This window comes from Phoenix dactylifera, unplaced genomic scaffold (genome assembly GCF_009389715.1).
Source record: "Phoenix dactylifera cultivar Barhee BC4 unplaced genomic scaffold, palm_55x_up_171113_PBpolish2nd_filt_p 001243F, whole genome shotgun sequence".
NCBI lineage: Eukaryota > Viridiplantae > Streptophyta > Magnoliopsida > Arecales > Arecaceae > Phoenix > Phoenix dactylifera.
In genome coordinates, this window is record NW_024068578.1 from 1 (window position 1) to 123,902 (window position 123,902).

General features: G+C 41.9%; 5 protein-coding genes across 8 annotated transcripts; 2 read left to right on the plus strand and 3 right to left on the minus strand.

Moving 5' to 3' along the window:
- Window positions 1–3,998: 3,998 nt before the first annotated feature.
- LOC103698136 lies at window positions 3,999–4,577 on the minus strand. Its single transcript, XM_008780125.2, has one exon. It carries the CDS (start codon window positions 4,575–4,577, stop codon window positions 3,999–4,001), a length of 579 nt encoding a protein of 192 aa, XP_008778347.2.
- A 13,935-nt stretch (window positions 4,578–18,512) lies between these two features.
- Window positions 18,513–22,900, minus strand: LOC120108263. The gene is made up of 5 exons (XM_039121846.1): window positions 22,494–22,900; window positions 20,576–20,818; window positions 20,224–20,383; window positions 19,476–20,137; window positions 18,513–18,738 (listed from the first exon to the last, which is right to left on the minus strand). Exons 1-5 carry the CDS (start codon window positions 22,898–22,900, stop codon window positions 18,513–18,515), a joined length of 1,698 nt encoding a protein of 565 aa, XP_038977774.1.
- A 32,334-nt stretch (window positions 22,901–55,234) lies between these two features.
- On the plus strand, window positions 55,235–56,662 carry LOC120108264 (F-box protein At5g07610-like). The gene has a single exon (XM_039121848.1). The coding sequence runs from the start codon at window positions 55,880–55,882 to the stop codon at window positions 56,660–56,662; it is 783 nt and encodes a 260-aa protein (XP_038977776.1). The 5' UTR covers window positions 55,235–55,879.
- A 22,339-nt stretch (window positions 56,663–79,001) lies between these two features.
- Window positions 79,002–87,497, minus strand: LOC103722763 (40S ribosomal protein S3a-like). The gene is made up of 7 exons (XM_008813437.2): window positions 87,404–87,497; window positions 87,261–87,308; window positions 87,060–87,165; window positions 80,091–80,228; window positions 79,826–80,011; window positions 79,507–79,707; window positions 79,002–79,354 (listed from the first exon to the last, which is right to left on the minus strand). The coding sequence occupies exons 1-7, from the start codon at window positions 87,412–87,414 to the stop codon at window positions 79,259–79,261; spliced, it is 786 nt and encodes a 261-aa protein (XP_008811659.2). The 5' UTR covers window positions 87,415–87,497; the 3' UTR covers window positions 79,002–79,258.
- A 15,366-nt stretch (window positions 87,498–102,863) lies between these two features.
- On the plus strand, window positions 102,864–118,901 carry LOC120108265 (pentatricopeptide repeat-containing protein At5g67570, chloroplastic-like). 4 transcript variants are annotated; one of them, XM_039121849.1, is made up of 9 exons: window positions 102,864–103,598; window positions 104,481–104,672; window positions 104,816–104,897; window positions 105,046–105,237; window positions 105,341–105,454; window positions 111,318–111,411; window positions 111,500–111,657; window positions 115,699–116,133; window positions 117,862–118,901. In XM_039121849.1, the coding sequence occupies exons 1-9, from the start codon at window positions 102,994–102,996 to the stop codon at window positions 118,633–118,635; spliced, it is 2,646 nt and encodes an 881-aa protein (XP_038977777.1). In that variant the 5' UTR covers window positions 102,864–102,993; the 3' UTR covers window positions 118,636–118,901. The 4 variants fall into 4 exon arrangements, with proteins under 4 accessions (XP_038977777.1, XP_038977778.1, XP_038977779.1 ...); XM_039121850.1 differs by having other exon boundaries at window positions 105,371–105,454; XM_039121851.1 differs by lacking the exons at window positions 111,318–111,411; window positions 111,500–111,657.
- Window positions 118,902–123,902: the final 5,001 nt, after the last annotated feature.

The following is a 123,902-nucleotide window of genomic DNA, read 5'->3' on the forward strand; positions in this document are numbered from 1 at the left end:
TCACTTCCCTTCTCAACATGAGGTGGCAACCCCTTCACGGTTGCCACCCTATCAGTACTGCCCATAGAGTAAAATCGGGCCCAACCCCTCTAATTGGGCCTTAAAATATTGGGCTCAGTTTGTAGTGGGCCTGGAGATTAGATCCTCCCCCCCTTAAAATAAATTTCGTCCTCGAAATTATACATACCTCAATTTTCGAAGAGTTGGGGGTAACTTTGACGCATCTTCTCTTCAAGTTCTCAGGTGGCTTCCCGTTCAGTGTGGTTGGTCCATTGGATTTTGACGTAAGGAATGGTGTGCCTCCGAAGAATCTGCTCCTTATCGGCGATGCGCAAAGGGACTTCCTCATAGGTCAGGTCTTCATTTATCTGCAGAGGTTCATATTGTATTACATGGCTGGGATCTAGGATGTACCTGCATAGGAGGGAGACGTGAAAGACGTCGTGTACGCTTGATAACTACGGAGGTAAGGCCAGCTTGTAGGCGACCTTGCTAACATTGGCGAGAACCTCGAATGGGCCGATGTATCGGGGACTCAACTTGTCGTGCCGCCCAAATCGGGTAACACCCCTTGAAGGAGAAATTTTTAGGAAGACAAAGTTTTCCTCCAAAAATTTCAATTCCCTTCTTCCTTTGTCAGCCCATCGTTTCTGTCGGTCCTGAGCGGCCTATAGTCTTCGGGTTATCATAAGAACTTTATCTCTAGTATTCTGAACGAATTCAGGATCCAGTAATTTTCGCTCTCCAACATCATCCCAAGCAGAGGAGATCAGCATTTTCTTCCATATAGAGCTTCATACGATGCCATTTGGATGCTGGAATGGTAACTGTTGTTGTAGGCAAACTCTACCAGAGGTATGTAGTTGTCCCAGCCTCCACCTAGGTCCATGGTACAAGCTCTCAGCATGTCTTCTAGAGTCTGGATTGTTCGTTCTGATTGATCGTCGGTCTAGGGGTGATATGTTGTACTAAGCCTTAATTCGGTACCCGTGGCCTTCTGAAAGCTTCCTCAGAATCTGGATACGAATCGGGGGTTGTGATCAGATACAATGCTCACCGGCACTCCATGTAGTAGCACAATTTTATTAATATATATTTGGGCTAGCCTGTCAAATGAGGTTCCAACCCTAAAGGGTAGCAAGTGAGCTTACTTTGTGAGGCGGTCAACAATCACCCACACTGCATCATTTCTTTTTACTGTTCTTGGGAGCCCTATAACAAAGTCCATAGTAATATGCTTCCATTTCCATTCTGGAATTTCTAGTGGCTCTAGTAATCCTGCTGGCCTCTGCTGTTCTGCTTTTATCAGCTGACAGGTCATGCATCGGGCAACATATTCAGCTATTTCTCTTTTCATACCCTTCCACCAGTAATGCTCTCGGAGGTTCCTGTACATCTTGGTACTGCCAGGGTGGATAGAAAAACGAGACTGGTGGGCTTCTCCTAGGATCTCCTTCTTCAATTCAGCATCAGCTGGAACATATAATCGATGACCGAACCTCAAGGTACCATCTGAGTGAATCTGGAGTTCGGGTCGTAACCCTTTCTTTACTTCATCCCTGAGTTGACCGGTGTGTACATCAGACTGCTAGGCGATCTTTATTCTGTCGATCAGTGTTGGTTGGATTCTCAGAGTGGCCAACAGACTCCTTGTAGTTTGTGCAACTACTTCAACCTGCAGCTTATCAAGATCCTTCTGAATCTGCGGCTAGGCGGTGAGTAGTGCAGCTGAACTTACCGCTGACTTTCTACTCAGAGCATCAGCCACCACGTTGGCTTTGCCTAGATGGTATTTAATACTCAAATCATAGTCCTTCAGAATTTCCAACCATCTTCTTTACCGCATATTCAATTCTTTCTGGGTAAATTTATATTTTAAACTCTTATGGTTAGTGTATACCTCGCAATGCTCTCCATATAGGTAGTGCCTCCAGATCTTCAGGGCAAAGACCACTGCAGCCAACGCTAGGTCGTGGGTTGGATAATTTTGCTCATAGAATTTTAGCTGTCTAGAGGCATAGGCTACTACCTTGCCATTTTGTATTAATACACAGCCTAGTCTGATTTTGGAAGCATCACTATAAATAGTAAATTCCTTATTTGTGAATGGCAGAGTTAAAATTGGAGCAGATACTAACCTCTGTTTTAACTCCTGGAAGCTTTTCTCACGATTGCCGTCCCAAAAAAACTTGGCTCATTTTTTGGTCAAACGGATCAAAGGAGTGGCTATCTTGGAGAATCCTTCCACAAACCGTCGGTAATATCCGGCCAATACCAAAAAGCTTCTAATTTTCTTTGATATTGGTGGGACGAGGCCAATCTACCACTGTTTCTATCTTCTTGCGTTCCACCGACACTCTATCCTTGGAGATCACATGGTCGAGGAATGCCACGATGCTCAACCAGAACTCGCATTTGCTCAGCTTGGCATATAACCTTTTCTTCTGAAGGGTCTGAAGTACCATTCTCAAATGAACCTCATGCTCTTCCATGCTCCTTGAGTAAATCAGTATATCATCAATGAAGACTATCACGAACTGATCTAAATTCTGCTTGAAGACTCTATTCATTAAGTCCATAAAAGTAGCCGGAGCATTGGTCAGTCCAAAAGGCATAACTAGAAATTCATAATGCCCATACCTGGTTCGAAATGTAGTCTTTGGCATGTCATCAACCTTAATTTTTAACTGATGGTAATCGGACTGTAAATCTATCTTGGAGAAGACTTGGGTGCCTTGCAATTGGTCAAACAGGTCGTCGATCCGAGATAGAGGATATTTGTTCTTTATTGTTATCTTGTTCAATTCCTGGTAATCGATGCACAGCCGCATGCTCCCATCCTTCTTTTTTACAAACAGTACTGGAGCTCTCCATGGAGACACACTAGGTTGGATAAACTTTTTATCTAAAAGTTCTTGTAGTTGTGTCTTTAATTCTCTTAGCTCAGCAGGGGCCATTCGATAAGGAGCTTTGGAAATAGGTCATGCTCTTGGTGCGAGGTCAATAGTGAATTCGACTTTCCGATCAGGGGTAATACCGATAATTTCTCAAAAAAAACATCCGGATATTCTCTGACTACCGGAATATCTTCTAGTTTAATCTCCTTTTAGGTATCCACTACCCATGCCAGATAAGCCGTACAACCCTTTCTTAGTGCCCTGGCGGCTCGCAAGGCAGAAATGAAATGCAGTGTCGACTTACATTGAGGGGGTGTATCGTCATTCGGGAAGAAGAACTCTGGTTCTCCTAGCATTCGAAATACCGCTTTCTTATGGTAAGTCAATATGGGCGTGGTACTAGGACATCCAGTCCATTCCCAAAATGATGTCAAAATCATGCATGTCAAGCTGTAGAAGATTTACTTCTAATTCTTTTTCTTCCAACTGAATTATGCAGTTCTTGTATTTAGTGTCAACTATTACTGTTTCTTGGAGGGGCGTGGCAACATGCAATGGTTCTATTTTCTCATATGTGCAATGTAACTGTTTGGAAAAACTAACTGACACGAAGGAATGTGTGGAACCAGAATCAAACAGAATAGAGGCATCAATCGAATTGACTGGCAGTGTACCTGTCACCACTTGGTCGCTCGCATTGGCGTCCTGGCGAGTCAGCGCGAACACTCGAGGGTTGTTCCTTGGCCTCTGGCCCTCAGGGGTGGAAGGTCTGGGTGCTCTCCTTGGGCAGCCCCATGCTATATGTCCAATCTGCCCGCAAGTAAAACAGGCCCCAATTTTCTTCAGACAAGGCCCACTATGATGCTTGCCGCAGCTAGGGCAACCTCGATTCTATCTTTTCATAATTATGGGGCCCTTGATGCCTCTGGGCCTACTGCTCTGCCCTCTTGCTGGCCTGGCCTTCATCAGATTATTTCTTTCTCTATCAGGCCTCATCAAGTCGGCCTCAACCTTCAAAGCCCGGTCCAGCACGTCTCTGTAGCAGGTGAATAGGTGAGAAGATATTCAAGATCTGATCCTGTACCTCAGCCCCTGCTCAAATCAGCTTCCCTTACTTCTTTCATTGTCCATGAACTGGGGGCAGAATCGACCAAGCTCGTTGAATTTGTTGGCATACTCTAAGATGGACATCTGATCGGGCTGTGTCAGTGCCAAAAATTCATCTTGTTTCATCTGGTTAACTAAGTCCGAAAAATACTGGGTGTAGAACAACCTCGTAAAGTCCATCCAAGTTATCCTACTGGTGGGATATGCTGGTTCCATGGTTGTCCACCAAAATTCAGCACTTCCTTTCAGCTGGGGAATGGCTAATCGGACCTTTGTTTCTTCAAAAAACTGGAGCGCTTGGAACATCTTCTCCATTTTCCGAACCCACGTCTCAGCTGCTATCGGGTCCGATCCTTCGTCAAATACTGGTGGGTTCAATCGTCTTAAATTTTCATAATAGGAGTTGGCTGGTTGTATGGTGGCCAACTGCATCTGCTGCTGCTGCTGGAGTAACTGCATCATCAGCTGGTATACTCCAGCTAGATCTGTGTTGCCTGCCACAAAGCATGGCGTATCCGGGGAATCTGAGTGGTAGTTAGGATCTGGGGATGGTGCCCTCCTATCGTCTTCCATTTCTTACAATGGTTACCGCAACCAAAATTTAGGGTAAGATCAACATATCCTGATAAGTTATAACATTCTTAACCACCCATTAGTCCAAATTTTTACAGTTATGATCTTGTTAAACCTAGAGCTCTGATACCACGAGATGTCACGCCCCGAACCCAGATCCGTGACACGGTCGTGTTATTGCTGACTACTGCCCATAATAGCACGCAGCCTCGTACATGGTTAACAGGTAGTAAAAAGCAGTCAAACTTGCATATATCAAATTATGTGCATTACAACATACTGGTTGATATAAGGTAAAGAGATTCTACACAGTTTATGTACACAAAAGTATATTAATATCACCCCAAAAATAAAGAAGCCATGTTGCAAAAGAAAAATGCTTCTAGCAGCTGTCACTGGTGGGGATCTGAAAAAAATATAAATGAACAGGCATGAGCTACATGGCTCAGTAAGTAATCCTACATAATCTTGTCGAATCAACTAAAAATGCTAAATATGTTTTAGCTAGGTTTGAGAAGCTGACATGTATACTATCTAATAAATCATCATGATAAAATATTCATGCTGAGTAAATAAATCAGCGTCCTATATCAACAAGAATTTTTATAACATGCACATATAAAAACCGTGCCTCCGGCATGCCATGGTCATACCTTCATATGCTACTGTAAAGTCATTATCGGCCACTGGCGGGGCCAGCTCAATTATTAAGGGGCCACTGGCGGGGCTGGCTCAGTCATTCTCGGTCCCTAGCAAGGCTGGCTAGGTTGCATTCGATCAGTAGCTCTTAAGAGTCCGTAAACAATACTTCTTACAGGTAGTACCTCATGGATGCTACGGCAAATTCATTATCGGTCACTGGCGGGGCCTGCTCAGTTTTTAGTCAGCCACTGGCGGGGCCGGCTCAGTCTTTATCGGCCACTGGTAAGGTCAGCTCAGTTGTATTCGACCCATAGCATTAAGAGCCCTTAGGTACCCCTTGCAAGAAGTGCATATAGATAGATGCAATTCATCATCATTTTTTACACTTATACCACAATTTATACTAATGACAATCATAATAATGTAATCCAATTATCTTGCAGGCATAATAAAATCTGCATAAGCATAATGCGTACATAATCATAACTTGTATGACAAAAACATGCCACTTGTATTCATGATTCATAATTCATAATTTAGGGCACATAATCTATAATAAGATTATGACGGGTTAATTACATGCATGATCCATAGAAGATTAGGATAGGTTACTTACCGTGATTCGCTTTTTTCCACGTCTCTCGCATCCTGGTGACGGATCCTGAGTCACCTAAAATCATACCATAACAAGCATGTTATTTCTTTTTACTTGTTTGGATCCTACCCGAAATTTAGCCCAAGTCTAATGCATCCGTATTGGAGCCTTGATTGGGTCTACATGGGCTAATTGGCCTTCTAATTGGTCAAAAGGCTTAATCCCAAGTTTAATTGGGTCAAATTTTGGATTTAGGGTCAATGTGGCCCCTTTGGGCCTGAGCCAGGGTCAGCCTGAGGTCAACTTGGCCTCAAATCAATTAAATTGGGCTTGATTTATATCCAATTGGGTCTGATAAGATCCACATACTTAATTGGATTCGGACTGGGCTTAAATTAGTCTCAATTGAGTTCAGATTTTATCTAATTCGTCATTTGGGTTCGTCCAAACAGATTGGGCTTGGTTTATTTGGGTTCACTTAACCCAATTTGGCTTTTAGGTCTAACGATTGCGGGTTCGGATCTGGATTCGATCCACAAACCTGTTCTTAAGATTTTTTTTATTATTTTTCCTTTTCTTTTTCTTTCCCTTTTTCTTTCTTTTGGGCTTAACGGGTTGCGGGTTCGGATTCGGATCCGACCCGTAAACCCGTTATGAGGGTTTTTCTCCCCCCTTCCAGAGGCTTCCGCCTCTTCATCTCCCGCTATCCTCTCTCTCCTCTCTTTTCTCCTTCGTCTCCACCGAAGCCCATGCCTCCGGCCGGTCCTCCGGCCCTCTTCTTCTCCTCCGGCCAGATCTACGGCCTCTGAGGATGATAGTGTTATTTTGATGATTAACAAGCAATTCTCTAGAGTATGCTATAAGTTAAAATTGATACTTCATTTATAAGTTCATTGCTCTCAGTACATTTGCTTAATTGGAAATATATATATGGTCTTGTTCATTTGGATGAAACTAACCTTGAGAATGCAGCAAAGTGTGGATTGAGTCGACCCATAGGTTGATTGGGTCGACCCCGGCACATCGAGGAATCATCTGGCACACTCCTGCAAAAACAGCACAAATGAACAGTGAGTTGGGTCGACCCAAGGTAAGCAAGAGTCGACCCAACCTCCAAAGAACCTCAAAATGCAAAGGAAGAATGCTCTCTGGATTTACTGAGAGGGTCGACCCAAGAAGAAGTTGAGTCGACCCAAGTAAACCTTGAGTCGACCCAAGTGAAGAAAGGCTGAAATTCAAGGCTCTGAATTTTCTGAAGCTGACCTTGGGTCGACCCAAAGAAAGGTTGGGTCGACCCAAGGCAACAGAAGGCTGAATTTCAAGTTTCTGTGTTTTCTGAGAGGGTCGACCCAAGAAATGGTTGAGTCGACCCAAGTAAAGGTTGGGTCGACCCAAGGACAGGTTGAGCCGACCCAAACACGGGCTGAACATAACGGCTAGTTGTGCAGAAATGCTTTTTTGACTCCCAACGGCTATAAACGGCTAGTTTCTTCAATCCAACGGTCAGAAAGGACTATTTGGAGGTTGGAGAAGTATTTAAGAGGGAGTATTCATCAGAGGAAGCAAGCTTTGGGGAAAATACATCAAGTGCATTCAAGAGAGAACCCTAGCAAGACAAGCTTCATCAAGAGCTTCATTCAAGAATCAAAGAAAGGGATTGAGCAGATTCAAAGAGGCATTAAGAGCTCCTTCCCCCATTGAAGAGTGAAGCTTCCTTGACCAAGAAGAGCAAAGCGACTTCAAAGCGATAATTTCTTTCTAACTCTTCTTGTTGTTCATATTGCTTTATATGCTCATCTAGGAGTTTAAATCTTTTCTTTTCATTTGTTTAAACACTTTGTAAAGGTTCGTTGGTAAGCCCGCAAAACCAACAAAGGTTCGTTGGTAAGCCCGCAAAACCAACAAAGATTTTTGGTGAACCCGGAAAACCAAAGTTGTATAGGTTCGTTGGTGAGCCCGCAAAACCAACAAGGTTCTTGGTGAGCCCGGAAAACCAAGTGTATAGGTTCGTTGGTGAGCCCATAAAACCAACAAGGTTTTTGGATTGTGAGCCCGGAAAATAATCCAACTGTAATCCGCAAGATTATAGTGAATTCCCAAGGGTACGCTTGGGGAGTGGACGTAGGTGCTAAGGAGAGCACCGAACCACTATATATTGGTGTGTTTGCATTGTGTTTGTGCTTTCATTTTCTCTTGCTTTATCTTCTCTTCTTGCATTAGATTAACTCACTTAAATAACCTAAGAGAGCATCCATCGCACTTAATTAAGAAAGTTTTAAAAGTACCAAAAATTTAGAAGAAACCAATTCACCCCCCCTCTTGGATTGTCACCTTGGGCAACAAGTGGTATCAGAGCAAGGTGCTCTAATAGTACCCATTGATCTCACAATCAAGAGTTAAAGATCATGACAACCCAAGTGGGATGTTCTATAGGAGAGGGACAATTAATTGATAGACCACCTCTATTTAATGGCACAAACTACACTTATTGGAAAGCTAGAATGAGGATATTCATTCAAGCTTCAAACTATGAATTATGGTACATCATTACTAGAGGCCCTCACTCACTCTCTCACACTATTAATGAAAAAGACTTAGCACAATTGAATGCTAATGCTATGAACATACTATATTGTGCTATCCATGAAACTGAATTTAATAAAATCTCTGCATGTTTATCTGCTAAGGAAATCTGGGATACTTTAGAAAATATTTATGACAATATTCTGTTTAGCTCACATATGCTTCAATTACATACTAACAGTGAGCCTGCAGAAAACGATGTTGAATCTCCCAATCCGGAAGAAAGAACAACAAATGAAGAATTCGGTGATGAAAACAAGGATCCATACCCAAACACCGAAAAATTCAAAAGCTTCCTAAAGACAAAGAAGAAGAGGAAGCAAGAAGAAAGTAAGAAAGAGATAAAAAGGAAGAAAGCCTTGACCAAGGAAGAGTCAAGCAAGAAAATAAAAGTTAGGAGCAACAATGATGATACTAGCTCCAAAGAAATACAAGGGGTAACTAACTTGTGCTTTATGGCACAAGAAGATAAGGTACAATCTGAATCTACTCTTACATCAAATGATTTTCAAGAAGAATTTTCTTATGATGAATTATTAAATGCTTTTCATGAATTGTATTGTGAATGTAGAAAACTAGCTATGAAGAATAAAAATTCTAAGAAACTAAATCTAAAAATTTCAAAAGAAAGAAATTCTTTTGGTGAAATACAAGACAAACTAAATTCTGAAAATGAAAGCTTAAGGTTAAATTCAGAACAATTGATTCAGAAAAATCAGAATTTAATTAAAGAAAATCAAAACCTAAATGAAGAAATCAACCAATTAAAATCTTTTATTAACAAATCCACTGTAAGTTCAGAAAAATTAAAAACGATGTTTGAAAGCCAACATGCTGTTTTTGATAAATCAAGACTTGGCTGGATTCCTTTGCTCAATAATAAAACCCTAAAGAAAAAGGTTATCAATTTGCCAAGCAAACCATCAAATAAGATAACTTATTTCAAATATAAAAAGATTGGGCATAAAAACTTTACTTATGGTTCTAATTCGAATAAATCAAATGGTAAAGTTATTACGATTAAACAAATTTGGATTCCAAAAGGAACCATATGCACTAACCCTCAAGGACCCAAGCAAGCTTGGGTACCCAAAATGAAAAATATGAGGGTATAGATGTAGGTGTGCCAAGCTACCCATGGAACAAATGAAATTTTCATACAAATGGGTGCATTGACACATAATTAAAGATAAGTCTCATTTTATTCATTAAATTTAGTATAAGGTTTAACATTCTACTTCGTGTATTGAAGTTATCTTTTTTATGAAATTACGATACTCTCTGCATCAAAGTTTTTAAATGCCTCATATGTTAAATTTTATCTCAACGAGTTTAGCATGAAACTTTCTAGTGCTTGCATCATGATAAGAAAACAATGAATGGATATATATATAACCTTCTTCTTCAAGTTTACAAAAATCTAAATTTCCTCTCTAGTATAAACACTTGATGCTGATTTCATACCTTCATGTTAAAACTTTATTGAGCATAATACTTATGAAATCTTATTTCATTATTTGTGAAGGTATGAGTATAATTTATCATAATATCACTCATTCCTTATGTGATTATTTGAAATATATTATGATTTACTCTATAAGTCGCATGTATGCATCATATGTTTCAATCATAAATGATTAATGTGTCGTGATCATAATGAAAATTCTACTAAAAAGTTTTATAACAATGATTTTTTTTTTTGTAATTCTCAAGACTATTCAAAAAATCTAAGATTAATAAATCTGATCTTTAAAGTGTCTCATTTAGTATAATCACTGTATCCTTGATTGAATGATTAATATCCTTACATAAAATTATCTCGAATTCTATTGATTAATGTTAACACGTCATGTTTAATCTGAGCATAAAAATATTCTAAAAGTATGAATATTAATTCCTTTGAACCATCTCCCATAAGTCAAATATAAAATCTTAATTAATCTAAAAGAAAATTGCCTATCTCTCTAAAACAAGATTATTTGTATTGAAAGCCGAATCATAACCAGAATTTTGATAGAAACAACTATTTAAAATAACTTGATTAAAACTTAACTGGTATATCTTATTGATAATTATTTTAGGCAAATAGAATCTAAGCTAAATTGCTTCTGAAAATAAAAAAAAAATGGTTTGACTTTGATAAATCTTCCTATTGCCTCACATGGGTGTCCTTGAACCATATTATTTAATAAAATTATCTCTTTAGTTCAAGTGACTTGTGCTTGCTTATATTTAGACAATCTCTTGAGTAAAGTGACTTAATATTCAATTATTGTCATATCTTATGTTGAGTCATCTAGCTAAAGAAATATATTGTATGAATGTTTTGTATCTTGAAGAAACTAATGACTTTCCTTCAAGAAAGAAAAAGAGTTTATTAATGATACAGGATTTATGAGCAAGAAATTTCAACTTGAAGGACACCTTGATGAAAGATACAATAAACATTCCTTTGCAAACAAAAAAGGAGAGAGATTTTCTTCAGCCAAGGGTGTAAAGAATCTAAAAGGTATTTGGCTTGAAGAATGCTAAATACACTGGTAATCTAAACTCTTCTCTTGTGAGTTAGTTGAGCAAAATCAATAATCTGAAATTATATGGTAGCATGATTAAACCTTTAATTGCTGATCATCTTGATATCATGCTTCATTCTCATGCTAGTGATGATTGTTTCATGGTGTGATTAAATTGAAGTTTACTTTTTCCTATATAATGCATAACCATGAAATACACAAGTTTATGCCTCAAATCTCTAATTCAAAATAACTTGTGATAAGCTATGAATCATTGGGCATAATGAAAATGCTGTTTGCATGATATATATTTATATGCAGCATATTAGATTAATTCTTTATTCTGCTCTTTCATGTAACTACTTGAAAATAACAAAAAGAGAGAGAGGTAAAGAAAAGAAAATGGATATTATTCAAGAGAAGTAAAATCTAAGTAAAGGCAAATACTTCAGTCTTAAGGAAAAGCAAAACAAGCATAATACATTCGGCACATTTGTGAGACTAATATGAACATTCCTTTGGAAGAGATAAAATCCGTAATTAATTACAGAAAAAGGTTGAAGTGAACATTTTAAACCTTCTATATTGCTCATCATAGGGATGGTGCCAATGGGGAGGCTAGTGGTAGTACCCGGCACTATTTGACCCAACTATTCGGTGTAGGGCATATTAGGGACGGCACAAGAGGGAGGCTAGTGGTAGTACCTCGTGCCCCTTCCAACTCCACCGGATAGGGAGCAAATAGAATATAGAGCATAGAAAAGTAAAACCGAAAAATAAATGAAGATAATCAAAATGTTCATTGAATGGTTAAAGAAAGAAATTAAAAATTTGGGGAATGAATGATAAATAAATAAAAATATATAAGAAGGTTGTGAAAAATCAAATGAAGTTTGAATCACTTGAAAATACACCTTAAGGATAAAATCAGTGCTAAATTGTATTTAAATAAAGGAAATTTTATTTGAAAAGAATTGATTTTGATCCATGACATGCTTGTTATGTTTTGCATATTTTGAATTATGTGTTTTCAATATTCAAATAGCAAAGATCTTTCCTAGATATAACTTGTAATGCTTCATGCCTATAAATTTTGATTGAAACATGTTATTACCAACAACAACATCATTTTGTTTTAATGAATATATTTTGAAAAAAAAAAAAATTATTTGAATTTGCAAATTAGGCAAAATGGATTGATTCTGACATATCTTTTATCTTGCCTAACATTAGTACATAATATCCTCCAATTTGTACCAAAATTCAATATGAATTATAAAGATTCTGGATGTGCTCTAATGTTCTTGAAATATGTGTCTTCAATCTTAATAATTTAAGATGAGCTACAATGTAGAAGATGCATATCTCAAATTATAATCCTGAAAGGCTCCTTGAAAATTTTTATGAAATTCAGAATCTGATGTTGTATAAAAGCTTAAACTTAATTTAAAAATGCCTCTATCATTGTATTTTTGTAACCTTCATTATATGCTTCAATGATTGCATCATTTTGGGGAATAACTCAATATGAATTTCTAGATAAAATTACAGCTTAAGAAAAATAGAATAATTCTGATGCCTTGATTGCTTGCCCTGATACGCATCTGAAACATATCATTTCTTATCTTCAAAGTGTACTAATATTGGTCTGAATGATGTGTCTTTTGATGATCTTGATTGCAAACAAATATTTTTTAATATATGATTTTATTTTGATATTGAAAAGATTTATTGTGCTTCATATATATTATTAAAAGAGTGAATGATCTCAAGTCTAGAAATATTTCAGCTCACTCAAATGATTCTTAAAAGAAAGAAAATGTAAATGCTGTTGAAAGAATTTGAGCTTCAAATGAATCATTTTCTGATTAATATTTCAGTACATTTTCTCAAAGATTAAGAGGAAGCATAACTTGTTCTTAAAAGATTAAAAAGAGTGATTGCTATAAATTTTGAATAACTCTAGATCACTCTACATTCTTGATATCATAAAGTTTCAGTTTTATACACGTTTATCATTAAAATCTGAAATTCAACAAAAGAAAAGAAAGTTTAAAAGAAAATGCATCTTTTGAGGGGGAGCTTTAAATACTCAATCTCTTTATTGAAAATTATCTTCAAACTCTAAACTCTCAAATGGAATGATTAATTGAGGGGGAGAAAGAAAATTTCAGAGGGAGAGATCATATAGAACTTAATCATGTAAATTCACAACTAAAGATGAGAGAAAGAATACCAAATGTAAAGTGGTATTAAACTCTGTGCTTCATTGAATATCTTTTGAAAGTTGGATTTTCATCTGTACTTAATTGGTAAATCACTTGTTTTGAAAACTAAGTGAAAAAGATTCCATTTGTCTTAGTATTGGAAATTTACTTTGGAATCTACTAATGAGCTCTTATTGGCTTGCACTTTAGCGTTTCAATCATGAGCCAATTCATTTTAATTGATTTTGATGTTATGATCTTTAAAGGAGTAAAAGAAAGTCCTTAAGAGAGCTCTAAAAGAACTTTCAAAGCCTTGAATTTTATGTATCCTACACTACATAAATTCATGTTTTGGTATCTATGCCCCAATACTTTTATTTGGATTTTCATCCGTGCCTTTCTTTGAATATTATTCTTGATACTCCTTGAAATAACTTGAAAAAGATTCCATCTACACTTGATTTCAAAACTATCTTTGGAATCTACATTTAGAGATCACTTCTGGCTTACATTCTAAATATCTCATTCCTAAAGCCAAACACATAGAAATAAGATATCATTTTATTAGGGATCATGTGCAAAATGGAAACATATGAGCATATATGTACTGAAAAACAATTAGCTCACATATTCACAAAACCCTTGAGTGAAGATAGAGTCTGCACGCTAAGGAGGAAATTAGGCATATGTGATCCTTTTTATTGAAGAGATATAAAAGGGAGCAAGCAATCTCATGATACATTCCTCCCATTTCTAAAAACCCATGAAACATGAGTCAAACTTGTTATCTATAGATTCCTTACTCATGTATCATTGTCCCATAAAGAGTTTATAAGGATTGGAAGCAAGGAAAACATTTTAGAAGCAAAACGGAAGAGAAAAGAAAAATTCTGCACTTGGGTCAACCCAACCCAGAATAGGGTCGACCCAACGTTGAGTCGACCCAAGAAATTTCTTGAGTCGACCCAACGTCGGGACCCCACTGTTAAAAGGGGGACCCGTGAGCTATCTAGGGCACTGTTTACCCTTTGTCCTCTTCCGAAAACCCTATTTCCCACTCTCAATTAGAGTCTCCCTAGGCTGATCTTAGCATCTATATTTAGAGCCTAGGCTAGAAATCTAGTTCTCGTATGTATCTTGCCTTTTCTCATATATATCTTGCTTTTTTCCTTATGAATCTTGTCTTTCCCTTATATCTTTAAATCTTGATTGTGGAACATTGTACTTTTCATCATTTTGAGCATTAATATATGAAAATGTTCCTATTTTGATCAATGAAGTCTGAAGTTTGTTCTTTATTGCATCTTTTCCCATATATATATTTTTGATGATAACAAAAAGGGGGAGAAGAGAAGGAAAGAGTATATAAAGGAGAAGAGAAGGAAAGAGTATATAAAAGAGAAGAGAAGGAAAGAGTATATAAAGGGAGAAGAGGAAAGAGTATATAAAGGAGAAGAGAAGGAAAGAGTATATAAAAGAGAAGAGAAGGAAAGAGTATATAAAGGGAGAAGAAAAGAGTATATAAAGGGGGAGACGAAAAGATAGAGTATTCACTCTAAGAAAAGAAAGAGTATTTCATTTGAGAAGAAAGAGTATTACTTTTGTGAGAAAGAGTGAGTAAAGAAGTTATGAAAAGAAAAGAGAAATAAATGGGCAAACAAATTGAAAATCATATAAGAAAGCTTACATATCTAAGGGGGAGCAATTTGTAACAATGAAAATCATCAAATCAAAAATTTCTATCATAATTCAGAATTTGGCACATATAAATTCAGAATTTGGCACGCTCCTTTCTCACCTCGATACATAAGCTGAAACTCTTATTTTATCTCAAATTTTTGAAGTTTCATTGCTAATGAATTATAAATGAAAGGGGGAGCCATTCAAAAAAATCAAATTGGCAAATTTTGAATGATATAGGGGGAGATTTCACTTATATATATGAAAAGCTGAAATTCTGAAATTCAATCCCTTTTATAAACTGATTTTAAAGACAAGTATCAATAGGCTTATACTCTTTATTTTGTAATCATCAAAAAGGGGGAGATTGAGGATGATAGTGTTATTTTGATGATTAACAAGCAATTCTCTAGAGTATGCTATAAGTTAAAATTGATACTTCATTTATAAGTTCATTGCTCTCAGTACATTTGCTTAATTGGAAATATATATATGGTCTTGTTCATTTGGATGAAACTAACCTTGAGAATGCAGCAAAGTGTAGATTGAGTCGACCCATAGGTTGATTGGGTCGACCCCGGCACATCGAGGAATCATCTGGCACACTCCTGCAAAAACAGCACAAATGAACAGTGAGTTGGGTCGACCCAAGGTAAGCAAGAGTCGACCCAACCTCCAAAGAACCTCAAAATGCAAAGGAAGAATGCTCTCTGGATTTACTGAGAGGGTCGACCCAAGAAGAAGTTGAGTCGACCCAAGTAAACCTTGAGTCGACCCAAGTGAAGAAAGGCTGAAATTCAAGGCTCTGAATTTTCTGAAGCTGACCTTGGGTCGACCCAAAGAAAGGTTGGGTCGACCCAAGGCAACAAAAGGCTGAATTTCAAGTTTCTGTGTTTTCTGAGAGGGTCGACCCAAGAAATGGTTGAGTCGACCCAAGTAAAGGTTGGGTCGACCCAAGGACAGGTTGAGCCGACCCAAACACGGGCTGAACATAATGGCTAGTTGTGCAGAAATGCTTTTTGGACTCCCAACGGCTATAAACGGCTAGTTTCTTCAATCCAACGGTCAGAAAGGACTATTTGGAGGTTGGAGAAGTATTTAAGAGGGAGTATTCATCAGAGGAAGCAAGCTTTGGGGAAAATACATCAAGTGCATTCAAGAGAGAACCCTAGCAAGACAAGCTTCATCAAGAGCTTCATTCAAGAATCAAAGAAAGGGATTGAGCAGATTCAAAGAGGCATTAAGAGCTCCTTCCCCCATTGAAGAGTGAAGCTTCCTTGACCAAGAAGAGCAAAGCGACTTCAAAGCGATAATTTCTTTCTAACTCTTCTTGTTGTTCATATTGCTTTATATGCTCATCTAGGAGTTTAAATCTTTTCTTTTCATTTGTTTAAACACTTTGTAAAGGTTCGTTGGTAAGCCTGCAAAACCAACAAAGGTTCGTTGGTAAGCCCGCAAAACCAACAAAGGTTTTTGGTGAACCCGGAAAACCAAAGTTGTATAGGTTCGTTGGTGAGCCCGCAAAACCAACAAGGTTCTTGGTGAGCCCGGAAAACCAAGTGTATAGGTTCGTTGGTGAGCCCGTAAAACCAACAAGGTTTTTGGATTGTGAGCCCGGAAAATAATCCAACTGTAATCCGCAAGATTATAGTGAATTCCCAAGGGTACGCTTGGGGAGTGGACGTAGGTGCTAAGGAGAGCACCGAACCACTATATATTGGTGTGTTTGCATTGTGTTTGTGCTTTCATTTTCTCTTGCTTTATCTTCTCTTCTTGCATTAGATTAACTCACTTAAATAACCTAAGAGAGCATCCATCGCACTTAATTAAGAAAGTTTTAAAAGTACCAAAAATTTAGAAGAAACCAATTCCCCCCCCCCCCCCTCTTGGATTGTCACCTTGGGCAACAGCCTCCTCTCTCTCGGACACTCCCTCTCCTTCTCTCTCTCTCTCTCTCTCTCTTTCTTTCTTTGTTGTCTCCGCCGAAACCCTAATCACCTTCTCCCCTTCCTTTTTGCTGGCGACCGGGGTGGAACTTTCCCGGCCCTCCGGCCAAGTCGGGGTTCCCACCTCAGAGCAGTAGCAGTGGAAGGCCAGCCCTTCCTCTTCTTCGAAGTGATGCCGGGAGGGGAAGGGGGCTCGGAGATGGGTCGGGATCCGGGATATACCCGAGAGAATCCACCCGCTCCATCCACGGCGAGGTATGGCCGGAGAGGATGAAGCCTCAAGGTCCGGTGAGTTCATTTATATATTTATTTATTTATTTATTTTTTTTCTTTCTTCTTTCCTTCTTCCTTTTCTTTTCTTTGGTCCTTGCCTCCGACGGCACTACCACTTACCGGAGAAGAGGCAGTGGTCTGGCCGGGGCTCGCGGCCTTGTGGTCGTGTCTCTTGCCGGGTCGGCTAGACCCGGCAGCCGTGGCTGCCCCTCGAGCCCTAGGGTAGCCACAGCCGAGGCTACGGTGCCCTATTCATCCGCAGGCCGAGCCCGGTTAGGCTCGGCCCGAGTGGTCGTCGGGCCCGACCTTGGGACACAGCCGATCTCAGGCCGTCCCGCGACCTATGAGTCCGGCCCGGCCCGCGGCCTGTGGGTCCAGACTGTGGCCCTTCTCCCTTCTGCCGGTCTCCTCCTCTCTATTTCATTGTTGAAACAGAAGGAAGAATACCCCACAAAGGGTTCCTCCACTCCTTAAAATTTCATTAATAGGGGTCCTTACCTGGATTTGGCTGGTTGCAGTCGGGCAGAACCACCCCTTGGTAGTCCATCTTTCCTCTCCTAGAGCTTCAGGGCTTCCTCCACCTCTAGCCCCAGGGTTCCAGCTCTCTGGTTTTTGTGTTCTAAGGGGTCAGGGGTTAGAGGGTATAGTACCGAGGCTTAAATAATTTTGTTTAAGGGATGAGACCCCTTCTGAGAGGTCCCATCCTCTCCTTCCCCCTTTGCTCTGGGGCTTCCAGCTGCCCCCCTTGTCTCCGGCCTGCCGAAATCGGCTGCCAGCAGGGTGTGAGGTGGTGGCCCCAGGTTTTGCATAGCTGAGGGTCCCTCAGTGAGGTCCCATCTTCCCCTACCCTATGGCTCTGGGAGCTTCCAGCTGCCCCCTTGTCTCAGGCCCGCCGGAATCGGCTGCCAGCAGGGTGTGAGATGGCGGCCCCAGGTTTTGCATGGCTGAGGGTCCCTCAGTAAGGTCCCATCTTTCCCTTCCCTCTAGCTCCGGGAGCTTCCAGCTGCCCCCCTTCCCCTGCCACTGCGCTTGGCCTTGCCACATGGGCATGAGGTGGCCATCCCTCTGCCGGCCAGCTGTGGCCATGTCACTTCCCTTCTCAGCATGAGGTGGCAACCGTGAAGCCAGCAGGGTGTGAGGTGGCAGCCCCAGGTTTTGCATGGCTGAGGGTCCCTTAGTAAGGTCCCATCTTCCCCTTCCCTCTAGCTCCGGGAGCTTCCAGCTGCCCCCCCCTTCCCCTGCCACTGCGCCTGGCCTTGCCACATGGGCGTGAGGTGGCCATCCCTCTGCCGACCAGCTGTGGCCCTGTCACTTCCCTTCTCAGCATGAGGTGGCAACCCCTTCACGGTTGCCACCCTATCAGTACTACCCATACAGTAAAATCGGGCCCAACCCCCCTAATTGGGCCTTAAAATATTGGGCTCAGTTTGTAGTGGGCTCGGAGATTACATCCTCCCCCCCTTAAAATAAATTTCGTCCTCGAAATTATACATACCTCAATTTTCGAAGAGTTGGGGGTAACTTTGACGCATCTTCTCTTCAAGTTTCCAGGTGGCTTTTCGTTCAGTGTGGTTGGTCCACTGGATTTTGACGTAAGGAATGGTGTGCCTCCGAAGAATCTGCTCCTTATCGACGATGCGCAAAGGGACTTCCTCATAGGTCAGGTCTTCATTTATCTGTAGAGGTTCATATTGTATTACATGGCTGGGATCTAGGATGTACCTGCATAGGAGGGAGACGTAAAAGACGTCGTGTACACCTGATAACTACGGAGGTAAGGCCAGCTTGTAGGCGACCCTGCTAACTTTGGCGAGAACCTCGAATGGGCCGATACAGCAGGGACTCAACTTGTCGTGCCGCCCAAATCATGTAACACCCCTTGAAGGAGAAATTTTTAGGAAGACAAAGTTTCCCTCCAAAAATTTCAATTCCCTCCTTCCTTTGTCAGCCCATCGTTTCTGTCGGTCCTGAGCGGCCTGTAGTCTTTGGGTTATCGTAAGTACTTTATCTCTAGTATTCTGAACGAATTCAGGACCCAGTAGTTTTCGCTCTCCAACATCATCCCAAGCAGAGGAGATCAGCATTTTCTTTCATACAGAGCTTCATACGGTGCCATGTGGATGCTGGAATGGTAACTGTTGTTGTAGGCAAACTCTACCAGAGGTATGTAGTTGTCCCAGCCTCCACCTAGGTCCATGGCACAAGCTCTCAGCATGTCTTCTAGAGTCTGGATCGTTCGTTCTGATTGATCGTCGGTCTAGGGGTGATATGCTGTACTAAGCCTCAATTCGGTACCCATGGCCTTCTGAAAGCTTTCTCAGAATCTGGATCCGAATCGGGGGTTGCGATCAGATACAATGCTCACTGGCACTCCATGTAGGCACACAATTTTATTAATATATATTTGGGCCAGCCTGTCCAATGAGGTTCCAACCCTAAAGGGTAGGAAGTGAGCTTACTTTGTGAGGCGGTCAACAATCACCCACACTGCATCATTTCTTTTTACTGTTCTTGGGAGCCCTATAACAAAGTCCATAGTAATATGCTTCCATTTCCATTCTGGAATTTCTAGTGGCTCTAGTAATCCTGCTGGCCTCTGGTGTTCTACTTTTATCAGCTGACAGGTCATGCATCGGGCAACATATTCAGCTATTTCTCTTTTCATACCCTTCCACCAGTAATGCTCTCGGAGGTTCCTGTACATCTTGGTACTGCCAGGGTGGATAGAGAAATGAGACTGGTGGGCTTCTCCTAGGATCTCCTTTTTCAATTCAGCATCAGCTGGAACATATAATCGATGACCGAACCTCAAGGTACCATCTGAGTGAATCTGGAGTTCGGGTCGTAACCCTTTCTTTACTTCATCCCTGAGTTGACTTGTGTGTACATCAGACTGCTGGGCGATCTTTATTCTGTCGATCAATATTGGTTGGATTCTGAGAGTGGCCAATAGACTCCTTGTAGTTTGTGCAACTACTTCAACCTGCAGCTTATCAAGATCCTTCTGAATCTGCGGCTGGGCGGTGAGTAGTGCAGCTGAACTTACCGCTGACTTTCTACTCAGAGCATCAGCCACCACGTTGGCTTTGCCTGGATGGTATTTAATACTCAAATCATAGTCCTTCAGAATTTCCAACCATCTTCTTACCGCATATTCAATTCTTTCTGGGTAAATTTATGTTTTAAACTCTTATCGTCAGTGCATACCTCACAATGCTCTCCATATAGGTAGTGCCTCCAGATCTTCATGGCAAAGACCACTGCAGCCAACGCCAGGTCGTGGGTTGGATAATTTTGCTCATAGAATTTTAACTGTCTAGAGGCATAGGCTACTACCTTGCCATTTTGTATTAATACACAGCCTAGTCTGATTTTGGAAGCATCACTATAAATAGTAAATTCCTTATTTATGAATGGTAGAGTTAAAATTGGAGCAGATACTAACCTCTGTTTTAACTCCTGGAAGCTTTTCTCACAATTGCCGTCCCAAAAAAACTTGGCTCATTTTTTGGTCAAACGGATCAAAGGAGTGACTGTCTTGGAGAATCCTTCCACAAACCGTCGGTAATACCCGGCCAGTCCCAAAAAGCTTCTAATTTCTTTGACATTGGTGGGACGAGGCCAATCTACCACTGCTTCTATCTTCTTGCGATCCACCGACACTCTATCCTCGGAGATCACATGACCGAGGAATGCCACGATGCTCAACCAGAACTCGCATTTGTTCAGCTTGGCATATAACCTTTTCTTCTGAAGGGTCTGAAGTACCATTCTCAAATGAACCTCATGCTCTTCCCTGCTCCTTGAGTAAATCAGTATATCATCAATGAAGACTATCACGAACTGATCTAAATTCTGCTTGAAGACTCTATTCATTAAGTCCATAAAAGTAGCCGGAGCATTGGTTAGTCCAAAAGGCATAACCAGAAATTCATAATGCCCATATCTGGTTCGAAATGCAGTCTTTGGCACGTCATCAACCTTGATTTTTAACTGATGGTAACCGGACAGCAAATCTATCTTGGAGAAGACTTGGGTGCCTTGCAGTTGGTCAAACAGGTCATCGATCCGAGATAGAGGATATTTGTTCTTTATTGTTATCTTGTTCAATTCTTGGTAATCGATGCACAGCTGCATGATCCCATCCTTCTTTTTTACAAACAGTATTGGAGCTCTTCATGGAGACACACTAGGTTGGATAAACTTTTTATCTAAAAGTTCTTGTAGTTGTGTCTTTTATTCTCTTAGCTCAGCAGGGGCCATTTGATAAGGAGCTTTGGAAATAGGTCCTGCTCTTGGTGCGAGGTCAATAGTGAATTCGACTTTCCGATCAGGGGGTAATCCCGGTAATTTCTCAGAAAAAACATTCGGATATTCTCTGACTACCGTAATATCTTCTAGTTTAATCTCCTTTTAAGTATCCACTACCCATGCCAGATAAGCCGTACAACCCTTTCTTAGTGCCCTGGCGGCTCGCAAGGCAGAAATGAAATGCAGTGTCGACTTACATTGAGGGGGTGTATCGTCATTCAGGAAGAAGAACTCTGGTTCTCCTGGCATTCGAAATACCACTTTTTTATGGTAACGTCAATATGGGCGTGGTACTGGAACATCCAGTCCATTCCCAAAAGGATGTCAAAATCATGCATGTCAAGCTGTAGAAGATTTACTTCTAATTCTTTTTCTTCCAACTGAATTATACAGTTCTTGTATTTAGTGTCAACATTACTGTTTCTTGGAGGGGCGTGGCAACATGAAATGGTTCTATTTTCTCATATGTGCAATGTAACTGTTTGAAAAAACTAACTGACACGAAGGAATGTATGGAACCAGAATCAAACAGAATAGAGGCATCAATCGAATTGACTGGCAGTGTACCTGTCACCACTTGGTCGCTCGCACTGGCATCCTGGCGAGTCAGCGCAAACCCTCGAGGGTTGTTCCTTGGCCTCTGGCCCTCGGGGGTGGAAGGTCTGGGTGCTCTCCTTGGGCAGCCCCGTGCTATATGTCCAATTTGCCCGCAAGTAAAACAGGCCCCAATTTTTTTCAGACAAGGCCCACCGTGATGCTTGCCGTAGCTAGGGCAACCTCAATTCTGTCTTTTCATAATTATGGGGCCCTTGATGCCTCTGGGCCTACTGCTCTGCCCTCTTGCTGGCCTGGCCTTCATCAGATCATTTCTTTCTCTATCAGGCCTCATCAAGTCGGCCTCAACCTTCAAAGCCCGGTCCAGCACGTCTCTATAGCAGGTGAATAGGTGAGAAGATATTCAGGAGCTGATCCTGTACCTCAGCCCCTGCTCAAATCAGTTTCCCTTAGTTCTTTCATTGTCCATGAACTGGGGGCAGAATCGACCCAGCTCGTTGAATTTGTTGGCATACTCTAAGACGGACATCTGATCGGGCTGTGTCAGTGCCAAAAATTCATCTTGTTTCATCTAGTTAACTGAGTCCAAAAAATACTGGGTGTAGAACAACCTCGTAAAGTCCATCCAAGTTATCCTACTGGCGGGGTATGCTGGTTCCATGGTTGTCCACCAAAATTCAGCACTTCCTTTTAGCTGGGGAATGGCTAATCGGACCTTTGTTTCTTCAAAAAACTGAAGCACTTGGAACATCTTCTCCATTTTCCGAACCCACGTCTCAGCTGCTATCGGGTCCGATCCTTCGTCAAATACTGGTGGGTTCAATCGTCTAAAATTTTCATAATAGGAGTTGGTTGGTTGTATGGTGGCCAGCTGCATCTCCTGCTGCTGCTGGAGTAACTGCGTCATCAGCTGGTATACTCCAGCTAGATCTGTGTTGCCTGCCGCAGAGCGTGGCGTATCCGGGGAATCTGAGTGGTAGTTAGGATCTGGGGATGGTGCCCTCCTATCGTCTTCCATTTCTTACAATGGTTACTACAGCCAAAATTTAGGGTAAGATCAATATATCCTGATAAGTTATAACATTCTTAACCACCCATTAGTCCAAATTTTTACATTTATGATCTTGTTAAACCTAGAGCTCTGATACCACGAGATGTCACGCCCCGAACCCAGATCCGTGATACGGTCGTGCTATTGTTGACTGCTGCCCATAATAGCACGCAGCCTCGTACATGGTTAACAGGTAGTTAAAAGCAGTCAAACATGCATATATCAAAATATGTGCATTACAACATACTGGTTGATATAAGGTACAGAGCTTCTACATAGTTTATGTACACAAAAGTATATTCATATCATCCCAAAAATAAAGAAGCCCTGTTGCAAAAGAAAAATGCTTCTAGCAGCTGTCACTGGTGGGGATCGAAAAAAATATAAATGAACAGGCATGAGCTACACAGCTCAGTAAGTAATCCTACATAATCTTGTCGAATCAACTAAAAATGCTAAACATGTTTTAGCTAGGTTTGAGAAGCTAACATGTATACTATCTAATAAATCATCATGATAAAATATACATGCTAAGTAAATAATCAGTATCCTATATCAACAAGAATTTTTATAACATGCACATCTAAAAACCGTGCCTCCGGCATGCCGTGGTCATACCCTCATATGCTACTGTGAAGTCATTATCGACACTGGCAGGGCCAGCTCAATTATTAGGCGGCCACTGGCAGGGCTGGCTCAGTCATTCTCGGTCACTGGCAAGGCTGGCTCAGTTGCATTCGATCAGTAGCTCTTAAGAGTCCGTAAACAATACTTCTTATAGGTAGTACCTCATGGATGCTACGGCGAATTCATTATCGGTCACTGGCGGGGCCTGCTCAGTTTTTAGTCAGCCACTGGCGGGGCCGGCTCAGTCATTATCGGCCAATGCCAAGGCCGGCTCAGTTGCATTCGACCCGGAGCATTAAGAGCCCTTAGGTACCCCTTGCAAGAAGTGCATATAGATAGATGCAATTCATTATCATTTTTTACACTTATACCACAATTTATACTAATGACAATCATAATAATGTAATCCAATTATCTTGCAGGCATAATAAAATCTGCATAAGCATAATGCATACATAATCATAACTTGTGTGACAAAAACATGCCACTTGTATTCATGATTCATAATTCATAATTTAGGGCACATAATCTATAATAAGATTATGACGGGTTAATTACATGCGTGATCCATAGAAGATTAGGATAGGTTACTTACCGTGATTCGCTTTTTTCCAGGTCTCTCGCATCCTGGTGACGGATCCTGAGTCACCTAAAATCATACCATAACAAGCATGTTATTTCTTTTTACTTGTTTGGATCCTACCCGAAGTTTAGCCCAAGTCTAATGCATCTGTATTGGAGCCTTGATTGGGTCTATATGGGTTAATTGGCCTTCTAATTGGTCAATAGGCTTAATCCCAAGTTTAATTGGGTCAAATTTTGGGTTTAGGGTCAATGTGGCCCCTTTGGGCCTGAGCCAGGGTCAGCCTGAGGTCAACTTGGCCTCAAATCAATTAAATTGGGCTTGATTTATATCCAATTGGGTCTGATAAGATCCACATACTTAATTGGGTTCGGACTGGGCTTAAATTAGTCTCAATTGGGTTCAGATTTTATCTAATTCATTATTTGGGTTCGCCCAAACAGATTGGGCTTGGTTTATTTGGGTTCACTTAACCCAATTTGGCTTTTAGGTCTAACGATTGCGGGTTCGGATCTGGATTCGACCCGTAAACCCGTTCTCAAGATTTTTTTTTTTTCTTTTTTTTTCTTTCCCTTTTTCTTTCTTTTGGGCTTAACGGGTTGCGGGTTCGGATTCGGATCCGACCTGTGAACCCGTTATCAGGGTTTTTCTCCCTCCTTTCAGAGGCTTCCGCCTCTTCATCTCCCGCTCTCCTCTCTCTCCTCTCTTTTCTCCTTCATCTCCACCGAAGCCCATGCCTTCGGCCGGTCCTCCGGCCCTCTTCTTCTCCTCTGGCCAGATCTACGGCCTCCTCTCTCTCGGTCACTCCCTCTCCTTCTCTCTCTCTCTCTTTCTTTCTTTCTTCGTTGTCTCCGCCAAAATCCTAATCGCCTTCTCCCCTTCCTTTTTGTCGGCGACCAGGGTGGAACTTCTCCGGCCCTCCGGCCGAGTCAGGGTTCCCATCTCGGAGCAGTAGTAGTGGAAGGCCGGCCCTTCCTCTTCTCCGAAGTGATGCCTGATAAGTGCTTAATAATGCATAAACTAATATCTTATTCATAGCACTTATCATTATTTTAATTCATATATTTTGTGAATTTAACTTAAAAAAATGTGTCACCTTCATCATTGCATTTTAATAAATTATTAAAGGTAATTCAAGTTTTACTTATTTATTTACTGATTGAGTCTAATGTATGCAGGTCGAATCAAATTCATCTGGGATGACCCCTGAACCCAAATCGCATGCACCCCATGAATCGGATCTTTCTAACCAATTAGAGTCAATCCCAATTTTCCTTTTCAACACATGGCCACCCCAAGGTTCACTTGTCTTCTCCCGTGCTCCGTACCTTATCCAAGCTACACTACCACAATTCCAGTTGCAAGCCATCTCAGCCATTCATCTTGCATCCACGTCATCCTTCCCACGCTCATATTTAAACTTCCCCTCGCGTCCGTGTCGTCTTCCACATCGAGTTCATCTTTATCCCATCTCCCAACCAACTCCAGCTCTCATTTTGTTCTGATCATCCTTATCCCAGCATCCTCTCCCTTCGGAATAAAGCCCCAGCTCATCCCGCCTTCATCCGTTCAGCATCTATCAACAAATCCCAGCATTCGGATGAATCCCTTGCATCCTCTTCCCCTGTTCCGAAACAAAGGTAACAACCATCCGTGATTCAAGGCCCCTTCCAGATTATTTCCCAGCATCTCCCCCCTACTCAAATGATCCAAACTCCATGCTCCCCACGACCAAACTCCCATCCACGTCATTGTTCTTCCGAACTACTAGATTTCCTCTCGTTCCATCCACAGATCTCCTCCCAATTAAATCCAATCTCTCCCCTGTATCACGTAGTCAACGTCGCATCCCAAACCTCCTAGCTATCAGCCGAAATCCTCTCAACTTTGTGGGCTTTCTCCACATATGTTTCAGCTCCTCTGTTTCACGCATCTTCATCACAGTCGTAAGCTTGAATCCAGCGTCCACATCTCTGCTTCTTTCGGTTTGTTTCAGATATCCGCGAGCTTCTACCACGTAGTCCATCCCATGGCCGCAGATCAAGCAACTTCCCTCGGAATCACATCCACGTTGATCTATCTTCATCCCGCATCCAGCCGTCCCAACTTATTCCTTTCCAGATGAGAATCAAGCTAACATTTTTTCCGGATTAATCCCAACGTCCCAGCTGCCAGCCGTCCCATGCATCCCGGCATTCCGAATTGATCCCAGCCAACCTCGATGATTTCCTTATCCAAACTTCCTCCCCTCCGAGTAAAACAGCATGGTCTTATCTTCCGGACATCTCCCAGCTTCTCCCGCAATGCATGCTAAGCAAACAAACTTTTATCTTCATCCACGTCCTCAACCGAATCCAGACTCCATCCGGATTTCCTCCCAGCCGCATCCAACCATCGGCAGCATCCCAAAAATCAGATCTCAGCCTTCCTTCAATCTCATCTAGCATCCTTAACCCACGTTCTTAGCTTCCGCATCCCCTGTTTTAGCTTCAAAACAGAGCCATTAATCCCAAACTTCATCCTCCCGAGCTTCACGGAACAGAGCATTCTCTCACGGGATAAACTCGAATCTCAACAAACTTCCCACGCCTATCCTCACAGTCTTCCCATGCTTTGGAACAGATCCGAGATCCTCTCAATGTTCTCGCCATTCCCTGCAGCCAAGGATCAAGCCGACTTCAGCCCATTCCGATCCGAGATCCCAGTCGTCCACGTCTCCTCCACATTGAAGAAGAACATATGCCGAACAGAGTCCGAGTTCCCAGCATATCTTCTTCCCAACTCCCGGATCAGCTCTATCTTCATCCCGCGTCCACCGCTTCCCCACCCTTATCTTCCCATTCGGAAGATCTTATCCATGTGAGGGAAAGTGGGGCGCTGGGGAGGCTATAAAAGGAGGAAATTTCTCCTCTTCACGGCATCTTTTCTCAGGAGTTCCCACCGAAGACTAGAGGGAGAGAAAAGTTTGGTTATTTTGGGAATAACTTCCCACATATAAAAAAATAACAATGAAGTGTTGAGGGAGGAAGAAGGAATGAGGGAGGAAAAAGGAAGCCGATCGTGATGGAAGCCCGTTATTGTGCTGCTACTACCGTCCACAACTATATGCAAGGCTGATCTCCTCTCTAGGGCCGGATGCAGCCCTGACAAAGGGACACGGGTTTTATATTTTATTTTATATTCTTGGGGTTGTATGAACTTATTGTTTTCAATGGATATCTTCTTTTGAATCATATTTAATTTTTGTGATTTTAAGTATGATGTTCGTACAACTGTTCTTCATGATCACTAAGTTAATAGAAGATCACCCATGCTTAAGGAAGATGCAGTATCCTGCCACATTAGTTTAGGGTAGACATTTCATGCCAACCGAAGATGGATGTTCCTAAATTACTTTTGTGAGATTTTTATTTGAATGCTTATTAGGCTTGTAGTCAATTTGCATGTTAATCCAAGAATAATTAACCCTTGTTCTGATGTTATTTGTGAATTCCTTACCCTAGGTTCCCTCAAACTGATATCATTTTAATTACATTTTCTTTATTAAATTTCTTAGTTTAATTTTCTTCACAAACTCTTCCTTTTACATATTTTTATTTTTAAGAAAACAACTATACCCCAATTCCTGTGGATCGATACCCGTAATCACTATCCTACCAGATACGTACTATTGCGTGCTCTTTAAAGTTGACTATCAATTTTTGGCACCGTTGCCGGGGATTGTTAGCATAGTTGTTTTCTTTTCATTAAAAAAAAAAAATAAAAAAAATATCTCTATATATATATATATCTAAAATAAAATAAAAATATTTTCTATTTCTACTTTCCTTATCTCCTTCTTCTCTTTTACTAATTTTTGGTTTTTTTATCAGGAATCAAAGAACACATCCGGGATGATCAAAAAGGAAATTGCTGGAAAAGGAATGTTGTAGAGGTTTGCATAAAAATAAAAATTTTTGCTGGAGAAATTTCCTTTGGTAACCTCTAAACCTTTCTTATTTAAATTAATTCTCTTTTGTGGTGATTGTTTGATTTTTAATTCAGCAAAAGTGTGAATGCATGCCTGATACACATACACAAATTAATCCGCACATAGCAAGGGCAATCACCCCAACAAGATAAGAACTAGATTTCATCACCAGATTCTTGCCCAAATTAGGTGAATCAATTCTCACATAGCCATCATTTTAAATTAAAATCAATTAGACGTTGGCCCCTAGGGACATTCGAGCTCAATAGGACGAAGATCACCGAAAGTTGCACCAATTTTGCTCTGTGGCTCAGTTGATGTCTAGGCAAGCTTTGTCCCAAGAAAGACAGTTCATCTGTTCGAGGCAAGTGGTTTTTAAGTGGGACCTTTGCAACACATCGTGACCCCCCCACTTACCTAGGAGCTTACCTGGTCAACTCAGTTCATTAGACCGGATTGGAGGCTTTGGTGCCCTCTTCAAACCAGTTAGGAGTTGTCTAGTGATTTTAGGGCAAAAATAAGGATTTGATGTGATTTTCTTTTAATGCATGCTTGATCGCACTTGATTGATCAGAAGAATTTTAGTGTATGCTAGGGTGTCGTTCCAGATCTCCTGAATTAGTACCTTTTGATTCTGAGATAGAGCGTTCTATTAGGGCCCTTCGAGCTGAAATCCGCACCTATAGAACCATAGGATCTGCTCCACTTATAGAGATGGCTGAAGAACAACCCAAACTCCTAAAGGAGTACTTCACTCCTTCCATTTATACCTCTCCATCTTGTATTCGACTACCTGATACCACCGCTGCTACACATTTTGCAATTAAGTCTAGTGTCATCCAAATGCTTCCCTCTTTTTATGGACTCAACAATGAAGACCCATATAAACATTTGGATGAGTTCCTTGAGATCTGCACCACTGTCAAAATTCAGAACTTCACTGATGATGCTCTGAAACTTAGGCTGTTTCCCTTTTCCCTTAAGGATAGAGCTAAGCAGTGGCTCCATTCATTAGAAGCCAATTCTATTCTCTCTTGGGCTCAAATGCAACATGAATTTCTAAAAAAATATTTTTCCATAGGAAGAACAAACCAATTTAGACGTGCTATCACGAGCTTCTCCCAATCTGACGGGGAAGAATTTCATGAAACTTGGAAAAAATTTAGAGACTTGCTCCGAAAATGCCCGCATCATCAAATACCCAAATGGCAATTAGTGCAATGTTTCTATGACGGATTGACTGAACGAAACCGTCAGATGATCGATGCCGCATGCGGGGGTACTTTCATGCTTAAAAGAGACCATGAGGCATGGCAATTATTTGAAAACCTTAATGAAAATTCTCTCCACCATGCCTCCTCCGCTCGTCAAGCACCCCCAAGTTCTCAAAAAAAAGGGACCATATATGAAGTTAGCCAGTCTATAGGTCTATCTGACAAAGTAGATGCACTATCCCGCAAGTTGGACCAGCTAATGTCTAAAGAACAGCTCCCAAACTTTCCCCAAGCATAAGTGTGTGCTCTCTGTTCTTGTCCGTCTCATACTGTTTTTGAGTGCCCTTCGGCAGCACAATTCCCTGAATTTGTGCAAGAACAAGTGAATGCTGCCCAAGCACAGTCCCGACCGGGTAATGATCCGTATTCTAATACTTATAATCCAGGATGGCGCAACCATCCGAATTTCTCTTGAAAGCAACAGACTCCCAATACTTCCCAACCTTATTCCCAAAACTTTCAACCATTCCAGAATATTCATCCAAACTGTCCTCCTACTCACTATTCACAATTTCAACATGGCCTTCCTCCAGCACCCCAAAGAGATATGGCTTTTGAGCAAAAAGTTTTGACTGCCCTTCAAGGACTCGAAGCCAATACACAATTGTTGCACTCCCATACCCAGTCTATTGCCAAATTAGAAACCCAGCTAGGGCAGCTAGCAAGTGCACTAAATAAAAGAGAGGAAGGCAAGCTTCCAAGCCAACCAGTGAGTAACCCGAGAGGGCAGTACATGGCTCAAGAGACTCACCCGAATGATGTTCACCATGAACAAGCTAATTCCATGACTACCTTAAGAAGCGGACGCATAGTGGACAATAAGGTTGGAGAAAAAGAACATAAGAAAAATGAAGACAGGAGTGTGATTGTACCTAAAGAGAATCCATCTAGTCCAGTATCGACCACACCTCTAACACCAAAGGCCCCTTTTCCTCAATGTCTGAAAGCACCTTCTCCCTTTGGCATGAAAGGAACTTCATTGGAAGAAATAATGGAGGTATTCAAACAAGTCAAAATCGACCTCCCTCTCCTTGATGCCATAAAACAGGTTCCATCGTATGCCAAATTTCTCAAAGACCTTTGTACCCAGAAACGAAAATCTAGGACACATGTGCCTAAAAAAGTCTTCCTAACTGAACAAGTAAGCTCCATCCTCCAACACAAAACCCCTCCTAAGTTCAAGGATCCTGGTGCACCTACCATCTCTTGTGTGGTAGGAGATAATTCGATTGATCGTGCACTATTAGATTTAGGGGCAAGTGTTAACCTCCTTCCTTATTCAGTCTACGAGAAGTTCGGATTAGGTGAATTAAAAGCCTACTTCGGTGTCCCTGCAATTGGCTGATCGATCTGTTAGAATACCACGAGGAACAATTGAAGATGTCCTAGTCAAGGTCGACAAATTTTAATTCCCAGTCGATTTCATCGTCCTTGATATGGAACCTGTGCCCAATCTCAAGAAACAGATCCCCATGATTCTTGGTCGTCCCTTTCTAGCTACAGCCAATGCATGTATTAACTGTAGAACGGGGGTGATGGATATATCCTTTGGAAACATGAAAGTCAAACTGAATATATTTCACGCCTCCGATCAACTCGCAAGGGAAGATGAGTGCTTCCTAGTGGACAAAATGGACGATCTTGTAGAAGAAGCCCTTCCCTACATTTTGGCAGATGACCCTTTGGAAGCATGTTTAGCCCATTTTGACATTGATAATTTTGACTTAAACAAGGGCATAGAAGAAGTCAATGTCCTACTTGACAATCTGTCACGCACAAATTCTCATCCTTGGCATATCTGATATGAACCTCTTCCTACCCTTTCTAGTACGCCACAGTGCCCCTCCATCGAGTCCCCTCCCAAACTTGAGTTAAAGCTACTCCCGGTAACCCTTAAGTATGCTTTTCTAGGACCCGAAGACACCCTACCTGTAATCATCGCGGCTGACCTGTCGGACAAACAAGAGAGTCAACTTTTGAGTGTACTCGGAGAACACAAACATGCAATTGGATGGTCCGTAACTGATCTGAAGGGGATTGACCCATCCATTTGCATGCATCGCATTCACCTAGAAGAAGATGCAAAACCAACCCGTGAAATGCAAAGGAGACTCAACCCAAACATGAAAGAGGTAGTCAAGAAAGTAGTAAAGTTGCTAGATGCCGGAATCATTTACCCTATCTCTGATAGCAACTGGGTGAGTCCGACTCAAGTAGTACCAAAGAAGTCAGGCATTACTGTGGTTGAAAATGCAGAAGGAGAATTGATGCCCACACGCACGACCACTAGCTGGCGTGTTTGCATTGACTATAGGAAGTTAAACTCCATGACTAGGAAGGACCATTTTCCTTTGCCATTTATTGACCAAATATTGGAAAGGTTAGCCGGTCATGGTTTCTACTGTTTCCTAGATGGCTATTCTGGATATAACCAAGTGGCCGTGTATCCCGACGATCAAGATAAAACCACTTTTACATGTCCATTTGGGACATTTGTGTATAGAAGAATGCCATTTGGACTCTGCAATGCACCCGCAACATTTCAACGATACATGATGGCAATTTTTTCTGACATGGTAGAAAAATTTTTGGAAGTATTCATGGATGATTTTTCAGTTTTTGGCCCCTCATTTGATGATTGTCTCAGTAATTTAGCCCTGGTTCTGAAAAGATGTAAGGAGACCAATCTAGTGCTGAGTTGGGAAAAGAGCCATTTCATGGTTCAAGAGGGTATAGTCTTGGGACACATTGTGTCCAAAAGGGGTATTGAGGTAGATAAAGCAAAAGTTGATCTTATTTCTAATCTTCCTCCACCCAAATCTGTGAAACAAATCCGTTCTTTTCTTGGCCATGCTGGTTTTTACCGTCATTTCATTAAAGACTTCAGCAAAATCTCTAGACCCTTGTGCAATCTCCTTGCCCAGGATACACTCTTTGTCTTTGATGAAGCATGTAAAGAGGCCTTTGAGAAACTCCGATCTAAGTTGTCTACAACACCTGTCATACAACCTCCCAATTGGACCCTTCCATTTGAACTCATGTGTGATGCTTCTGACTATGCCATTGGGGCGGTTTTAGGGCAACGGCTAGAGAAGTTACCTCATGTCATCTACTACGCTAGTAAGACACTCTCAGATGCACAATTGAATTACACCACTTCTGAGAAAGAATTACTAGCTGTAGTATTTGCTTTGGACAAATTTCGGTCCTATCTCTTAGGGTCCAAGGTTATTGTGTTTACTGATCATTCTGCTTCCGATACCTTCTTTCAAAGAAGGACACCAAGCCTCGCCTAATTCGATGGATCCTGTTGTTACAGAAATTTAATCTAGAAATTCGTGATAAGAAAGGCACCACAAATGTTGTAGCAGACCATTTGTCTAGAATCATTCTCGAGCCTCCTCATAACATTTCACCACTTCAGGACTCCTTTCCAGATGAACAATTGTTTGAGGAACAACAAGTAAGAATACCATAGTTTGCCAACATAGTGAACTATCTTGCCATAGGACAAATTCCCGATCATTGGTCCAAACAGAACAAGGATCGATTCTTTTCGCAAGTTAAGTTCTACTTTTGGGATGACCCTGATCTATTTAAGTACTGCCCAGATCAAGTAATCCGTCGATGTGTGCCTGAATGTGAATTTCAGAGTATTCTTGATTTTTGTCATACCCAAGCCTGCGGAGGACATTTCGGAGGTAGAAAAACTGCAGCTAAAGTCTTACAAAGTGGATTCTATTGGCCCTCCTTGTTCAAAGATGCTCACAATTTTTGTCGGAATTGTGAGCGATGCCAGCGAATGGGTACAATCACCCGTAGAGATATGATGCCACTCAACCCCATTTTAATTATAGAAATTTTTGATGTCTGGGGTATTGACTTCATGGGTCCCTTTCTGCGTTCTTTTGGTTTTGAGTACATTCTTGTCGGGGTAGATTATGTCTCAAAGTGGGTAGAAGCTGTTGCCACTAGGACTAATGATCATAAGGTTGTGGTTAAGTTCTTACAAACAAACATATTTAGTCGCTTTGGCACACCCCGAGCTATCATTAGTGATGGGGGATCACATTTCTGTAACCGGTCTTTTGAAGCTTTGGTTCGCAAGTATTCAATCACCCACAAAGTTGCCACCCCGTACCTTCCCCAAACAAGCGGGCAAGTCGAAGTTTTCAATAGGGAGATAAAACATATCTTAGACAAAACAATACGCCCTGATAGAAAAGATTGGTCTCAAAGGTTAAACGATTCTCTCTAGGCTTATCGTACTGCCTAGACTCCTATTGGCATGTCTCCTTATCGACTGATTTTTGAAAAAGCTTGCCACCTACCGGTAGAACTTGAGCATAGAGCTTTTTGGGCCATTAAAAAGTTTAACTTTGATATCGCAGCAGCTGGTTCTAACCGGAAACTTCAACTCAACGAGCTTGAAGAGTTACGCAATGAGGCATATGAAAATGCCAAAATTTACAAGGCAAGGACTAAGGCTTTTCATGACAAATCCATTAACCGTAAGTCTTTCGAGCCTAATCAAAAGGTTTGGCTATTCAATTCTAAATTGCATCTCTTCCCTGGTAAACTTCGCTCTAGGTGGGATGGTCCCTTTTTAGTTAGAAAGGTTTTTCCTCATGGTGCGGTAGAAATTCAGAACATCAGTGATGGTCGTGTCCTAAACGTCAATGGTCAAAGACTAAAACCTTATATAGAGTGTGTTGCAGATGGACAGTTAATTGAATCCCTTGATTTGATGGATCCTATTTATCAGGATAATTAAGGATGCACTGCGTCTGGCTGAAGACGTTAAACTTAGCGCTTGTTGGGAGGCAACCCAATTTTCATAGGTTATTTTTGCACATATTTTTTTTTTCGCATTTTTTTCAGGTGTCCTCAAATTACTGATGCAACTAAGGTACAATGCTTCTATCCTCCATATATGCATCATATTTTCGTCCACAATAAAATAACAAAAAAATAAAAAAATTATATAATGTTATTACAAAAAAAAACAACATTGAGGACAATGTTTGATCTAGGTTGGGGGGTATAGGATTCGAATTTTTGAAGAAATTCTTCGCATTTTCGCATTTTTGAAGACATTTTTCAAATCTTAAAAAAAATAAATTAAAAAAAAAACCTAATTTCTATGCCTTAGTGCTGAAATGATAAATACACAAAGTATATAAAATCTAAACGCCCAATGATTAGTCAGGAGTAAGACAATTTGAGTTCTTTTTATTAAAAGTTCTTTTAGTGAGTTGTAAAATAATTTTTACTTTGGAATTTCACAACACACATGGCCTGCACTTCTAAGAGTTAGATTCAATATTATGTTGTTAAATCTGGTAGCAACTTTGAGTCCTGATGAATCATACCTATCTAATTCACCATGATCTCATTAAAAAAAAAAGAGAGAAAAAGAAAAAAGCGGTGAATTTAGTCAGATACATCGAAAAGGGCTACCTATTGTCAAAGGTCAGCGGGCTTGTATGAGGAACCCGAGCATAGGTCCGTAGGGGAGTCTTGATACCCAACACCTTATGCCATCTGGTGTGGGAGTTGTTGACTGAATGCTCGCTATACGGAGGAATCATTACAAGAGTAAAAGTGCATAATTTATAAAATTAAAAAAAAAATTGAAAAAAAAAGAAAGAGAAAATAATATTAACCTTGAAAAAGATGATAGTGTGAAAGCCGTCGTTGTAAAAATTCGAGTAAACTGGAATATTACAGATAAAGCCCATGAGGTATTAAAGTAAACATCCACAACTCTCGAAATTCTGCAAGTTAGGATGATTTTGAATCAGTGATTAGGTCTTATCTGACCAATTCTTGAAAAATACTAGCTTTAGCAGTATTTTGGGGAATCTAAAACCTTAGCTTGTGTATGGTCCAGATTTCACCGAGCACCCAAGTATAAATTAGCCTTGCAACTCTCTAACAGAAACTTAATAACTTCAACTTAAGTTGCATACTGACCTAGAATTTGGACTGACTTAGTAATTAAAACTTTGTGTGCTTTTGAAATTCTTGGCATTAATGCATTTGAAATTAGATAAATTCTTTAGACAGCAGTTTGTGGGTATCTGAGCTGGAAACCCTCACGAGACAAAACTCGTCCACTAGGGCCACCTAGGGGTTTAAAGCCTTATTGCATACGGTAAATGCAATCGCGATTCCTGCGAAAGTGAATTAGTTTTTATTTTGCTCGAAGACTAGCAAAATGTAGGTTGGGGGGTGTGATAAGTGCTAAATAATGCATAAACTAATATCTTATTCATAGCACTTATCATTATTTTAATTCATACATTTTGTGAATTTAACTTAAAAAAATGTGTCACCTTCATCATTGCTGTTGCTGGTGGTCCAAACCGAGAACGATTGGCACAGCGGTGCGAACGGGGTTCCGTTTGGGTTGCCTTGGTTGGTGTTGATTGCGCTCCACCTTCCACCGGAAAACCTGCAAGCAAGCCTCGCACCACCACTGGGGTAGTGGGGGCCCTCCGACGATCAAGTCAGAAGAGATTGGAGGAGAAGGAGAGATAATAGTAGCAAGTAAGAGAATGCACTGGAAGTTCTTGCTTACCTCCCCCCTTCTCCCCCCAGCTGCATATATACCAGGCTGGGGGGTCCTTCTGCGGGGTTGGTCATCGTGTGGCACGATGGAGTTGCCACTGACATGGCCGTTACAGGGCGTCGTGGGGCAGCGCTGGGTACGGCCATGACAGGGCGTAGTGGAGCTCCGCTTTGTACGGCTGTTACAGGAGATCGTGGAGCAGCGCCGGATACGACCGTTGCAGGGAGTAGTGGAGCAGAGGGTCGCGGCGTGCTTCAGGGGAACAGCCTGTCGTTGTCGAGAGATTGCCGACTCGGGGTCGGATTGCTGGATCAAGGGGCAGCCGACTCGGGGTCGGGCTGCGAAGCCGAAGATATCCGACTCGGGGTCGGACTGCTGGATCAAGGGGCAGCCGACTCGGGGTCGGGCTGCGAAGCCGAAGATATCCGACTCGGGGTCGGGTTACTGGATCAAGGGGCAGCCGACTCGGGGTCGGGCTGCGAAGCCGAAGATATCCGACTCGGGGTCGGGTTACTGGATCAAGGGGTAGCTGTAGTCTTCTTGGGCGCGCGTGCCGGTCACGTGGGGCATGGTGGCTGAGTTCCCCCGTAACAGTAGCCCCCCACTTCCGAGCCTGGAACCAGAAGAGGAACGGGTGAAGGAAGTGATGCTTCGAGATTGCCGCCATCCCTCGGAGAGGCGCGCGCGCTTCGAGCTCCCCGCCTACTTTATGGCGTATGGCGGTTGTTGCTGACCTGGCAGTCTGAGGATTTCGGCGGACATCCTTCCTTAATGGCGTCGATTCGCCTTTGGGGCGCGAGCGACCCTTCGGCAACCAGGCGTCCTCTGGCGTCACCGAGGCGTCACCCACCTTTCCGCCTATTTAACCGGGGGTCCTCCTCCGTCCGCCTTTCTCTTTACAGACATCTTCGAGTTTCTCCTTTGCGCTGCCGTCATCGCCGTCGGACTGTTCGCTTGCTCCTCCTTTGACGCTCTCGGAGCCGTTCTTCCTTCTCTTCCGGTGAGTTGCCTCATTCTTTAATTTAGGGCTCTCCATACTCTCCTTTTGTATTAGTGTACTCCAGTTGTTCCGGTCCTTTCCCCCTTCTTGACCCTGTCCTGACCGTAGATTCACTGGCCATTAGGGATGGGCGAAGTGAGAGCAGACCGCATTAAGTCGGAGCTGGTCGCTGAAGACCTAGATAGGTTCGTGGCTCGATACCACCTTCCCGAGGCCTGCAATGTTACGCTCCCGGGGCCTGAGGAGAGGATGTCCCATCCTCCTCCAGAGAAGGTCGCCATCAATGAGGGCATTCTTCAGGCTGGGTTTCGCTTTCCCCCCTCGGACTTAGTTGTGCAGGTGCTTCGGGGTTTAAGAGTGGCGCCGACGCAACTGGTGCCGAACTCATGGCGTGCCCTGACGGCCTTCCAGGTTCTCTGCCGCATGCACGAGGTTTCCGCCACCCTGAATGTCTTTTGGGAATGCTACGGCCTGAACGGCCACCCCCAGGACAGAGGGTGGTGGTGCTTTGCGGCGCGGCGAGGGTGCGGCCTCGTCAAGGAGGCTCCTTCCTCCATTCACGGCTGGAAGGAGCGTTTCTTTTCCGTTGACGCAGATCCCTCTTGGGGAATCAGGGCTACCTGGGAGACGCCGATGAAGTCCCCGATTGGCCTATCGAGGTTGTCGAGGGAGGAATCCGATGGCGTCGCCGTCTTGAAGGGGTTGGTTGCCGAGGGCCGGCTCCCCCCGGTGGCTTGCCTTATTTCTGAGGATACCTTGGTGAACGTTGGTCTGAGCTCGGTCCCCACTGACCGTGAGCCCGCCACCATTTCTTTTTTAGCTCTTTTCTCCTCTTTCGTCTCGTTCTTTCCTTCAGTTTCTCAACCTCCGACCACCTCGTCCTTTTTGCAGAGATCGACGACGTCATGCGGTCGGACAAGGCAACGGCTGTTGGTAGGACGTCCCTACTGGAAGCAGTCCGGAGGAAGAAACGAGCTCCTCCGAGCGGGGCCCCACCGGCGAAGAAGTCCCGCCGGCAGGCGACTCCGACGCCGACAGACGGGTCCGGACCCACCGATCAGGGGGACGCCGCGGGCGCGGACCGGGAGTTGACGCTGTATCAGCCCTCCGATGCCGAGACTACCGTTTCTCCGGAGGCATCACCCGGGCGCGCCCGAGATGGACGGGTCGGACGTGATCGGTCCCCAGCCCAGCCTTCGACTCGGTCGGCTCCGGATGATACGAGGAGGGACGCGCCGAGGCCCCGGCCGAGTGGGACCCTGTCAATTCCAGGGGCGGTCCCCGCCCCGACCATGGTCAGCATGACTCTTCCCCAAGCGATGGGTAAGGGTAAGGCTGCAGAACCACCGTCCGACTCCGGGGAGAAGTCGGGGTCGGCCTTCACTTTCGCCGGCGCCCGAAACCTCATCGAGACGGTACTGCTGGAGAAGGACCGCAGGCAGGTCCGGAAGATGAGGGTCCCTGACGTTGGGGCTGCCAGCTGCGTCTGTCTCATGTCGGTGAGTGTTCTTTCGGTCGCTTTCATCATTTATAGGCTCTGTTGATCCCCGCCTGACGCCCTCGTTTTTCCTATCTCTTAGCTCGCCCAGTACATGATCCGCCTGGAGGAGTGCTACGAGGAACAGGCGAGGCTTCTGGCGAGGGCCGAGAGCCAACTGAAGGCAGTAGAGGAGGGAGGTCAGGCTGCGGCGGGGAGGACGACCAGGGACCTCGAGATGAGGCTCCGGGTGGCCGAAGAGCGGGCACTCGGCTTCGTCACCCTCGAGAAGCAACTGTTGGAGGCTCAGGAGCAACTCAAGGTTGCCTCGGGTCTCGAGGGCGAGATCAAGAAGGCGGAGGAGCGGGCCGAGAAGCAGTCCCGGAAGGCTGCCGACTACCGGGAGAGGTGGGAGAAGGCCCAGCGGTCAGCCGACAACGCCCGCAACCGAACCCGGTCTCTTGAAGCCAAGCTGGGCGAATTGGAGTCGGCCTTGGAGAAGTCCCGCGCGAGCGACCAGGAGCTTCATTCGCGCCTGGAGGAGGCTGAGGCTGCTCGCATTGCTGCCGAGGCGAAGCACAAGGAGGCTCAGGCTGATCTGCTGAGGGTCTCCTCCGAGGCGGACGACCGGATTGTGGCGAAGGTCTTGGAGGCGAAGGCTCAGATTATGGAGCGGGCAGAGGCGGCGCTGGCCGAGAAGAGTGCGGAGATCGGGCGTCAGGCGGTACAGGCTTATCGTCAGTCCGCCGAGTTCACCTGTGATATGTCGGAGGCGGTACAGGCCTATCGTCAGTCTGACGAGTTCGTCCGTGACATGTCGGACGCGGGGTCCGACTCCTTTGTCTTAGGCTTCGAGGAAGGCCTGGCAAGGGTGTCGGCTAAGTACCCCGAAATTGACCTGAGTGGGATCTCCCTTCTCGACTCCCCTCCGGCGCCATTGCCTGCTGCTTCTCCAACCGTCTCCCTACCCCCTGCGGACGTGGCCGGCGTTCCCGACCCGGGGGTTCCTCCAAGCTGACCTTCTGTATTTTCGTTCTTTTCTTTGTGTGTTGGCGTTTTGCCAAGTTGTATGAGTCTCGGCCCTGAAACAATGAAAGTTAATGCAAATAGAGTTTCTTCATTTCACTTTCGTCCTTCTTCTTTTTAACTCTTGGTAGCGTCTCGCTGACTCCCGACTCTTGAAATTCTTCTGGCGCTAGGCCAGGTATCTGAGGGTTAGGCCTCAGGGAATTCTTCCGGCGCTAAGCCAGGCATCCGAGGGTTAGGCCTCAGGAACTTCTTCCGGCGCTAAGCTAGGCATCCGAGGGTTTGGCCTCAGGAACTTCTTCCGGCGCTAAGCCAGGCATCCGAGGGTTAGGCCTCAGGAACTTCTTCCGGCGCTAAGCCAGGCATCCGAGGGTTTGGCCTCAGGAACTTCTTCCGGCGCTAAGCCAGGCATCCGAGGGTTAGGCCTCAGGAACTTCTTCCGGCGCTAAGCCAGGCATCCGAGGGTTAGGCCTCAGGAACTTCTTCCGGCGCTAAGCCAGGCATCCGAGGGTTAGACCTCAGGAACTTCTTCCGGTGCTAAGCCAGGCATCCGAGGGTTAGGCCTCAGGAACTTCTTCCGGCGCTAAGCCAGGCATCCGAGGGTTAGGCCTCAGGAACTTCTTCCGGCGCTAAGCCAGGCATCCGAGGGTTAGGCCTCAGGAACTTCTTCCGGCTCTAAGCCAGTCATCCGAGGGTTAGGCCTCAGGAACTTCTTCCGGCGCTAAGCCAGGCATCTGAGGGTTAGGCCTCAGGAACTTCTTCCGGCGCTAAGCCAGGCATCCGAGGGTTAGGCCTCAGGAACTTCTTCCGGCGCTAAGCCAGTCATCCGAGGGTTAGGCCTCAGGAACTTCTTCCGGCGCTAAGCCAGGCATCCGAGGGTTAGGCCTCAGGAACTTCTTCCGGCTCTAAGCCAGTCATCCGAGGGTTAGGCCTCAGGAACTTCTTCCGGCGCTAAGCCAGGCATCCGAGGGTTAGGCCTCAGGAACTTCTTCCGGCGCTAAGCCAGTCATCCGAGGGTTAGGCCTCAGGGAATTCTTCCGGCGCTAAGCCAGGCATCCGAGGGTTAGGCCTCAGGAAATTCCGCTCGTTGGTCGGCCAAGGCTGGCGCAAGCCGAGGCGACCGGTCGGGGCTTCAGGCTAGTCTGCTCCCGGGATGATCATCGGGTTAGCCTGGCATCCGAGGGCCGAGCCTCGGGAGATTCCGCTCGTTGGTCGGCCAAGGCTGGCGCAAGCCGAGGCAACCGGTCGGGGCTTCAGGCTAGTCTGCTCCCGGGATGACCATCGGGTTAGCCTGGCATCCGAGGGCCGAGCCTCGGGAAATTCCGCTCATTGGTCGGCCAAGGCTGGCGCAAGCCGAGGCGACCGGTCGGGGCTTTAGGCTAGTCTGCTCCCGGGATGATCATCGGGTTAGCCTGGCATCCGAGGGCCGAGCCTCGGGAGATTCCGCTCGTTGGTCGGCCAAGGCTGGCGCAAGCCGAGGCAACCGGTCGGGGCTTCAGGCTAGTCTGCTCCCGGGATGACCATCGGGTTAGCCTGGCATCCGAGGGCCGAGCCTCGGGAAATTCCGCTCGTTGGTCGGCCAAGGCTGGCGCAAGCCGAGGCGACCGGTCGGGGCTTCAGGCTAGTCTGCTCCCGGGATGACCATCGGGTTAGCCTGGCATCCGAGGGCCGAGCCTCGGGAAATTCCGCTCGTTGGTCGGCCAAGGCTGGCGCAAGCCGAGGCGACCGGTCGGGGCTTCAGGCTAGTCTGCTCCCGGGATGACCATCGGGTTAGCCTGGCATTCGAGGGCCGAGCCTCGGGAAATTCCGCTCGTTGGTCGGCCAAGGCTGGCGCAAGCCGAGGCGACCGGTCGGGGCTTCAGGCTAGTCTGCTCCCGGGATGATCATCGGGTTAGCCTGGCATCCGAGGGCCGAGCCTCGGGAAATTCCGCTCGTTGGTCGGCCAAGGCTGGCGCAAGCCGAGGCGACCGGTCGGGGCTTCAGGCTAGTCTGCTCCCGGGATGATCATCGGGTTAGCCTGGCATCCGAGGGCCGAGCCTCGAGAAATTCCGCTCGCTGGTCGTGCGCCTGTCGCTTGCCGCCCGACGGGATTTCTCCGTGGCCAGCTGCGATCGTGTTTCTCCTCCTCTCCAAGCGTCGCCTGGGGAACACCAGATGGGCATTAAATGCTAATTGAGGGGTTACCTGGGAAATCGGATCGCCAGTTGCTGCTTGCGAGGAGTGTCAGTTAAGCGGCCGCGATACGCGCGTTCTTCGAGGCGGATGCGGCCTGGGCGCGAGCGGAGATATGTGGACCTAGGGGTACAGGCCACCCGGAGTGTCCTGCACAAAGAATGCGATTAAGGAGAATAACGCTTAGGAAATCGCAGGGAGATACGCCTCGAGAGCCGGATCGGCTCCGGATTCAATGCGCCCGCATTTATTGGAGCCACCCGCAGCGGAACGACCGGGGGGCCGCAGTTTGGCTATAAATATAGGTGCAGGTGCGATGGAGCCTGCCAAGCCGGAGCTGTTCAGGTTGCCATGGATCGTGGGCCTCCTCTCCGGCGCATGGTTGAGAGACCCCTACCGAAGGAATGGGAGGCGCACCCTTCGCGACTTCCGCCAACTAGCCGTTTCATCTGGGATCAACAAGGAGGTTCTCCCCGGCGGAACTCCGCTCAAGGCATTTCATCCGGGATCACGTCTCCCCTCCTTGAAGTTCGGCCTCCCGATTGAGCTCCGCACCAGGCGCTTGATCCGGGACCGCGCCTCCATATGCTCTTCCCCCTTGTATTCCTTCTCTCCCCTAACACTGGGGAGCACCGGAATATCCCTTGGAGGTGGCGTTCCCCTGGAGGCAGCGGGAGCTTCGTCTGCGGCGGCTCCTCGTCTTTTTCGTGAGGCGTGGATGGCGCCTCTGGGTAGGAGCAGTGTGGACTTCTCCTTCGTCCACTTCTTCTTCATCCGCACCGGCTCTTCGTCTTCTTCGTGAGACGCCGATGGCGCCTCCGGTTGGAAGCACCCACTTCCGGCGGGATTGCAGCCGCTTCGGATGGAGGTTTCGGGATCCCAGATCTTCAGCTCCTCGGAGTCTCCACCTCTTCTTTACTTTCTTTACACCCTAATTCCCCTCTGGGAATTCCTTGTAATCACACGAGCACGCCATTGTAACCAGAAATTATTGAAATGAAAAGTGTTATACATTTTTGAACTGTCTTTCTGGCATTGTCGTTCTACTGGTAATACATCCGCAGGTTAGTGGAATTCCAGCTCCTTGGAATTTCTCGACCATCTAGGGCCTCCAACTGGTAGGAGCCAGGTCGGTTTACCCAGCGAACCCTATACGGGCCTTCCCAATTTGGCGCTAGCTTCCCACCTTCCGCAGGTTGAGATGCTTTAGCTCGCCTTAGCACCAGATCTCCAACTCTGAAAAGCTTCGGTCGGACCTTGGAGTTGTAATATCGGGCCACCCTCCACTGATACATCGCCATCCGAACCTGCGCCATTTCCCTCGCTTCTTCCAAGAGATCCAGGTTCCCTCGGAGTTGCTCCGAATTGGCCTCGGGTCGGTGCGCGGCCACCCGAGGTGAGGGGAGTCCGAGCTCCACGGGGACAACGGCTTCCGTGCCATAGGTTAGGCTGAACGGCGTCTCCCCGGTAGGGGTCCGATGCGTGGTCCGATACGCCCAAAGGACATTCTCAAGTTCTTCGACCCAAGCTTGCCCCGTCCGACCGATTCGCGCTTTGATTCCTTGGAGGATTGTCCGATTTGTGACCTCGGCCTCGCCGTTGGTTTGGGGATGCGACACAGATGTGAACCGATGCTCGATCCCGAACTCCTCGCAGAAGTCACGGAAATGCTTGTTATCGAACTGTCGGCCATTATCCGAGATGAGGGCCCGAGGTACCCCAAATCGGACAATGATGTTCTTCTTCACGAACTTCCGGACTTGCGCCTCCGTGATAGTGGCCAGCGGCTCTACCTCCACCCACTTGGTGAAGTAGTCGATTGCAACAATCAAAAATTTCCGCTGAGCTGAAGCGACGGGGAATGGTCCGAGGATATCCATTCCCCACTGGGCGAAGGGCCAGGGTGCAGTGATTGGTGCGAAGGGGACAGAAGGGACTCTCTGGACGTTGGCGTGGCGCTGGCAGGCGTCGCATTTCCGTACATGATCCTTTGAGTCCTCCAACAAGGTAGGCCAATAATAGCCTTGCCTCATGATCTTGTGCGCCAAGGACCTAGCCCCCAAGTGTGATCCGCAAACGCCTTCGTGGACTTCGCCGAGGACGTAGGCCGCTTCCGAGGGGCGGAGGCACTTTAAGAGGGGGGCGGTGAACGAGGTCCGATACAGCCTCCCTTCATAGAGTACGTAGTGGGCGGACTTCATAACAAGTCGCCGAGCTTGATCTTCGTCTTCAGGGAGGATCCCTTCGGCGAGGTAGGCGACAAGCGGGTCCATCCAAGACGGCTCCGGATCAATCGCCATCACCGCTCCAGCCTCGCCGATGCTCGGGGCATCCAGGGTCTCCAGGTAGATCGCCCTCGACAAGTTGTGCGCGTCTGCGCTCACTAAGCGGGACAACCTGTCGGCCCTGGCATTTTCACTTCTTGGGACCTGCTGGATGTCGACACTGCCGAGGTCGGGAATGAGTGCTTGCACCTTCCGGACGTAATTCTGCATGGTCGGGTTCTGGGCTTCGAACTCCCCACGGACCTGCCCGACCACCAGCTGGGAGTCGGTGAAGACCTTCAGGCGCCGGATGCCGAGCTCCTTGGTGAGTTTGAGTCCCGTGACTAGGGCCTCGTACTCCGCCTCGTTGTTGGTCACTGGAAATCCGAACCTCAAGGCATACTCGGCTATCACTCCATCAGGACTGGTAAGGACCAGCCCGGCCCCTCCACCTTCGGGGTTCGACGACCCATCGATGTGAAGCGTCCAAATCGGGAGGTCGAGGCTGGGTGTTTCCGGCGACCTAGGTTCCGCCTCCTGCACCGTGCACTCAGCGAGGAAATCCGCGAGCACCTGGGCCTTGATGGCGGGTCGGGGCTGGTAGCGGATGTCGAACTCACCAAGTTCTACTGCCCACTTCACCAGCCGTCCCGCATTCTCAGGATTGCTGAGGATCTGCCGCAGCGGTTGATCGGTCAAGAGGGTGACAGAATGGGCCTGGAAATAGGGGCGAAGCCTCCTGGTCGCGGTCAGCAGCGCGAAGGCGATCTTTTCAGCCTTCGTATACCGCGTCTCGGCATCCCGTAGGACCCGGCTGATGTAGTACACAGGCATCTGGAGCTTCGCCTCTTCCCGAACCAGTACCGCACTGACTGCGGTTGGAGAGACCGCCAGATAGAGGTAGAGCATCTCCCCTTCTTGCGGCTTGGACAGCAGGGGAGGAGACGCCAAGTATTCCTTGAGCTGGTCGAATGCTGCTTGACATTCGGCTGTCCAGAGGAAGTCTTTCGGGCGTTTCAACACCTTGAAGAAAGGTTGGCAGCGTTCGGCCGATTTTGCCACAAATCGTCCGAGCGCGGCGACCCTCCCAGCGAGCTCCTGAACCTCCTTCACTTTGGTCGGAGGGGACATATCTTGGATGGCCTTGATTTTGTCCGGGTTGGCTTCGATCCCCCGCTGGTTGACAATGAAACCGAGGAACCTCCCGGCCGAAGCGCCAAAGGCGCACTTCGCTGGGTTCAGCTTCATGCAAAACTTCCGCAAGGTGGCGAAAGTCTCCTCCAGATCCGCGATGTGCTGGTCTGCATGGCGGCTCTTCACCAGCATATCGTCCACGTACACCTCCATGTTCCGGCCGATTTGCTCTTTGAAGATTTTGTTGACGAGGCGCTGGTAAGTGGCGCCAGCATTCTTCAGACCGAAGGGCATTACCTTGTAACAGTACAGCCCCCGGTCTGTTATAAAGGCAGTTTTCTCCTCGTCCTGTGGAGCCATCATTATCTGGTTGTAGCCGGAGAAGGCGTCCATGAAAGACAGCAGCTGATATCCGGAAGTCGCGTCGACCAGTTGGTCTATCCGCGGAAGCGGAAAGCTATCCTTGGGACACGCCTTGTTCAGGTCGGTGTAGTCGACGCACATCCTCCACTTCCCGCTCGCCTTCCGGACAAGTACGACATTTGCCAGCCACTCGGAGTAGCTCACCTCCCTTATGAATCCTGCCTCCAAGAGTTTGTCTACCTCCTGGTCGACCACCCGGATCCGATCCGGGGCACAGTGTCTCTTCTTCTGCTTTACTGGTCGGTGGGTTGGGTCGACGTTGAGGGCGTGAGAAATGACCTCCGGGTCGATCCCAGGTACATCGGCCGCCGACTAGGCAAATACATCGGCGTTGGCTCGGAGGAATTCCACCAACCGAGCCCGAGCTCCCGGGTCGAGATTGGTGCCGACCCGGACCGTCCGATCCGGGCGACCTTCCTCGAGGGGAACTTCGATCACACCTTCGGCCGGCTCCCCGTGCCGCAAGGCCACCTCGTCTCTGGCGTCGAGGGACTCGACGCTTAAGGCTTCTACGGGCTTCTTCCCTTTGAGAGTTGCTAGGAAACATTGCCTTGCGGTCGGTTGGTCACCTCGGACCTCTCCAATCCCGGCCGCCGTGGGGAACCGCATGAGCAAGTGGTACGTAGAGACCACCGCGCGAAGGGCGTTCAGTCCGGGTCGTCCGAGGATAGCGTTGTAGGCCGAGGGAACACGGACGACCAAGAACCCGAGCCGCACCGTGGCTTCTGCGGGTGCAACGCCCGCAGTCACAGGCAGCTCAACGACACCTTCGGCCGAGATAGCGTCACCAGTGAATCCTATGAGGGGGGTGGATGTTTTGTGCAACAATTGTCTGGACAAGCTCATCTTTTGGAAGGCCTCGTAAAACAAAATATCAGCTGAGCTTCCACTATCCACAAGAACACGCCTTACATCATAGTTTGCCATAGTGAGGAAGATCACCATGGCGTCATCGTGGGGGGTCTGAACCCCCTTTACATCTTCATCACAAAAAGTGATTACATTACCGACCCTCTGCCTCTTTGCGACGGCTGCCCCTGACGCTTCAGTCGAGCCCCCTGCGTTCCTCTCGGGCCGGGGGCAGCCCCCAGTGATAGTGTGGATCACGCCCGCGACGGGTCGATTCTGCTCCCGAGGCTCCTGAGGGGCCGGATCGGCCGGACGCGGGTCTGCGGGGGGACGTCGGTCGTTCACATATCGACCGAGACGCCCTCGGCGGATGAGAGCCTCGATCTCGTCAGGAGAGGAGTGTACCGGTTGAAACGTCGGGGCGGAGAACGAGGGCGTAGGGCGCCGTGGTTCCTCGCCGGCGACAGGCTTCTGCGCCGACGTTGAGGCGTCGGGCTCCTCCTCTGGCGTGCCTCTTTCGCCTTTTCTTCCCGAGCTTTGGAGGGATCTCGGCGGCCTCCTTGCTCCGATGGGCGGCCGCCTCCTCGGCGTCCGCATACTGGTTCGCCCGGGACAACAGCTCCGGGAAGCTCCGCGGCAGGCGTTTGTCCAGGGAGAAGGTGAGTCTGCCCTTTCGGAAGCCACGCTTCAGGGCTCAAAGAGCCACTTCCTGGCTCAGGTTCCGGACTTCCAGCGTAGCCTTGTTGAAGCGGGTAAGATAATCCCGCAAGCTTTCTCCCTCGTTTTGCCGGACATCAAAGAGGGAGTCGGAGACCAGTCGCCGCCGGCTACTGACGGCGAAATGGGTGATGAAGAGGCGAGTAAACTGGTCGAAGGACTGGATTGAGTTAGCCTCCAAGCCGGCGAACCACGCCCTTGCCGGGCCACGGAGGGTCGCCGGGAAGGCCTTGCAGAGGAGAGGATCTGATGCTCCGTGGAGGAGCATAAGGGTCCTGAAACTCTCGACGTGATCCCGCGGGTCCGCCGCCCCGTCATAGGGCTCGATCGCCGGCATTTTAAACCCCGGCGGATTCGGGGTCCGCAGGATCCTCGAGGCAAGCGCCGGCTGGGAGGAGATCTCCAAGTCGGCGAAGGGATCTTTGGAGTGGCCCTTCAGGACCTGGAGTTGTCGGTGGAGATCGTCCACCCGCCGGTCCAGGGAGCGCGACCGATGGGTGGGAGACAAGGAGCACCGAGAGGGGGACCGACTGGAGCGCGGGTTCCTTGAGGACTGGGGGGTCTGGGAACGCGCCCGGGCCCGCCTCTCGTACCCCGCGCAGCTCCGATGGGAAGGTCCCGGCAGAATGGACCGTGCTCGAGAATCTTCCTCGCGCCGGCGCTCCTCCCCATGGGAGAGGAAGGAGCGCGGGTTGAGGAGGACAGGTGAGCGCTGAGGGAGCAGCGGCTCCTGGGCCCGCTGCGGCGCCCGAGACATCACACCCTGCAGGTTCTGCACTGCCTCCGCGAGGGTGCGAACCTGCTGGGCCAACTGGTCGAACTGAGCGGCTTCGACCATCTGAATGGGAGGTGGAGCGGTGGAGTGTTGCTGAGAATGTGTTGGAGACGCAGCGGCCTCCCGGCCGGAGGCGCGAGAGGCCCCGCGACCGGAGGCATTGGAAGCTCCACGACCACCTCGCCGTGCCATTACGATCGCTCTGAGATCAGGTCCCTTCCTCTAGCGCCAACTGTTGCTGGTGGTCCAAACCGAGAACGATTGGCACAGCGGTGTGAACGGGGTTCCGTTTGGGTTGCCTTGGTTGGTGTTGATTGCGCTCCACCTTCCACCGGGAAACCTGCAAGCAAGCCTCGCACCACCACTGGGGTAGTGGGGGCCCTCCGACGATCAAGTCAGAGGAGATTGGAGGAGAAGGAGAGATAATAGTAGCAAGTAAGAGAATGCACTGGAAGTTCTTGCTTACCTCCCCCCTTCTCCCCCCAGCTGCATATATACCAGGCTGGGGGGTCCTTCTGGGGGGTTGGTCATCGTGTGGCACGATGGAGTTGCCACTGACATGGCCGTTACAGGGCGTCGTGGGGCAGCGCTGGGTACGGCCATGACAGGGCGTAGTGGAGCTCCGCTTTGTACGGCTGTTACAGGAGATCGTGGAGCAACGCCGGATACGACCGTTGCAGGGAGTAGTGGAGCAGAGGGTCGCGGCGTGCTTCAGGGGAACAGCCTGTCGTTGTCGAGAGATTGCCGACTCGGGGTCGGATTGCTGGATCAAGGGGCAGCCGACTCAGGGTCGGGCTGCGAAGCCGAAGATATCCGACTCGGGATCGGACTGCTGGATCAAGGGGCAGCCGACTCGGGGTCGGGCTGCGAAGCCGAAGATATCCGACTCGGGGTCGGGTTACTGGATCAAGGGGCAGCCGACTCGGGGTCGGGCTGCGAAGCCGAAGATATCCGACTCGGGGTCGGGTTACTGGATCAAGGGGCAGCTGTAGTCTTCTTGGGCGCGCGTGCCGGTCACGTGGGGCATGGTGGCTGAGTTCCCCCGTAACAATTGCATTTTAATAAATTATTAAAGATAATTCAAGTTTTACTTATTTATTTACTGATTGAGTCTAATGTATGCAGGTCGAATCAAATTCATCTGGGATGACCCCTGAACCCAAATCGCATGCACCCCATGAATCGGATCTTCCTAACCAATTAGAGTCGACCCCAATTTTCCTTTTCAACACATGGCCACCCCAAGGTTCACTTATCTTCTCCCGTGCTCCGTACCTTATCCAAGCTACACTACCACAATTCCAATTGCAAGCCATCTCAGCCATTCATCTTGCATCCACGTCATCCTTCCCACGCTCATATTTAAACTTCCCCTCGCGTCCGTGTCGTCTTCCACATCGAGTTCATCTTTATCCCATCTCCCAACCAACTCCGGCTCTCATTTTGTTCTGATCATCCTTATCCCAGCATCCTCTCCCTTCGGAATAAAGCCCCAGCTCATCCCGCCTTCATCCGTTCAGCATCTATCAACAAATCCCAGCATTCGGATGAATCCCTTGCATCCTCTTCCCCTATTCCGAAACAAAGGTAACAACCATCCGTGATTCAAGGCCCCTTCCAGATTATTTCCCAGCATCTCCCCCCTACTCAAATGATCCAAACTCCATGCTCCCCACGACCAAACTCCCATCCACGTCATTGTTCTTCCGAACTACTAGATTTCCTCTCGTTCCATCCACAGATCTCCTCCCAATTAAATCCAATCTCTCCCCTGTATCACGTTCATCCTTATCCCACGAACAGAATTCATCCGCAGCCGTGAGCATAGTCAACGTCGCATCCCAAACCTCCTAGCTATCAGCCGAAATCCTCTCAACTTTGTGGGCTTTCTCCACATATGTTTCAGCTCCTCTGTTTCACGCATCTTCATCACAGTCGTAAGCTTGAATCCAGCGTCCACGTCTCTGCTTCTTTAGGTTTGTTTCAGCCATCCGCGAGCTTCTTCCACGTAGTCCATCCCATGGCCGCAGATCAAGCAACTTCCCTCGGAATCACATCCACGTTGATCTATCTTCATCCCGCATCCAGCCGTCCCAACTTATTCCTTTCCAGATGAGAATCAAGCTAACATTTTTTCCGGATTAATCCCAACGTCCCAGCTACCAGCCGTCCCATGCATCCCAGCATTCCGAATTGATCCCAGCCAACCTCGATGATTTCCTTATCCAAACTTCCTCCCCTCCGAGTAAAACAGCATGGTCTTATCTTCCGGACATCTCCCAGCTTCTCCCGCAATATATGCCAAGCAAACAAACTTTTATCTTCATCCACCTCCTCAACCGAATCCAGACTCCATCCGGATTTCCTCCCAGCCGCATCCAACCATCGGCAGCATCCCAAAAATCAGATCTCAGCCTTCCTTCAATCTCATCTAGCATCCTTAACCCACGTTCTTAGCTTCCGCATCCCCTGTTTTTGCTTCAAAGCAGAGCCATTGATCCCAAACTTCATCCTCCCGAGCTACACGGAACAGAGCATTCTCTCACGGGATAAACTCGAATCTCAACAAACTTCCCACGCCTATCCTCACAGTCTTCCCATGCTTTGGAACAGATCCGAGATCCTCTCAATGTTCTCGCCATTCCCTGCAGCCAAGGATCAAGCCGACTTCAGCCCATTCCGATCCGAGATCCCAGTCGTCCACGTCTCCTCCACATTGAAGAAGAACATATGCCGAACAGAGTCCGAGTTCCCAGCATATCTTCTTCCCAACTCCCGGATCAGCTCTATCTTCATCCCGCGTCCACCGCTTCCCCACCCTTATCTTCCCATTCGGAAGATCTTATCCATGTGAGGGAAAGTGGGGCGCTGGGGAGGCTATAAAAGGAGGAAATTTCTCCTCTTCACGGCATCTTTTCTCAGGAGTTCCCACCGAAGACTAGAGGGAGAGAAAAGTTTGGTTATTTTGGGAATAACTTCCCACATATAAAAAAATAACAATGAAGTGTTGAGGGAGGAAGAAGGAAGGAGGGAGGAAAAAGGAAGCCGATCGTGATGGAAGCCCGTTGCTGTGCTGCTACTACCGTCCACAACTATATGCAAGGCTGATCTCCTCTCTAGGGCCGGATGCAGCCCTGACAAAGGGACACGGGTTTTATATTTTATTTTATATTCTTGGGGTTGTATGAACTTATTGTTTTCAATGGATATCTTCTTTTGAATCATATTTAATTTCTGTGATTTTAAGTATGATGTTCGTACAACTGTTCTTCATGATCACTAAGTTAATAAAAGATCACCCATGCTTAGGAAATATGCAGTATTCTGCCACATTAGTTTAGGGTAGACATTTCATGCCAACCGAAGATGGATATTCCTAAATTACTTTTGTGAAATTTTTATTTGAATGCTTATTAGGCTTGTAGTCAATTTGCATGTTAATCCAAGAATAAATTAAAATATAATTAACCCTTGTTCTGATGTTATTGGTGAATTCCTTGCCCTAGGTTCCCTCAAACTGATATCATTTTAATTGCATTTTCTTTATTAAATTCCTTAGTTTAATTTTCTTCACAAACTCTTTCTTTTACATATTTTTATTTTTAAGAAAACAACTATACCCCAATTACTGTGGATCGATACCTGTAATCACTATCCTACCAGATATGTACTATTGCGTGGTCTTTAAAGTTGACTATCAATGCCGGAGAGGGGAAGGGGGCTCGGAGATGGGTCCGGATCCGGGCTATACCCGAGAGCCTCCACCCGCTCCGTCCATGACGAGATATGGCCGGAGAGGATGAAGCCTCAAGATCCGGTGAGTTCATATATTTATTTATTTTTTTTTCTTTTTTTCTTCTTTCCTTCTTCCTTTTCTTTTCTTTAGTCCTTCCCTCCGGCGCCGCCACCACTTGCCAGAGAAGAAGCGGTAGTCCGGCCAGGGCTGGCGGCCTTGTGGCCGTGTCTGTTGGCGGCTCGGCCAGATCCGGCGGCCGTGGCTGCCCCCCGAGCCCTAGGGTAGCCGCAACCGAGGCTGCGGTGCCCTATACATCTGCATGCCGAGCCCGGTTGGGCTCAGTCCGAGAGGTCGTCGGGCCCGGCCTTGGGCCACGGTCGTTCTCAGGCCGTCCCACGGCCTATGAGTCCGGCCCGACCCGCGGCCTGTGGGTCCGGCCCGTAGCTCTTCTCCCTTCTGCCGGTCTCCTCCTCTCTGTTTCATTATTGAAACAGAGGGGAGAATACCCCACAGAGGGTTTCTTCATTCCTTAAAATTTCATTAACAGGGGTCCTAACCTGGATTAGGCCGGTTGCAGTCGGGCAGTACCACCCTTGGTAGTCCCTCCTTCCTCTCCTAGAGCTTCAGGGCTTCCTCCACCTCTAGCTCTAGGGTTCCAGCTCTCTGGTTTTTGTGTTCTAAGGGGTCAGAGGATAGAGAGTACAGTACCAAGGCTTAAATAATTTTGTTTAAGGGATGAGACCCCCCCTTCTGAGAGGTCCCATCCTCTCCTTCCCCCTTTGCTCCGGGGCTTCCAGCTGCCCCCCTTGTCTCAGGCCCGTCAGAATCGGCTGCCAGAAGGGTATGAGGTGGCGGCCCAAGGTTTTGGATGGCTGAGGGTCCCTCAGTGAGGTCCCATCTTCCCTTGCCCTCTGGCTCCGGGAGCTTCCAGCTGCCCCCCTTGTCTCAGGCCCGCCGAAATCAGCTGTCAGCAGGGTGTGAGGTGGCGGCCCTAGGTTTGCATGGTTGAGGGTCCCTCAGTGAGGTCCCATCTTCTCCTGCCCTCTGGCTCCGAGAGCTTCCAGCTGCCCCCCTTCCCCTGCCACTGCGCCTGGCCTTGCCACATGGGCGTGAGGTGGCGCTCCCTCTGCCGGCCAGCTGTGGCCCTGTCACTTCCCTTCTCAGCATGAGGTGGCAACCCCTTCATGGTTGCCACCCTATCAGTACTGCCCATATAGTAAAATTGGGCCCAACCCCCCTAACTGGGCCTTAAAATATTGGGCCCAGCTGGTAGTGGGCCCGGAGATTACAGTTTCCATTCAAAATACATATTGCCTGGAATATATACATATATTACAAATTGGAGTGTGGAATTCATCAAACCAATGTGTAATCTGGGTTTGGTAAAGAGTGCTACGTTATTGATTTGGAAACTCTATGATTACTCTGTTAGCAATATATTATCTGAATAATGAATCTAAAATTACAGTTAATAGAAACTCTCAAAAGAAATAATATATATATATATATATATATATATATATTATTCGGCGTCAAAATAAATCTATTTTAGCATAATAGAAATTTATTGTAGCACAAAATAAATCTATTCATTTAATACATTTGAATCATAAAATTGCAAATCCTACAGATCTACTTCTGTTTCTCGTCCTTATTCTACTAGAGCTACTAGCTATACCACTATCTACTTTAGTCCTAAGTGGAAAGGTATCTTCAAAATATGTTGCATCTCTGGCTTCTATGATAGTGTTGTTACCAATATCACTTTCTTCATAATTAATCATCAGAAATCTATTGGCATTACTATTGGCTGTATATCCTATGAATATAGCATCCACTGTTTTAGGTCCTATTTTCTTTCTTTTACAATTAGGTATTTTCACTTTTCCCAAGCACCCCACACTTTTAAATAGCTAAGATTAGGTTTTCTATATTTCCAAACTTCATATGGGGTTAGATTATTATTTTTAGGGAGAATCCTATTGAGTATATAACAGGCTGAAATTAGAGCTTTCCTCCACAAATTCTTTGGTACTCCTGAGCTTATAAGCATGGAGTTAACCATGTCCATTAAAATCATATTCTTCCTTTCTGCTACTCCATTTGATTGGAGAGAATAGGGTGCAGTCATTTCATGAATGATTCCATAATCTTCACAAAATTGAGTTATGTCATTTGATGTATATTCACCTCCCCGATCCGATCTAAGAATTTTAATTTTTTTTCTCTTGTTGGTTCTTAGCTTCGATCTTAAAAATCTTAAATTTGCTAAGCACCTCATCCTTAGTTTTAATTAGGTAGATATAACAGAACTTGGATTGATCATCTATATAGGTCACAAAATATCTATTACCTCCCTTAGAAGTTCTATCCGAATCACAAATATTACTATAGATCAACCCTAATCAATCTGAATCCCTATTAACAGATTTAAAAGTATTATAAATATTATTCTTGTGTCAAGTAGAGCCTCTATATTATAAGTATTATTCTTGTGTCCAGTAGATGTTTTACTCCTGAGCCTATGCTATGTTCCTATTCTAATGGAGTTTAAAACTTGGGTTAGGGTGAGACCTCCTTGGGTATGGCTCAAAATCTTAGCAAAATCAGATCAGGAATTAGGTAGTTTATCTATCAGACAGGCTACTTGGAATGATTCATCCAAATTGGTTCCATTAGCACTAAGCTGGTGGATCAGGAGTTCAAAATCATGGATTTGGTCATTCATAGGCTTTGAGTCCACCATCCTAAAGTTATTGAAGTCGGAGGCCTTGAACCTCTTCACCACAGCATCATCGAGACCATATTTGCTTTCTAGGGTATTCCAAAGTTCTTTGGCACTCTTGGCTGTGTAATAAATGTCATACAGCCTCTTAGAAAGGGCACCTAGGATTCTATGGATGTAATGATAGTCTATTTCATCAAGTGTCCTAGGGGGTGTGCTGGTGGAGGCGGAAGTTCGGTGTGGGAGGAGGATGAATTTCGGTTTGAGTTTTGGCGAGTAGCATATCGTAAAGTAGTTAGGTTGGACCCGTTATCAACTTCAGTGGTGCTCTCACCTATGGCTGAGATTAACCCTAATGTGGTGAGCTACAACCACATTTGGTTCTGCCATCTTCTAAAGTTATGGCTATCAAATTTTTCAGGTTTGGCACTAAGGTGGTCACTAGTGTTTGAGGCCATAGGTTCAAAGTTATAGAGAAGGGATAGAAACCTGAATGAAGGCAAAAGTCCACGTCAAAATATTGCACTAAAATTAATATTGAATTTTGAATGTCTAGTTGATATATCCAAAAAATAATAGCCAGATCAGCTCCAAATCGGTGGTGGAGCACTAGGCTCACTTAAGTACCAGCCTTTCTTAGGCATGTATGCCTTTTTCACAAGCTTTTCTTTGACACTATTAGTTAGTGGATATAATTACTAGAAATCACACAAATTCAATTTTTAGAAAAGCCTAAGTGCAAATTTAAATTTGTTGTTATGAATTAACCAATTTTCAATTTTTTCGTTTGAATTTTTCGAATTAGTAATAATTGATTACTAATTTTGTGCTAGTAGATCAAATATTGTAATTGAGATCTAAAATGTCAATTCAACGAATTATAAGATTTATTATCTTATTAGAATAATTGATTACTAATTTTGTGCTAATAAATCAATTATTTTAATTGAGAACTAAAATGTCAATTCAATGAATTATGAGATTTATTACCTTATTAGAATAATTGATTACCAATTTTGTGCTAGCAAATCAATTATTGTAATTGAGATCTAAAATATCAATTCAATGAATTATAATAAGCCCTCAAAACCTCACTATTTGTAGAAGCCCCTACGTCTTCCTTCCTTCTTGAACGCTCCCTCTTAGACCCAGAAGCTGCCAGATCTCGGCACCCCATCGGTGTCGCCGAAGAAGATGCTCGTAGCTCCTCCCTAAAGCTAGGTAAGCTCCCGACCACCTCATCTTTCTTCTTCCCTGCCTTCTATCCTCCCAATTTACTCGGGATAACAGAGAGAGAGAGAGAGGAAGAAAGAAAGAAAGAAAAGAAGAAAAAGAAGAGAGGGAAGGGGGGATTTACCTGTGTGCGGCAGCAAGCGTCGCCGGCGCCGCTGGTCCTCGCCGTGGGCTCTTCTTCTCCTGAGCTCTCTCTTCTCCATGGGAGGAAGAGAGGGCCGGCCACCGCAGCCGTAGCCGGTGCCACCGGTCCCCCCCCCCATTGCGGGCCAACTTTGAGTCTGTTTAGCCGTATTTGGGTTTGTTGGGCTATGTTTAATAGTATTTTTGATACGAACCTAATAGGAGGATAGGAAGGAAGAAGTCTAATCTCTCCGCCACAAGAAGATGGTTCGCTGTGTTGCCAAACTGACAGACGATCTCATGGTGGAGATCCTTTCTCGTCTGCCGACCAAGTCCTTTTTCCGGTTTCAATGCGTCTCCAAGTCCTGGCTCGCCCTTTCATCTGATCCCTACTATCAGAATAACTTCCCTCGTGCTGCATCTGGCCTCTTCGTCGATGTCCCTTATGGAGACATGACCGCTTTCGGGCACCGGAGGCGTATCCAATATATTAGCCTCTCAAACAACGATGACGATCTTGCCATCAACACCTCTCTCAGTTTCTTGCGCAAGTTATGGAATATGGAGGTGATATGGAATATGGAGGTGATCAGCTCCTCCAATGGGCTGCTCCTCTGCCGCTCGTGGTGGTGGGTCCGAAAAATCTGCCGCATAACTACATCCCTCTACGTCTGCAATCCCGCCACTAAAGAGTGGACTGTCCTCCCTGGAGGAGAGATCACCAGGTACCTTGCTTTGGGCTTCGAACCTCGCGTCTCCCACCACTACCATGTCCTCGGCTTCGACAGGATCGCTAGGCTTAGGATCTTCTCGACTAGGACAAACCAGTGGGTCGACAGCGAAGTCTCTAATTTCAAAGAGTATCGCAGCCCACAGGCTACTTTCACCAATGGGATTTTCTATGTTACATACGGTCTAAACCAAGTCTTGGGAATTGATCCAGAGGGAAAGGTTTGCCACAGAGTCGAGCTGCCTGAATCCGATTACGTGTACCGTGACTACCGTCTCAGGGGGTTATTTGCATTATATGCTGCGAAGCAAGGGTGAGATAAATGTGTGGATGCTTAAGGACTACTGTCATGTCGATTGGATCTTCAAGCATTGTATTAACGTCAGAGCCATGTTACAGAAACATGGGATCCCTGAAACACCCTATGTTTATGTCACAGAATTTCATCCAGATGTGGATGCTATTTTCCTTCGAATAGATGGCAACATCTTCTCATATCACTTAAATAGTGGTAGATTGGAAGAAGTCTACAACTTGCCTCGTACAAGCGATCTAGGATGTGTTGCGTATTCACCCACTAATCGAAGGGGTTTGGTGATGAGGTTGTCTGATGGGATGGACGACGGACAGATTTATGAACGACTCATGGCAACATATCATAGCATGTTAGAGGTTCGTAAAATTTACTATCGGTTGTCTTTTTGTTTTTAGAGATTGAACATCCTGCCTTCATGGTTTAAATTGTGAAGACATTTATCAATCCTGGAATATATGTTATTATATGTGGAATCAGCTCACCTTCATCATCATTATTGTTTTGCCTTGAGAAGGAATAATAATTTGACTTAGCTTTTGATTGATGCAGGAGCATGAGCCCGAGTCATGATGGACGTACGTCGAGTTTGAATCTTTACTTGGAAGTGCCCAAAAACACATTGAGTTCATGATTTCCAGCATTTAATTATATTGGATTGAGTCTATTTTTTATTTTGGTTTATTAGGTCATATTGTGTTCTTTCATTTTGGGTTTGTTTGAGTTCTTGTTTTGAGTTTGTAATTTGCTAATTTGTATTTGATGATTGAGTCCATTTTAGTTTAGTATGGACATGTAGTTTGAGTTTATTTACGTTTTGTTGGCGAGCTTGTTTGCATTGGGTCCTTAAATTGGTTTATAATTGCTGAATTATGATAGTTGGGATTGAGTCCTTGTCATTGAGTGCCTTGTGGCAATCAGTTGGCTGAAGATTAGGAGGCGTGGAAGAGAGATTCATGCCCCAAGGAAGGGTCCTCCTTTCACTAGAAAATCTTCATGTGTGATGATCTATCCTTGCTGATTTTTAGGGATCCTTATCTCCATGAATTGGCGTCCCTTTGACGAGTTCTACTTGGAGAAGGACTCACATCACGTGAAGGGGAGAAATAACCCTCAACGCATGAACAAGTCAACCGTGAAGGAAGAAAATCAGATGGCGCCTTTAGGCGTGAAGATCCTAGAAGATTTTCCTTAACGTGTGGAGTGTTTTGACTTTGTCAAATCCTACTTTGGTTAGGGGTCCTATTAGTCTCTAGTATTTGAATTTAGTTATTAACCTAAATCTAAGTTTGAATCATGTAATGCGATCCCTATTTTGTTCCAACGCCCCATCTATTTTAAAGGTGGATGTTGAAGAATAAAGGAGAATTAATTTTAGTTTTCAATTGCTCTTGTGATCTAGAGGCGAGACGCTTCTTTTTCCTACTTTTGTGAGACTCCAAAGATTCCTTTCTTCCTCAGTGATATGCCGAAAAATTCTTGAGTTTAGAATAGAGGTGAGACTCTTCTATTCAGCCTATAGTTATCTTGTTACCATCAAAACCGCAGCACCTTTCATTGTTCCTTGTTCCACCCGCCAACCTTCATCATGCCATAGCTCTAATCCCTTAAACACCCAATCATCACAAAGTCCTTCAAGTTTCAGATCTAAACCATAAGCCCAATCCCTTCCTCCCACATCCTGACCCAAATTAGCTTTGGGTCCAACCAATTTCAGCGATCATCCACCAAAAACTCAGCATCACCCACCCCCGTTTTGCGTCATCGATTCTATTATATGCTTCATTCTAATTAATCTCTTGTGACATGAAAAACTAATGAACAACATGTCAAACAGATATTGCCATGTGGCTCTATACTCCTCTGCTGTTTTTATTCTTTCTGTTCAAAATATATACCACCTAGCATACATTGATGTACATGAATTACAAATTGGAGTTTGAGCTGATCGGACCGATGTGTATCAGATATGATCTGGGTTTCATAACAGTGCTACTTTATTGATTTTGGAAACACTATTAGCACTCTAATCATGGCCTAATTTGGTTTATTGTTGTAGGGGTAAATTAAAACTCTAATGTTAGTATTTTTAGGAAATATCCCTTATTTTATTCTTTAGTTATATTTATAAATTATGAGAATCCTATTGCTGCAATAGACTGCTCCTTTGCCGCTCGTGGGTTGCACCAGTAGTCTTTGCATTCTAGTGCTGCAATAGACTGCTTCTTTATCTTTTATCTCCTCCTTTGCGCGAGCCCACTATTGGATCATTCATCGGTGCAGACGAATGAATGAGAGAGTTTGAAGCGGTTTGAGATCCATATGGTGTGTGGTCCAACAGTGGACTTGTGCTCACCTTCCTTCGTGAGAAAGATATACCCCGGATGCCTCATGAGACCGAACATGTCATGCTGGGGGATATATGCATTACCTTCTTTTGCATGATCTTGTTTGGCTTTCAGAGAAGAGATAGCTGGTGAAATGTTAATTTTACAAAATTGAAGAGTTTATTTTCCTCAACATGCCTCCCCCTTCTGAAATTATCATTGTGGAATTGCAGATTGGCAAGTACGGAGAGAGCCCATCTAATTGTGGACAAATTCAATGGACTACAAACTCCACCGCCCATGGAATATGCTGCACATTGAGCATCATAATGGTAAATCGTAATGGTGAGCGTAGAGAGCAAATGGCCTTTTCTAATGCACCTCCTGCAATCCACTGATTTGCCAACCTGCCCATTTCACTACTTGTCACGCATTTCTAAAATATGTTTCTTTCTTAGCCATATAAAAGCATGTTTTGAGAAAATGAGCACAAGGTAGAAAACAAATAAAAAAACAAAAAATATATTCTAGTTTTCTGGTTTGGTGAATTTGTTTATGTTACCTGCATCTCTTTAATTACCTCCTAGAATTCCATTCAATTTCAATTCAAATCAGCTAAAACAAATCTAGGCAGGTGTAGGAAGTAAGTTGCAAGGGAAGGGATGGGTTTTCTATCTCAAGGAAAATGTTGAGGCAATTGACAAACCAATCACAACTGCATATGAGAATAAATGGTGATGCTTTTCTTAAACAGTCTTCCATTTCATAAAAAGAACAACGTGCTTATACAAAATAGGAATAGCTCTGAAAGAAATTTCTCTTTTTATATCAAGCAGTTCTGTTAAGATGCTAATTTGGCCAAACCCTAGCATCCTTGGCAAAAGCTACCATTTTTAAGAAGATGTTAAAAGGGCAAAATGATCACAGAGATCTTTCTATTTTGGTAGAAAACTATCTTAGGTGCCCACTTGATGCAGGACGGATGTAAGGGGTGGAAGGCAGCGTGAAAGAGGAGAAGAAGAGGGGAAGAAGAAGAAAAGAGGAGAGAAGGAGGAAGAAGAAGAAGGCTAATTTTCTTTCATTAATTCATTGAAAAAATAAACAAATGCATGCCCTATATATATATAGGGCCACAAAATAACAAATAAGTCCCAACGAAGAAAACAATTCGAAAGAGGTCCTCAAAAGACAATATGCAAATTAATCCTACCCATATAAAATAAATAAATAATAAAAATAACATCAATCAATCCAGCCACAACGAAAGTGGCTGGACCGTCCTCCTGCGACAACCATGATCCCGCAAAATAATTAGTCCAGTGCTCGTGCCCGCACCAACTCCCCCCGGGTAAGAAGAAGTCGATCCCGACGAATGACTCTAGTAGTACTCCAAGAGATCTGGGTCAATGCACTGTAACTCCGCACGTGTAATCCATGTAGCATCAGACTCCGAGCGTCCTCGTCAGCGAACTAGGAAACGCTGAACACCCCATCACTGGTAGAAACAGTCTGCTCATCTAAAATGGCATCAATATGTTCTTTTTGTGCTGGTGGTAAAGCTAGATGGGTCGGAGATGGTATGGAATCAAGAATAAGAGTATCATCAAGCTCAAGTGATGGATGAGTGAAAGGATCAGTAGGAGAAAGGGGGCCCTTGTAAGCAACCAAATCCTCAATATTAAAAGTGGGGCTAATACCAAAATCAGAGGGTAGATCAAGAACGTAAGCATTAGTGCCCACTCGTTGCAATATCCGAAAGGGCCCAGCACTACGAGCCTGCAGTTTCTTGACGGTTCCAGATGGAAACCGCTCAGGCCGAATACGTATCATAACATAATCCCCAGTTTGCAATTGTTTATCTCGCCTATGAGAATCAGCCTATAGCTTATATTGAGCATTACTCATATGAATGCGCTTGCTAATTTTCTGATGCAGATTATGAATGTGTTGTACAAATGCATGTGCAGACTCAGAAATGCGAATCTGGGGGGACATAGGTAGGAGATCTACAGGTTTGCGAGCTTTATAACCATGGACCACTTCAAATGGACTCATCTCGATAGATCTATTGACCGACGAATTATATGCAAATTGGGCGACAGGCAGAATAGAATCCCAGTTACGATTGTGATCCCCTACTAGACTTCGCAGAAGGTTACCTAGACTTCGGTTGACGACTTCGGTTTGGCCATCGGTTTGAGGATGATAAGCGGTAGAAAATTTAAGTTTGGTGCCAACCATATGCCACAAGGTTTTCCTAAAATAGCTCATGAAGCGGACATCCCTATCGGAGACAATGGTTTTTGGTAAACCGTATAACTTAACAATCTCATCAAAAAAAATCTTGGCTACTCGAGAGGCATCAGAAGTTTTGGAACAAGGTAGGAAGTGGGTCATTTTAGAAAAACGATCCACAACCACAAAAATGGAATCATATTTTCGAAAAGTGCGAGGAAGGCCGAGCACAAAGTTAATACTAAGGTCAAGCCAAGGGCGATCTGGGACAGGTAACGGAGTGTAGAGGCCAGTATTTTGTTTTTTGTGCTTAGCTAGTTGACACGTACGACACTGTCCCACAATTTTAGCAACATCTCGTTTCAAACTTGGCCAAAAAAATTGACGTTCAACTTCTTCTATGGTCTTATCACGTCCAAAATGTCCAGCGAGACCGCCGGCATACACTTCCCATATCAAGAAATTGCGTACGGAAGTTTGCGGAATATAGAGCTTGGAAGCTTTGAACAAGTACCCGTCTTGAAGATAAACACCATCAATCAAAGGTCCTTGTCCATCAGCAAGGGCATTATAGAGGTGGCCAAAATCTGGGCAAGACAAGTAATCGAGCTTAAGTCTGTCAAAACCGGTGATGGAAAAAGACATGGCGGACAACAGAGTTACTCGTCGACTTAGCGCATCAGCAGCTTTGTTCGCAGCACCGGACATATGCTTGAGAACAAAAGTGTAATCCTGGAGGAATTGAACCCACTTGGCATGGCGATGATTAAGTTTTTTTTGGGAAGTAAGAAAATGAAGTGCCTCATGGTCAGAATAGAGAACAAATTCATTTGGAAGGAGGTAATGTCGCCAATACCATAGGGCCTGGACTATTGCATAAAATTCTTTGTCATAGGTGGAATATCTTTATCTAGCCTCATTCAGCTTTTCACTAAAATAGGCTATAGGATGACGTTCTTGACTAAGCACACCACCTATACCTAATCCAGATGCATCACATTCCACCTCAAAAACTTTGCTAAAATCAGGGAGTCACATAACTGGCGCTTCCATCATTCTTTTCTTGATGTCACTAAATGCTTTAGCAGCTGCGCGTGTCCACTGAAAGTCACCTCGTTTAAGGCAATCAATGATAGGTGACATAAGTGTACTGAACCCCTTTATAAAACGATGGTAAAATGTGACCAGGCCGTGAAAGCTACGGATGTCAGTAATATTCTTAGGTTCAGGCCATTCAACAATTGCAGTGATTTTCGCAGGGTCAGCAGATAAACCCTCAGAGGAGACTATATACCCTAAGAAGTTTACGTGAGGAGTGAAAAATGAACACTTCTTAAGGTTAGCATAGAATCTCTCGTTGCGTAAAGTCGTACAAACTTGCCTTAAATGGCGTAAATGTTGCTCCTTAGATTGGCTATAAATAAGGATATCGTCAAAGTACACGACTAAAAATTTGCCCATGAAAGGCCGTAGTACTTGAGTCATCACTCGCATAAATGTACTAGGAGCGTTTGAGAGGCCAAAAGGCATTACCAGCCATTCATAGAGGCCATCTTTTGTCTTAAAGGCTGTCTTCCATTCATCTTCTGGACGAATCCGGATTTGATGGTAGCCACTTTTTAAGTCAATCTTGGAGAAAATCGTGGCACCGGCCATCATATCCAACATATCGTCGAGCCGGAGAATAGAAAAACGGTACTTGACCGTGATTCTATTAATAGCCCGACTGTCTACACATATTCTCTAAGTTCCATCTTTTTTAGGAGTAAGAAGGACAGGTACGGCACAAGGACTTAGACTCTTCCGAATAAATCCCTTTTGTAGGAGCTCGCTAATTTTCTTAGGAGCTCTGCATGATCAGAAGGGTTCATCCGATAATGGGGCAAGTTAGGAAGAGTAGCTCCCAGAACTAGATCAATGGCGTGCTGGATATCACGCAAAGGGGGTAAATGATCCGGGAGATCTTCAGGAAAAAATTCTTGGAACTCCTCTAGGATAGCGAGGGATTCAGCCGATAATTGATAGTCAACTTTAAAGACCACGCAATAGCACGTATCTAGTAGGATAGTGATTACGGGTATCGATCCACAGGGATTGGGGTATAGTTATTTTTCTTAAAAATAAAAATATTTAAAATGATGAATTTGTGAAGACTATTAAACTAAGCAATTGAATAAAAAAATGCAATTAAAATGATATCAATTTGGGAGAACCTAGGGCAAGGAATTCACCACTAACATCGGAACAAGGGTTATTTATATTTTAATTTATTCTTGGATTAACATGCAAATTGGCTACAAGCCTAATAAGCATTCGAATAAAATTTCACAGAAGTAATTTAGGCATAATCCATCTTTAGTTTAGCATGAAATGTCTACCCTAATCTAAGGTGGTAGCACATCGCATCTTCCTTAAGCATGAACTATCTTATTTTTACTTCAATGATCATGAAGAGCAGTTGTATAAACTTCATATTTAAAATCACAGAAATTAAATATGAGATAAAATAAAATATTCATTAGAAGCAGAATAAGGTTTATACAACTCCAAGAATAGATATTAAAAATATAAAAACCCTTGGCCCTTTGTTAGGGCTACATCCGGCCCTGGAGAAGAGATCAGCCCTGCATGGAGTTGGAGACGGCAGCAGCAGCACAGCAGCAGGCTCCCATCTCTTCCCTCATGATTTCTTTCTTTGAAATATTTCCAAAATAACAAAACTCTTCTCTCTCCTCTTATTTTTTTATTCTCTCATGTTCCCGTGGCTCACTCCCTCCCCTGTTTCCTCTTCTTCTTCCCGTGGGATGTGGCCTCCGAGAGATGATGGGAGCAACCCCCGGTGGGGGAAGAGGGAATGCCCCCCCCCCGGTGGGGGAGGAATAAATGGAAGAGAAGAATGGGTGGGAAGAATGCCTTCTCTGCTCACGCCTGACCCCTTTTATAGGCTGCCATCTCCCCCTCTCTCCTCTGTTTTGCTTCACGTGCGATTGGAAAGATAAGGACTCAGAATATCTTCGAGATAAGAGCTGATCGCGCGGATATTTGGATGCCGGTTGGATGTTCTGTTCCTCAGAGATTGATCCGTGAAGCTTTGAAATCGAACAAACGAGAGGAAAAGCGGATGGCTGGGAACAACTAGATGCTGGGATTTGAAGCGTATCCAGTTGACGTGGGAGCAATCGATGAGAGGAAGAAACCAAGCTTCTTCAACGTGGTAGAAGATCTTGGACGCGGCTGGGAATGCTGATTCGTTCTGCGGATGGGGGCTGCTGGATTTGCTGGATTCGTGAGGTGATCCCAAAAACGTTGTAGATCTGATCCTGGATCCTTGGAGAAGCTCTTGCTTGCTGGCTTGCGTGGACGACGCGGAAGAAGTTGTGAATGCGTTGAGCAGTTGCGGAAGCAGGGAAGCTGATCTAGAAGAAGCAGAGACGTGGACGTTGATCGTAGAGGACGGACGCCTGGATTTGAGGTTGAGCTGGGAGCTGAGGCCTTGATTCGTGATGAAGAGGAGATGGTTGAGAAGATCCCGGCTTTGTTCCGAAGCAATGGAAGACCGTGGACGTTGGGAGGATCTCATGCGAATGGGCGAACGTGGGAGGATTTCAAAATGTTGAGAGGATCGGATCTCGGCTGGGAGGAAGATCTTTGGAAGAATTCTTCGGCTAGGAACAAGGGAGCTGGGACGTGATCCACGGATGGCCGAACGTGGGATGCTTGGATTGGTTTGAGTCAATCTGGCATGCCGGCTGGGAGTGGTTCCGAAACAGGGGATTCCGTGGAGCTCGGGATGCACTTGGGATGTTGATCCATTCCGTGGTGACGTGGAGATACAGATGCTGGGAAGAGAATGGAGTGAAGGAGGGGAGCTGGGAAGGACGTGGAGGTTTGGATTCGGCTGATTGCTTGGTTTTGTTGTGGGACACGGGAGATGATGATCTGGTGACGTTGTTGAGAGCTTATCTGTGGAGGGGATCTAGGCTGGGAGTTTGGATGAAGAAGGGGAGTTGGGATGAAGTTTGGTAACGAACATGATCCGGAGGGAGGCTGGGACGGGCTCTGGATTTGGCTTGGAAGGAAGTTACGGCTGTGATGTGGAGCATTGGTTGCGGGAAGACTCTGAGACGTTGAGACAATCACTTGTGGATGCTGCGGACGTGAAGCAGGGGAAGTGAACGCGGGGAAGACGCGTACGGTTGCTTGGATAAGGATGGATCTAACGCGGTCGTGGGATAATGAGAACTCGGCTGAAAAGAGATGAGCTTGGGATGGATTTTGTTCGTAGACGTGGAGGGATCCGTGGACGAGGAAGTTTGGATTTGGCTGGGAGTGCATGGGAACAGGGGATAAGCTTGGACTTAGTTGGAGACGTGATTCGGGGCAGCTTTGGAATGTTGGTTCAACAGCAGAGGAAATGGGAGAGCTTGTGACGCTGAGATGTGAATAGATGTGGATGGAGCTTTCGGATTCGTGCAAAAAAATGATGGTATGCTTTAAGATCTGGGAGACAAATAATTGAAGGGATTTTATTGTTTTTGAGATTAAAATAGGGGAATTGGATCATGTGGAAAAAGAGTTAGGTGACTGAATCAGAGGGTCTTGATTTGCGGGGTGCATGTGGTTTAGATCCAGAAATAATCCCTAATGAACTTGACTCAACCTGCATACATTAGACTCAATCAATAAAATTAAGCAAACTCGAATTATTTTTAATAATGCCGTAATGAAGGGGAAAACATTTTCTTATGTTTAAATCTAAAAATATATGTATAAAAATAATCATAAGTGCCATGAAAAATAGATTAATTTATACATTATTTAGCACTTATCACACCCCCAAACCTACATTTTGCTAGTCCTCGAGCAAAATAAAACTAACTCACTTTCGCAGGAATCGCGATTGCATTTACCGTATGCAATAAGGCTTTAAACCCCTAGGTGGCCCTAGTGGACGAGTTTTGTCTCGTGAGGGTTTCCGGCTCAGATACCCACAAACTGTTGTCTCTAAAGAGTTTATTGTTTTATAAAATCTAACTTCAAATGCATAAGTGCCAAGAATTTCAAAAGCACACAAAGTTTTAATTACTAAGTCAGCCCGAATCCCAAGTCAGTATGCAACTTAAGTTGAGATTATTAAGCTTCCGTTAGAGAGTTGTAAGACTTCTTTATACTTGGGTGCTCGGTGATATCTGGACCATACACAAGCTAAAGCTTTAGATCCTCCGAAATACTGCTAAAGCTAGTAGTTTCCAAGAATTGGTCAGATAAGACCTAATCACTGATTCAAAATCATCCTACCTTGCAGGATTTCGAGAGTTGTGGATGTTTACTTTAATACCTCATGGGCTTTATCTGTAATATTCCAGTTTACTCGAATTTTTACAACGACGGCTTTCACACTATCGTGTTTTTCGAGATCAATATTATAATTTTTTTTTCTTTTTCTTCTCTTTTTTTTTAGATTTATAAATTACGCACTGTTACTCTTGTAATGATTCCTCCGTGTAGCAAGCATTCAGTCAACACTCCCACACCAGATGGCGTAAGGTGTTGGGCATCAAGACTCCCCTATGGACCTATGCTCGGATTCCTCATTACAAGCCCGCTGACCTTTGACGATAGGTAGCCCTTTTCGATGTACCTGACTAAATTCACTTCTCTTTTTTTTTTCTTTTTTTTTTAATAGTGAATTAGATAGGTATGATTCATCAGGACTCAAGGTTGCTACCAGACTTTAACAACATAATGTTGAACCTAACCCTTAGAAGTGCAGGCCATGTGTGTTGTGAAATTCCAAAGTAAAAATTATCTTACAACTCGCTAAAAGAACTTTTAAAAAGAACTCAAATTGACTTACTGCTGACTAGTCATTGGGCTTTTTAGATTTTATATACTTTGTGTGTTTATCATGTCAGCATTAAAGCCTAGAAATTAGTGTTTGTTTTTTTTTTTTTTGAAATTCACTTAAAAATGTGAAAATGCGAAAAATTTCTTCAAAAATCTTCAAAAATTCGAATCCTATACCCCCCAACCTAGATCAGACATTGTCCTCAATGTTTTTTTTTTTGATGAATTTTTTTTGAATATTATATTATTATTTTTATTGTTTTATATATTTTTTTATTTTGGACGAAAATATGATGCATATGGAGGATAGAAGCATTTTACCGTAGTTGCATCAGTAATATGAGGGATCCTGTTAAGAAAATAAAAAAATGCGACAAGAAAATATGCAAAAATAACCAACGAGAATTGGGTTGCCTCCCAACAAGCGCTAAGTTTAACGTCTTCAGCCAGACGCAGTGCATCCTTAATTATATCATGCCGGGTTCATGCCGAGTTTTCCAAAGAATAAAATTTGTGGGAGACTGATTGTCGAGCACGGAGTTGACTGCCCCTATGGTCTTGTCGATATCAAAGTCAAAATGGGCCAAGCATGCATTAAAAGAAAAACACATCAATTCCTTATATTTATCCTAAAATCACTAGACAGCTCCTAACTGGTTTGAAGAGGGCACCTAAGCCTCCAATCCGGTCTAATGAACTAAGTTGACCAGGTAAGCTCCCAGGTAAGTGGGGGGTCACGATGCGTTGCAAAGGTCCCACTTAAAAACCACTTGCCTCGAACAGATGAACTGTCTCCCTTAAAGGGACAAAGCTTGCCTAGACATCAACTGAGCCACAAAGCGAAATTGGTGCAACTTTCGGTGATTTTCATCCTATTGAGCTCGAATGTCCCTAGAGGCCAACGTCTAATTGATTTTAATTAGAGTGGTAACTATGTGAGAATTGATTCACTTAATTTGGGCAAGAATTTGGTGATGAAATCCAGTTCTTATCTTGTTGGGGTGATTGCCCTTACTATGTGCGGATTAATTGGTGTATGTGTATCAAGCATGCATTCACACTTTCGCTGAAATTAAAATCAAACAATCACCACAAAATTTCAGGCAAACTGGGAATCAATTTAAATAAGAAAGGTTTAGAGGTTACCAAAGGGAATTTCCCCAGCAATTTTTTTTAATTTTTTTTTAGGCAAACCTCTACAGCATTCCTTTTCCAGCAATTTCCTTTTTGATCGTCCCAGATGTCTTCTTCGATTCCTGATTAAATAATACCAAAATCAAAAATTAGTAAGAGAGAAGAAGGAGATAAGGAAAGTAACAAAAAAAATAGAAAATATTTTTATTTTATTTTAGATATATATATTTTTTGAAAGTTTTTTTTTTGAAAGTTTTTTTTTTATGAAAAGAAAAACAACTATGCTAACAATCCCCGGCAACGGCGCCAAAAATTGATAGTCAACTTTAAAGACCACGCAATAGCACGTATCTAGTAGGATAGTGATTACAGGTATCGATCCACAGGGATTGGGGTATAGTTATTTTTCTTAAAAATAAAAATATTTAAAATGATGAATTTGTGAAGACTATTAAACTAAGCAATTGAATAAAAAAATGCAATTAAAATGATATCAATTTGGGAGAACCTAGGGCAAGGAATTCACCACTAACATCGGAACAAGGGTTATTTATATTTTAATTTATTCTTGGATTAACATGCAAATTGGCTACAAGCCTAATAAGCATTCGAATAAAATTTCACAGAAGTAATTTAGGCATAATCCATCTTTAGTTTAGCATGAAATGTCTACCCTAATCTAAGGTGGTAGCACATCGCATCTTCCTTAAGCATGAACTATCTTATTTTTACTTCAATGATCATGAAGAGCAGTTGTATAAACTTCATATTTAAAATCACAGAAATTAAATATGAGATAAAATAAAATATTCATTAGAAGCAGAATAAGGTTTATACAACTCCAAGAATAGATATTAAAAATATAAAAACCCTTGGCCCTTTGTTAGGGCTACATCCGGCCCTGGAGAAGAGATCAGCCCTGCATGGAGTTGGAGACGGCAGCAGCAGCACAGCAGCAGGCTCCCATCTCTTCCCTCATGATTTCTTTCTTTGAAATATTTCCAAAATAACAAAACTCTTCTCTCTCCTCTTATTTTTTTATTCTCTCATGTTCCCGTGGCTCACTCCCTCCCCTGTTTCCTCTTCTTCTTCCCGTGGGATGTGGCCTCCGAGAGATGATGGGAGCAACCCCCGGTGGGGGAAGAGGGAATGCCCCCCCCCCCCGGTAGGGGAGGAATAAATGGAAGAGAAGAATGGGTGGGAAGAATGCCTTCTCTGCTCACGCCTGACCCCTTTTATAGGCTGCCATCTCCCCCTCTCTCCTCTGTTTTGCTTCACGTGCGATTGGAAAGATAAGGACTCAGAATATCTTCGAGATAAGAGCTGATCGCGCGGATATTTGGATGCCGGTTGGATGTTCTGTTCCTCAGAGATTGATCCGTGAAGCTTTGAAATCGAACAAACGAGAGGAAAAGCGGATGGCTGGGAACAACTAGATGCTGGGATTTGAAGCGTATCCAGTTGACGTGGGAGCAATCGATGAGAGGAAGAAACCAAGCTTCTTCAACGTGGTAGAAGATCTTGGACGCGGCTGGGAATGCTGATTCGTTCTGCGGATGGGGGCTGCTGGATTTGCTGGATTCGTGAGGTGATCCCAAAAACGTTGTAGATCTGATCCTGGATCCTTGGAGAAGCTCTTGCTTGCTGGCTTGCGTGGACGACGCGGAAGAAGTTGTGAATGCGTTGAGCAGTTGCGGAAGCAGGGAAGCTGATCTAGAAGAAGCAGAGACGTGGACGTTGATCGTAGAGGACGGACGCCTGGATTTGAGGTTGAGCTGGGAGCTGAGGCCTTGATTCGTGATGAAGAGGAGATGGTTGAGAAGATCCCGGCTTTGTTCCGAAGCAATGGAAGACCGTGGACGTTGGGAGGATCTCATGCGAATGGGCGAACGTGGGAGGATTTCAAAATGTTGAGAGGATCGGATCTCGGCTGGGAGGAAGATCTTTGGAAGAATTCTTCGGCTAGGAACAAGGGAGCTGGGACGTGATCCACGGATGGCCGAACGTGGGATGCTTGGATTGGTTTGAGTCAATCTGGCATGCCGGCTGGGAGTGGTTCCGAAACAGGGGATTCCGTGGAGCTCGGGATGCACTTGGGATGTTGATCCATTCCGTGGTGACGTGGAGATACAGATGCTGGGAAGAGAATGGAGTGAAGGAGGGGAGCTGGGAAGGACGTGGAGGTTTGGATTCGGCTGATTGCTTGGTTTTGTTGTGGGACACGGGAGATGATGATCTGGTGACGTTGTTGAGAGCTTATCCGTGGAGGGGATCTAGGCTGGGAGTTTGGATGAAGAAGGGGAGTTGGGATGAAGTTTGGTAACGAACATGATCCGGAGGGAGGCTGGGACGGGCTCTGGATTTGGCTTGGAAGGAAGTTACGGCTGTGATGTGGAGCATTGGTTGCGGGAAGACTCTGAGACGTTGAGACAATCACTTGTGGATGCTGCGGACGTGAAGCAGGGGAAGTGAACGCGGGGAAGACGCGTACGGTTGCTTGGATAAGGATGGATCTAATGCGGTCGTGGGATAATGAGAACTCGGCTGAAAAGAGATGAGCTTGGGATGGATTTTGTTCGTAGACGTGGAGGGATCCGTGGACGAGGAAGTTTGGATTTGGCTGGGAGTGCATGGGAACAGGGGATAAGCTTGGACTTAGTTGGAGACGTGATTCGGGGCAGCTTTGGAATGTTGGTTCAACAGCAGAGGAAATGGGAGAGCTTGTGACGCTGAGATGTGAATAGATGTGGATGGAGCTTTGGGATTCGTGCAAAAAAATGATGGTATGATTTAAGATCTGGGAGACAAATAATTGAAGGGATTTTATTGTTTTTGAGATTAAAATAGGAGAATTGGATCATGTGGAAAAAGAGTTAGGTGACTGAATCAGAGGGTCTTGATTTGCGGAGTGCATGTGGTTTAGATCCAGAAATAATCCCTAATGAACTTGACTCAACCTGCATACATTAGACTCAATCAATAAAATTAAGCAAACTCGAATTATTTTTAATAATGCCGTAATGAAGGGGAAAACATTTTCTTATGTTTAAATCTAAAAATATATGTATAAAAATAATCATAAGTGCCATGAAAAATAGATTAATTTATACATTATTTAGCACTTATCAATAATGTGGGGTTAAGATGTGGCTGAAGTTCTTTAACTAGCAGGGCAAACACTGGAGAGTCATTAAATACGTCCCTCTCAAATTCCGTGGGACTAAGGATATGGAGTTCCTTTTCCTTTGATTTACTCTTGTTCGTACTCTTATCTAATGTTTTGGGCCGTAAAGGATTAAGTTTAATCTTTTATCCTGGAATACAAAAGAGCAAGAGTTAGTTCGACCGTAGATGGTGACATCGAGGTCGAACAACCAAGGTCTTTCTAATATCAGATGACCTATGTCCATTGGGTGTACGTCACACCAGACAGTGTCTTTATAAGAAAGGATTTGAATAGGTACAAGACACCGTTCCTCAATGTGAATGGACGACGTGTCGATCCAGGAGACCTTATATGGTTGAGTTTGGGACACAGGAGTCAGACCCAAGCGAGCGACAATGCTGGAAGATATCGCATTAATGCAGCTCTCGCTATCAATGATAACTTTACAATCTTTTTCTCCGCACTTAATGTAAGTGTGGAAAATTGAAGTTCGTCTCCAGTCATCAGTCTCCTTAGGCTGAGTAATTGCACACCTTACTACATTCATAGTGGATTGGTCAGATTCGTGGGCAATTATCTGGGGAGTAGTTCGGATACAGCCTAAAGTGTGAGATTCTTCCTCAGGTTCATCTTCGACATCTTGAATATCATCTAAATTAGGCTCATAAATTTGTTCCTCCAAATTATCTATGTCATCCTTCTATTCTTGTGCATCAATAACAAGGGTCTGATTTGCACATTGGGAGGCAACATGACCAAACCCTTGGCATTTAAAATACTAAATTCTTGAGCTTGTTTTTGGAGGTTCACCTAAAATTCCTTTGCCTTTAATATCTCGGTTTTGGATAGGTGGAGAAGAAAAGGGTTTAGGTGGGACAGAACCGACTGGGGGTCTGGGTCCAGATGGTTGGGCACTAGTGGGAACCCGCCGGGAGTCAGGGCGCCTAACAAACATAGATTTGGAGAATTGCTCATAGTTTTGCACAAATGTATAGGATTGGTCTAAGGTGGCCACTTCACGAAGGACAAGTTCTTTCCTAAGCTCATCATTTAGGCCTCGTCGAAACCGGCTCAACATCATACGTTCATCTTCAGCTACATTACTTCGCATCATAAATTCATCAAATTGAGCGATATAATCAGTAGCCGTGCGGCTACCTTGTCTTAAATTGTTCCATCGATCTAGGAGGTCAGCTTGATAACTTAATGGAAGGTATTTTTCTTTTAATTTTTCTTTCATTTCTACCCAATCCGTAATAGCAGGTTGATGTCTCCGGGCTAACAGTTGTTCAGTGTTTTGCCAAAACAACTTAGCTCGACCAAGGAGTTTCATTCTAGCGAATCGGACCTTTTTTTCCTCCGACGGATTGTACCACTCAAAGAAGTGGTCCATTTTGCGTAACCAATTGGAGAAGACCTTCGGATCAAGACGACCATCAAAAGTGGAGGCTTCAACCCTAATGCCTCGCATTACATCTTCATCAGGGTCACGAGGTTCTCTGGGTTGTACAGTATGTCGGTGACCTCTATCAACATGAGGAATGGGACCAGGTCCTCTAGGACGAGGGAAGGCATGATGGTGACCTGGAACAGACCTATTATCAAAGTTGTCCTGCTGAACCGAGCCTTGTTGTTCTAGGATTTGTTCTAGGGTGTCGTCCTCATCAAGACCCGGTAAATGGGGAGTACTAGCTCTTTGGGATTCAATAACCCTTTGAAGTGAAACCTCAATTGAATCGAGTCGGGCATTAACCTGGGTGGACATTGTGGTTAAGTCATGAATTTGAGCATTGTTTGCTTGGACTTGGGCATTGGTATTTTGGACTTGAGTATTAGTTTTTTGAACTTGGGCATTAGTGTTTTGGACTTGAGCATTAGTGTCTTGGATAGCTTTTAATAGAACTTCGATTTTGGAATCCATGTCTAGGTGAGACTCAGAATAAGATGCGACACGATCACTACGTAGATGCATAAAATGAATGCAATATGTATGTTCCTACCAATTATAAAGGTTCCTAAGTAGACCTAATGCATGAAAGTAATTCGTAATTGCAAAGTTTATGCCCAATATAAGCTTAAACTATTCCCTAGTAAATAAATATTGCAAACTGAAAATTACTATGAAGCGCAAGCCAACAAGTAGTGCAGTCAAGTAGTACTAAGTTTTCGGACTATGCAAGGTGTCACGGAGCCGCGTACGTCTCCCCGATTTGATCTAGCTCCACAGTTAATATTAAAAAAAAAGTGCTACTACTAGGGTTTCTGTTTGTCTTGTGAACATGTGTGATCGCGTGTATTTTTGGATTTGTGGAACGTATTGCCATGCACAATTAAGAAAATTAATGCCAGATTAAATGAGCAAATTGAATCCGCAGGAAAGGGGAAAACAGAGCTGACCTGGTCGAGAGAGAGACTTGTGCACACGGAAGACGATCAGGCTGAAACAGGATCAGTAGGGTGGTCTGTGGAGCTAAAGCTGATGCAGGACAGAAACTCTATGACAGCTCCCTTGAAGGTGGTCAGGGCAGCTGATGGCGGCTGCGGTCGGGACGGCTTGTGACAGGGACTGTCGGAGATGACAGTGGTAACCGACGGCGGCAATTTCAAGCGGCGGTGCGGCGACGACTAGCAGCGGCGAGCGGCGGCAAGGAAGAGCAGGGGCGGCGCGCGGCGCAGTGGTGCAGCAGCAGGCATGGCAGCGGCGGTGGGAACGAGCGGGGGCACTGACAGCAGTGGAAGGCAGTGATTGGCGGTGGTGGGAGGGGCGTGGTAAATGGTGGTGGACACGGACGGGCCGGTGAGTGTCCGGCGGAATAGCAATAACTGCGGCAGAGGGGAGAGGCGGAAGATGCGGTGGTGCGGAAAGAATTGGCGGCGGCGGCGGTGACGGTGGGCAGAAGTGTTGACGGCGGAGAAGGGGCGGCGTGGGGCGACGGAAAACAGTGGTCGGAGGAAAAACCCAAGCAGAGAGATAGTCGGGAAAAATAAAGAGGGAAAGAAGAAGCCCCCCCCCCCCCCCCCCCCCCCCCGCGCACGTGCGTGACTGACACGTCACGTGCGGCAACTCAAATTTTTTTTTTTTTTGTTAAATGACTCAAGTGGAGTCGGGTTATCGGGTTAACAGACCCAACCCACTAAGACAGTCTTATCCGCAATATATATTTTTTTTTTTGAAATGATTCGGGTTAATGGATGATGGGTTAACGGGCTAACGGGTGTAGACCTTACCCGCACTGTAGATCATCTTCTCCCTTCGACGAATCTGACGGTTCACGCCTGATTTCGCAGCGGTGGTTGCGGGGAGGCATTGTGCCGGTGGAGCGAGGCGGCGTCGAGTGGGGCGGCGGCGTCCTTCTCCTGGATCCGGCCACGGATGGTGGCAGCAAGATGCGGCCGAAGCTTCCGGGGAGCCACAGCGGCGACCGATGGCGAATCGGCGGCGCAGCGAAACGGCTGCGGTGGTTGATGCTTGCACAGTGACGGTTGGAGGAGAAAACGATGAGGAGGCCGGCTTATTTGCCTCCCGGGCCGCTTTGGGGGTATCCGGCGACGGAGTTTTCCTTCTCTGTGTGAGATCCGAGAGAGAGGGAAGGGAAGGGAAGGGAGACAGCGGCGGAGGCAGCGGCGGTGGGGAACGAAGGCGGCGACGGCGTCTCGCGAGGGAGTCCGGTGGACTGGCGCCGGGTAGAAATCGACCGACGGAAGGGCTTTGCCCCTTTTCTCTTCACGGTGTGTGAGATGATGGAGAGGGAAGAGAACAAAGAAGAAAGGGAACGACCCTTCTTCTTTGGAGTGCGTGCCGTGCGACGATCCTCCGTGCGTTCCGGCGTTTGCGGTGCAAATGCTCTAGCAAAATGCAGATGAGGGAAAGGCCGAAAAGAAATCGACGGAAGTCCGTCCATAAACTGAATCCCTTGACTTCAACAACAGAGGCAAAGTCAGCCCTGCTCTGATACCAAAGCTGATGCAGGACGGATGTAAGGGGTGGAAGGCAGCGTGAAAGAGGAGAAGAAGAGGGGAAGAAGAAGAAAAGAGAAGAGGAGGAGGAAGAAGAAGAAGGCTAATTTTCTTGCATTAATTCATTGAAGCATGCCCTATATATATATAGGGCCACAAAATAACAAATAAGTCCCAACGAAGAAAACAATTCAAAAGAGATCCTCAAAAGACAATATGCAAATTACTCCTACCCACATAAAATAAATAAATAATAAAAATAACATCAATCAATCCAGCCACAACGAAAGTGGCTGGACCGTCCTCCTGCGACAACCATGATCCCGCAAAATAATCAGTCCAGTACTCGTGTCCACACTACCACTTGTAGTCAATAATCCTTTCAAACATTATATGTCCCTTTTTCACTCTTTCCATTGGTGGTGCCTGGGAGAAGGTTGGGAGAGAGGGAGGAAGAGGGCTGAGGGTAGGCGGCGACGAGGGAGATGGGGATGCTTGAACATCGCACTCCCACAGGATATAGCCTAAGGTGGTGTTGGGTTGACACAGAGCTGTATCCAAATAGGCTGTCCGACCCATGAATCCAGCAGGCAAGCCTCAAATATCTTATCCCACTAGGTTAACCAAACATGTCCTTAGAGATTATGAAAAATGTGTTATGTTGTCTCTAATAAGATTTTAGTCAGTCAATAATTTCTTCTAGCATCAAAAACTAGAAAATTGCATCTTTAGTAGATAATGTTTGTTCTTCGATAATGGAAGACCAAAATGAGAGGCCAAGGAATGGATGATTAAATCTTGCAATCTTAAATAAACATCAGAATTTGACAAGATAAATTAAAATTAATTTACTAAAAAATTAAATTTAAGTTTACTAGAAAAGGTTAAATTAAAATGTTCCTAGGTACTTTGGAATCTCAGTAGTACTTAAGTCGGATGCCCTGTTAGTGTGGTTAGGGCAGAAGCCGACATAGGAGGTAGCCATGACATTACCTAGGGTGTGGAGGTCTTACGACGCCCATCCCAACGTCCTAGTGCAGCCCATCGAAATCTCACCCTGCCAGCCTGATCATGCACCCTTAGTAGATTCCTAATTCTTAAATATTCCAAAAGCATCCATGGGTAGATTCCTAATTTTGGAATGTTCCAATTTGGATCACTTATCTGACATTTGTGAATTATTCATTTGACTGGCTAATATGCATGCAATCCTCTTGCCAAAGTAACAAAGATGTGATCTTTTTGAGTTTAAATTGCACAAAAGAGCTCTTTTCTCGTTGGCTTTTCTTCTGCACTCAAATCGCAGCTACCATGTCATTCGCTTCCCAGTCCACTAGTATCACAGGTAAAGTTTGAAATCTTCCCATCAGTGAAGCATGTTGTAATCAAGTTTTTGAGGACCTTACCTTTGTTGCGCACTACCAACATCATGTCTTCGTTTAATGATCTATTCATATATTTCCCAATTTATCTCCTATCCCCTTTGTTGATCTCCAAATGAAATGTGTTTAATGACACTACACACACCTCCAACACCATCTCCAACATCTGCGATGGGGTAGGAAGACAATGAGAACAAGGGGAGACACTGAAATTTCATCATGGTGGCGCTACCGGCATCGAAAAGAAGAGAGGGATCTCACCAAGTAGAAGTGGGAGAAGGCGATGCGATGAAGGCACTTTTGCTGCGGCTACATTGAGAGAGGAAGATGTTGAGAAGAGAGGGAGCGGGCAGCATTTCATCATGATGGTGCTGTTGTTAGCGATGACTAGAGAAAAAGAAGGGAAAAGAGGAGGCAATCAAATGAACAATTTAGAAGAGGCGAAGGAGACAATAAGAGAAGACGGAAGAGAAGAGAGGATGAGATGAGGAGCTCAGCTTGTAAAGGCCGCAGACCAAGAACCCTAAGCACCTCAATAATACCTCATTCGATCATTACATTGGATTGACTTTGGAATTAAGTGAACAAGTCACTTGATCCGGGTTCACCCACTAGACTATAAATGGAATATGTATATAGAATCCAGCCGGGCTCGGGCTAGCCTGTATAAAACGGGAGCTTGGCTTGTTTTAACATATTCAGTCCCGAATCTGGTAAGTCTATAGTTCAAGCCCAGGCCCGTTCAAAATGCTTTAGGCTTCAACGGTAGAGTTGCACAGCTTCATCAGCAAAAACCAAAACCAAACTAGGGTTCAAATGCATAGAGTTGCAATCATCACCAGTAGCAAACACCCAAATCGCCTAGGGCGAGGCATCGTACTTCAAACCAGGGTCAATCAAGTTGTCTCATCAGAAACTCCCCCTGAACTCTTGGAAATGGTGGAGAGATCAGAGGAAAGGAAGGCTCAACCCGTCATGGAAGAAACCCAACCCATTCATTTAGGGACCGCAGACGAACCCAAGAGGTTAGGGTAGGAACCACTTTGACTCTCGAAGAACGAACAAGCCTGATTGACCTTTTGAAAGAATACAAGGATGTCTTTGCATGGTCCTACGATGATATGCCTGGACTCAGCACAGACATAGTTCAGCATAAAATCCCTTTGTATCCTGATGCCAAGCCAGTCAAGCATAGCACAGAAAGTGACATTATGCTGCTCATACAAAAGCATTTGCTTCAAACCTTGAATCAAAAATCTAACTACCAAACCAACCCTTCAATAGCCACTTGAATACAACTTTGGCTGATGCCACACCAAATCAAGCAAGAACGGAAGAAGAATTTGGCAATGTCTGGCAATATATTCATGGCTTATCTACAGTGATACTATGCATCAAAGCCAAAACCTGCGTTTCGCTAGGAGGGTGAAAAAAATCAATCAAACCTCAAAGCAGACACGGCCAGTCATATTGGTTTGATTTGAACTGTTTAGTTATGGTTTTAAAATCTTTCAAATAAAAAATCTCTTGATTTTGGTATGAATTTGCAAAAAACCAATTCAAAGGAAAGTGCCCCCCCTAAATATATACTCCTCAACTTAATCTTAACTTTTTTTTCTCTATTCTACTTTTGCCTGTTCACCGTTTCCTTTTCTAATCACTTCTCCATTGGCTCTTTATTTCTTCAACCACTCACCAGCATCCTTACCGGCTGACCATAAGCCAAACCTCGAGCCCTAACCCCCCGCCCCCACTTTTCACCCTTCACCTCTTCTTCCACGAGAGCCAAAACTAGTTGAATCCTCACCACCCTCATCACCAAAATGAAACATACCTTTTGTTTTCACCCCTTACCTCTTTCTCCTCTAACTAGAATCAATTCACATCAAAAACTATTCCAATCTTCTTCATCTAGCTTGGAGCTTGCAGACTTGGAGTTTGCAGACTTGGTGGTGCCTTAGCTACAAGAGAGAGTCCTTCAATATTTTAACAATTTTCTTAACAATCTCCTCAAAATTGGATGTGCTCTAAACCATACATCCAAAAATGCCTAATTTTTGAACAATTTCCAATCCATAATCTTGGCCTGTAAGATGAACCAAAAACAAATTCTAGTTCCATTTCATTTGGTTTTAATAATCTTGGCCTGTAAAGTAACAGATTTAAATCTGTTTGGTCACAATTCTATACCCTAAATCAACCAGACTCAACCCCACCGTTTCCCAAAGCCTCAAAATGCATACCTCTGTGTACGCTAATCAAATTGTATATAGACAGCACAACCAAACAAAACAATTACAAAATTGGCATAACATAAAATCAGGTAAAATCTAAATTCAGGAGTCAGAATTAAATAAGCATATCACATTGTACTGCTCCAAATTAAGATAAGCCGTCACCAATCAACTCAACAGAATATGTAAAAAGCAACCTCTATCAAAAACTAATATCAAAACTGCTGCAAGTCCACACCGCCCACAGTACCTATGGATGGTATTTATCGTCTAAAAAGCAGTACCATTACTAAATGAAAACACTGGCGCCACATTCTTTTAGGCACCAACAACTTCTGGTTCACCTTCCATCTGGACATCATCTGCAGGCCTGTCGATCTTAACACCCACATCCTCCTTGTAGTCTCCATGAACCTGCAACGGCCAATAGTCAAAAGAATTGGACAATTAAGGACACATTCTACTCAATGTAATGATCCAAATCACATGGCATGTGACGTTATCCATTCAACAATTGCAGTGGCACGGACAGAGCGGTTGCAGTGAGAGAATAATAATGAAAGTACCTCCATGAGCTTCCCCAAATCAAATTTTGGGGCCTTCAATATCTTCACCTTCCGGATAAACACATTCTGAAGCGGGTAAATGCTTGTTGTTGCTTTCTCAATCTCCTTGCCAATGACCTCAGGTATAAATTTCTGTACCAGGTCCTTGAGATCACAGGATGCAGCTTGATTGACCATAATCTCCCTCATCTTGCGGCGTATCTGAATATAACATAAAACAGAATAAACTATTACTCTTTTCTTAAGGTAAAACGTATAGTTACTCCATAAAAATATTGATACATAAATAATTAGGGTTGCAACTCAAAATGTTATTTACCTGTCGGATCTGGCTAGTTTGGGCATAGCAAGTGCGCTTGACCTGATTTGGACGTCTCTTGGTGAAGCCAATGCAGAACATCCGCAAAGTGTAATTATCAGTGGTCTTCACATCAACATGTGCCTCAATAAGAGTCTGCCACTTCCGCACTAACGACCTAAGCTTGTCAGTCGTAAAATTCATGCCCTGCAAAGGAAAATTAAGATGGAGATGAATAACAAAAATATTACAGTTGTGAAGTTACCACCAAATATGTGGCACATACCCAGAAGTTTGTGAGGACATTTTTCCCTTGAACGTCCTCTGCACGAAGCCGGATCTTTCTGTAAGCCTGATCTTCATCATTCTGAAGGTCAGCTAAAGAAACTTCAAAAACTCTGTGCTTCAGACCCTCCGAAGCAATCTGAAGATAACAGGGGGGCAAAACAGTTTAGATGAGTGACCAACTGTAAAATTAACATTAATACATATCATGACTTCTGGGGAATCATGAGAACAAAATTACCACAGATTTGCATCACAAAATTAACATTAATACATATCATGACTGAATTGCACGGTGATGCTGGTTTATCTCAAGTACGGGGATAAAGAAGTCACAGTCTGCTTAACATTAAAGGATATGAGCAATTATGATACCTATTAGGCTAATCCAAGAGGGTCTTTCTCTGAGGTCGCTAATTGGCTAGATCAAATGAGATTCAAATCAAGCCTGAGCACAGCCAGACAAATCAGATAGTGCTGACTCCTCAATGTGTGGCAAGACTATACACACATCGCACCCCCACCCCCCCCCCCAACCCCCCACGTGCCAAACCAAAACAAAAACCTCTCCTATCCAAGCTTTTTAACTCATCTTACTACACAACCAAACCATCCAACTTTGCACCTTGTTCTTATATGGCTGAACCACATTTCATGCAAAATTAAATCTTGATACAGGACCTAGTCTCATGCCAAAGTTAACTAGAACTAAGTACAAGTGAAAGAGCAGTGAAGAAAGGAGATGCAAAAGCTCATACAAAAGCATCAAACTAAGATAAACTTGATTTGGAGAAATATAAAATCTCACTTATTTGGCAGTCAGTTTTTTATTAACTTTTCTAACCAGTGCCATTGTAACTCTCAAACCAATAATTCACAGATTTCAACAAAACAAAACTATAACCAATGTTTGCTGTGCCAAAACCAGGGACCGGATTACTTGTCGGCTTCACTTAAAAATCGTCAGCTTCACTTAAAAAATGGCAAATTAAAAAAAAGCCCCTTCGGGACCCCTATTATGAACGAAACAAAAGAACCGGAGTAGAGCCCCTCCTCTGTGCGGCTCCGCATAGCTCGCCGGCCTCCGCCAGCCCTCCGCCGCTGACCCCGCGGCCCTCTCTCTTCCTTCCTCTCCCTCTCCTTCCCTCCCCCGCTCGCTCTCTCTCTCTTTTCCTCTCTTTCCTTCTCCTTCTCTCCCTCCATTAACTTTTATTTCATTTCAATCGCTGGAACCATCCCAATCCACCACCGATACAACTTAGTACACCCCAAGCTGCCCGGTTCAAGACAGTTCCATTGACCATGACTACAACGGTATTTTAATTAAGCTCATTTGCCATAAAATCTGAGGGTGAGCCTTGCACAATGGTAAGATTACTCCATTGTGACCAAAAAGTCATAGCTTCAAAACGTAGAAACAAACTCAGGGGCAAGGTCTGCTGAACCGACCTGTACCGGTCGGTTCAGCCCGTACCGGACCGGTACCGACTGGCACCGGTCCGGTACAGAGGTGGAAATCGGTTCCGACCTAATTAAAATTGGGTCAGAACCGGTCGGTTTGAGCATCGAACCGGTGCGAACCGGCTCGGTTCGCACCGGTACATGTTCGAACCGGTGCGAACCGAGCCGGTTCGCACAGGTTCGGTGCTAGATTTCAAAGTGCCTCTGGCTGGCCAGAGGCACTTTCAAAGTGCCACTTTGTGCGGCACTTTCAAATGAAAGTGCCGGTGCGGCACTTCGAAAGTGCCACGCTGTGGCTCACAGTGGCACTTTTCAAAGTATCACAGTGCCTCAACAGTTGGCTATAAAAGCCGACCGAATGCTAAAGCCAAATCCATCAGCTTAGATGAAGGAAAGGCAGAGAGAAAGGAGGAGGAAAAGAAGAGAAAGGCAAAGACAAAGGCATGAAAAAAAATTAGAAGAGTCGGAGAGCGTCGTTTTTCTTGAAGAAAAATCCAGCAAAAACTAAATAAGGTAAAATTTCTTTTCCCTACATTGTTTTTTTAATATTTCATTTAAATTGCTTAAAAAAATTAAGTCAAAAATTACCAAAAAATAGGAAATGATTCAATGATTCCATTTTGACTTAAATTTTTTATATATTGTCAATATATGGACGATGTTAATGGTGACATTAACTTTTGTTTTTACAGAATTTATATAATTTATAATTTAATTAAAAAATTAAAAATTAATTTTTAATTACAAAAAAATAGAAATTGAAAAAAAAATAATGTGGTCGTAGGAATGGAGCCATCAAGGAGAGGGCAACCCCAAGAGCGTAATATTGGCTGGGAGCATGGAAAGATGCTCGGTGAACGGCACCAGTTTCAGTGCAATTATTGCCACAAGTGCTTCAAAGAAGGAGTAACCAGGTTAAAGCAGCACTTAGCCGGTAATTCTCGTGAGATATCTGCATGCTCGGAGTGCCCACCGAGCACCCATCAGCTGATGAGGAAAAACCTCGCTGAGATCAAAGCAACCAAGAAGAGGGCTGTCAAGCAGAAAGCGGAGGTGGAACGCCAAGCTGCAGAAGCACCTTCCTATCACTTGATGGAGTCACAGGAGGTCGAGGGTCCAGATGAGGAGGAGGCACAGATCCAGGCTGCCATGCGGGCGAGTCTGAATGATCGGTGGCAGCAGGAGGAGGTGGCGAGGCATCGGACTCGATTTGGGCCCTCGTTTTTCGAGTCGGGCGCCGGTTCTGCTGGAAGCAGACAAGATCCAGAGTTTCAAAGGACAACCTCAGTCAGGAAGGGCGAGGGCAGAGGACGTAGCCGGATTGCATCTATCCTAGGTGGTTTTGGTGGCCAAAAGAAGTCTTCCGAAGGAATTCCACTAGGTGCGTCAATCCATGATGTATATCCGCATGCCTTCCTAAAGAGAGATTCGAAGCAGCACAGGGTAGACACAATGTGGAAGAAGGAGAAGAAGAAGGATATGTGGCGAGCTATTGGATCCTAGTTCCACTTCAGCCACATTCCAGCGAATGCTGCAGACAATACATACTACAAGTCTGCCATCAGACCATACAGTCTGCCGGTCCCGGTGTCGATCCTCCAGGCCCAAAGAACATCTATGGTGAGCTTCTTGACAACAATAAAGAGGAGCTAGAGAATTGGATTAGCTCATATAAGAGCAAGTGGCCCACATATGGGCTCACTCTGATGTGTGATGGTTGAACCGGTCCGACAAAGCTGGCCATCATCAACTTTCTAACATACTGTGATACGAAGACCTTCTTCCACAAGTCAGTTGATGCTTCGGATAAGGTGCACAACGCCTTATACATCCTTAGACTTATGAAGAAGGTGATTGATCAGATTGGAGAGGAGAATATCGTGCAGATCGTCACTGATAACGGACCGTAATATAAGTTGGCCGGGCAGGTCTTGATGGAGCGACGACCACAAATTTTCTGGACCCCATGTGCTGCACATTGCATCGACCTCATCCTGATGGATATTGGAAAGATCCGTAGGGTGCAACATACGGTGGAGATAGCCTAACGCATCATCAGGTATATTTATAGCCATACTTGGGTTCTTTCATTAATGAGAAAGTATGCAGGGGGAGAAATTCTTAGACCAGGAGTCACACGGTTTGCTACGAATTACATTGCACTTGATAGCCTTATCGAGAAGAAAGGAGCCCTACGTCAGATGTTTGTCAGTCCCGAGTGGCAAGAAAGTAGATATGCCCAGGCCGGTATTGAAGGAAGCAGAATGGAAGACTTGGTAAACAGGTAGTCATTCTGGCAGCAGGCCAATGCGATAGTCAAGGCTATAAAACCATTATATGAAGTGCTGCGGGCCGTGGATAGAGAGAGGTACCTCTAGATGGGCTTTTTGTATCACATGATGAAGAAGGCAAAGGCTCAGATCATGGAGGCAGATGTAGCCCATGCCCGGGAGTACATCGACATCATTGAGCAGCGGTGGGGAGCCCAAATGGATAGAAAATTGCATCTAGCAGATAAGCGATAATATTGATAATTATACTGATTGATATATTTGTATAATTATACTAAGATGGTGCCATCTATGTGCAGCATACTATCTGAATCCCCGGTTTCAGTACGAGAGTGGAATTGGTATAGATGATGAACTTCATGCTCTGCGTAATGTTATTTATAAGATGAAGCCTGATCCAGAAGTCGCCGCGTCATGTATAGAAAAGGTAACTATGATTTAGTAACATATGTAAATATATCGGATCTTATATTATTGACATACTACAACAAACTTCTTTCCACAGACCAAATTATTTAAAGAGGGCAGCCATAGCTTTGGACAGCGACCAGCTGTCGTGAGCAAGGCAACTATGAATCCAGGTACAATACAAATCTGCAAGACACCTCTGCATCTGAATTATCTTCAACTATGAGGCCATCATATATGTAAAATGTAATTATCTTCAATATTTTTGCAGCTGAATGGTGGATTCATTTTGGCAGATCCGCAAAAAATCTTAAGCAGATAGCTATCCGGATCCTCTCCCCAAACGGTCTCCTCGAGTGGCTGTGAGCGCAACTGGTCCACCTTTGGTCTCATCCACAGCAAACAGAGGAACCGTTTGACACAAAAGCGCCTCAACGACCTAGTTTATGTGCACTACAATCTGCGGTTGAGGCTAAAATGCATTCAGGAGGAAGTGGAGCTCAAGTATGCAGATCCCATCTATAGGACTTTTATAGATGATGATGATGATAATTCTATGCTCGACTGGCTTGCAGCCCAGCAGCAGGAGCTCGAGCTTGATGAGCCAGGATCGCCTCGACGACCAGCCAGCATCATAGCCACCGAGGCTATGGTCGATCCACAGCAATGGGCTGAGCGCAACATTCCACGCACTCCTACAGCTGATATGACGTGGCTAGAGGGAATCCAGTCACCGCATGACTGGTACGATGCTCTTGTTCAAAGAGATGATCCTCTCATGCGAGGACGAGGACGCTCTAGTACCCAGTCAACTCGATCAGGAAGGTGTCAATCCCAGCAAAGAAGAAAAGAAAAGGAAAGGACCCCAATGGAGAATGTCGAGGAGGAGACTTGGACCAGCAGCGATGAAGGTTCTGGTGGTGATGGATCTACTAGCCATGGAGGAAGTGGAGAACAGTATGGTACTACTTATGAGACACAGCTGGAGGAAGATTTTCAATACACCGGTGAGTCAGTTTACGCATGCTACACAAGATACGGACCTCGGTAGGCCGCCTGATATAGGCCGGTCGGATACCATTGCATATCGAAGAAGAGCTCCTCGAGGTCGTTCAAGAGTCCAGGATGCAGCTGCAGATGACCTCCCATGTGGAGTCGGATCCATTGATGTATCAAGTTCCGAGTCTTTCTATTATCCGCGGCCTCAGCCAGCCTATGGATATGGTGCATCGGAGTCATCTTCCGGTGGCTACTACCCTGCGTAGCCCGAAGGATCTTACGGGTCGGATTTTGGTGCCGGCATATTCGAATGGGCCCCTTATCAAGACACCTCTCAGAGCCAAAGCTTCAGCGAGAGATCCAAGAGTTCTTATGACCCGACGCGCATTCCTCGAGGATTGAGCATATAAGACTACAATGCCGCTTGGTTAGACGAATGGGTTGATCTGCCTCCATATTATGCTGATGATCCAGATATTGACGAGAAGCATCGCCACTCGATCCGATTTTAGATATCCAAGAATGCTTTAAATGTATGTAATTAATTGTATCTTAATTTGAAAATATTTTATGTTCTTCATCTCATTATTTGAATCATTTGGAAGTAATAAGTTGCATCATCTACTTTTAACCTTAAACCTAAACATAAAAACATCAAAAAATATCCAAAAGTGAAAGAACTCCAAAAAAAAATAACGATGGGGTCAAAACCAGGCCGAATGTGCCCTATCGGTACGGTATCGGTTCAGCTCGGTTCGGCACCCGTACCGTACCGATACCGGAGCCAACCGGTACGTCGATACGATCGGTACCGCGAACCTTGCTCAGAGGTAAGGCTATGTACATCATACCCTCCCCAAACTCCGCAATGGTGAAGCCTTATGCACTAAACAACCCATTTTTAACCATAAAATCTGCAGGCTTAAACAAATGCAATTAATAGATCACAGGTTTCAAGCAGATTAGTTGAGTGAGCATGCAAGCAACATCAACTATAAATATCCATATGCAAAAAGTGGATCATATCCAAATAAAGCATTTACACAATCACAATAGCCCTTAAGATGTCTTGTCATTGGAGCCATTCATTTGAACATCTTTATTCTACATGTTCATCTAGTGTGAAAAATTGCCTTCACTTAAATTTGCGTGAGTGTGAGTTAGCTGATGATTTGCAAGGAAAAAAAAGTGTCATGATTACAGCCTACACGAGGATATGCAGGCCCTACCATAATCAATATTATATGCCAGAAGCTTAAAAAATGGAACGATAACTTATCTTCCTAGGAAATTTATCAAAACGACATTTTCCAAGCATAGAAATGAAGAGGCCATTCTGGTATTAATTAACCCACCATAATAAAATCACAAGTACAAAGCTTTTATGAAATTATAGACAAATTCAAAGAAATAATGAAGAAAAATAATTGTAACAAAGTTAAATGCAAACAAAAAGAAGCTGCATGGGGAAGAATATCTAAAGGCTCAATCATCTAACCAACAGTGTGCAAAAGGTAAAGCAAACTTCAGAACAAAACTTTTGTCAAATAATAATAATATACACCAGTTTCAATCTAGACTGAATTTGTTATAAAGCGAATGATTGCAAAATAATTTATTTTAGACATCTTCGACGCTCGACGCATAACAAACACAATAAACACAATGACCTTAATCCCATAAACAATCTACAAAATCTGTTGAACTACATAACCTAAACAGATCTAGTGGAAGAATATTTTACAGTACTAATAAGAACATAGAAGAAAAAAAGAAGAAGATTAACAGCAACAATAATAGGAATAACAAACCTTGGTACCCTGGGTCCTTGAGACGAGGGTTTTCCCGATGTTCCTCACGTTAAAGACTGATGGTGCCTTAATGTCGTACCAGTCCTTCTTCGAGAAGGGATCCACACTGCAACAGATCGAGCAAATCAAAACCATAACAGAGAGACTGAAAAAGATAGATAGCAAGAGAAGAAAAAGGAGGTAGATTTGATGTTAGCGTACGCCTTCTTCTTTCCTCCCTTCTTCCCCTTGGAGATCCTCTTGTTCTTGCTGAAAGGATCGAAAACGGAGAAGAAAATGTGAGAGATTGAAACGGAGACAGAAGAAAAATTGCGGAAAATTTGCGGAAAGGATGAGATCCTCACCCGACCGCCATGGTGCTGCTTGCGGTGTCACTGCCGCTGCCGCTGACGCTGCTAGAGAGGATTTGGGCGCCGGGCAGAGAGAGAGAGAGAGAGAGGTTGAAACCCTTACCCTATTGCCCGACTCTTTATAGCGCGGCTCCGGGATCCATTCGGATGATCCGACGGACCTGATCCATTGCACATTGATCTAACAGCCATCGTTGAGCCTCCATTGAACGAGCCGGGCCCATGTTGGGGGAGTTCCAGCCCGAGACTAGTATCGCACATTGGGCCTGGGCCAGGACCAGAACTAGCTTGTAAAAAGTTCCCCAGTTTTTGCTAAAATCTCCTCAGTCCTCATAAAAATATCTGAGGTTTTTTTATCAAACATTAGAATTCATATATCTTTTTCCTCATGTATGACGAATAATTTCTTCACTATAATCATGTTAGTTGTAATGAAACAAGCATATGAAATAGTGTTATATATTCATGACAATAATGATGGATATATGTAAGTAATGCATTATCATTTGGACTTTTACTATTTTTGTTCACTTGATATACCTAGTGATGTTATGTTATGAAATTATGAGTCAAGAGCATCCCGTATAATTCTAAAATCCCTTGAGATTTCCTATAATAGAAACAGAAAAATCAAAGGATAAAATTATAAAATTGAGACAAAAAACATGTTTGGTGCTACTGTTTTTATATCATATTCTTAAAAATTATTTTCATAAATTTTAAAAAAATAAAGTAAGAAATATTTTTTAATATTTTAAAAATAAAAAATTTATGATTTTTACCACTGCCCCACCATCGCCACCATCTTAGTCACCACCTTAAAAATATCAGTTGCACCACCATTATCGTTGCTGCCCTCGCCTTCACCTTTTGAGATTGTCTATAACAGAAAATAATTAAGAATGCTCCTCAAACAAATCCTATTCATCTATGGCTATCCTTGTTACGGTATTTTTTTTTTTTTTTTGGATACACCGGCTTCTCTCACCAAACATAAATGAGTACAGCCAAAAAAATCGGAAAAAAAAAAAAAAAGGAGATGGCTCTTGTTATGATATTTTGATGACCGCAATTTGATCAAAAACTTTCCAACTGTTTGACTAACTTGTCTAAATCCACTAAAAGCATGATTCAAACTAAGTAAATTAATTTAAACGAGGCTACATGTATATCTAGTTGCCTCCAAAACTGTTTTTTTATAATGAATTGGACATCAAGTTATAATGCATGCAAGTATATAAATTCCAGCATTCTTGCTGGGTTTAGAACCCCTTTGACTATGCACAGGCTTCTCTGCCTACATTTGTTTCTGCTTTTATGCTTATCTCTGTCCATGAGCTAGGTTGTGATTTCTCATAGCCCAAAGCAAAGCATTGAATCGACTTAAGAAGGTGAATGGGGGAGTGCAGCGACCGTGCTCATCATATGCTATACAACGTCAATTCCGTCGCTTGGAGTTGAGATTCAAGTACAGTGCATATATGTTGCTCATTTTTGTTTGCCTTCTTCTCTCCTGTAGCCGTGTTTAGGCTAAAGAAGATAATAAGCATTCATAGTCCGAGATTTCAACATCCCGCACTTATGGATTAGTTTGTGGTTTATACTTTTTTTTTTAATGATTTGCTGTGTCTATTGATATATATTGTTTATTCTAAGAGGTTATGGCATTTAACCGATGGTTATAATCTTCATGATCAATATTATTTAGGATTTTTTTATATGAACATTTTTTAAAAAAATTAAATTTGTATGAATACTTTCTTTAAATTTATATTTATTTCAATACCTTCATAAAATACTATTTTTCACAAATACTCCTAATGTAACGGTTCTTCTAATACCGTTAATAAAAACTATATTTATTTTAATTAAAAATAAGATAAATTTTTAAAATTATTTTTTCCTCTATCGCGGTCGCCTTATAAATGTTTTCTTATACACATATATTTATCAAGAATATTTTAATTAGTTTAATTTAAAATTATTAAATTTTACAAGGATATATCTGCATATATCAATTTTGGAAGGATATTCATGTAAAATTTAATATTTAAAAAAATATTTATATGGAAAAAACTTATTATTTAGTGTATATTTGAAATATGTATTTCTCATTCAATCTGATGTTCCTTATTTTACTTTTTTCATTTGAACCGAATCTATCAAGTAGTGATTGCTAGCTAGTAGATTTGGTGAAGTTTTGGATCATGACTTGGGCTCAAGTCCATACACATACATGGCTAGGTTGGGGGTAAACCAATTTCTTTTCTTAAACAAAAAATAATATGAAAAAAAGACCAAAACGTGCGTGTTTGAGTAAAGCTTTCCGTACATAAAAGTATATGGCTCGTTATTTTATAAAATCGAAGTGAAAAGAGAGGTATACCCTTTAAAACCGAGACAAAATGTGAGAGAGCAAAACCAAAATAATTTTTTAAAAAACAAAAATCAAAGAGCAGATATGTTGATGTATCTATTAGTGTTTATATTATAAGGATAGAATTAGAAACATTATATAGGTTCTTGGTGGCATATAGGTTTAATAAATAGTTTAACAAATATGTGCAACAAATGCAAAGATATGTAGAAGCTTTTGCATTATGATATTAGAATTAAGATTTGGTTATCATATGGGATTATGAGTATCCATTTTTTTCGCTAATGCCCAAGATATGCCATCAAGTCTTTTTTTTTTTTTGATGAAAGCATAAAAGTCTAATCCATAGAAGTCTTTCTTTTAGTGGTGCTTTAATAAGATTCTTATTATTCAAGTTATAGATATACAACAATTACAAAATCATTATATTGATACCAAGATTTCAGTAATATTCATGTTCACAAAACTAATCGCTTTAGCTACAATTATTTATCATTACAAAGGAAATTTTAAAAATTATTTATCCGACTTGATGTTTATCAAAAGTATAGAGAACAAAAATTAGCACTATAACAATCATTATTTTTATTGTATAAATACAATGTTCTATATTCAACCCGCGTTCATTTAATAAGAAATATATTTTTACTAGTCTGGATAAAGATATAAATTTGAAAGATATCTCTTTATTTAGACCGTATTTGGTTGCATAAGTGGAGTGGAATTGAGGATAGGAACTTTCTAAAAATGACACTTGTAGAAACTTCACTGCAAGGCAATTTGGTTTAGTGTAAGTGGCCTAAATAAGAACCTACTTTGAAAAATAGCCTTGAAGGATGTGTTTGATCAAGGTTAAGGGTTGTTTGGTTTAGTGTAAATAAGTTGAGTGGGAGACCACTTCGCTAACACGATTTCCGCTCTCCCTAAGTTAAAGCCACTAGGGCAATTTCTTTCAAAATTAGGCCATTTCACAAACTCATTTCGGCCCCACTTAGGTATAACTACATGCTCGAAGTGGACTCTCATTTGGTTGACCTAAGTTCAGGTGACCAATTACAAGCAGCCAAACATGTCCATAATTAGAGAAATATCATTTTTCCTAAGTGATTTTGATCAACTTTCAGACATTTGGCTGCAAAAATAAACCATTAATCACTTAGCCTCTAAAGTCACTTATGAAAATATCTAGAAGGGGATGAGGGAATTTTAGGCTACTCGGCTCTCAAATATTGTGAGGAGTGGTTTTTACTTAGTCTTACAAAAACTATGGTGCAATGCAAAAATACAAGGTATATGCCAAACAACTTATTTGTGGTCTTTCTATAAATACTCAAGAACATACATGCAGACCTACACAAACCTAGAGATATGGATATCATAGATGGACCATACTACAAGATTAATAATAGAAAATCATAATAGCAACAACTTTTACTGCAACATAGACAATCAAGCTCCAAAAGATACTAAGATTTACATGGTTTGAACATGTTGAGATATATGGAAACATTCCTTCCTTTGTTCCTTTATACTTATGTACTTTTGTACTCTTGTACTTTTATAATTATGTACTTTTATACTTTACCTCCTTTGTACTTACTCTCTTTGACCTCACTTTCTATAAAAGGGCCATCCTTTGTATAGATTAGAGACACTGAAAGATACATAATTCTCTCAATTCCTTCCACTTCCCCCTTTTTCTTTATGGTATCAGAGCTGCTAGAATTCTGGTGCCTCCCCCTTTGTACTTTTGGAGCAGTTCGAAGATCGATCTCAGCAATCCAACACCGCAAGGTTGTTCACCCAACACCGCAAGGTTGTTCACCCAACACCGGTCTTCAATCCGACAAAATTTCACGTCCAACCACCACCGCACGCTCCACCGGAAGATTCTATGAACTTTGCCACTCGCTCCATGTACCTCATGTGCCTGCCACTCCAGATCCAGCCAAGCCTCACATGTGCCTCACCTCAGTCTTAGCCACGTCATCCACCACGTCAGCCTTTCATAGTTGACTTTGACTTTTGGCTCTCTCTTTTTGCAACAATTATTGCTTCCCAAAATGATGTTACTCATCCTATTGAGATCATTTGGGATGGGACCAACTACAATCTGTGGGCTTCTACTATGATGGTTTTTCTCAAAGAAAGAAAACTATGGCTTTATGTCTCTGAGGGACTTTCTAAGCCTAAGAAGACCTCGTATGAATCCACCACAGAATATGCAACCTGCTTAGAGGAATGAGAAAGCAATCGGTATAGGATTCTCTCATGGTTCATCAACACTTTAGTTCCTTCTATTCACAACCTCCTTCCAAAACTTGGAAGCGCTAAAGCTATGTGGGACTTCTTAGCGAACTGATACAACTGCACCAACGATGCATCGCTCTAGTTTCAGATCGAGACCAAGCTCTACCATATGCATCAGGAACTAGGTTAGTCTATAGCTGATTTCTATTCTCAAGTCACTAATCTTTGGGATCAGCTGGCTACCGCAAAACCACAGTTGTGTTGTACCACCGACATTAAGCTCTTCACTCAATATTGTGATGGAAGCTCATACACTTCATGATGGCTCTATGAGATGATTTTGAATCCACTCGGGCCTCCCTCCTTTGCGTGCACCACTTCCTACCATGGACATTGCAGTTGCAGAACTAATCTCTAAAGAAAATCGCCGCTCTACAATGAAGTTGCAGTCTACCAAGATTATTATGGTTGCTGCTCCCAAGTCTTACTCCAATCATTCTGCACCACAACCCTAGACATCTTCCAAAAAGCTCTTCTGCAAATACTGCAAAGAAGAAGGTTATATGGTCCAAGATTGCCTGAAGTTGCAAAGAAAAAAAGCTTGCGAGTCTCGAGGTACCCTCTTGCAGGCTGCTTTCAACTGGCTCATTTGCTCCTAAGTCTTCTTCTCAGACCACTGTGCTTATTGCAACTAAAATTGAGGCTTCAATCCACCAAGTTTTAACAAATGCTCCGTCTATCACCCCAGGTAAATCCTCCTGGTTTATAGATTCAGCCTGTTGCAATCATATTATATCTGATTCCAATCTTTTTTCTACTAAAACAGTCCTCAACCCTAACCATATTATTTACACTGTAGATGGTTCTTTTTTACATGTTAGCCAAATTGAATCAATTTTTACTTCCAATCTCACAATTGGTAGTACTAGATCCCTCCCACGGTGTCTCCACCTATCGCTGCTCTCATCACCTTCTCTAGTCTTTGGCATTCTCGCCTCGATCATATTTCGTTGCCTCGCATTCAGTTGTTAGCTTCTAGCAGTCACCTTGAATCGATAGATTTTACTAAGTTTGATAGTCTTTCTTGTCAATTAAGAAAACATACTCATTTATCTTTTAATACCAATGATTCATTTTCTTCTGCTCCTTTTGATCTTGTCCACTCTGATATTTGGGGACCAGCTTCCATTCCCACTGAAGGAGGATTGCACTACTTTGTCATTTTTGTGGATAATTATCTTATTACACATAGATTTATCTTTTGCATAAGCATTCTGAGTTATTTGACACTTACAAAAATTTATATAAAATGGTGCAAACTCAATTCTCTCATACCATTAAAATTTCTCGATTAGATAATGCTATGGAATATAATAAGAAATCTTTCCTTGAGTTCTTGCAGCAAAATGGCACTATCTCTCATCGCTCTTGTCCCTACAGAACGGACGAGCAGATCATAAACATCATCACATTTTAGACACAGTAAGATCATTGCTTATCTCTGCCTCTCTTTTTGAACATTTTTGGGGTAAAGCTGCTCTCACTGCTGTCTATACCATCAATCATGTACCATCCCCCACTATTCACAATAAAACTTCGTTCCAGCTTTTACATGGTAAACTCCCCAACTATAGCTCTTTTCGAGTTTTTGGTTGTGTCTGCTTTGTTCTCCATCCCCCACTATTCACACTTACCGATGCGACTTCTGAGCTCTTATGGCTACGCCGACTACTGACTGACATGGATGTTCCTCGACTCTCTAGTTCTCTTCTTCACTGTGACAATCAGTGCGCCATTTAGATTGCCCATAATGATGTCTTCAATGAGCGCACTAAGCATATTGAGATTGATTGCCACTTTATCTGGCAACATCTCAATGATAGCATTCTCCACTTGCGATTTGTTACTTCTATAGATCAACTTGCTGACATCTGGCAATATCTGGCAACATTTTTACGAAGTCTCACCCACCAGGTTGTCTCAATGAACTTACCTGCAAACTCAAAATAGTTTCTATGTCACCACCTTGAGTTTGAGGGGGGATATTGAGATATATTGAAACATTCTATATATCTCCTTTGTATCTTTGTGCATGTGTATATTTATACTTATATACTCTTATACTTTTATATTTTGTGCACTTTTGTACTTCTATACTTTACCTCCTTTGTACTTAATCTCTTTGGCCTTACTCCCTATAAAAGGGTCATCTTTTGTACAGATTAGAGACACTGAAAGATACATAATTCTCTCAATTCTTTCCGCTTCCTCCTTTTTCTTTAGAACAAATCCAAGGCCCACATCCATGGAAGAACAATGTGAAGATAGTTTCTTTCATTCTATGGATAAATCTACATGAGAGTGATTGAAAATTTCATGTGACCTTTTTAACTTTTGGTGTGTTTAGCATTGCTTAAAAAAAATTGTTTATGTGACTTTGAAAGTGAAAGATATTTCTTAAAGGAAAAAAATGGTTGGTAAAAATTATCTAAAAAATGCTTCCACAAGAAGAAAAATTGAAAAAATTGCTTTTAAAAGAAGTTAGGAAACCTAACTCATGACTTCTCCTTCTCTTTTTATAAGGAAAAGGTAATGTCAGATATATCCATTCAGAGACAATAGGGTACAAGAACACCCCTTAAAGATGGTAAGACCTTTTTCTCAAGTAACCTCCCAAAAGCTCCAAAAGAACCCTAGAACATGAGTTGCCCTTTTTCCAACTCTTTCCCTGTTCTTATGTATTTTTCTCCCTAAAAAACATCCAATGTTTTAGCCCTTAGATCATCCCAAATCCATGGCTAGAAAAGGAGGATTTGACTTTACCATGAAACATGGGCTTTATAGACCAACCTAAGACTTGAAACCTAGCATTATTGTCATTTGAAAGGGGAGTAATCGAGAGAAAAAGTGGGTCTCTTACTTTACCCCCACTTATTTCTTGATCTCAACTATGGCCATATTTTTAGTAACAAACAATAAATAATATTACTAGTAGTATTATTTAATATTATTTATTAAAAATAATAATAACTAATAATATTATTAATGTAACAATTCAGGACTTCATCCAAAAAGGCTAGCTAGAAGATATTATTTGGATTTCTTAATCTTGTATAAGTACCTAAGATCTATCCAGCGAATAATTAATGTGGGACTAAATACGCTCGTGGATGCCATCCTCACATACTCCCTTTGTTTAAGCACTAATATTCTCGTCATGCTAAGGGTCTAAATCTATTCAAATCTAATCACAAACATCATGATTGGCCCGTAGTCTGCCTTAATAAACCTATACTACAGTGTTTCCTAATCTACATAGGCCATGGGCCAGGTCCGCTTCGATATCATTTGTAACAACCTAGGACCTCATCCAAAAAGGCTAGCCAGAAGATATTATTTGGATTTCTTGATCCTATATAAGTACTCAAAATCTATCCTATGAATAATCGATGTGGGACTAAATACACTTTGCATGGATCCTCACAACTAAAAATGTTAAAAATATTATTATTTTATCAAAATTAATTTTTATTCATAATTAATAAAATTAATATTATCTAATTAAGATAAATTAATAATCATATCATTGATTATTTATTATTTAAATAGTATAAATAATTAATAATACAATAATATCATTTGACTCAACCAATATAAGATTATATCGATATTTTAAATAAATAATGTAAAATAATTAACAATATTATTATAGAAATATTCAAAAAATAGTCTTATTTTAATAATATTATTTTATTGAATGATAGTTAATAATGATAATAATTTAATATTATTGGCAATCAGTAATATTAATATTATTTTATTATAATAGTTAATCAATAACAATATTATTGATTATTGATTTATTATTAGCAATAATATTAGATATTATCTAAATATATAAGATAATTACTAAAATAGTATTAATTTATTCAATCAATACATGCTTTGAACTAAGTATATTAATTTATATTTTTATATTAATTTATATTCTAAGTGATGAAGTTAACGACACTCACTTTTTCAACAATCAAATGGCAGAAGTGTCCCTTATCGCTTCCCACTCTCTCCACTTATATAATCAAGTACCTCTAATTCAAAGTCGCTTTGAATCAATTTTTTGTTTCAGGAGCTATTTCAAAAACTAATTTTGGCTTCATATGGACCAACCAAATACCTAAAATGGACTCCTATGAGCTTACCGAAGTTTCTGGGTCCAATTATGGAGCCTTTTGCAATGTATAAATTTTGCTATTTGGGTGAGATAAGTTAAAGTGCATTTTAATACATAATTCCTTTGTGGACTCGTGTATAAAAGAGGCCGTTGACCAGCCCTTTAATTCGTAATCCCTCTCTCCTATACCACCTCATTGATACAATCCATTGAGGAACCAGTTAATAAATCCACTAAGTAAAATATGGTGGAAAATTTTATGATGATATTGGGACACTTTTCTTTTCTCCCTTGATTTTCTACTCTCAAGTAACCTTAGTTTTTCATTTTTGCCATCTAAATAGCCAAAATAGACCCAAATCAACTAAGAAAAGGTGACTTTTGATAAACTTTTAGCCAACGAAACACTCTTTAGACAAAATTAAGAATGTTGACTAGTAACTACCATGATAAAATAATAGTTAAATAACAATCATTAACGAAATCTCTAATACAAAAAATATATTATTTAAATGTCAAACATATTTATCTTTTCTTTTGGCCGAATTCTATTCTTTAGCTATATTCTTAGAGAAAGTGGTTGATCCACTTTGAAAGATATTTAAAAATAAAAAATAGCGAAAAATTATATAGACAATAATAGGAAATAGTATTTTATTATTTATTTATATTAATCTTTAAGATTCATGATGATCAATATTATCCCGAAATAACATGTTTCTTTTTTTTTTGTCATGTCGTTGGCAAGAAACAACATTGACATGTGTATTGCAAATGGGATAAATAGTGGATATAAGTGGATCATAGTTTACTTGACCTGCCCTAGCTAACAAAAGTAAAAAAAAAAACATAGAAAAAATTCAATCTCAAGATTCAGTCAAAAAGAAAAGACAATTTTAATCTTGTACCTACTCTAGTCAAGGAGGGGAAAAGGGGAAAAAAGGATGGATTTTCCTTTCCCTAGTCAAAGATGGAAAAAATAAAATGAGATAAAAGAAAAAGATTTCATGTTCCAAAGTTCTCTCTCTTATTCCTTCTACCCTATAGTTGGTTTTAGCATCTTTTTTGAGATAACAACATATATGTGTAACACACCAATTATCTTATAAAACTCATTTATATTTAAAAATTATAAATAGATTATAAAATTTTATATCTAAGATCCCACTTAAGCATAAAATACATATAATCACTTCCATGGCAAATACACACATGCACTTCTGTATATTGTCTATATTGGATTCTTCAAGATCCTTCGATATTTAACATGTGTGGCCCATGTTAGGATAGGGATCATGCTTCTTCCTCGAAAGTATCCTTATTACATATCAAAAAAATTCTTTAATATAATAGATTTTATTGCCATCTATGCACCATATGATATGTGCATGTGCAAACATCTTTTAGCTAGATTTAAAAATTTCTTTTCCCTAGTTTTGACTTTCTTGAAAATCTTGGTATATCAAGGATATCTAATGCCACTATTCTCATACCTTAGAATCTCTCAAGAAAATAGAAAAACTTTTCACTTTATAAATTAAAAATTTGTTATACCTTATATCCCTCTATCTCTCAAATATAAATCAAATTAGATCTTTTCATTTTTTTATCATATAAATAGCTCGTGTCTAAATAGAAAAATCTTAAATTTATGGTCAATTATAATCTATCATAATTTATTTTTTGAAAGTTTGGTTTATAAAAAGATAAAGTTGAAGTCCTCTAAGATTTTTAGCATAGTGTGAATTTCTAAGGTAAAAATATTTGGATCATTTTTGAAGGTTAGTACATGAGACACTGATTGATGGTTCTTTTTCTCTTTTCTTGTATTTATAATGTTGGCCTCATATCGGCTTGGAGTTTGGTTTCATTATAGTCTTGATAAGGCCCACTTACAAGGCGGGATCCATTCTGTTAAAAAAAAAAAAAAACTGCTTCATTACATGTATTTTTAATTAGGAAAGTGCCCTCTCCCTCTTTGAATGGATAAAGAGCCCATGGTCTCACTCTTAGAGTCTGGCTTTATATATTCAAATCCAGGAATAGAAGTAGATAGTAATATTTAGCATATTCCATGTCTATCGAGGATAAAGTGGAAAGGAAAAGAGGAACAATAGAGCAGATATTTTAGAGAAAAGAGAAAAAAAATGGTGAGTGACCTCTGAAGAAGGAAAAGAAAAAATGGATAGGTACCTTTTGCAATTGAAATAAATATATAAGAAGTTGTTCATAACTAGTCTATCTCATAAGATTGCATTTATAGATATATCAAAAATGGAGTCTATGGAAGTAAAGTCCTACCCTTAAAAAGTTTCATTATAATAGTAAAGATATATCTATAGTTGAACATGTTATATATGATGCAAACAACCTAGAAACCATATAACTCTCTCCTCTCTCCAAAAGATATGTGGCATATAAAATTTTCTACTTTCTACAATTAAGATCTACTAAAATTTTAAATGTAGGAAAAAACATAGATACTCCAACCCCTCCTCCCCCACCAACCCCCCACCTTGCTCTCTAGTTAGGAGTTGCGCTGGACTGTTTGAAATGCAATCTCTAAGCTTAAGTTGGAGCTGAAGTAATGGAATCGAACCCCATATGTCCATATTATAATAGTAGAGATAATGTGGAAATGCATATGGCCAAAGAAATCTCTCAAATGCAACATTGGAGAGAGCTTGCATTAAATAGTAGAATAGATATCTATATATTCAATAAGAGAAGCTTTTGCAGCATATTTCACTATGAGATGATCTTTTATAACTCAATTATATGAAAAAGAAATAATAACTGGACCTGTACTCATATGCAATACCATGTTTTGATTGGAAAGGGAGGGTGCATCAATTGGTTTTCTTCTTGATTTTAATCAAGAAAGCAAAGAGGGGAGTAGCTCATGCTACATGCATCTCCACTCTCTACTTTGCCATATATATGCTCACCTAAATTGAAAAATATATTTCATTCAATAGTCTTTCTCTTAAGAAAGAGAAAAAAAATAAATAGTCACTTAAATACGTAATTATTAGTTTCACATAACTATTTTTATCCTTTGGGTTTTCTAAAAGTCCAAGGATTGCTGACCTATAAAGGAAGCCTTCATGTATAGTGTTCAAAGTGATGCTAAAGTCATACTAAAGTCTAGTCATGATCATCTTATTTTATTTACTTAGGATTAGGAAGATAAGTTGCCTAGTATTCAAGAATCTCCACTCTATTTTTGATGTTATGATATATATTCTTGTGTCTTTGAAAAAAAATTGCCATTTTAAAGTTCTCTCTCTTGTGAAAGAGAAAAAAATATGTGGATCAATCATTTAGGTATATGTTTACTACCTCATCATATCTTTTTCTATCTTTTTTGGGTTTTGCGAACATAGCGGGGTTTTTGTCCTAAAAAGAAAACATTGCATAATTATTTAGAGTACTCATTTGATTACTCTAATAATGTTTATCTTATTTTATTTTTCTTGCTCCTTGCCATCTTTTTAAAGATGCACTTGTTTTGCATGTACTCAGTAAAGTTTTTTCAATAAGATTAGTAGTTTGATATTTTCTAATTCCAATCTCAAAAAATAAAGATGGAACAAATTTTATTCTTATTAGCTTCATTTGCAAATTCTATCCTAAATTAAGAAATCTTGTTCTTTTCTCTTTTATCCATTTCTTCATGCTCGTTTTTATTTGTGTGTTTTCACTTTCATAATCACGTAATGCATGTGCATGCCAAGCTGTAGTATATATAAGCAATATAATAGAAGTTTCCAAAATCATCAAAATGGTTGTTACTTTCTATCCGCTATCTAACTTGGTGCTCCTTCATGAATCTAAATATTTTTTGTGACTCCACATCACATGCATCCATAAGCCATGGTCTACTATATGCTTACTGAAAAGAAAAAATGCTTATATCTTCCAAAATAAGCAATCAACTATTCATAATATTTATAGCTCCATTTTACAGATTTTACACAACGTTTAGTTTCGGTATTCAATGACTCCTTCCCCTGGAATAGTGGAAGATTTTTGATCTTTTAAGGATTAGTAGTTCCTGATCCCGCAAGGGGCAGGGTCAGGGGGCTCCACCCCCCGAACCCCCAGTGTTCTCAAACGGCGAAGCCTTACAGCTTCCGGTTTTGAATCCAATCCCTTTGGTTGAGCACGAGCCTAATCTATCCCCTCTTTGCGTCAAACTTCTATGTGGGCTGCGCCCTCCTCTGATCGTTATTTGAGTGTTTGGGGTGTTGTTTTATCTGAAAGGTTACACTTTGACAATAATATTACTAGTATTCAAATACCCTCTCAATCAGGATGACTAAAAGTTAATTTTGATGGGTCTACAGAAAATAAAATTCAAATTTCCTTTGATGTATGATTTATAGTATGAGATCATCTTGGTCAAGTTGTGAATGTGTTGTCTATCAAATTTTACAAAGTAATTCTACTACAAGCAAAGTAGAGAATATATGGGAATATGTGCACCATGTCAGCCAAATAAGCCTGATTTTATTATTTTTGGTTGATAGTAATCCGAGAACAATAATTCATTAGACTTAATGCTGCCTCTAGCTAGATAATGTTCATCCTTATTTATAACAAATTTGGGTAGGAAAGGATAAGCTTCACAACTTTCAAAGTCTTCCTTACTTTCTAGAATGGGAATCAATACATGGACTGACTAGCAACTGTTATTACTTGTGGTTATATCCAATGTTTTAGAATGTGCTAGTTAACTAGGTAAGTTTGCACCAAAAAAAAAAAAAAAGCTAGGTTGGTCGTCAAGTCCCTGCTTGGTTGTTCTACCAAGAGATGGATTCAAAATCTTGTGGTTATAAGATCCAGAGTAAAATATATGTAAATCAAATTTTAACTAATTTATATGTTCAGTTGAATTCTCAATTTTGTTTATATCTAATAAAAAAAATCAAATTTAAGTAATTTGAATGTTCAGTTGAATTCTCATTTTTTTCTCTCTTTGATACATAAAAAAATTTAATTTTTATTTAATTAATTTAAATATTATAGGATGTGATCCATGTTACTGATTTTTGGATTTTAATTTTATCTTTCATGCCAAAGAATGATGGATCTTGTTTGCAACGTCCACCATTGGATCACAACTTTGCACAAATCTCAAATCACAACTTGTACAAATCATCCATCTGCAAATATCTCAAAATGACTATTGTGAGATCTACCTGTGAATTTGCACGAAAGAAAATATATCCTTCTTTAAAGATATAATCTTGTCCCAAATTTTTAGTTCAATATTTTTTATTAAAAAATAATTGGAGCTAAATATTTGTGGAAGCATTTCAACCAAGCTCTCAATGGTATTAACGTTGCAGCGGCCGTTAAAAAATGATAAACACTATTTTACTAATTCACCGTATCATTGTCTGCACCCAACCCTCGCACTAAAGAAAAAATCTAATAAAGTATAGAAAGAAGAATATTATAAAAAACTTTTATATCTTAAGGTGGCATTTAGTGACTTAAATAAAATCGCCAAGATGTTCGAAGAGCATCGATGTTCCTTATCCCGAGGTAATCTGATTCCGATGATTTAAGATCGCTATATTTGGTATGCTATGTTCGAGGAATCAAGAATTTCTGGATATCTACAAGTGGGAATTCAAGATCACTCACCATATAAAACCAAAACTATTATTGATTATTCTATAAAAATATATTTAACAATCATATAAAATATATTATAATAAAATATTAATATTTTTTACATACTAATTATTTATATATTCTATAAAATATATATATTAGTTCTATAAATTATTAATCCTATATAGATATATTAATTGTTATTATGGAATTAATATTTTATTTATACTTATAATATGTTATTTTTAATACTTATAATTTTTTAATTAGAAAAATAAATTAAATAGAAGTAATATGTTAAATACTTTTATTATATAAATATAAAGCACAATAATATATTTCTATAATCATTTAAAATTATCATTGAATAGTAATATGACAATAATATAATTAATAATATATTATAATATAATATATATAATATTAACATAATATAATATTATATATAATATTGATATAATATATTCATGGTATATTATTGTATCAATTTTTTTCGTTAGACTAAGAGATATTTTTATCCTCAACTTCTAGTCTAAGATAGCTACCTTGAAGTGATCTTAAATTTCTGACCTTAAGGACAGACATTTATTATTAGATTGAGCGATGATTTGAGTGATTGGGGTGATTTAGGATCACTGCAATGTAGAATTATCATTGTGCAACTAAATACGGCTATCTCGTGACCCTATATACCAAATGCCCTTTAATATTAATATTATGGAATGGTTATTGGGAAAAATATATAAAAAATTATAACTAGGATGATATAAAAATAAAAAAATAATAAATAAATTTTTAGAATCAATTCTAAATTTATGCTGCGTGAGGAATTTAAAATTTCTCCACCCTGGAACAAACGGTTCATATTCCTTGGCATGAATTCACCGTACAATCCCTTTTAGATGATGGATAAAAATATTGGAGTGTTTTGTGGTGTATGGAAGTTGTCATCCAACGGTCTACATCGCGAAAGAAAATCAATAATTTTTTTGCCCAAAAAATACAAACTCTGTCCTCTTAATGTATGCCTTCGCACCGAGGGCTGAGACGAAGATGCCGCCAGCAACGTGCTGAGGCGCTCCTCACTATCATCTTCCTCCCCGCGCCCCGCATCTCTCTCTTCCTCCTCTCTCTCTCTCTCTCTCTCTCTCTCTTCTCGCCATGGAGGCATCTCTCGCCTCTCCTTCCGCCCTAATGCCCACTCTCCTCCCCCGCTCCGAAGGGAAGAAGTCCTTTGAGCCCAACACCGAAGCCATCAAGCAGAGGCTCCTCCGCAAGGGCGTCTTCCCCACTCCCAAGATACTGCACGCCATCCGCAAGAAGGAAATCCAGAAAGCCCTCCGCCGAGACAAGAAAGAAGCTCTCAAGGACGAACCCCTGCCCCTCTCTGCGTCCCAGAGGCAGGCCCTGGAGGAGGAGGCCCACTTCCGCACCGTCTCCGCCGAGTACCGCGCCGTGAGGGAGGAGCTCCGACGGAGGAACGAGAAGGCGCTAGCGCTCGCCGGGAAGCCGTGGGAGAGGTCGGATAAGGTCGATTTGAGAGGGCTTATGAGCTTGAAGGAGGAGTGTGGTGAGGGGAGGCTGAAAGGCGAGCACTTGGTGGAGCTGAGGGAGATGCTCGCCGAGAGGAATGGAGAGAGGTTCCGGTGGCTTCTGGATGACGACGTGGAAGAGGTGGGAGGTGTCGTGGATAAACGAGAGATGAAGCAGGTTCCTTGGAAACAAAATCTCGGAGATGAAGAGAAGATTCAGTTGCTCATAAAAAGGTTCTATTTTTATGCGTTTAGTCTTCTTTTTTTCTCTTTGTAAATATATTAATGCGTTCTGTCTTCCATTTTTCAATCTTCTGGTTCTTTTATCGGAATTCTAGAAGTGGAGAGCTCTAAAAAAATTATTTTTCTTCTATGATGAACTGGCTCCCTCAGAAATAGAGAATTTTACTTCTGACTTAATTTGTCAGTGACACAGCTTCGTAATGAGAGGATGCTCAGTTTGTGGGGATGGATGTGGGCCATTCCCCCGTCATTTTGGGACCATATTTTCCTGTTTTTTTGCTTTTTCAAGTTTATTGATACAGCAAAGTTTCAACTATACCTGCGAGAAGGCATTAGCTTTGTTTTGCTAGGAAGTACTGCACACTTTAGATAACTTTCTGAGGTTAATCCCTGAGAAAGAGTTGAGAGTGGCCTTGAGTTTATTGGCTTGGACTTTTTATGGATTTATTGCTCAACTCAATATAGTTTATGAACTCCCATTTCTAACAGCAGCTGAACTTTGTCATAGGATCACTTCCCTAAATGTTATTCTTGTTGAGCTACTAATCATGGTCTTGAGTGAGTCTTTTCCATCAAATAATAACAATGGTTATTACTCTTTGTGCGCAACACTGTAGTTTATATACTGTAAATGCATTGCATTTTGCAGACAACATGCTCACATGAAATTCATTTAGTTATTAATTGATCATGACTTCCAATATGCTGACAATTGTGGATAACATACTAATATACGAAAGACTGGCATACCATTGAAATAAAGATTCTCGTCTTTGGTTACACTAATTCTTATTTGCATCTTTTCATGGCTCAGTTGCCTAAATAAAAATTATAAAACATGCAACCTCTGAGAAGCTGAATTTTGTATTGCAGACTAAGCAGCACAGACCTTAATTTGCACGACTGGAAGTTTTCAAGGTTGATGAAGCAGTCGGGTTTATTCTTTACTGAAATGCATTTGCTTAAAATACTTGAAGGGCTTGGGGCTCTTGGAAATTGGAGCCAAGCATTGTCTGTTGTGGAATGGGTCCATAATCAAAAACGTTACAAACATCGGAAAAGCAGGTAATTCCTAGGTATGCTGTTTTATTCTCTGAGATAATGTTCTATTTGAACAGTAAAATTGTTACTCGATTTTCATTACAATCATATGATTAACAAAGAAGGATACATAAAGGAAAAGCTGATGGGGTCTTTTCCTTATGTAGGTTTGTATACACAAAACTTTTAGCAGTTCTTGGGAAGGCAAGGAAGCCCAGTGAAGCTCTTCGTATTTTTAATGTGATGCGAGTAATGAAATTTTCCTCTCTGCTGCAACAATTTACAGCAGTCTCATATATGTTTGCACCAGTTTCTGATCCAAAAAGATGGAGTATAGTTTGCTGTTTTATTCTCTTAATTTACTGATCACTATTTTTTCTGGTTCAATAATGGTCAGGAAGATGGCCAGATATATCCTGATATGGCTGCATACCACAGTATTGCTGTGACACTCGGCCAAGCTGGTCTTCTAAATGAGTTAATGACCATAGTTGAGTGTATGAGGCAGAAACCTTCCAAAAGGATTAAAAATATGAACCGCAGAAACTGGGATCCATGCTTGGAACCTGACATCGTCATATATAATGCTGTAAGATACCTTATACCTCAACAATTCTGTGCAAAACAATACAAATATAAATATCTAAATCACATGTGGCATTCTGTTTAATATTATATAAACATTTCATTAGGTGCTAAATGCTTGTATCCCATCTCATCAGTGGAAAGGAGTATTTTGGGTGTTGGAGCAGATAAGGTTTAGTGGTTTAAAGCCTACAGGAGCAACTTTTGGGTTAGCCATGGAGGTAATTCTACATAATTTTGTAGATTTTGCACATAAAATCCAACTCAGCCATTTAACTAAATGGCACATGTTGTAATCTGAATAATTGAATGTTTGTTAATCTATTTTTGGCTTGAAGATAAATAGTTTATTGGCATAAAAATATTACAGGACACTGTACAGTTTATGCTGGTTGGATCTTCTGGATACAGTGAGTGTGCTATGAACAGAACTGGGTAGAACAAAGATATTGTCACATCCTGCAATGGTTTTAATCATTTATTTGGCTAATTATTGTAGTATGATGAACTTATGTGCATTTGACAATTTACTGTACTCTGCCAGTAGGTGCACCTTTATCATTTAACATCCACGATTTCATAATCTGTTGGAAGAAGGGTTTTGGGGATCTATAAAATGCAGATGCATATAGAATCAGACCATGAACTGAAAGGAGGGCAATTTGAGTGTTATAAAACCTAGTTTCTTTATTTTATGCTGCAAGGAGCTGGTTTTTTGCTACTTAGAGGTTTGTTAAATTTTGTTACGCTTTTCCTTTCTTTTCTTTTTTCATTCCTTTTATTTTATTTTTATTTTTATTTTTATTTTATTATTTTTTGGGGGGGAGCTGTCTAAGTTTCTACTAGGTGAATATTTATTTTTTGGGCACAATAGTGGCTCTAACTTTCAAGGTCCATAACGTGAGATTAGGTCTCCATGTCAGTTAAATTATGTATGATTTTCGGTGCCACACATAGATGCATCTTTCAGATAAGTTGGAAGCATCAAATGCTTGTTCTGATTAAGTTATCATGGCTTGAATATGTGAGAACGGGATAATAAACAGAATTATATTTTAAGTCTTAGCTTGGATCAGTGATCATGAGTTCAGTTGTTAATGTAGTGGATTAGTTAAACCTTTCGAGGTCTTTTGAGGTTTATGAAAGGAGGAGGAGCTAGTGCAAAATGTTATGAAGAAAAATTGATAAAAGACTGGATTTCTTTTCTACTTTCTTCTTCCTCTAGTTTCTTTAATATTGGCAATCTTCTTCTGCCTGGGTTGATTTATTGCCTCCAAGATTTATGCAGGAGGTGTGGTTGAGGATATTATTGCCTAATTTATATGAGGAGAATATTGCCGGAGGATCCTATATTACAAGCAAAAATATCTGGCATTGGAAAGCTGGCTGGATTAGTTTTGGAGAGCTACTCCTCAACCTTATTGCAAATAGAATAATTATTTTAATGCTGATATAATTATTTAAAAATGATTATGGTGTCCTTGATATGCAGGGGTTTGATAGGTTAACTAGACATGATTTCTCAGTTTCCTCACATCTTCTGTATCTGCTTCCTTAGACTGTCCATGCAAGTTATGCTATCCTTTTCTTCCATGTTGGAGATGCCTAAACACCTCTAAAAGCCATATTTGATTGTAAATGTCATAGTTGTATAGTGAATAATAACTGTAGTTGTTGCGGGGACGGCCTTTGGCCGGAGTCTCACACAACAGCATAGCCCACATTAAGCTAGCAGAGAAAGAGGACTGCGTTCCTCCCGAGGTATTGTCCGCTTTGGGCGCTCCGGCCCGTGCGTCCAGCGCAGACGGGGGGAGACCACTGCCCTCACGGTTTTGCCCTTCAAAAGGCGCCTCGAGAGGAAAGGATTTCCATCCCCCATTTAAGGCATAGAACCTTTCCGCTACTAGCCGATGTGGGACTAAATTCAAGGCCCCCTTCCCCCCCGCAACATAGCCCCCTAGCGAGAAGGTTCTTGAGCCTCCGCAGTCCTGAGGGGTAGTCAACGGTGGGAGGAGGCGCCCCCTTCCTGGCGCGCCATCTGTTGTCAATAAGCCTTAAATTGTTATTATAAAATTGGCTTCATGAATTCTTCATATTTATCATGTCGAGGACACGTTTCCTCTTTTGCCAAATTTTCAAATTCTTACAACTTCCATCAAGGCTATCTCATGTTCTAGAACAAATTTTGTTTTAGTTTGATTTATCTTATCTTTATAGTGCAAACAGTTGTCATCTTAATTTGATCTACAATCTTCACTTGATTCCCAATTCCACTGTCGTGCTTTTGCAAATTATCCTTCCAACTATTTTCCTAGTCCGCCTCAACATTCTTATATCAGTAAAGCTCAACTTATGTGTCTATGCTTTTCTTATTGCCTAATGATACAACCCATACTCCACTGGGAACCAACTATTATCTTATAAATCTTCCCTCAAGTTCCATTGGCATCCAACAGTAACACCCTAGGAACACAACAATGTACATCCAACATGCTCTAGTTTCTTTACAAGTATTGTAACAACCCAGGACCTCACCCAAAATAGCTATCCGGAAGGTATTGTTTCGATTTTTTGATCCTGTATAAGTATCCAAGATCTTTCCAACAAATAACCGATGTGGGACTAAACACACGCTCGCACAGATCCTCACATACTCCTCCTTTTAAGCTTTAACGTTCTCGTTAGGCTAAGGGTTCAAATCCATTCAAATCTAATTACAAATACCACGATCGGCCTGTGGCCAGCCTTAATGAATCCGTGCTGTAGTGTCTCCTAGTCCACATAGGTTATGGGCCGGGTCCGTTCTGATACCATTTGTAACAATTCGGGATCTTATCCAAAATGGCTAGCCAGAAGGTATTGTTTGGGTTCTTTGATCCTTAATAAGTACCCAAGATCTTTCCAGCAAATAACCGATGTGGGACTAAACACACGCCCGTATGAGTCCGCACAAGTATAATCAGAATTATCTAAGTATTACAACATATCTAGAGTACTCGTTCTAATTTAAGCCTTTTAAAGTTTCTAAGAGAAGGTCGAAAACTAATGAAGTATTTTTTTAATTGTTTTTTCTGCTGAGAAGTATAGACTATGGAAAGAGTGTTCCCATCTCCATTTTAAAAGATGAAATTTGCATTTTCTGAAAAAGCAGTATAAAACTAAAATTTAACTTTTCTAGAATGTGGAGGCTATCTTTTTTTTTTTATCTAAATTACAAACTTCTCAAGGTACCAAGCAAGTAGAAAACCTAAATTTCTTTTCCAAAGTTCTCCCCCACCCTTTTTTTCTTTTTCCTCTGTGTGAGGATTTGTGCGGGCGTGTTTAATCCCACATCGGTTATTCGCCAAGGAGATCTTGGGCACTTATACACGATTAAGGAACTCAAAAAATACCTTTTGGCTAGCCTTTTTGGATAAGATCTTGGGTTGTGACAAATGTTATCAGAGCGAACTCGGCCCATAGTATATGTGGACTAGAGGACACTGCAACATAGGTTTATGGAGGCTGAGCATGAGCCGATCGTGGTGGTTGTGACTAGATTTGAATGAATTTGAACTCTTAGCCTAACGAGGATGTTAGGGATTGAACAGAGGGAATATGTGAGAACCTGTGCGGGCGTATGTTTAGTCCTACATCGGTAATTCACCAAGCAGATCTTGGGTGATTTTACAGGACTAAGGAACCCAAAAAATACCTTCCGGATTGCCTTTTGAGGTGAGGTCTTGAGTTGTGACATACTGGTTTTCTTATAACCAAAAATGCCCTTAATAAAAAGGGAACTGAAAGCGAGGCCCTCATAAAGATGGCCACAAGATACTCCGTAGTGATCATTTTCAGCCATTTTCTCTTACGACTTAGTAGAGAATGTTCTACCATGATTTCTTTTTCAGTCTTGTACATATTTTTTATAAAAAGTTGGTTGAAGTAGTATTACTATCATATGTAAATCAATCCACTATTTCTTTTTTTTTTTTCATGCTTTTGGTATCAAAATAATAACTCATGTGTCACAGCTTTTTATTAAATAAGCACTTAGATCTCATCTTAATCTCAAGCAAGACCTGCATAGAGTTCTAGCACCAAGATGACTGACCTTGCACCTTGCAGCATTGGAATCATAGTACCATTTTAAGGGCTCAAAGAGAAGATACCTTTCATGTATCAATCTTTAAATAATCCAAATGGTCAACATGCTAACATAGATTTCTTAGCAGATATGATAATCAACTCAAACAATGTACATAAATGCAAAAAAAAAAATCAAAGCCACTGACACAAACAGATAAAGCAAACACCAGCATTTCTGTATCCTATGTAAGATAAGGTCTTACAAACTCACCAAAATAAGCTCCTTCAGTAAGTTGGATTTGTGCCTTCTAACTGCCTCAAAATATATATGCTAATTATTAAAACTAATTCTTGGATCCTCGGTGTTGGATTTATGCCTTCTAAGATCTAGGCTTTGATTGACGTGTAACTGTGAACCTAATGTGAATCCTACTAAGTCTCTCTTCTGTTATGCTGAACAAAATATATCTATTATCTCGTGTCTATGGACTTGTAATGAAACTCCAATTTATATTACACAATAAAATAAATCAGTATTCAAGCCATGTACTAAGAATGAGACTCGGGAGTGGTATATGTGTTATGTGGAGTTAAGTCAATCTGGACATCTTCATTTATCTCAACATTTACTATATTTTTTCCTCAAGGGGCTGTTTGTTGACAAACTTTACTAAAACAAATTTATGAAAAAAATCAGAATGAGAGAGTTTTACAAAATTGTTTTCCAGAAAGTCTAATTTGCCAAAATGGATATATCAGGAAACCTTAAAAATAGGTTTTGTGGAAACAAGTCTCGCCCTGTTTTTTTAATAAAAACCTGTTTTGCAGAGAATCATGTTTTATGATTAATTATTTCAGAAAAATGCATATGCAATCGAACAGCTCCCAAGTGTTAAAAATTGTAAATGAGCATTGTGAATTGAAGGACATTTTTGGTATCCTTAGAAGGCACTTTGAATGTTTTTATTAATATAACCAGATAATTGTATATTCAGCTGTTCTACTTTAGATCTTTGAGTAGCACTAACAATGAAAGGTAGCAAGTTTATTGGCTCGTTTTAGGGAGACACAGCATACCTGTGATTTGTACATTCAGGCGGAAAATTGTAAAACAGTAGATAGACATTGGCTTAAAAAAGTTTAATGGGATCTAATGCTGTAAATTAAAATATACAATACTAAATATGGTTATCTTGATTGTCTAGTCACTAATCTCTGGAATCCTAGAACAAGTGCATATCAAGACGAACACCGTCTTGATATTCATCTTAGATCAGTGGTATAGGCTGTACCATGCATCATGATGAAGACAAATTTGTTGTCCATTACTATGATGAACTCCAAATTTGTGTGACTATTACACCCAAAAATGGAGCTTTTCCCAACTTCTGAACATATTTTTTTGTAATTTTGTCTCTAATAGACATATACCCCACGATGTTATGAACATTGATATGGGTGTTGACTTGCGAGATAGATTCAGGTGCTAGGCATGGATATTTGCATGAGATTCAGTTTGTCTACCAAAAGATAATACATCTAAAGCAAATTTCTTAAATGATGTTGAAAGTTACTTCTGTGAAGAGTATGAGTTATTTGGTTATTCCCTGACAGACCTTGATATAATGAATGCATTCGACATACGAGAACCCAATCATATATTATGTTTTCAAACCATAAAATGTATGCTGTCGTGACTCTTTGTAGGGGCCTGATTCATTTTTTATGAAAGGTGTACCAGCTTAACACAATTCTCCTTTCTTTTATGGTATGATTGCAGTGTTTGTTTTATACTACTGAACACTGGTATGTTAGATCAGATCTTGCTTCCTATGTGGATTTTGGATGTACGTATTTATCAAATATTAGGGCAATATTAGGGAAAAAATAGAAGGAAGGTTAGCTGAAAGGCATGTATTTTGGCTTGTATGTTCTATTTAACATCTCTATGTTAGTACTTGTCTATCCTCAGATTATAGCTGTACATTTAGTCTTACAGGAGCTACTTGTTGAAAGGTGATGCTGAGAGCGGGGAAACATAATTTTGTCCACAATTTTTTCGAAAAGATGCAAAAAAGTGGACTACCTCCAAAAGCTTTAACGTATAAAGGTAGTAGCAAAAACAAGTGGCCTTTCATGTCATTCGGTCTCTTAAATTTCATTACCGGATCCCCTTATTATGGTTTCAAATTTTGCAGTTATTGTGAGAACCTTTTGGGAAGAGGGTAAAGTAGATGAAGCAGTTGAGGCAATTAGGGATATGGAAAAGAGAGGAGTGGTTGGAGCAGCTTGTGTTTATTACGAGCTAGCATGTTGCCTTTGTAATAATGGGAGGTGGAAAGATGCAATGATGGAGGTGAGTTGGAACCTACAAACTTGGTGCCATTGCATGCTTAATGCTACTCATATTAGCAGTCAGTCAATGACCTTTCTAAATCATTAGCCATTTTTCTCTCATTATTTTTTATATATTCATGAGTTTTGATTGTAAGATAAAAAATGGGTTTTGGAAGTTCAATTTCAGGATTATGAGATAAATGCTTGCTATAGTTATAAATTTGCTGGTCTAATCGATGACTTCCTCTTGTCATTTGTTGATGTGTTGACAATTTCAAACATTTTGATCAAAGGTTTTTGTCAAGCTTTTATAGTTGCAATTTTTGGCCTAGTACAATAAGAAAATGGGCCAACAACTGCAGCCTTAGTTTATATTAGGGATTGTTGAATCGTACCAAACCGGTCGATTCAGAGCGTATCGAACCGGACTGGTCGGTTACTGGCAAGGTTTAGCATATTGCTTCGGTTTAAAAGCCTCTTGACTCATGCGATCGTCTCTTCACTCTTGGGTCTTGTGAAGCTTCTTCTGCCGAGTCCCTCCCCCCTCTCTCTTTCCTCGATGCTTCGATCCCTTCCTCACCTGCAGCCTTGATACCTTTGCCACCATCGTTGTCTTCAAACCCTCGCTACCGCTATTCTTTCTTCTTTTTTCACTTCGATTTCTTGGGATGGGTAATTGCTGCGCCATCTTCAAGCCCTCGCTGCGTCATTGGCGGCAGGAAGGGAGCTTCCACCTTTGGTCAGGCTAGAGGGTTTAAGAATATGTTGACGCCAACAAGGCCGTCGACCACTTCCTCAAGTCTCGTGGCCTTCATGTCTTCCACTCCTAGATGGAGGTTCATCTCCTAATCTGGAGCCTGAGAAGCCCTAATTTCTGCTCTCTTCGATGTAGGTGAGTCCCCCCTCTCCCTCTCTCTCCCCCTCCCTCTCCTTCTTCCTCCCCCCGCTCTTCCTCTCCCTCCTTCCTCTTCGGCCCTCTCTCTCTCTCCCCATGGTTCCAGTAAGCCATAGTTCAGTACTGTATAAACTAGTACCATACTATACCAGTTGTTGGCTGGCACGCCTGTCGGCACAGGTTCTTCCAACCTTGGTTTATATTTTTTCCATCAGCTAGTGGGGTGACGGCTAGATGAAGTCTAAATTACTTGATTTATTCCACCATCGAGACAGATTTCCACTTAGGCCTCTTGCCCTAAGAGTATTCCAGAATATGACTTGACCGAAGTAGTGCAATAAACATGAACTTTGGAGTGCCAAAATAGGTTTACTCGGTGTTCAGATCTTAGTTGCAAAGGAAGAGGAGCGATCATTTGCAGAATATTGGAGCACCTAAGAAAAGAAAATTGTATTGGACATATTAGAATTACACATGCATTTATGTTCTATATGCACTAAATAACATATCTAAAACTATAATCATGATCTATGCACGAATCGTTACTGCTTAAATATTTTAGTATAGTATGTGATGTCTCCTATTATTTGTGAGACTAGTATTCAAACTTCAAAGTAATTAGATCCTTACTTAGAAAAGATGAATGAGACTGGATATTTTTATTTTGCTGAGTATGAGATTTGTAGTTCCCTAAAGGCATAGGTGGTATAACAAGTTATAGCCTTAACAATTGCAGACTATATTGTAGTGCTCAGCATATGGGAACATGCTTCTTTGAAATAAGGAAAGTTATGCTAATCTGCTGCTTAAAAATTTTAAAAAATGTGTCTTTTAAGGTAGAAAACATATTCTTTGGAATTTTTGCCTTGAAAGCACAAATTTGTTACTTCTAAAGGAGTCACTGCAGGGAATCAATAAGCTTCCTGCAAATGATGTTCTGGTAAGAGGTTTCTACTTCTGCTAGCATGAGTTCACCATTTGTGTCAACATATTCATCTTCTACTTCTGCTATCATGAGTTCACCATTTCTGTCAACCTATTGTATAGGTCATTGGTGAATGTAGTCATATCTATCTATTTTATGTTAAAACCAAAGTATGTCAAATTGACCCAAATCGTCCGGTTTAGAGTACCGACCTGAATTGGTGTGGTGTTGGGTTGAAAAGGCAAGTCGGGTTAGTAAGGGGCTTGAATCAGCTTGAACTGAGTGGAACCACCCAGTTCTGCCTGGTTTGGAATTCTTCGGGGTAGTTCGACTCTTACCGACCCTAATAACAGAGTAGAGGGCATTCCATGCTCCTCTTTTTTCTTCAAGAAAAGAGTGGATTTTGCGAGGAAAATTTGGGGAAGATAGAAGATTTGCTAATTTTGAGCTTAAATTCAAGACAAATCAGGTATAATCCTCTCCATTCTCTTCATTGTTCTTTTTTTTTTTTTTTTTTCCATTTTTATGCCTAAAATAGGCCTAAAATTTTTAAAATCATGCCATAATTTTGTAGTACCCTTAGTCGGGTTCTACATTAATCTAAATTGAAGTTAGTTTTTAGGTATTTTATAACTTGGAGTGCATATATAGGACACGACAAATATAGAAATCCGGCTAAAATTTGGCATGGTCTCCAATGAAAAATTTGTAGGAAAATCCGGAGAGAACCTTTGAATCCAATTAGCTTATACACTCGCCCATAGGATGGAAATGAAATCAAATATTTGCTTGTCAAAGTGTTCACCCGCAAATCCTCCAGTTTTGTTAGACCAATGCTCCATAGTAAATGTTGATTGTAAATCTGGCAGCAACAATTAGAGGGAGATATAGAGAGGTGCAATCATAAGCCTAGGAATAAGACAATAACTAGATCTATGGGTGTTATGTCCACCTATATGCCGGGATAATGTTGTATATACTTCCATGAAATGAAGGCAAAAACATTAGAGTTAAAAGTAAGGGGAGAATGATAAAAGTCAAAAGCTAGATTTCAAGAAGAAGGTAATGATTGAAAGAAAGATGTGGATGATGGAAAATAGGGCATACAATTATATGCATCTACATACCAAGTTACAAATCTATGTTTAATTATTACAATTGCATCTATTGAGCAATCATACGGTCTTTCAGGATCCATATGAGATAAAATGACATTCAAATATCCTTAAAATCCTAATCTAAAGATCCATGATCCTTAAAGTAATCTTCAAAGCCAAAAAAATGAAAAACAAGAAGAAGGAAAAAATACTGAACCAGTACTCATCTGCATACTGTGTTGGCATGGTTTGCTTTGCTATGTACTGTACCAATACCTAACTGGTACGGTACTCCTTAACAAGGCTATCAAATCTTAAGTTTTGAATGCATGTTATTTGGGGGGAAGAAACAATACAGAATTATCAAATCTTGTCATTTATCAGCGTCACCCCGCAACTTTCTGCTGTCTCGCTTACTCTTCCATCTCATCCTTCTAGATTGCCTCTAACACTGCCATAACTCTTCTACCGGTTTATTGTATCTAACATCAAATCCGTTTAACCTTTGGATTTCTTCTTCATCATCATAAACACAAGTGCAATAAGAAAATTATTTCTTAAAGAATATTTCACGTTATTCTTTGAACTTCATGTTCAAGAAGCAGCCTACTCCTAGATCAAATGTTTTTTCTTTTTTCACTAATCGAGATTCAACATAATGCAGCTTACCCTGGCAGAGGAGTTAGCTTGAGTAGAACCAGGATCCATTAAATGACTAGTTTGATCTCCTTTACACTTTTCTTTAAGGCATTGCAATTAGTTACTGTTTTAAGCATGTTCTGCACTGAAGATAAAGGCAACTATCTCTAAACTTTATTAGAAAGAGGGTCTTTTTAGTTTTATTTTTAGTGTAGCTGTAAAAAAGCTATAATTACACGACATGCTTATTTATATTAAATGGCTTTTTTTATTTGTTTAATTTATATCTATATCTAACGACCTGCTACACACACATTTGAATTCTGTTTCCAAAAAATAAAAAAAAGGAAAAATAAACATGATATTTGATCTCTTGGCACTTATTCTTTCTTATGTTACCTTTATTTTCAATGGATGTCCGGCCAATATTTAATCATTAAAATGGATTCAGATCATCTAGATGTGTATCCAACATTTTGCTTACTGCTGTGTCATATTTTTCAGGTTGAGAAGCTGAAAAGTCTTCCTCTTACTAAACCACTGGAGGTAGCATTCACTGGCATGATTCTGTCGTCATTGGATGGCGGATACATCTATGACTGCATTTCAATTTTTGAACACATGAAAGATCACTGTGCTCCTAATATTGGAACTGTAAATGCAATGCTGAAAGTTTATGGTCACAGTGATATGTTCGCAAAAGCAAAAGAACTGTTTGAAGCCACTAAGGCTACTGTTTCTAGTTTTAAATCCTATACTGGCAATGATTCATCACTTGAGCTAGATGCATACTCATACAGCTCTATGCTTGAGGCATCTGCTTCTGCACACCAATGGGAATACTTTGAGTATGTGTACAAGGAGATGGCCCTCTGTGGGTACCAACTAGATCAAAGAAAACACGCATGGTTACTGGTTGAAGCATCCAGACATGGAAAGGTATGCTAGTTTTTGTTTATTACAATTGTTTATGTTTATTTGAAAGATTTACCAGATTCTGCTTGAGTTTCTTGGTGGCATCATGTTTCTTTAATTACAAGTGCTAGGTGTCGGAGCATTATTATAATCTGGTACCATGACCTTTTACAATTATAATTGATCTTTGTTATGCTTCATGATTGGTTATTCTTTTGGTACAATTACAATTGTTTATGCTTCATGATCTTTGTTATTCTTTTGGTTTTACTAAAAGAATGCCAAGTTTGCTGGTTGAATCTATTTTCATGTTGTCTTCACAAATTTTGATTTCCAAACCCTCATTTTCCTGGTATTTTCTATTCTCTAGGATTTCCTTTTTTATTTTCAATCAAAAACATAATATTTCAGTCCTGTTTTATTGCAAAATTTATGCGCTAACATTGAGGGCTTAACTACCATTGTAGTATGACTTGCTTTCCTGTTCACTGGTTAAGCTTCTGCCTCATTAAGTTGTGATGCAACTGAGAAGTGTCTGGTCTTTATCCATTTGGATTGAAATGCCAGTTGCATGCAGTACTTTTTAGGATTTCTTCCATAAGCTGTCATGTTAGAGATCTTCCAGAAACCTGAGTAAAATTGGGACTAGGAAACACCAGTCTTATTTGTTTTTGCTTAAGACTCGTCAATTTACCATCCAGAATCTTCATTTGGGTTCAACACCAACTTCGCCATCTGCAAATACACATACCTTTTGATTTCCTGTTCATTATTCAACTAAGTGTCATTTATTGCGACTATATTATTATCAGGAGTAACTTCTTGCTGATTAAAACTATATCTATTTGTAGTTGTATTTTCTAGTTTCATGTCCAAGCAACAAACTCGCTTATGAAATTATTGGCAACTTTAAGGTTAATCTTTTTGCAAATATTAGATAGTACTTTAATTACAAGCTCTTTCTGTTCCTCTCTCTCTCTCTCTCTCTCTCTCTCTCTCTCTCGGTTGCTCTCGCTCTCTCTGCAGTCTGTGTCTCCATTACCACATCCAAATCTGTACTTCTGCTCCCTCTGTGCCACTTCAGATGATGGATATTTTGGGGTTAAAATTTGTCATACTCTTAGTAATACTGTCTGATAACAAAGAAACTGAATTGGATGATAGAAGCCCATTTTGTTATTCTGTTGTTTGTTTAAGGTAAAAATTCTTTGGATTTCACTATGACTTTATTTGTATCAACTATAATGGGAATGTTGCTATGAAGGTCCTCAAGGACTTGTATCATTGCTTGTTCTTTTCACCTTGGGAGTTAAAAATGTTGATTCTAAGATAAACCATAATTCAAGTTTGAATTATCCAAGTTTGTTTCACTTTTTTTTTGCCTGTTGCTGTTGTTGTTTGTTTCATTGACACAATCTTAAGGTTTCTGACACGGTTGTTACAGTATGAGGATTAGAAAGTTTGATAATGAGGTCTGCAAAAGTGGGAATCTTGCTTCCTTCTAAGTATATATGTGGTTAGAAATATTCATGCAGATCTTCGGTTGTAATAAACTGATACTGGTATTTCAGATCACCCAGTAGCATTGATAGCATTGATTACAATATCTTGTACTATTATTGCAGTTTATTACTGCATTTTCAGTCTCATGTAGACCAAGTGGCATTAAGGATTGCTATTGTTCCTTTTGTCAGCTTATGGAAGAACATATATTAGTTGAAGAATTGACTGTCTTTTTTGGTTCATCTGTAGTGGCATTTATTGGAGCATGCATTTGATATGATTCTGGAAGCTGGAGAAATTCCTCATGTATCACTTTTCACTGAAATGATATGTCAGACCATTGGTCAACAAAATTTCAAAAGTACTGTAAGTCTCATTAATGGTATGGCTTATGCTTCATTGAAAGTAAGTGAAATTCAATGGCTGAACCTCTTCCAGATAAACATGGATAGATTCAGCAAGGATAAATTGTGTGACCTATTGAACCATATAAGTAGTTGTGATCTTGTGATAGAAGACCCTGTCCCGAATTTTCTGAAAGCACTGCAATCTTTCTGTGGCATGAAATTGTTGGACACCACTGTACTCACTGATACCAGTGATGTTTCAGCAGTAACTCCTGCTGTCACTGGTAATGACGAGGGTGACAATAATTGTGACGAGATTCAGGCTCATATTCCCGGTAAAATGCTTATGGATGATGATGGCAGCCCGTTGTGTAGCCAGGAAGATTCCCTCATGTCAGAGAGACCTCTTGACCGAACTGAGGGAAGCCATAGCATGAGCATTAGCTTGCAAGAAAGAGTAAATAATGTGGCATCTAGCTCATTTGCTGGGAATGAAGGCAATGAACTGCACTCAGTTTTTCATGGCTACACAGAGACCCCTATAACTGATGCAGCACTGAACTCACTAACAGCCGACACAGGCAGGCCTTTCTCAGAGTTGCCATCGGCATCAGAGATACTGGAAACTTGGAAGCAAGACAGGTTGAAGGATGGTATATTTCCATTTCAATGTTGAATATAAAGCTCGTTATTTGGTGATGAGGGATGGTGTGAATAGCGGCAATGTTTCCTCCAATATCAACCACGGATTATCATTTCATGTAGGGTTTATCTGATCCTTTTTCATACAACAATTTGTTAACACTGTTTATCTATATTCTGATTAACCAAGCTTCTTATGTATTATGAAAATATGAAGCTCCTTATCAAATGCCTTGTAAATTGTTCTGTCAAGGAATTTTTCAGACACTGAAAATATATTTGATTTGTTGCTGTCATTTTCCACCCTCCTACTCGCCTTGTTAAGGAAAATCGACAAGGGATGCTTTTGCCCCGAAAAATTAGAGAGATGCTTTCAGAAAGCCTTCAAGAATGCAGGCTTGTTGATGTGTGTTTTTCTTATGCGTGCTTGTTCTTTTGCTTATGACCATGATAGGATTATCTTGACAGTGCAATTTGTTGAGCTTGCGCTGTTGGTTCTACTTATGTGGGAGGTGGCAGGTACAATCTTTCATGTTTGACGGTATGGGGCATCATAATGTAGATGTGCTGCTGGCTCGTAATCTTTTCGAACACTTTTTCTAAATTAGGCTACATAGTTAATAAAAAATGTATCAAATTGTGATCCAAGAATATGGATATTTGCCCTATATTACAGGTGAACTGGCTTCCTACCTCTACAATTGTGGTTAATGACTCATTAAGGATGGACATCGTTTTACCAATTCATGTTTATATGCCTGTTATGGAAGTTCATTGTGGTATGATGATATGACATAATGAAACATATGAAGAACATAGTGAACTGAAATCTATATTGGTGACGATAACTGAGTTATAAATAAGTGCCAACACCTGCTGAATCATGAGCTCAGACATCTTATTTAGTGGTGAGCGTGAGGTTGCACGGCAAAATTTAAGAGAAGAAAATTGAATTTATGTAAATTGTTAGCACAAACACAAACCGACGTGGATGATGGAATGAGAGAGTATTTCAGCAAATAAAGGATAATGTCTTCTTAATCCCTAGAGAACCGATCCTAACATAATGCCAACATATACACCAAATTTACTGATGGAGAAAAACTGATTCTATTCTATGGTCATGAATAGAATATTTGCACTACGAATATCCACCAAACATTCTGCCTAGCTTCAGTAAAATCTTCACTCATTACTATTCAACCATTATCTCAAGCTTGCTTTCTGGCAAAGGGTCCCCTGGCATAACAGGCATCATCTACCAATTTGAACATCAAGATCTTTTGACAGGCCATCAGAAATCAAATATGGATGCATAATGCCTACAGTTTACCACCACGTACCATTAGCAAGAGGAGGTCCCCATCTGTTTCAGGATAATGGTTTGGCATGTAAAAGCCAGCCTTTCAAGATAAAATGGCTTCATGGCCCTGGAAAATGGAAACAAGCAGTCTTAAACGAGGGAACCCGAGAGGCTTCAACATCATCATGCTTAGCATAAAATTCCTTGCTGAAACAAAAAGGAGGGTCCATTACAGATAATCTAACAGATGTTTTTCCATCATAGAACCTCACTAAAACACCAAGTAGAGATTCCAATACACACAGAAAGAAATGATAATTCACTTGTGACCAATAGGTTCAATTTCTACTGAGAAGAAAGAGAAATAAAAACCAGATGCAGTTCCAGATTTATTTAGTGTTATATATATAATGGGTATTTACAGTACAACCCCATCTTGTTTAAGCTCAACTTTATCTGTGGCCTGTGGACAAATAACAACCGTTTGTTGCTTTGAGAAAAACATACAAAGAGACAGAGACATATATTATCCCCACATAAACATGGGCTGCCTTAAATTTGTCAAGTGAATTTGCTCTGCGAATCTGTACTTCGGCTGAGAGCAGCGTGCAACCCACAATCAAATTACAAGTATTCTTTACCTGATCAGGAAAAAAAGATGAGGTCATGACAATGAAACTGCTAAAGTCAAAAATAGACTTCCATGTTTTAAATTTCTAATAGCAAGTTCTATGATCTAATTATTTTGAAGAGAAGAGAATCACAATCTAGAAGACAGGGGAACCCATCATTCAACTATTCCATGCCATATCATGGTTTCATATGATTGCCATTCTGACACTACAATGGCTGTTTTCATGATTCTAGCTATATTTATTTTTATAAGACGTGATAACCAAATAACATAATAGGCATTATTAATTTGTCATGAAGGTTTACTAGGGATGTAAAAAATGATATTTTGCAGATAAATAAATAAAAGAGCATAAAGAAAACATTTTATCATTTTTATATAAATATAAATATGAAAATTAATTAACATTTTTTTATCAAAAAGTGATTTCATCAAATTGACATTGTTATTTCTGTGTTGTAATCCACAATTTTCTGTTATAATGGTTAAATAGTGTTATATCATGACCATAAAATTATATGAAAACAATTCTCTGAAAACTGTCAGGACAAATAATGGGTCCATTATAATGTTATGATGGCTGATACCAGTTTTAAGCCAAGCAAAAGGTATTCATTTTTAAAAGCTAGTGCCAAATAAAATATCCCATCAAGAGCAACTTCTTGGGTAGTCTCCAAATTAAATAAATACATATTGCTCAATGGTTATAAATATAAGTTTCTAATAATGACTAAGTCGTAATGAAAGCCTTATTCAAGATCTTTGGAGTTGAGTAAATGAATATTTGAGCTGCATCTGTTGGCCTAGACCCCATTATAATGATAGATTGCATGGCACATTTCCCATGCACGTTATGTACTGTCAATCTCCTCATACTCTCCTAGCCAAATCCTAAAATCTCCAGTCCACCTAAGTTAACCTTTATCTTTCGTACAGTAAAGTATCTTGATCAATGAAGAATGTATATTTAACTTAAAGATATAAAGAACCAGCAAAACTAAGGCAGTTAAAAGATAGAGATTAGACCTGTCGGGAACTTCACAAGTCTAATACGCATCATATCTGGAAAAAAGGGTTGGGTTTGTCTCCATGAAATCAGACCCTCTTCTTTGAGGAAATCTGATAGTCAACTAGGTCCCCCAAAACTTGGATAGTAGAGTTAGGATCTCTTTACAACTTAGCATTCAAGTAGCAAGACAAGGATATTAGAGTCTATTCTTGTCAAAATAGGTTAAAGTCTACCCTCAGGGTCCCTAAAAAGTTTGTACAGACAACTTCAAATTCTTTACCTATTAACTGTAATTTGTATGTAAAAACAAACCAGCACTTGCATTGTGTTGCTCAGCTATGCAGCCCAAAAAAGGGGCGAATTAGGCTTTTCAAAAGTTTTAAGTAAAATGCAAGCGGAATAAAAATTTGATGAAATGTGGGTGAGTTGCAACGGTGTAATTAACAAAAATAAATATTGCAGGGAGATCAAAGCACACAAGTTATGCACCACAAATACAACAAATTTACAGTGGTTCGGTGCCAATCCTGCAAGCCGTGCACCTTATGTCTACTCCCAAGACACCCTTCTTGAAAATTTTCACTATAATCCTCCAAGATTATAGTTCGATTGTTTTGACCAGGCTCACAAATTAATCCAGTTGATTTTCACTGGCAATCAACTAAAACCATACCCGAGCCTTTTTCTAGGCTCAATATAATCCAATTCAAAATTTGGATAGACCTTTTCTCCAAGTTTCAGACCTTGAAACTTATCTTTAGCAAAGTATAAGACAAATACAAAGTAAACGAAATACAACTCCTAAGATTTAAGTACACCAAAATAAATGGAGTCCTGGATTAGTTAGTTGCGGACTTGAATGCTCTTCGCCAACTCTCTTAATAATAAGGATGTGATCTTTACTCTTAATGAATGCACTTGAATATTTTTCTTTCTGGCCTTTTTCTTTTCATTCTCTTTTCTATCTCTTGTCTTTCTTCTGGCCATTTTATACCACCGAGGAATGGTTGGAAGACCACTTCTAGCCGTTAGACAGGTCGAAAAAGCCTTGTAAGACAAAAATGACCATTCTGATTTACAAAAAAAAACTAGCTATTATTGTTGTCAGACGCAGACGGGGTCGACTCGTCATTTTCAGGGAGTGATTAATGAATCTCCAAAAGTCGACTCGTGACATCTTCAGGAGTCAACTGAACTAGCCGTTGTTTTTGTTGCGCTCTCTCCTGTGAACATTTGGGATCACTCTTTGTTTAGGGGTCGACTCATCCATTAACAAGTCAACTCGTTATCTTCATGAATGACTTTCCAACAGACTGAATTTTGTTGCTCTCTATCTTTTGTCTATGGCCATTTCAAGGGTCGACTCATTTGCTTCTGGGGTTGACTCTTATTTGATTGGAGTTGGCTCGTAATCTCATGAGTCGACTCACTAATATGATGAAGTTTACAACTTTCTGTCTTTTGTCTGGACTGTTTTGAGGTCGACTCTTGTTCTTTTGAGGTCGGCTCGTGAATACATATCAGTCTGCATCAATGTGTTGGGGTCAACCGTTGTACTTAGGGGCTGACTCTTGAGATAGCCCAAGTTGAAATTTGCTGGTATTCCATGTGAGCATTCAAGAGACACTTCAGATATTTTTGGAGTGTATATCTTTGTGCAGAGCTTTTAGATGATTAGATTCATATCTCCATGTTGAGAGTTACTGAAGATTTCTTCTTGGCTTTCTGCAAACATTCAAGTATACTCCAAGCAACTGATTAGTGAACTTTTTACCTCAAATATTTTACATCATCAAATCAAAACTTTTGGGTCAACACATTGCCTACTTATAAAAATGCTTATTCAGTATTTGGAAAATCACACTTTGGTTGTGTGAAACACACTAAGATGAACTTTTTTCTCATAAGTATTTTATTATACTAGCAATATATACAAGCATGAAAGACCATCCAAGGATGGTTAAAGCCCCAAAACAATGATCACCCCAAAGCAACACCCATTTATTTGGTGGCCACACAACCACAAGAAGGATAGTACATGAAGGCCTAGAAATCAAAACCCACAAATTCTTAGCCACAAAATCATGCCTATGACGACAAGGACCATAAGCCTGTTCATAAAACACCCTAGTGGGTTAGGGAAGCCAAGAAAAGAGGGGATAAAATGAAAGCTGTAGAGTCAAGCTACGCCAGTGCACTGGATTGTCCCACAGACCACGATGATGATCTGTTACCACATACCAACCTTATCAGATTGATACATTACAATACCCAAGAAAATCCAATTGGTGGAAGACTAGGGTGGAAGAGAGGGTGCCACCACCACCATACCCTCAATAGTTCCATTGCCAGTCA

What these genes read in the sequence shown, in the direction of transcription:
- LOC103722763 (XM_008813437.2), bottom strand. An exon ending in CAAGGACCCAGGGTACCAAG is followed by an intron (nt 80,229 to 87,059) that starts GTTTGTTATTCC and finishes TGTTATCTTCAG; the next exon opens with ATTGCTTCGGAGGGTCTGAA. An exon ending in ATTTGGGGAAGCTCATGGAG is followed by an intron (nt 79,355 to 79,506) that starts GTACTTTCATTA and finishes TGGCCGTTGCAG; the next exon opens with GTTCATGGAGACTACAAGGA.
- LOC120108265 (XM_039121849.1), top strand. Translation starts at nt 102,994, where the DNA reads ATGGAGGCATCTCTCGCCTCTCCTTCCGCCCTAATGCCCACTCTCCTC. An exon ending in ATTCAGTTGCTCATAAAAAG is followed by an intron (nt 103,599 to 104,480) that starts GTTCTATTTTTA and finishes TTTGTATTGCAG; the next exon opens with ACTAAGCAGCACAGACCTTA. An exon ending in GGAAAGATGCAATGATGGAG is followed by an intron (nt 111,658 to 115,698) that starts GTGAGTTGGAAC and finishes CATATTTTTCAG; the next exon opens with GTTGAGAAGCTGAAAAGTCT.
- LOC120108263 (XM_039121846.1), bottom strand. Translation starts at nt 22,900, where the DNA reads ATGGAAGACGATAGGAGGGCACCATCCCCAGATCCTAACTACCACTCA. An exon ending in CTGGCCGGGTATTACCGACG is followed by an intron (nt 20,384 to 20,575) that starts GTTTGTGGAAGG and finishes TTCCAAAATCAG; the next exon opens with ACTAGGCTGTGTATTAATAC. An exon ending in ATTGTTGACCGCCTCACAAA is followed by an intron (nt 18,739 to 19,475) that starts GTAAGCTCACTT and finishes CCTCCTATGCAG; the next exon opens with GTACATCCTAGATCCCAGCC.
- LOC103698136 (XM_008780125.2), bottom strand. Translation starts at nt 4,577, where the DNA reads ATGGAAGACGATAGGAGGGCACCATCCCCAGATCCTAACTACCACTCA.
- LOC120108264 (XM_039121848.1), top strand. Translation starts at nt 55,880, where the DNA reads ATGGTTCGCTGTGTTGCCAAACTGACAGACGATCTCATGGTGGAGATC.